The sequence below is a fragment of the Neltuma alba genome, unplaced genomic scaffold (assembly GCF_004799145.2).
Source record: "Neltuma alba isolate B1F8T4 unplaced genomic scaffold, ASM479914v2 tig00012841_pilon, whole genome shotgun sequence".
Lineage (NCBI taxonomy): Eukaryota > Viridiplantae > Streptophyta > Magnoliopsida > Fabales > Fabaceae > Neltuma > Neltuma alba.
In genome coordinates, this window is record NW_021637230.1 from 1 (window position 1) to 108943 (window position 108943).

Consider the following 108943-nt stretch of genomic DNA (forward strand, 5'->3'; position numbering starts at 1 on the left):
TATGCTCAACTTCATTCAAGATGACACTGAATGCCCTTTATTTTTCCATGTAAACTCACACTTAGCTTCTCAATACAATACATGCAAGATCTTAACATTAAAACCTGTTAATAAAAAAAATTATAGTTAGAAAGTTCCACTTCAACTTCAATTAGACGTGGAAAAAGGGTAGGGGTGCTCACGGGACGGGACGGGACCGGGACAGGCCCGTCCCGGTCCCGTCCCGGTGAACAGGGACGGGACAGGGTTTTAGTCCCGTGTCCCGTCCCGTCCCGGTTTTGTCCCGGTCCCGTCGGGACCGGGACGGAACCGGGACGGGACGGGACGTCCCGTTCCCCTCCCCCTTTTTTTTTAAAAAAAAATTATAATTTTTTATATGAAATTTTTTTATGTTATAATGCTTATTTTTTGTTAGGCTTCCAAAGATAAAAACATTATAAAAAATATTATGTAAAAAACTCAATTATATAGTATAAAAAGTGTAAAAATAATACTGTAAAAAAAATACGATAAAAAAAACACTATATAATGGCTTTATGAATTATTTTATTGAGGAAGGAGATATTGTTTAGATAATATTACAACTTAAGAGTTAAAAATCACTATAAAAATAATTATTATTATTAATAAGTAATTGAATAATCTAATAATAATTATTAATAAATAATTTTTTTTTAAAAAAATATCCCGGGACGGGACGGGACGGGACAACCCCGTCCCGCGTCCCGTCCCGTCCCGGTCACTGTCCCGTCTCGTCCCGTACTTGTCCCGTCCCGAAATTTTTTTGTCCCGTCCCGTCCCGTCCCGAACTCACCGGAACCGGGACGGGACGACCGGGACGGGACAAATTGAACACCCCTAGAAAAAGGAACTCAAAATCAAATGAATGGTAGTTTATTTAATGAAAGAAAAGTGGGAGAAAAGGAGAGGCACGTAGTACGTGGAATATGATTTTAGTAAAAGGAGGCCATGTGGACACCAACATGACCGGTCTTGCTTTCTTACCGTCTTCCTTGCAGCCCACAAAGCAGGGATTTCATTTGAAGTTCAAACTTATTAAATTGCCTTCAGGCTGGGCAGCCACTCATGTGGGGACTGCCTACTTCTATTAGATACCTAATTTGACATAATTTTATTCTCCTTTCACTTCCCAAAAGCCATTCCTCAAAGCATGAATTAATATGAAAGCATTTTGGATTGGAATCCATTATCCCCAGATCACAACATGATATTTTTGAGATCACATTAACACTTTTAACAGATTAACCTCTATAGAGTATTACATCTTTTACCCTGCAGGGAGGAAAAAACCAAACCAATTTACTTGCAGTGTGGATGTGTTTATGGGACGAGGAGGCAGGAAAAACCCAAAAAGCGAGGCTTGCTTGGTCCCGGAAGGCTGCTCCCACACTGGCTCACTTTTGACCCAAATTAATCCTTGTGCTTGCCGGTTGCATTGTCATGAACCCAACGTCTTAGGCGGGAGGAGACGTCGACTGCTGCGGTTAGAAACCTCTCCTCTTCTCTTTTTTTTTTCTCTTCTCTCTCCTAACTATTCAATTAATATTTTAACAGTTCATATCTAAATTTTTTTAAAACTATTATTAAATTATTAAATTATTAAAATAATAAATAATAACTTACTAACTATATTAAAATTTAATTTTAATAGTCTGTAAATACAATAAATGTTTTAAAAATTTTATAAATAATTTATAAAAATTAAAATTTAAACTATTGAAATATGTTAATCCAATAATTAAAAAAAATAAAAAACCCTGTTTAACTATGTTAATCTAACGATAAAAAAATATAAAAGGAGAAAAAAAAGTGGAAAGAAAGAGAACAGCTTCCGTTCCGCCACCGTTGGGCCCTTTCCCAGTGCCTCGCTATTAATTCCCCTCTCCCCTCACTAATTGCTAATTACTGTCCTATGTCTCTCTCTGCCTCACGTCTTATCATCACCCATTACGTACTCCCCACCAATCCCATTACTTGTCAGATTCACACCCAACCACATCCCCCGCTCCCTTTCTCACGTAGTAGTCCCTTTTTTTTTTGGTCAAATTTCACACATAGTAGTCTACAAAATGTACCGCTTCTGAGTTGCAGGGGGGACTTTTGAGTTTTGATTGTCTCGTATAGAAAAGAAAATGTTTACCCTTTTTATTTATTATTTGTACTCTTTTAACATTTATTCTTATTTTTATCTTTATTAATTAAAAAAAAGACAAATATAAAAGTTAAGAGAGAGAAAATAAGTGAGAAAAAATATACTCTCCCATGTATGAGTGTTTGGATTAGCCTTTTATAAATAATTTTACGGTATACAAAATAAATATATAAGAAGATTTTTATCAAAAATTATGCAAAGACTCTCTTTTAAAGTGCTTTTAGGGTCACCAAACTCTCCTAGTGCATGTTTGATTAAAAGGGTTTAGGATGGAAACCAAACTATAGTTTTAAGAATGATTTTAGGGGGAAAAAAACTTAAAATCAAGCATGCACCTACTGGTTTGAAAAAGTTCCAAATTCAATAAATATTTTGTTCGGAGAATCGGTGTGGGAAAATCACAAGGAGCTTGGATTAAAAAGTGATTTTAAGTAAAGTCAAGATAAATTCTCCTTACATATTTATTTTGTATACTGTAATGTTTAAAAAGCTAATCCAAACAATCTTTGTCTAGCGCCTATTTTTATGATTTCTCCATAGATCTAGCCAAGCGAACGCTGCTCCAGAAATATTAAACTCATAACAGAACCACAGTGGAATTTTGCTTTCCCTTTCTTTCCAGGATATAACATTGTAGGTTTGGTCATCCTCATCAACGTTGCATTCTTTAGTAATATCCTCTCCAGTAATCTTAACGGCTCATAAATAATTAACTATCACTATTATAAAGTGTTAATCGGAATAAAAGAGTTCAATCAATGGCTAGAATCTCGTCAATTATATAATCAAAAGCTGAGAGATCATGTAGGCGGAACAGGATTGGCCCCATTTTTAGCAGAAACATATACAGCTCTCTCTCTCTCTCTCTCTCTCTCTGGGGGGTAATCAAGTAGGATTCCATGTTGCAAGAGAGTGATAAGTCAATGATGGCCCTATCACCAACAAGATCAGTGTTTGTTTAGGGTTATTATAATGGCCTTAATGCTCCTGGTGGCTTCCAATCCAAATTAAAAGCATCCAAATAGACACTTAAGGGGCACCCACATTTATACATTTTCTCCGTTCAATTATTTCCTTTGGATTTGATTCTACGAGTCACCAGTTTTTGTAATTAAGGTTAACAACATTCCTAAGTGGGATTCTAAGTGATGCATAATTGTGTATTCTATGAGAGCCAATGCCGATTTCGCCTTTCATTTCGTCTTCTTATACCAAATTTGCTTATTGAGCACGGAATAATTGTATCAGAATCATGCTGGGAAAAAAGAATATCCTCAATTTGACCCACTATTTAATTTTTTTTCTTTTTGTAAGCATTTGACTAATCCTCGAAATCTATTGGAGCGAGAAATTTAATAAAAACCGCATCAGTGCCTTGATTTATTTATTTGATTTCATTGCGCTCGGTCTAAAATAATGTTGAGCATACCTAACGCAAATATGAAAACATAATAACCAGCTGTTGAACCACACAAATATATATATATATATATATATATATATATAGCCCCTTAACACTCAAGTATCATTCTTGTCAAAACCAACATTGATTGGGTGTTGAAGGAATAATTATGACCAGCTTTATTTTAATCAAGAAATGTTAAGCAAACCAACCTGCGTTAAATTTCAAACCACAAATGTTATACTCAATCCGTTTCATATTACTTGCATCACAATAATAATTTCTGTGGAAACTAAGGAAATCACTGAATGATAATATTAGATTTTTAAAATTAGTTTACTAATATAATTTCATTAACTTTAACGTAAAGTCGAGCACATTATTAAAAAGCAATATAAGTGTGAATATGAGAATTTTTTTTAACGAACATGAGTATCTTTTTATTGGAGACATTTATATTTAAGATACCGTCAAATGTTAAATATAAGCAATTCTTTCAACAGAGATTCAAACAGCGGCTCCTTGTGTTGTTTTTTGGGAGGAGCTAATATTTTCCGCTAGATCCAATCTCGTTGGTTAGATATAAGAATTTTAAACAATATAAATTGGCGAAGTCCCAGGAGCAGCAAGGAATTGGGCTTTCGCTTTTAATAAAGGCAGTGAGTCGGACAGCTAATGATGACCTAATCTTGTTGTAATTAATCATTAATTAACGCAATAGACCACTAAGATAAGATTGGAAGTAGTGGAGACACAATAATCACCAAGTTTTATTTTAAGCGTCAGCATGAAGCTACCAATCACGTGGGATCTGGTTTGCTAAATTTCATCCCCAGAAACTAAATGAATCACATTTTATTAAGGAATCCATCAATCTGGCTCACTAACTCTGAAGTTCGCATAAAAAGGCAAACATTAATTTACACTGTTGCTTAAACCTCTGGTGATAGAGACTTTGGCAGGCTTTATTATTATCATTATAATATCTATAACTGGATGAAGCGATTGCAGGCAAAAGTAGCCTGATAAAGACCTGAGCCTCCCTTCTTACGTGTGATCCAACTTGAACCCTCTCTCGTTTTGTTTAAGATAAATGTCTTCTTAACGGGAGAGAAGTTCAACGTTAATAACCAGAAAAAGATAAATATGTTCATAATATGGGCCAGGGCCCAAAAAAATGGGCGGCCTGGTTCTGTGATCATGGCCCAAAACAAGAGAATGCTGGATGCTACCTTCTGTTTGGTGATGGAGTGGACATCAGTTGTACATGCCATAATTGGGCCCTGCTTGTTTTCGTCGCTGGAATCTGGCCTGTTGGGTCTTGCAATTGCGGAGCGTTCTTTCAATTCCTTTTTGCTTTCTCCCCTCATCGGGGGAAGAAGAAGCGGAGAAGAGCGAGGCGTCGGTTGTGATTTGAGGAAGGAGGGGAATGCTGACATAGCGAGTGGTGATTGGACTATGTGAAACTCGCGGCAAGTGGCTGGGGCGCGTGGTTTTGTCTTGGAGCGAAAACCGCGTCTTCTGAGGGTAGAGGGTGGGCCGCGGAGAGAGAGAATAGAGGGGAGAGGCCGGACGCCGCATGTCAATCTTCACCAGTATGAACACAGGTGGTTTACTTAGACTTTGTTTGGTTCAATAAAAAGCAGGGGCCGGTATGAGTCTTGTTTGGTTGGAGAAAAAGAGAAGAGAGGGAGATTTCTGGTTTGGTTTGAAAGGGAAGGGAAGAAAGCTAATTATAAGTTGACAAATATCTCATCACCTATTTATTTAGATTTTTTTATTGTTTTATTAAGACATCTATATCATAATTATTGTTTTCTAATTTGTGAATATAAAAAAAACCAAATACCTTGAGACATAACAAACAGATTATAAATAATCATATATCAAAATAAATGTCAATAAAAAAAATTATAATCTTTAGCGTATTATATAAATTATAAATAAATTTATGCTACAAGTTTTGAACTATTCTATCCTTAATTACATAACGTGCGTAACCTCACATACTCAATTAGATAATACACTGAGTTTTGTGTAAATATGTCCTATCGAGAAAGATCACAGCCACCAAACATTAAACATCATCTAGTATGTCAATAAGGAAGGATAATGGAATATGGCATGAAAATAAGAGTAAGGTGTTTAAATATTTTGAAAGTATTTATGACCGAGCGCCAAGCATTTGAAAGTTTTTGTTGGTCTTGTATACTTTGAAGGTTTTATTTCATAACATTTTTGTCCTGAACTATTATCTATCGTTAATTGATATTTAAAAACACCCGTCAAATTGCGTAATTGAACAGTCAAATTTTAATGGCAAATAACAATGAGGGTATTTTTGTTACGAAAAATAAACTTTTAGAGTATATAAGAGCAAAAAAAAAACTTTTAAGTGCTGGGTACTTATTTGTAAATGCTTTTGAGATACTACCTACCTCCGGTCCTAATTATAAGAGCTAGTTAACTAAATTGAGAAGATTAAAAAAAGAAGTTAAGTTAGTTATTTGTAATAAATATGTGTTGTCTTTTCTAAAATATCCTTGCTAATCAAGTGTATTGGCTAGAATTATTATTATTAGAAGGACTATCTTGAAAAAATGCATAAATATAGAGACAAAATGGATTGGGGTCTTATATTTAGGACCAAAATAAAAGTCAAATAAGGTCTTATATTAAAGACCAGAGGTAGTATTTAAGTATCTTGTTCTCATGAAAATATTTCTATATAATATTTTCCTCCTCGTCTTCTTCTTCTTCTTTTTTTTGGGGGGTGGTTTTCAAATTTTCACTGTCCAAGCCTAAAGGATTTTTTTGTTTTGGCCGAAAGCCTAAAGGATTAGAAGACGGGATCAGAATGAGGTATTAATATGGTGACCTGGGCTGGTAAAAAAACAAAAGGTATGGTGACCTGGACAATAATTGTAAATGTTGTCGGGTTGGCCCAAAATAGGAAGAAAAGAATGTTGGCGGATGAAGGAGGTGGCTGCGGGACGCAGGGGACGGTGCAGTATTTTCTGCAAATTTTGACATAGGCCTTTATACCTGTAATCCAGTATCTGAATATATACAAGACCTGTTCGGTCACAAAGAAAAAAAAGAGAACAAATTTCGTTTTTGGTTACAAGAGAGGGCTAAGCCCAAACACGAAGAAATTAAAACCCCAGGGAATCAATTCCCATACACTCTTTGTTAACCAACGACCTTAACTTCAGAGGGCAAGAGTCCAAAGTTCTGATCACGAGATATATGCTGTATCGTCAGTTCCCAAGTGTATTTCATCATCTCTCTGAATCTGAACGAACACTAGACTTGCTCCCTTGTTAGAAGATTCATTAGACAATAAGTCGACCAGGAACTTTGAGTCAGTTTCACGCATGATCCTCCTAAAGCCATATGCCAAGCCAGCAGCCCAGCACAAGTCCCTTTAAAGTTACCCACTCCTCAGTCTCACAGGCAACAATATCCAAGAAAATGAGTAAATCCAGGAACCCAATTTCTAGAATGGTCCCGAATAAAGAAACAAATGCCTAAGTATTGAGTCCAAAAAAAAAAAAAAAGCCTAAGTAAGTATGGTCAATCCACATTTCCGTTCTCCTCTTATAAAGCCCATCTAGAAATTCAGATTCAAGTCGGGGCTTTGAAATCCTTATGCGACCCCAACTGTTATCGGGCTTCTCTAGTAAACGCAATACCCCCTTGAATCGGGTCCATTCCTGCTCGGTTGAGAAAGTCTCAATATCCATGGTTAGATTTAAGGGAAATTTGGTTTTAAAAAAAATCCTATTTAAAAATTTAATTAGCTAAACTAAAATGACCTAAATTTGAGCGTGTCCAGTTATAATCCATAAGTGCAGTTTTTTTTTTCCTTGTTTTGTGCAAATGACTTTTGTATTGATAATTGTTGTACATAATTGAAGATATGTTGCATGTGATATAAAAAAATTACACTTACTAATCATTATTACATGCGATTAAATTTAGATTATTTTAGCTAATTAAGTTTTTAAATAGGGATTTTTTTACCAAAGGTTCCTAGATTAATATCCAAGGCAAATCTTTGCCATTAAAGACGCATGAATGAACCAGCACGCATTCAAGTCTACTGGTTAAGATTCAATTCATATTTCACAACACCATAAATTCAGATCTTTCTGCCAACGTACCATAAATAGTGTATAAAAATGCTAACGTGTAAGAGCCATATACTCAGCGTGTTACCATTAGTACTCATCAATAACTAATCTTATCCGTAGAAGTGTGATGACTATATCTTATCACAATGTTAATTCCCTTTCCTTTATGATTTTCAAAGTTCTGCACTTCAACTGCCACGTAGTTGTACAGAGAATTTAGAGGGACGTGGACGTGATTTGGTTCCCATTAAGTTTTTAGTTATTTGGGGATGAATGCAGGCTGGGATGAGACAGACGAAGGAAAGTCATAAAGTGGGGGCAGAATCAATCCAATTAGGCGCCCACACAAGAATATCACAAAACCGTGTTTGCATTCTAAACAAAAGACCCAGCCTCAGAGACTTTTCAGACGGTTGTTGCGTTGCCTCTCTTTTAAGGAAAACAAACAGGGCCAACAAACTCCTCCCTCCGGGAAAAAAAAAAAAAAAAAGGAGAGGAAGAACGTGGCAGGCAAAACCATCACAGGCCATGTCACAAAAAAAAAAAAAAAACCATCACAGGCCAGCCAAAGTTCCAAATTAAAACCCCTACTTTCATTAGCGTTAATTCCTCCACTGATCACTCGCCTCTTAAAAGTAAGATTTAAACTCATCATCGCGCATATTTATGGTCCAGCACCGTGGTGGTCCAACATAGGATCACAATATTGACTTTGTCCTTCTTTATTTATTTTTAATGTATTTAACTATTTATCATCAGTTTTAAAAATTAAAGAGTTGTACCCAAAAAAAGGGTAAAGAGACACGGCTCCTTCGGAGGAAAAAAAACCAGAGAGAGAAACGACTCCTTCAACACGCAAGCCAGTCGACGTGCCGCTTCTTCACGGACCGCTTCCACTCTCTCAGTCCCTAGCCCTCCCTCCTACTTTTATTTTAGAAAATATTGCTCATAAATACCCATTTGAAGAATTAATTATTCAGTAGTCCCTAAATTTTGAAAAATGACAACATGTACTATCTCTGTTCCTTAATATAAAAACTAGTTTAGCTTTTAATTTGATTATAAATATAAAACCTCAATCCATTTTGTTTATGATATTTATTCATTTTTTAAAGGTAGTCCTTATAGTAATTATACACAAATGACACTTGATTAGTAAGGATATTTTTAAAAAAACAAATACATATTTATTATAAATAACTGATTTAACTAATTTTTTAAATCTACTCAAATTAGTTAACTAACTTTCATAAAAAACCGGAGGTGGTATAAGATTTTAGATTTTTAAAGACTGGCCCATATTTTTTCTGCATATAATGTTGGAATTCAAGGACTATTTGATGCCATTCTCCAAAGAGGCCTTTATAGGCAATTTTCTCTTTGTTGTTATTATTATTATTTTGTTTCGTTGGGCTTTAAATGCAAATCTTAGCCACGAAGTAAAATTGCGCCCCAAAACAGATGAGACGAGACGAGTGTGAATGTGAAGTGTGAACTCAAAATCACGAACCCACCATCTAGCAAGGTCAAAAAAAAAATCCCCACCTTCTAGAAAAACCCAACTGCCCCTGTCTCTCTCTCATCCACGTCACCATATACGCGTTTTACCCTCACCCTCTCTCCCCTCCCCTCCCAATCAAACCCCTCTACTTTCAACTTTGACAAATTAACACGCAACCCATAATCCCCTCCGTAACTTTCCTCGAAGCTTCATTTTTCATTTTTTAGTTTTATTAATTATTAATTATTAATGTTATCTGATATATTATCGCCATTATTTTGTTTGCAAATTTAATTTGCCTCCCCCCACCACTCCCAACTCCCAAGCCCCACCTTTTTATTTAATAATCTCTTCCTCTTCCTTCATTCCATTCCTCCGATTCCCTTTCTCTCTCACTCTTGAATCTTCATTTCTCTCTCTACGGCTCTCTGATCTTCTTCGTTTGTTGACTGAGTTGTGTAGCTGAAGGCCGGCCATGGAGAACAATCAGCAATCCTTCTGGCAATTCAGCGATCAGCTTCGTCTTCAGTCTTCTAATCTGGCGAATCTGTCGCTCAACGATTCCATATGGAGCAGCAATTACGCCACCAAGAGAACTGATCAGAGGATGAATTTCGATATCAAGGTTGGTGGTGAGATCAACAGCAACCCACCGCCACCACCAATTTCAACCCCAAGCCTTCTGCTGATTATAATCTCTTCAACGATAGCTGGAAGATGCCCGATTCTTCCATTTCCAATGGATCGCTTTTCTCTGTGCCTCATAACACTGTTCCCCTCAATGGAGCTTTCAACAAAGGTATTTATTCCAAGCCTTCTTATCTTGATCTTAACATGAACATCAACTCCATCAACTCCAAGGCCAACAGACTCGGTGGTAAGAGTGAAGATCCCAAAGCTGCCAAGAGGAACAACACGAGTGGCAACAAGAAGAACACCGACAATAACGAGAACAAGGATACTAAAGCTGCCGTCGACAAGAGATTCAAAACCCTGCCTCCTTCTGAGTCTCTTCCCAGAAATGAAACTATTGGGGGATACATCTTTGTCTGCAACAACGACACCATGGCTGAAAATCTCAAAAGGCAGCTCTTTGGTATGTCTTCTTTCTTTATTTTTTCCCACCTTATGATCTTGATTGTAGTTTGCAATTATGTCTTTGAACTAGACTCCTCTTCAATTTCCTGTTATCTTTGGCTTGTAAGTATGCTAATAGTTAGATCGCCTGAGGTTTCTCTGATTTATAAAAAAGAAAAGAGAAGAAAAGATTACCTGAGATTTTATAAATCATACTTACGGTACTAGCTAACCTATCAACCACCTCTTTTTCCCTTGTCTTCTTGGGCTATAATCGTTGTCATAACGGATGCTTACTGTAAATCGAATTATCCATAGTCTGATACATTCCACTGTTTTTCCCAGTCACTGTTTTGTCAGAGATTTAGGAATATCAATCAAATTAGATACTGAAAGCATAACAATTTTGACCATTTCGCCGTTTCCTTAGGTAGATCTTCGTTCAATTTGTGTTCTTATTTTTTTTAATTATTATTATTATTATTAATCGCAGGTCTGCCCCCACGATATCGGGATTCAGTTCGCGCAATAACTCCGGGACTGCCCCTTTTCCTTTACAATTATTCCACCCACCAACTCCATGGCATCTTTGAGGTATTCCTTCGCTTCGTCGCTATTTATTAATTTTATTTTACGGATCTGCTTATATCTATGTTGGAATAAGAATATGGATAAGGCAATAATCTCTGCATTTAGGTGCTCCTTTTTTGGATTGGAATACGGTTATTTCCAGCACTAATAGTCGGTGGGGTTTGTTTGTTCAGGCTGCAAGCTTTGGAGGAACAAATATTGATCCAACGGCTTGGGAGGACAAGAAGTGCCCTGGTGAATCTCGCTTTCCTGCTCAGGTGTCACCCTCAATCCATCTTTATCTCCATTATTATGTTACCTTGTTTGAGAAAGCTTCTGACGCTGAACATGTTAATTATGATGTTTGCAGGTACGAGTAATTACCAGGAAAATCTGTGAACCATTGGAAGAGGACTCCTTCAGGCCAATTCTTCACCACTATGACGGCCCTAAGTTCCGTCTTGAACTGAACGTGCCCGAGGTAACTTGGTCTTTTAACATGTCGAATATTAACCTCCAAAATCAACATGATTCAACTATATATTCTCAAACTAAACCTTGGCATTTTCTGGTTATAGGCACTGTCTCTCCTGGATATCTTCGCTGATCAAAACACTTTCAAGGAAGTTTTCAACGCGATACCAGCTTGAAGGTAGAGCAGAAAGACAATACAAGAACAGAAGTTACGAAGAGAAAGGATAATTATTATAGAGCGGTTGGTTTAAATCTTATACATGGACTACAATTAAAGAGTGTCCGAAGCATTTATAGTGGAGGACGCATGAAATACGCAACCTGAATATGTTGTTAAGCAGTGATTGCTGTATAGAGGCTGTTGTGTAAGGTTGAAGCCCGATTTTCTCTTTGGTATATACCCATATATATCATGATGACATAAGAAAATACAATAACACCGAACTATTTTGCTCGAGTTCTTGTACAAACTGATAACGTGTGGAAGTTTGCTTGTTGAAGTCAATATTTGTGTGTTGGAAAGGACTTATCGTGTGAGCAAAATATGTGCGTTACAACTTCTCCTTCCAAAGGGGAGTCGCTTTCTTGCTATCCATATACATCTCTACGACGATATAATAGTTTCAAGCTTTCGTTATTCTCTTCAGATTCCTCGAGCACAAAGCATAGCCATTGTCATGGGTTTAGCATTATGGAAGCATTTTGTTTTCAGGAAGGTTTCTCTGCTCCTTGTCCGGTGAAGAAGAGGAACCTATTGAGAACTGATGAAACTGCTCATGCTGGTTTGAGTGGTTGGTTTAAATTCTGTCGCGGTGATTGATATGTTATGTTAGAAGTTCGGCTCTTGTGCAGGATTCCTAAGATCTCCTCTTGTTCATCATCTGGGATGTTAGAAATGAAGTGGTTCATGGTGAGAACGTATTGGATCATCTGAGAGCTCCTAGTAAGCTAGAGTACTACAAATTTTGGAGCCCTTTTGGCAACAATCAGACGCAACGGAGTCAGATTATTCTTTCACAACGAAGTACTGTTAGATGAGATGATAGTTGGCAGGGCAAAATTTTAGTGGGGTCTATTCACTTCACTTTCTGCGATGTGTGACAAAGAAGGAATGTGTGAATTTCTATGTTCCGCACCCAGAAAGCGTCTTCTTCTGCAAAATGAAAATTTTTTTCAAGGGAATTAGGTGATGATTAGCTGGGGGCGAGAAGAAGATATACTTTTTAACACTCGCTGATGCGCAGTTGGTAAGCGAATCCCCCCAAATCCAGGACTAACACACAAGCAAGCACATGTGTTTTAATGGGGTTTTTAGTGGTTTGGTAATCGATTATTACATCAACTTAGAAAGCAATTCATCCATAAATAAATACGTCATGATAATACTTCTAAAAGGCATAGCTGACCGTTTCAACGAATTGAATTCATCAATCAAGTATTTAAATAGAGATAACGTGCCGGGTTATATTGGGCGGCAGGTTGCTTGACTAATCATATTTTTAAATTATGGGCCACTCAAACTTCAGTTCTAGAGGTGTTGGCTGGAATTTTTCTAATAATTATGATTCATTATGCTGCTGCCCGTTTAGTCATTATATTAGTCAAAACTATGCAAGCAACACGTTTGGACTTTTCAATTTTAATTTAATTTTAAATTTTTGTAGTTGGCATGTCAGGACACAGCCCCACAAGGCCACAGCTGGATCTGCAACTTTTGTAAGAATTGTATCACTTCACGCATTTTTTTTAAACGCATTATTCGTCTTCTGTGGGTGAAAATTGCATGCAACCAAGAAAATTGTATACCAAAAGATCATTTTCTCCCCCTCTCCAAAAAGAAAATTCTTTTTTATTTGATGCGGGGCTTGATAAATGATGGTAATTACTATCTTTAGTTCTAATTATAAGAGCTAGTTGACTAACTTGAAGAAATTAAGAAAATAAGTTAAATTAGTTATTTGTAATAAATTAAGTGTATTGGCTACAACAACCATTATAAAAAGGACTATATTGGAAAAAAATGTATAAATATAAGAGACAAAGTGAATTGAGGTCTTATATTTAGGATCAAAATAAAAATTAAACGAGGTTTTATATTAAGGACAGGAGGTGGTATATTAAGAACTTGATTAAAAATACATGCGTGAGTTTTGATTTAATAGTTAAATATTATATTATATTAAATGTTATTAATGCGGTTCTTTTTGCGCAACAAGTATTTATGCAGTTGGATGCACGGACGAACCTTTTGGTTACAAAAACTTGTTCATGTCATTGTTTGATTTTATTTATTTTTTAATTAATTCACTTAAATTGTTGTATATATGATTTTATTCATTGATTGACGATTGATTAAAAGTAATTACGTAAATTAGAAGAAAAATGGTGATGGAGTAAATCTTCTATCAAGTAGAAAAAAAAGATTAATTAACTAAGCAAATGCTTGAATAATTATCCGAACAACCCTCTAATAGGGAAGTGGGGGAAGAATGAGTCGCATGCCACTACTGGCACGTGTCTGACGTCCTCATCTAGCTGGGCCACGTGTGAAGGCAGGAAACACCAACGATTTTCGAATTTTGTATGGAATAAAATAAGTAAAAAAGAATAGTTTGGTTTATATATGTTTTGCGGAATTCACCCCCACCCCCGGGTCCATAGCTCAGTGGTAGAGCAATTGACTGCAGATCAATAGGTCACCGGTTCGAACCCGGTTGGGCCCTAATACTTTCATGACTCTTTTTAATTTTGCCCAGTTTTGAAGCCCAACATGTAATCCTTATATACAAAGACAGATATGGACAGTGACAAGGTAAAATGTGAGCACCAAATTAACTAATTATCGCACAGAGGATAACGCTTGCTAGATGAGGCTCCCATGAGAACAAAACAACACTTGCAATTTCTGGTCTGCCAATTTAGCCATTTATTGGCTTGCACGCAAAAGCCAGCACTATGGATAATTTATTAGTGCATGCCATATGCATATACCAGAGAAATAATAGCAATACAATGGAACATGAAGTTAAAGTTAAAGACAAGCTCAGTGCATGCCATATGTATATACCAGGGAAATAATAGTAATACAATCGAACATGAAATTAAAATTAAAGTTAAAGACAAGCAGGACAGTGAACCAAGCCATTTTCATTACAGTGTGGGCACCTTCGTTTCACTTCTCCCCCAGACGCCGCCGTCTCTATCACCTTGCAGCTCCCGCCACATTCCAAACATGGCACGAACCTGGCCCCACCACAACCCTCGCACGCTTGTCTCCCTATCCCTCTCTCCACACGGGTCGCGTTTAGGATCCGTCCCAGTCGACCCGACTCGTTCAGCTCCACCACCTCCTCCGCCCCGCCGATGTACCTCCCTTTCACGAACACTCTCGGCACTGTAACTCCCTCCCCCACCATCTCCTTCATCTCCTTCAGGAACTCTCCGTGCAACGACACGTCCCTCTCGTCGTACACCACCCTGTGTGACTCCAACACTTCTCTCACTCTGTTACAGTCTTCGAACGTCTTCCTCACCCCTCCTAACGACGTCGTGTATATCACCACCCCTTCCATCCCTCCCGGCGGGCACTTCTCCGGGAAGTCACTCAGTGGGTCCCTCCTCAGCTTCGCTATCCTGTCGTAATTCGCTTGCTTCCCTTCTTTCTCTCTCTCCATTCTGTCCCTCACTACGAATATGTTGTCCTTCACGGATTTGAATCCTTCTCCGACTTCCTGTTTCGTACCCTCCTCTTTCTTTTCCTCTGGTTCCTTGGGTTTGTCCCGCATGGACTCCGTCTTTCGCAGGCCTTTATTCGGCTTAGGGTTTAGTTTTGCGTCCAACTCTTCCAAAGTGCGGAACGACGTGCTTTTCTGTGGGGCCTGCTTCGTCGTCGAAGTAGACGGAGGTTTAACGACGGGTTTGGCAGCGTCGGCGAGGTTGGGCTTGAGGTCGTCGAGTGCTTTGCTGAGCTCGGCCCATGACTGAGGAGCCTCGGTGGTCTCGAGCTTGTTGAGCTTCTGCAGGAGAGGAGGAGGCAAGTTGCGGTTGGAGGCTTTGTCCTGTTGCTCCTGCGCAATCTGAGCGCTGTTCAACTTCAGCCATGGTTCTTCGATGGCGTTGATGTCAAACACCGCGAAGCTCGCCGGAGCTGGGCGGTAAACATCGACTTTAGATTCGATACGCTTTGAGGAAGCGCACCCCATTATTCCTTGTACAAAGTTTTACAGAATTCAAGTATTAAATAAAGGATTTTTCAGTTATTGAAGATGGAAATGTAGAGGTTTGTTACTTAGAGCCATTGTGAGAGTGGTGGTGAGGGATATGTGGTGTGGCGTTCGTTTGGCTGTGAGGCGATTATCCATCTGATGTTGATTTTTCATAATTTGGGTTTCTATTATTGGCCTCACGATGATATCTGGCATCTGTGTATTTTCGTGGACCTGCAAGATTTCGCCACGTGAGTATGATATCTGATTTTGGTCCCCATTCATTGTCTACTTTGGAATTGTCACTGTGCCACACTTGCGGCTGAAGATTAAGCATACTGTTGCTAATAACTATACAGGGCTATGGTATTTTGGATTTCTATTTTCTACCCTTCCTCCATCTTTTTCCTCTGTCTGTGTACCTTTTTCTCGGATTCGGTAAAATTATGCTCTACAAGTCGGCTTCTTGTCACGAAAACACATGGACAAGGGTTGAGGTAGGGCAAAGGCAATATAGAAAAGAACCGGGGCAACATCTGATTGCGGGATTTAAGTATTAAAGTAAGAGAAAGAGACAAAGGTTGTCTAGATGAATGCAATATACTAAATTTTAAGGTATCAATCAATCAAGAAGGGTGAATGCATGCTGCCTCCTTCGGATAACGATCCCAATAATCTCGAAAATGCCTCGTGAGTCTCACTTAGTTATCACGGGCCAAATCAACACAAAATGATTTGAGGAAAGAAAAGAAAGCAACTTTTTTTTTTTTGGGGTGCAAAAAGAAAGCAACTTCTATTACTTCCAAGTATAGTGAGTCCAATCCATGAGGCTTTTTGCAAACAGGATATAGAAATTCAAAAAGGGATATCTGAGAAATGTGGTCATAGGGGGCTAGGGACGAACACAGGCTAGGCGAAACGGAATCATATAGCGCGGACATTTGAATGCCGTATCTGTCTGCATTATCCGGAATTTGTGCAGCATTATTAAATTTGGGAATCTAACCTCACGCTCTGTTCTGTTCTTTTCCCTTTGGTTCAATCAATACTCCACTAACTGTCAAAAACAATTCCCCAACCCAACGGTCAAATTTCACATGCGCACCGCTAAATATACAAGCTAACAATATTATAATGTGGTTTCTGCTCAGATATTTCAAATATTATATATAGCTATAAGAGGTCGAAGTGGAGGTGGTGAGGATCAGGGGAATCTGGTAGTAATGGGAAATTGCACTCTTAAAGGGGTCACTGGGGAGTGTCACTACTCCATCCGGGTTCTGAGTGACTGGGGATCTCTTTTACAGTTCAAAGGTCCCATAACAGTTGGCGAGGTGCTCCGGCGGCACCAGCCTGGTTATGGTATTTTCCGGCAAGGCCATACATCCTCGCCGTTGCCGGAGCATGAGAGCTTAAGTTACGGCCTTCTCTATTACCTTCTTCCTTTGAAGCCGGAGGAGGTGGTTGAAAACACTTCAACTGATCATCATGGAGATCCAAATCAGGAAGTGGAAGGCAAGGGTTGTGAGCATAGAGCAGAGGAAGGGGGGACGAATGAGAACAAAGAGAAACAAGGCAGGTCGCCGGACACAGCAGAATCAGAATACGTGAAGAATTTGTCGAATGGGTCTGCGCTTGAAGTCCTTCCATCGGCCGGAAATGGCGTTTGGAAGGTGAAGTTGGTGATTGACACGAAACAACTGGAGGAGATTTTGTCAGAGCAGGTGAATACTGAAGCGTTAATTGAGAAGATGAGGATGGCTGCTTCTGCAACTTCGTCCAGTCCCACAAGAAGCAGACGAACCATGAGCCCTTGGAAATTGGGATGGAAGCCACCAACTCTCTTCAACAACACACCCATTATCAAGGAAAGGCTCTCTACACCAAGTTGCCTCAATAAAAGCACTTTGTAACAAGTTAGAATTTCAGTGTTAACATTAGAGTTGTGGATTTAATTGGATGTCCTGTCCAAATATGACTGAAATATCGAGGTGTTTGATTGTTTAGTAGTTCCAAGGCGACCCGTTCTGTAAATTTCTTATCCATCCTCCCGAATTGGCCGCTTAAGGTTAATTCCTAATGAATGCTGGCGGATTGAAGTTCTGTGGATTCTGAATCCATAAATAGTAAATAAAAGTAAGTTTAACCTTTTTCGACCGCTATGGTTTCCAGCTTTACAAAAATAGAGAAATCCAAACAAACTTTTCAAGCTCTAAAGCTCACAGTAGCATGAGAAGTAGGTTCAGCAACGGTATCCTGTAAATAGCATGGTCTCGAACAAGTTGTATCTTTCTTTTTTGGCCCAGGAAGAGGCTTTTTTTGGGCATAAACAATCGCATTTACTAGTACACAAGTCTGACTGCGTGACGTCAGGGCTGGCTTCACACAGAAGGCACGCTGTTACCATATGCGGCACAATGCCGGTTGGAAGGGCCCCACATAATACCAAAAAGAACCAACCGGCAAATAGCCTTTTTTCGAGATTTTTTTTTTGGCCAGATAAGGGGGAAAAAAAATTGCGAATGTGAGGGATTTGGAAGAGAAGTTCAGACTGTCGTTCATCGTTAAGTGACTAATTCTATATCAGCCTTACTCCATGCTCTTCCAAAATATCCATTACCACTCAAGTGGCTATTTGCAGTACACATTACAAACACTACATAGGATTCATCATAAAGTCTTTGGGGGGGGGGGAGAAAAGAAGTCCAGCATCAAAAGAAAACCCGATAAACATTATATCCCCCAAATAAGCAAATCCAGTGCTAAGTGAGGATCAAATGAACATATCAGTACGATAAAACGCTGAAGGGACTTATGAGAGGTTTCCTTGATACCACATTTTGGATAACCCTGCATAAATGACCATTTCCGAATCTAAAACATCATCTAAATGATCGATAGTTCTGCCAACTGAGTAGAGGTACTTGTAAAACAGGGTACGGAGATTGCTTCATCTCATATGCTTGACTCCAGTTTCTGAATGGCTTTCTCTACGGCAGGTATATTCTTCTTCAAGGCTGACCACTGCTCCTCCGTCAAACTTATTCCTGAGACACAAAAAAGTAGAAGCTAAGTTGCAATTTGCAAGCAACCTTTGATTATCAAGCAGCACCATGTTTTATACAGAAGTGTTGTGTTTTTTTGTTCACCATATTTCATACAGAAGCATACAAATCAAAAGACTATTTGAGCAGCACATGATACTAAATTGGTTATCCATTGATTTGGACGTGAGTATGACAATATATAGGAATAAAATTTACAGAATTCAATAAAGAAAAGTATAAATTATATATTGGATGTATAGCATGGAAAGCCTCTACTCCAGTGCAACTTGATTCAGGTAAATCTCAATTCTAAGTAGCTTCAGTTTCAAATCCAAATAATCATTGCATCGATGCATTGACATGATGACAGGTGATAGATAGCTGGGAAAAATGCAACCTATATATCATTGTAATTGGTTTCAACAGCAAATTGAGCATGGCAGAATAGCTACAATATATTCCATATATAGTCCATAATGCTAAACTCAATCCATCACTTTAATGAGCAAGTCTATTCTCCAAAACTTCCAAATTTTGATGTCCAACGGGACTTCAACGAACTTCAGCATATCTGATTTCACAGACATGGTTGATTCCATTGGACGTGGAAGGTGAGCATAATTCATCATCATACAAGCCAATCATTATGACAGGCGAAACAAGCACGAATAGATATAGTAAGAGAAACACGTCACTCTAGAATACTGCAGACAATCAGTATCAGAAAGTAATGATTCCTTTGTGCCCCTTTATGCTAATTAGCTTGAGTTCATTATGGAGATCAGCAGACGGTTGAGGTATAAAGCCTAGTAGCCTGTCTTTCGCAACAGTTGAGAGATGCGGATCTTTGATTAAAAACTCACTTCTCTACCATAAGCATTTTAAAGCATTTCAATATTTCAGATCTGTGGGATAAGATGAACAATGCTTAAAACCGGGTACCATACGAGCAAAATTGGCAGCACATGCCATGAATTTATCGTCTCACTAAATAGATTTTTATGAACCACTGAAAAGCTTACGGAAAACTAATTTCGCTGGGAAGAGATAGAAATACCTTTCGAAGAAGGTAATTCTTTACCGTCCTTTCTATAGTACTCTCGGATAGAGACCAATGTTTTCCCTCTGAATTCTTGAATCGTCACCCTTCTCTGGGCTGAAAGCTGCAAAAAAGAAAAGAATTAGTAGAATCGTTCGGGGAGTTTTGGTTTGTCAGAAAACAAAGGGAAAAGTCAGGCAAGAGGAAGAGGAAAGGGACCTTGCAGATGATGAGATTGCCCTCATCATCGTACTCCTGGCCCTGAGAAGTATCCTCTTGTGAATTTTCTTCCTCCTCCGGCTCCTCTTGCTTTTCCTGAATGAAAGCCTCCACAACCTGCTTCACTAAGGCTTTGTAGTGCGGCCGCGACAGGTCGAGGTCGAGTTCTTTGGCGGCTTGCTTCCTGACTTTGGACTCGGTGACGTCGTCCATGTCTGATTCCTCCAGAATCCTCCGAACAGTGGTCTCAATTCGTCCTTGGATTTCAGCGTCCATTTCCAGCAGAACACTCAGCGAACGGCAGTAGCACTGATGTTGGGAATTTGGCCAGGAAAGAGGAAATTGGAGCTGAGTGAGGGGTTTACATTTGGGAGAATTTAAGGAGATGTTAGAAGCAACTTTATTTAAAATTAGGAGAAAAATAAATTAAAAATTAGAAATTGCGTTTTAATGTTGATTAATTAAAATGCCCTTCTCTTATGCCAGTGCTTAATATAAGGAGTTAAACTCAATTATCAATATAAAGCCTCACTTTATTTTGTCTTTCAGTTTTATAATTTTTTAAAAAAATATATTTATTAATTGTGTAACTCTAAATGCATAGAACTATTAAAATATTTTAAAAAGTATAACACTTATTTATTATGAATAATTAATTTTTTAATATGTATAAATTAATTTAAAAAATTCATTATCATCAAGAGTTGGAGCTCCATCCTTGGTGGTCGCCACTGCCATTGAAGTCCAATTGTCGGTTGCTGACGATCTAATGACCGGTGATAATGGTTAGTGTGTGTATATAAATGAAGGGATATTGAAATATAATTTCAGTTTAGTCTCATAATCTAGCAGGGTAATTTTGATTCTTTTATGCTAATTTTAAAATGAAGCAGCTTTTGAGGTCTTATAACGAAATTCTCCTACTTCGTGTGCATAGATCCACGCAGCTACACATGACAATTATTATTGTTATTCTTTTTGGGATCAATGCTTTTAGTTTTCTCAAAAAAAAAAAAATTTTCCCAAAATTTTAAACTATTTACATAAAATAACATTTCTTGTTACGAATTTTGTAAACTTATGTTCTTTTAATTTTAATTTTCTCCACTTCTCACTCAAAGTACTCCTATAAACTATGGCTAACATCTTTTCGTTGTGAATTTTGTGAACTCGTGTTCTTTTGATCTTGATCTTCCCCACTTTTCACTTAAAGTACTCTCCTAACATTTTTTTTTTTTGATTCTTCTTCTTCTTTAAATAATATGGTCACTTAAGAATCGTAGTAAATATTATTTTGAAAGAATTTTTCGTCCCCTGAGAATTGAGATCTTTAAGAACTGAGCTCAGCTGTCAAGTTAGTATTGTTGCAACTTTACGTTTCTTTTTATATATGAAGTTTCATGCATGTTGTTTATAATGTATTTTTCATTGAATTTTTTTTGCCTGAATTTTTTATTGAAAAAGTTCAATAGCATTAATAAATTTTTGGTGTTTAATAAATAATTGTTTTCATTATTCATAATTTATATTTTAAATTATTTTTCTTTGTAACAAATATGAAGTAAATGCTACAAATTTTTCAAATCTTATTTACATGGGTATCATATGTCGACTTTATCTCCAATAGGGACAACTTTATTTTTGGTATTTATTTGTAGCAAGTCATTATTCTCATTATTCTTTAACAAGCAAAATTATACTTTTGCCCAGTATCTTCACCTAGTCCAAGCATTTTCATGTTAAAATTTTGAGCAAAAAAAACCAAAAAAAAAAAGAAAATTGTAACATATTTCTAGCATCCTGGGAGAATATTGTATTAAAATTTTGAGCAGACCACATCTTAAATCCAAGACCCGTCTGCATATCAAACGAAAATATGGTAAGGATGGTCATTTCCTCAAGCCCCATTGTCTCCTGGTCATGAGCGTTGGTTTAAGCTTTTCTCTGTAGGCCGTCTCAACAAGGGAATGAGCATGTGGACACCCCCACCAAACAAGTTTACCTCTTCAATTTCCTCGTTCCCTCCTTTTTCTCACTGCAATAGTTGGAATCATGCGTTATTATTAGAAGCTCACATGAAGCATCAGGATATAACAGGGCAATTTGAACTGTGAGCTATAACGTTCTCATTCAGATTCATGAACTATAACTTCCGGTGTTCAAAACAACGGGCAAAGAGCAAGGACAGTTACCTCACTGACAGCAAGAATATGATCCCAAACAAGTCAAAAGCTACTTTTTTTTTTTTTTCAATCTCTAAATAACAGTTAAACACAAACTTTTAGGACTTGATCCTCGGCTGTGCCTGTTATCGTGTAACAATAATTACACTTGTAAAATTAACGTGTTTATGTTATTTGCATATTTTTAGTTGATTTATAATAGATAGATTCATTTTCATCCCAATACATTGCAGTTGAGCACTTCATAAGGATAGTCACAGCAGGGTATCTAAGTCCAGACTTTTGAATTGTCTGCTTATGAACGAACAGACGACCGGAACTCTTCTTTCCTTTTAGCTGGGAAGCCAGAGGGGCGTATAGGTGCAGTAAGACATCCAAATTTACCAAAAATTTGCATAAAAATAAAATGGAAGCAGTCATAACCAGATATTGCTTCCACTCAATTTCACGGATGCACTTGTTAAAAGCTGACTGATTTAACAAGATTAAAAAAAATGACATCTAAATCAGCACAGAGCCATATTTGAATCCCTACAGGTAGGTGTACAAAGAGGAACACTAGGGGACGCAGCTAATGTCAACTTTAGCTTGCTGATGAATGCAGAGACAAATTTAAGCATCACAAATTCTCTATTGCGAAGTTATATTGCAGGTACCATCAGCATTCAGCAGGACGATATAGAGAAGAACAAATACAGGGAATAAGGAATTGATCAGGTAATAAAAAAGAAAGAAAGAAAATTACCTCGATTTCTTGTCACCGCTAGATCTTAATGAAGCTTTTTCACCACGTCCAAAGGCAACTTCATCCATACTCTGTCCTTGACGCCGATACCTCCCACCAGAAGCCACGAATCCAGGACAAGGTCTGTAAGCCTTAATAGGCCACCATCCAAATCCTGGTACTGTTGCAATCCCACCTTGGATCCTCCCTTCACCATTACACCCCTTCTCGATTTCTTCCCTTCCGCATGCCCTACAACCGCTGTAGAAATGCATTAAAGAAGCAAATATATCAGTTTATTTTTATCATCAATCCAAACATGGGAAGGTCGGTACGCGGAAAATTTCATTCCCTTTACGTATCAAAGTTAAATGAACATCATAAACAGGTCAATACACTCTTATCCTTAAGGCGCCAAAATAGGCGCCCCAAAATGCTGCTTTAAGCCTCGGCGAGTGACTGGGTATGCTTTCATCAGTCAAACTTTAGTATCATGAATAATTAAAGCCTGATACAAGAACAGGACTAGCTGACGATAACTTATCAGGCACCACAGGAAAGAGGGAGTAATAGCGAACGAAATAGAAATTAATTTTCGGTGCTCTACAGTGGATAATGGCTTAATAACTGAAATTGATCTCTCAGGGCAATATTAAATTACAGAGCTGGTACCTCTGAGGAATCTCTACAGCGTCATCAGCGGCAGAATCAGATTGGACGGGAAGTGCATCTGACGAAGAAGGGCCATCTTCCACAACAGTGGTTGAAGAGGGAGAGCACAAAGGAGCATTAAACTTAAGGAGCGGGTAGGAGACAATTTCCCGCGAGTTTCTGGATATGCAGTTACGCTTATACAGATGAGGCTCGTGAGAACTCGGAACGGAGAAAAGAGCAAACGCCCTTGCCATTTCCTCCCTTTCCGACAATAGATAACGAGCCCCACGCTTTTTAGTCACATCCACTAATCTTCCGCTTATATCAAATGTGAGGCTGCGATTGAGGCAGCTTGATTCATTACATAACTCGCTACATGAATCATGATATTTTTCTCTACATTGCGTCTCGGTTTTGATGATTATCATCTTGCCACTTCCGAGTACCATCCCATTCGATCTGCAGTTATTTCTGTTGCATATTGTTTCCACTTTTCTCTTGGGTGTAATGTTACATATTCTTTTTTAAGTCGAAAGATTCCGCCATTAATACCGATTTTCGCGTTTTTCATCCTCGAGGGATTTAAGGTAACAAGCAACAATTATTCTTGGACCACCAGTTTTGGTAACCGTAATTTACAATTAAATCATTTGGTTATAATAAAATATAAGAGGGAGTCAAAAATGCAGTGCGGAGGCACAGCAACAATGGAATGCTTATGCTTTGACCAAGGCTCGCGCTATACACATCAACAATCCTCGCTTCAGATGCCAACACATCCTCATTCGCCGCATCATTCAAAGACATCCCTCTTCTGTCCAAGTCTTGTCTCACACTTCATGTGCTCACCGTAATTATAACAATTTTTTTTTTAATGGCTTGAGCCATTGCAATTGGGACTTCTTGTCTTATATACAGTATGCAAGCGAAATAGAGACGGGGGTAACTTAACTAAAAGGGATCTTCACCAAAGAAATCATGAAAATTTCAATCATCTTTGCTTCTGCGAATTAAAACCACCTTTTGTAACTAGTATCAGACTAAATAACGGCATCATCTCTTCTCTCACTTGTTTAGCCATGTACAATCTGTTGTTCCATTTCGCCGTCCATCACAGAGCTGTGATGATGAACCATATACCAGCGGCCGTTATGAAACTCAAAGACGTTAGTCACATTGAATGGACCTGTATCCACATCGACATATGTTTTCATGGTAACCCAAGCCATATCTGTCAAGACCCGAGCACGTACATCCCGCACCTGAAAGTTCAATCCTTGCTCCCAATTGAACGCAAGCTGCCAACTCTGCATTACTGCATTGTATCTGCAACAAGGATGATCAATTGATTATATTACTGAGCTTTCTAGAATCATATCTCAGCAACCTAATTTTGGAGAAAGGATGAAAATGAAGAACTACAAGTTCACAGCCCTAACTGCAATAGCACATCATAAACTTAAAAGAACGGTTGTATGACTATCTCTTCACACGTGATTGAAATATATATGATATCTCTTACACCATACATGTAAAATTATATCTTCGGAGGACTAAGCTCAAAGTTGCGGGTTCCTAAACATATTCCAATCTTACAGTAAAACTAAAAGAAACTTTAAACCACCACATAGCTAGCATGTTACAATTCGTTCAATTCATTCCCCGGGGCTGCGTTTTGAAGGATCCCTAAAGAGTTCACAAACATCCACTCATCTGGTTAACTTGTATGAGACATACCCATCAATAAATCACAGCAATGCCTCCACACAACCAAAGCCAAGGCCAACAAGCCCAATGGTATCTTTGATTAAAGATCAAAATATCCACATCTAGAATGCATCACCAATAAAAATAGAGGACTAAGAGTTCAAAAAATGGATTTGACCACACAATAAGGCCCTGTAAAATGAGCCAAAAAAACCTGCAAATCCAATAGGGGAAAAGAGCAACTTCACTCAGAAAATACAAATGCTGCAGAAGCATGGGAAACATGAAACTTCATGCACTATAAATGACCGAGATACTTCCTAAATTAAACCCTCACTCGCTCTTTTTTAAGACACCAAGTCCAATTCACTTTTCAATTATAAAAATACACCTTGGCAACTTTAAGCACCAATAAAATTCAATGAATATTGGTGCAAATAGTCCAATGCATGGCCATCCATCTCGGGCCTCACAAATTTTGGTGAATCGAACAGTACCTTTGAATAGTACGGATATTATGATCTATGAAGGCCATAATCAAAATTCAACGGATACCACTAAAATGGCAAAAAAATAAAAAAAAGACATCGATGCAAGAGGATGAATTTAGAATTGAATGTCAGGCTAAACATATAAGATTACAGAGATAAAGTCATACCCTGAAAAAAGTTCTCCTGAAGCATGAATACACTTCACATAATCTGCATTCAGCCAAAAATCACTCATGGCTGAAAGAGACTTCACTCTGACAATGTTGTAGAATTGTGCATTAATATTCACAATTGCTCTTGTGGCAGCATAGTAAGATTTCCACCCATTAACTGGTGTAACACTATCTTGTTCCAATGTAAAGTCCTAAAAATAGAATTTCAAAAGAAAAAAGCTGATAACATATCAGGTAAATGAGAATAAGAAATTCAGAGAAATTTATCAAACTGTACAATAATTCGGTAATTCAGAGTTTAGCTGGATTCCACAGAAAAAATAAAAGAAGACTGAGAGGGAATTCATCGTTTATAGGCACTAGCTTTATCCTCCTAGTAATGTCTTCCTCTCCTTCCCTCCTTTCTTATCCTATAATCCTCATGGTCATAGTAGTATCAAGGAAACGGCTTTATGCAAAATCTTCACTTGTATTTTTGAAAAATGTCATTCAGATAATGTTCAATAAGCACAACCACTTAAGAAACTTAATTGTCCCCTAAAGTTCTTGCAAGAAACCAAATCAAAGCTCATGTGTTTAACCAAGTGGCCAAACCAAACAAACAGACGGACGTTATACTTCCAGAAAAACAGTGCAACAACCTAATTACGCATGACGTATTACCTAATAATTGCAAACGAGCCCACCGAGAGTAGCTGAAATGCGCGCAGGCCCATAACAACAACAAGCGGTCATGAGTTTTAATTTTACGATATCACCATCTAAAGTCGATAGCCAACCAAACATGACAGCAATCACCTTAAGCTAGGAAATAGATTAGCATTTGTACCTTAGAGTTTGTTAATTTACCTTGTGATACAGGGCCTTCCATGCATTATCATCATTTGCAGCCTTCCGCATCAAAGAATTAGTCATTGAGAGGCGACACAAACTCGGATAATCCAAGTAACTCAAAGCATGGGTTGTAATCTCCGGAACCAGATTCTCCATCATTGACGCACCGGTTCGCCGGTCGGTTAACAGGGCCGGGGTCGGAAGCGGGGTCAGGTTCGGGGATGGGGAGGGCGTGGCCTCCAACATTTCCGCCCCACCACCGTTCAAATAGGGCAGAGCACTCGTGGACGGAGAATCTGAATTTTCAACGATTCCGTTGCAAGAACAAGCGCAATCGCAAGACTTCCTCACGGAAAAGCCGTCCGAGTGAATAGATGATCTGAGAGCCTTGAGGGAATAGGGGAGTGAAAATGATCTGACAACGGAGAAGAACGCAAGCAAAAAACAGAGCGCAGTAACCGTTGCGGCTAGAACAAAAGGCTGCGATAAGACACCGATGCCGAAGACAGAGAGAACCTCCATTCATAAGACATGAAATCTCCGCCAAACATGAACCCTAGGAATTCGCAGCCACTCGCTCCAAGGGTTTTTCTTGCAGTGGTCTTTCCCGCTTCTTCCACTCGTTCCCGCGAGTGAACATTACTCCTCGCACCAAACCCTAATTTTATTTTTCAGGCCGGAGGGAATTTGAAGAAAAGAGGGGGAATTGAAACCCACAAATCCGTGAACTCAGTGCTGCTAGTAACTGACTCAAACATATCTCAATGACGTGTACAGTAAGTCAACAAAATAAAATCAAACCAACTATTTAAATTAAATACTTGCTTCTTTTCTCAGAGCAAAAACACAATTCGTTTTTCAAGTGCTTTATATAAGGTAAAAATAAAAATAAAATTCGACTTCCTAAAAACTCATCAAAAGATATTAATAATTAAACACATTGTTATCTCAGTTTAGTTTGTTTTAATATTACAAAAAAATAAATAAAACTTATGCCACAAAATGTTTTTTGAGAGAAAAAAGGTGATTACGACACTAATTTGGTGATTTATAATTTATACGAGGTAGCACAAAATTCATAAATATGTCCAAAATCTCTAACAGCAGAGTGTTAAGAGTTGAGAGAGAATAGGAGTGAGAATGAAAATTGGGAGGAGGGATTATCGTATAGTGTTGGTGGATAAGATGAAAGATGTGACGGTTAAGATGAAAGGAGGTATATGGACGCGTCCTAATTGGGCGGCTCTGAAGACGCGCGAAGCAAAGCAGTTTGGGCAATGATGCCAGGGAAAACGGAAAGGATGAATGGTTGTTAAGTTGAGTTGAGGTGTTGTTTTGTGAATTTGCCATCTCCATCTCTTCCTGAGGATCCAAGCTTGCAACATCATCATCTAGGTGCGTCTGAAACCCTAACACTGCCTTTAAGCATGATGCCTCTTCTCCTCCTTCTCCTCCTCCTTCTTCACCCGGATGATCTCTAGAATGAATCAAGCATGAAGAGTCAACCTCCTCCTCCTCAAACACACAGCTTCTTAAGATTCAAATGTCCCCATCACAAGGACGGCAATATGAGGAGCTTCTATGAGCTCTCCTTGTCCTTGCTCTTATCCCTTTGGTGTTTCCTTTTTCTCTTCTACTCTAAGCCTGGCCTTGGTCATGCAAATGGAGGTATGCCCCTTCCCCTTTTCACTTTTTTCTCCAGTGCTCCATCATTGCCCTCATTTTGTTTCTATTCTTACTTCTCTGTGGTGATAACCAAAGAGAAACAAAACCTACCTTGAATGGAGAAGAGAAACGCTAATTAGCTCTCAGGATGATGAAATATCTTGATTTTCATCACTGACGCAGTAATTGTCAAACATAGGCGTCCATCAAAGATTTACAGTATTCTTGAGGGGACTTTGGAGTAACTTTTGCGAGAGGAGGAAAAAATATAGCAGACTCGAAACCAAAAACTATTATTCGCGGGACTTGCTTAGGCTAGAAAAACTGATGTTAAAAAAAGATGATCTTTACCGGGTTTTCAAACCATCGAAATCTCTGATCTCGTAGTTATGGAAATTTGGCTTTCGAACTGTTTGGGATTTTGGGTGCTTAATGGTCTTTACTGTCTTTTATCGGGTGCAGAATTAATGTCGGGCGTGTCCTTATCTGCTTAACTATTGTACTGAGGAATTTCATATTTAAGATTGATACAGATTGTCAACTATCAAGCACAAATATTGATGTAATGATAAATTAATAATGGTGATATTTATATTAGGTGACTCGTATTTTTCCTCGTGTCATGTTTTGTATTAAATTTTTATTTGGAATTGTTTAGGGAAGTTGCCTCCTGACAACAGAAGCCGACCTTGGCCAATTTTTTCCCTCATCAGTGATCAGATAAGCAACCTTGCATATTCCTATGTTACTAATCGAAGCTATGTTTACGAAAATGCAGCTCTATTTGAGTTTAATGGGCCATCTAGCTCCAACAAACCCAGAAGTGCAAATCAGAAACCTGCAAAACCCATGTATTCACTTCCTGAAAAAACTACGTTAGAGCAAGTGTTTCGGAAAGTTTTAGGTAATTCTGCTTTGGTTTGTAATCTACGGCCCCTGGAAGACATAAAACTGAGACCAGAACAAGCTTCTGATGTGCAAGATCATCCATCATATCTGGATTATGATGAATTTCGAAACGCAACAGGACAGGGAGAAGGTAATACCATGCAACCAAAGCTTCTTAACAACACCCGACGACTTGAACCTGATGGATCAGAGTTCAACTTTGCCTCGGAATCCAAAGGTGCAAAGGTGGTGGCTCATAATAAGGAGGCAAAAGGTGCAAGTAATATACTAGGGAAGGATCATGACAAGTACCTGAGAAATCCTTGTTCTGTGGCAGCAAAGTTTGTTGTGATTGAGCTTGCAGAAGAGACTCTGGTTGACTCCGTGAAAATTGCAAACTTTGAGCATTATTCTTCCAATTTCAAGGAATTTGAATTGTCTGGATGTTTGAGTTATCCAAGTGAATCATGGGACCTGCTGGGAAACTTCGTTGCAACTAATGTGAAGCAGGCGCAGATATTTACGCTGCCTGAACCCAAATGGGTGAGGTATTTAAACTTGAGTTTGTTTAGTCATTATGGCTCAGAGTTTTACTGTACACTGAGTGTGGTGGAAGTTTATGGGATTAATGCGATGGAGAGGATGCTTGAGGATCTAATTGTAGCCACGGGGGTGTCTGTTCCTAACAAGTTGCCAGAGCACAATTCCAGTGATATCCTTTCATTAAAGCCAGAAGGTGGTCAAATTGATGGAAAAGGGAAAGAAATTGAAAGTGAGAAAGATGGTATGGCCGCTGAGACCTTAAGCAACGACACTCAGAAGCTTGAGGAAGGAGTGATAAAAAATCCAGTCGTTGTGAATAAGATACCTCATCTTCCTGATCCTGTAAAAGAATTCAAGCAACTAAATGGTAGGGTAGCTAGTGACGTTGTTCTCAAGATTTTGATGCAAAAGGTGAAGTCAATGGAGCTCAACTTATCAGGGTTGGAGGAGTTCATCAAAGAATTGAACAGAAGTCAAAGCGAGGCAATACCAAATCTTGAGAAAGAGCTGTCCAGATTATCAGAGTCCATAGAGCAAAGCAAATTAGAGATCAAAGATCTCTGGCAGCGAAACACAATCGTGGTACCTTCTCATTACTTTACCCTTTGCCTGTTCCCCTTTCAATTTCACGCACACGTTCACATGATTTCATAATCTCACTCTCCTCTTTCCCAGGAAAAAGAAGTAACTGAAGTTGAGTCATGGAAATATGCTATCTTATCTCAGGTCAATGCACTGGTCAGAGAAAATAGCATGCTAAGGTTTGGATGCTGCTTTCCGCCATCTCCATTTGATAGAAGAATCTCAGTGTCCTTTGCCTTTGTGGAATTCGTTTTTATCTGTTTTCTTGTGGGGCTTAACACGTCTTTCATATGCTTCCACTTTCAGATTAGATGTTCAAAAAATTGCAAGTGATCAAGCAAATCTGGAAACTAAAGAGCTTGCTGTACTAGCGGTGAGCCTCCTATTTGTGTGCCTTGCAATTTTCAGGATAGTTTTGGTAGGAGCATACAATAATGGTAAGGAACGCCAGACAAGTAGAGGTTGGGTTACGTTACTTGTTTGTTGCAGTGTAACCCTATTCATTATCTTGTTTTAAAGCTAGTCTTTCGTTGTAGGAATAGCTTCTATAATCACACATCCTACTTCAGAACAAATTATTTATTGGTCGCAAAATACGTCAAAAGGATAGGACAGCACACGAAAATTGACCCTGCTGAACATTTTGGTCACTGTTTCTCGCTACAACGAAATGTGTTGTATGAAAATCGAATTCAATTTAGCTAAGATAAAACATTGCTTTTCCATTCCCTCGTGGTATCCATTTAATCTTAACTTGAAGTCTTCGATGCTCGGAATTTTGGTATTTAAAAGAGGGTGAAACATGCATATGAATCAAGTTCCAATAAAGCACGGTGTTTCAAACTCATGGCACGAACAAAATTTTAGGCAACACTTCACACATATCCATGGAAGACTCATGCCCAAGATGCTAAAGCAGCGAAAGCTCAACTTCTGAACGACTAGAGCGTAAAACCTAAATTTCCCGAGGGGTTTTCAAAAGTCACGTGGCTTCTTCCTTTGATTGACTTTGTAATGCATACTCCAAATCACGCGTTGGTTCTTCGAAGAAAGGGAGGCTCCCAGGATTTTCCTCTTCCAAAAGAAGATTTAAAGGCGTTTCTGGGGGGTATTTGCTCAAAATGAAGTCTATTTCTTCACCACTGATCTCCTTCTGATTGAGCAGAACCTGCAGCGCCAGCTCACAACCAGTTTAAGTCATCCATAACGGTTTATCAAACAAGCAGTTACAATAGTAATCTCACTTTCAAAGCTTTCGCTTATTTTATGAAAGATCTTAGTTACCTTTATAGCTTTGAATAAAGCAGCGTGATGCCTCCTAAGAAGGGATACTGTCCTTCCATACATGTCATGTATCAACTCTTCTGTCCTCCTTGCAACTTCATCATCCAACTTGAAATTCAGTGGGCGTTCGATCAAGTCATAGTCATCATAAAGCGAACCTTCAAAATCCAGCCTTGGCCCAATAAATTTAACTTTCTTCCTCCAAGGCGGGGGTTCTCCATGTATAACCATTGGGTTCTCCAAATTCCATCTATGAGTATAAGCAACAAGCAAGCAGATAAAGGAATCAATATTAGAAAGAAAGAAAGTAGAAAAAGGAAATTTATAATACAAGCAAATAGGATGAGGCCAACATGGTTAATATTTTACGAGCAAGCCAGGATGCATCTGAAAGGTAGTCAACTGAGGCAGTAGATGTGTCACGTCCATAAATGACCTCCTCGGCAGCTCTCCCTCCAAGCAAAACCTACATGCCAAAGCCAGACTCAAACTCAGAAATATATAATATTATTGGAAAAATATAAAATCACAAGCGCAACTACTCTAGAGTGTGTACCTGAAGACGATGCAATAATTGAGGTTTGCGCTCAAATGTGTATGATTCATCATCAAGTCGATGAAATACCAATTGAGATAGTGTCTGTCAGTCCATTAAGCACAAATTCATTATAAGCTCTTTTCCCTCCTTTAAAACATAACAATGACAAACATTTTCTGTCCAATCAATCTGATGGAAGGCCAAAACAATATCCAAGTGAAAATACAACAACCATGCACTTAATTGTAAAGCATGTATAACAGCTGGAAGCCCCATTAGTTTTCATCAAGTAGCCTTGACTAGCGTAAACATAAGGTGCATTAACCCAGAATTGATTGAAATTAATCCTCCACATGGAATTTCCTAACCCTTCAGACGTCTCTAGTGCCTCGTTCTGTACTGGCACTGGGATTATAATTGCTTTCCATGTCACTTATATTTCTCAACATCATTTCAGATTTTCCTCTCATCTCTAATCTCACTAAATAACTTGTCATACTCCTCCGCACCAACCTCCCATGTTACAGTTACATCAACACAGCATTACATGTCTATTCTCAGTCATAATACTTTGTCGTATCCATTTTCCATAGCATCTATTAGCAGTAAGTCCCACATAAAGAACAACAATCAAAAAAGTATTTCCAGAATATAGAAGTGGATAATAATGGTAAGAGAAACTGAACATGGACCTGACCACGAGGTACTATGGAAATGCGATCACAGCATTCAACTTTTGCATTCTCATAGTGCCTTAGCAGATGAGAAGTTAATGCAACTCCCACTTCAGTTGTAGCTCTACGACACTGCCCTTGGTGACCTAACTCTATTCCTACCCGTTTGGGCCCTACTGTAAGCCTGTCAACAGCATCATCCATGTCTGACTGAAGAATTGAATCATGCCCTTTCCTGACAGCCACAAGAGCAGCCTCTTGGACCAATTGAGCCAATCTTGCTCCAGTCCATCCTAAGAATTAAAATGCAATGGGTTCAGTTAATTGAAAAATACAAACTCAATGAAGAAATTAAATTAGTGCATACCAGGAAGATTCTGTGCACAGCTGGATAAATCTACAGAATCTGACATTTTTACTTTGCTAGAATGAATTTTCAAAATCTCTAGTCTCCCTTTTGCATTTGGAGGACGTATCCTGATCTACAGAAGAAAATTTTAACTACAATTGAAAGCATATTATAGTTGGGGAGAACTGCATAAAACGTCAAACATAACCAAGCAAACAGATCACAGTGGTGCAGAGATAAGTTAGCGCTTGCACCAACATATAAAGAGAACAGTTTAGATAAGTTAATGATTGTGCCAGAGTACAAAGAAAGAAATTTAATAAGAAAATCAAATGAGATTTTAGTCCATTCTCTCTCCGTTCTCCATTATCTTTAACAGCATCATGCAATAGACCTATTCCAATAAAAAAGAAGAAATAAACACCTTGCGATCAAAGCGACCTGGTCGAAGAAGTGCAGGATCCAGCAAATCCCTACGATTTGTAGCGGCTAGAAATATGACACCTTTTCCCGTATCAAAACCATCAAGTTCTATCAACAGTTGGTTCAGGGTAGTTTCTCTCTCCTGAGTTGCTGCATTATATAAGTGATCTGTGGTATCCTTGAAGATTCCTTGACGCCTGATAATGCACAGTTAAAAATCAGGTAAGACAGTTAAACCAAGCTATATCAGTAGTGCGCCAGCCATTTTAATATTCTTGGTTTTTCAAATCCCATAATGCAAGAGTTGGAAGAAAAACTTAATCTTTTATGCTCAGACAATATAAACTTAGTAAACTTGAACAAACCTAACATGGGATTATCCATCCTCTCATTTTTCAAAGAACTGAGTGATCAAGTGATAAAGACAGTATAGCAACAGGTAGATTGCCTCAACCAATTCACTTACAGTGCAAGCAATACAGTGGCCTGTAGAATGACTTGATATACAAGCCAATAAGAATATGACATTCAGTTTTAACTATTACTTGCAGTGACAACTGGGTTGATAAAAAAAGTAGTTGCTCCTCTAAAACTTAGGTTTGCCAAATTTCTAATTCTTTAGGATTTCAAGGTTAAATAATGTGGGCAAGTTGTGCAGAAAAATTTTTCTGAGCAAGCATGTGAATGCACACGGATAAAATTCATAACTTTCAGAAATATGTGACCAAAGTAAGCCCATACCTAGTAGCCAATGCATCAATTTCATCTATAAATATAACCGACGGTTTGTTTACCTGCAGAGAGAAACAAGCCCATCTGAGTTCTAGCTGATCAATGGTTCACTGAATTATGCAAAATGAAACTCTACAGTCTACACCATTTGCAAAATGTTAGATGGAAAAAGAAGCCTGAGACGCAATCATATCTAACAAAAAACAGCATGACACATTTATGTAGACTTAATAAATATCTATCTTTGACATTTTTTCTGCTTGAAGGGAGTGACCAAAAGAAAGTTGCATTGATGGAAACCAATCTCTAATTGATACTAAAACCAGCAACAATCTGACAGAGTGCGAGTACAACTAGAAAATTACAAAGTAAATAAGAGAAAATGATAGAAAACACTCAAACACACTCACTAGTTCCCCAGCAGTCAAGAGGCTAAAGTTTCTACCTCTCAATACTCACTTTCTGCCTAAAACACTCTCCAACCCCTATTTACAATATATACAACCCACCATCACCCCTTTTCTCTCTATCCTACACCCCAGAGTTTAAACATTTAATGAAGGAACAAGTAAGCAAAGATTCAAATCACATGATCGTATTAGCAGTAATGCATCTTATTAAAAATATGCCAAGAAAATCAGAAGCAAAACCACCTTGGCTCTTTTAAATAAATCCCTAATACGTGCAGAACCAACACCGACTAAAACTTCCACAAATTCAGAGCCAGCCATTTGGTAAAATGGAACACCAGCTTCACCAGCTATGGCCTTGGCAACCAAAGTCTGCAAAAACACGAAGAAGCTGACAAATATTACAGATAGTACACATATTATATTTGGAATAATGGAACACTTAACTGACCTTGCCACATCCAGGAGGGCCTTCCAGAAGAACGCCATGGGGAGGTTTGATTCCCATTTTATCAAATAACTCTGGATTCTTCAAGTATCTCACCAACTTAAAAAACAAAAAAAAACACTGTAACCTTCAGCGGTTTGCTTAATAGTAATCACCCATATTTGGTAAGGGTATCCTCTAAATTGAAACATAAAAACAGGCTGCAGATATAAAAACTCAAATTCATTAAAAAAATTCAGGTGATAACTACATATGACCATCATTGCAACATATGCAGAAGAGAACATCATGTTGCATTCACAAGACGACATGCTTGAAACTTCACCCTTCTCCAAAAGAAAAGGAACATGATATTATCAACAAAAGAATTCAAAAGTGTATACTTCTTTAACTGAAATACTTCCCAATATGTTTGACAAAATAATTATCTTTCAAAATACGTGAAAAAATAATTAGAGATGTCTATCAACTAAGATATTAAGGACAAAGACTCTGCCAATTGGCACAATATTTGCCCTTATTTTGTTGTGAAGTCGAGATGCACAACCACAGCCTTTTGCACCTATGGTAACACCTTCTGTCCCAGTTAGTCAGGGGGATCTATGCCAGAAGAATTGAAAAATGTTTGTTTATTCATAGTAAGATTCAGAAATCTATAAAATAGTTACCTCTTGAAGTTCCTCTACGGCTTCATCTATTCCTGCTACATCAGCAAACTTAACTCCCGTTGAACCCTGAAAGCAAGTGATACCAAAGCAAGAAAACCAAGAATTACGTTAAAGGATTCTAATATGTCAAGCAAATTCTTCAAAATAGGCATCAGTGCACACACATCAACTCGAGCTTCAGCTTTTGATCGTGAGAAATCAATTCCCTGCCAAAGATCCTGTACATTAAGTAAACAACACTTTATCAGGCAACTCCAAGGAATAAAATTGCTGAATCGATTAATGGGAGATAGTAAAGATGAATTAAATAAGTAAATCAACTTACTCACTTACCCATTTCCTGAAGTTCTTAGGTCTTCTTGAAAGTGTGAATCGAACAAGAAGTACCATAGTCAAAAGTACAAGCATAATTGGTTTCAGCACATCAAGTGTTGATGATATACCGCCAAAAGTGTAAAGTTCATAGAACTTAGAGTAAATGCCACCGTCACTGAAGAAATCAACGATGTTATCCCAAATCCTCTCCGAGATAGCAAAAACTACTCCAAGAAAAAGCTTGAGAAATGGCTTGACTATAGGCCACACAACATAGACGGATGTCACGAATACAAAGCTTGTAACGGCAAATACTGCTGATGCAAGAAAACCACCAACTAGGAGTGCTGCAGTACCCACCGCTACTGTGACCACTGCAAGCTCAGCCACCATTCGGCTAGATATGGAAGATGCAACTGGATGAGGGTACTCGGGCATTTTTCCCACCCAAGACTGCAACAACACAACCTCAGAATCAGAAGAATATCAATATGATCATTTCCACTGAGAGGTCCTTATAACCCCGTAATAGTACTTTAGCATGTCTATTCCACTAACTACCCATGCAGCATGCTGCATGACTCGAACACTCTTGATCAGAGTATGACAGAACACAACAGCGAGAATGGCCCAGCTAAAAGAGTATATAAAACAGCTTATGCAACACACGTGAGACCACGAAGTTCCCCTCCCACCGTCTCCCCTCAAATAACAGAAAGAGAAAAGTAAAATGTGCAACGTAAATTGTTTTTTTCTCTTGACGCGAACTATGACTCTATTTGTAACTAATCGAGTTCGACGGAGAAAATGATTTATAACCGTTGTACGCTTCTCTATCTCATATCGTGGTCCAGTGTACTCCTCCAAAATTGCTTGCGCTTCATCGCTATCCAGCCTGAGAGCCCTACACCATTGAATAAACTATCAATATACTGCAGAATGCCAGCAGCAGATATGTGCATTTAATCAAAAATCCAAATATTAGTCTAGAATTTTTACCATTTGGTTCTATGCAAGCTCTTGTCACCGGGAATTTCTTTCAAATCTACAATAAAATCCCGACAGCCATTGCCGTAAAACAAACTCGCATCTTCCTTCGAAGACAGCAACTTGATTTTATCGCTATCCATATACTTCCGAAACTCCTCAATGCTCATTCTCGGTGATGACTGTAAATTCTGGTCGAACTCTTCCTCTTCTGATAACTTCTTTCCAAAAACTTGCTCGGGCACATAGAGTTTTCCTTTATACTCCCTAAGTAAGTCTTTCAAGTAAACAGAATCCGTCCCCGACATAGCCTGATTTTGGACCTCACTGGCTTCTTCCTCTTTCTGGGTCTTCAAGTTCAGCCTCTTTGCCAAATTTTCTAAAAAGCCCGTATTCAATTTTTTACTCAGTATCTCTTTTTCTTTCGAAGTATAAAATTTGTCACCGATGAGATACTTGGGTTCCACTTGGCTTGGGTTCTCCTTCAAAACCCTGCTTACAAAATCTTCCCCGGTGGTGTCGCTGTCCTTACCGGATGGTAAGGAGGATATCGAATGCGATTTGCACAATACTCTGAACGACCGGCGGAGGAAGAGAACTTGAGCTCGAGCATTTCGATTGAAATTCAATACTTTGGATGTTCCAAGACGGTGTTGGGAGTAGGACTTAGATATGTGAAGCTGAGGCGGCGAGAGAATGTCGATAGCCGTCATTATTTCTGAAGATTCATTCACTGCAAAGCACGGCTTATCACATTATGGATGATGCTTTCATTCTTTTTCTTCTGAACTTCGAATTTTATCTGACGAGGTGAGCGCTAATGGAAGAGATGAGGTGAACAGCTACAGGCAATTTTTACCCAACAGGTTTCGGTTCCCGTTCCATAAACTTAGCTCCAAAATAATAATGAATCCAAAAGTGTGTAATATAAATTATTATATTTCCCCATAAAATAATAAATTAAATAAATAAAACTATAAAAATAAATAAAGATTATACGAGATGAAAAAATTTAGATGGGTTGAGTCATGCATCTTGCATTCATACTTCATTCACTTCATTGCTTAAAAACAATATTTATAAAAATACTTACAAATTATTTAGCATCATCTTTAGATTAGTTATCCATGTACTCTTGAGTATCCTTGTCAATTAAACCAACTCTTATTAGCAAAAATTAAATATAAAGATTGCCAATATTATTGATACAAATTCCATAACAAGACATATTCACAAATTAGAACTACAAATATTTTTCATATTTTGTAAGATTTTACATAAAATAAAGGAAAAAAGATTTTTTACCAGAAATGAAAAAAGTATGTTTCCTAATGCATATCATATTACTACTTTTTAATAATACTAAAACCTTTTTTTGCCAGCTTAACAATATTAAAACTTATTTTTTAAACAATGTTATTGTATCAAAAAAAATCTATTTTCAAATTTAAAAAATATGTCCATCCAAGTATTTTTAAAGATAATTAAATACTAAATAAAAATTAATTATTGTCACAATTGTATAAAAGATAACAAGATTAAGGGTGTGTTTAGATTAGCAGTAGCAAAATTTTTATTTTATCTGCTTTTTGTAAATATGAGTTAGAGCAAAGTGTAATATGATTTATGCTTAGATTAACTTTTATAAACGTTAGTTTGATAAATTAAAATTTGTTTGGATAGGTAATGAAAAAGTAAATTTAAATGTAAAATGACTGAAAAATGTACATTTTCTTCCAAACTAATTTGTCTCACTTATAAATTGATTTGTAATCTAGTGATATACATAAATATTTTAAAGAAATCATGTATTATGTTATAACTAAGTAATTTATTTAGCTCCTTTAATTTTTTTAAATTAGTCCACTGGATATTATATTAAGGACCCGAGACAATATAACATATATGTAATTTGATAAATTTAAGTAAACAATAAATAAAAAATAATTAAATTATTATTGAAAAAAATCAAATTATTAGATCAAGATGAGATCTGCTTAAATACTCTTATTTTTCTTTTCATACTTATTTACTTTCTACTGCAACCAACTTTTAGAGCAAAAGTTGGTTGGACATGAAGCCAAACCAAACAACTAATTAGCTCCAACTAGGATCTAAAAGTCAGTTTTACAAATTTTTAAGTATTTTTTGGAGCCATCAACGCTGATATAAACATACTAACTCAAGTCAAAAGGCAGGAAGTTCTTACACTCCAAAAAGATTTAATAAAAAATTCTAATATCCCAACTATCATAACTTGTTTGATGGGCAAGCCGGTATGTATATTTATTGGCTTCTCTGAAAAATGTGATTATGAAAGACAGTCCAATCTTGTGTGACAAAATTTCTTACCTTTATGATAGAACTGATAAGAAGACAACTCTAATTTTTCGTTTTAAATGAGATTGATAACTTCAATTGAAGCGTAGTAAACACATTAATTTTATTTTTATGTCGTGCTAGGAGCTTGTTAATAGCATGGCGAGGACCTTCCCAAATTATAGGGAGTGGAATTACTTCAACGAGGCAAGGTTTGTCTAGAAACATAATTGAATTTGAAAGGATGTTTGGGTTGTATAAAAAAAAGAAGAAAGGATGTTTGGGTTAACGTTTTTTGAAAGTAATTTTTTGATGTCAAGTATATGAGGTAAGTATGAGAGAGAGAAACAATTCCTAACGGTTCATGCGTTTCAATGCAGCTCCCGTAATTCATTTGACCAGACGCAGTTATCAACATAATGGGAATCGCATGAGACATTTGGCAGTTGACATTTTACCTCGAAACTTGGGTTTCTATCACTTGTTAAGCTATTCTTAATCAAAACCTATAAATGTCACTAACTTTTGTTCAATATCTTAAGCAACGCTGAGCTGGGGTTAGATCGAAAATATAAGAACAGCTGTACAACTAGAGCAAGATTCTGAAGGGTTTCAGTAACAGAGAGAATGATTTTACAAGGAATCAATTTTTCCTATTGTGTTGGGCTGCTTCAACATACTGCTCTGCGAGTTTCTTCACTTTCTCGCCTTCCTTTATGAGGAAGTTGGCGTTCTTGGCTTTACAATGGTACTTCACAACCTTTTCCGTTGTTTTTGCGACGGCCCACCTGTACTGTTCAGCTGTGATCACACCACTCTTGCACAATGGTCTGATATGCTCCTTGACATAAGCTTCAACCTGAGCAAAGTCCATGAATAATACGTAAATACATGAATTTTGCAGGAAAATGAAAACTAATGCTTAAGCAGATGCCATGCTCCGTAGTTCAGGTAAACCCTACAATAACTTGATAGCATCATCGTTTACATACTCTATATAAGATCAAGTAAAATAACGAGACCAGGGGAAATCAACTTTCGAATACCTTTCTGACTACATTATTTGCAGGGTCAGACTGCTCAGGGGCGGTGTCAGATTTCTCTCCCTCCCTCTGTAAATTTTCACTAATATCAGATGCATTAGATGAATTGTTAGCAATAGCAGTGACCGGCGTGTTCTTTGCAAGTTCGTCATTCCCAGATTCAGACGCATTTACTGCTTGGTCTGACGCTTGTTCTTTATTATGACAGTCATTGCCTTCAGTTGAAGTTCCTGATTTGCCCTCTCCATGTAATGTTATAAATTCCTCATTCGGAAATTTTTTTGTAAGTGGTTCTTTCTCTGGACCATATAATTCTTCGCATTCTGCATCACATGGCTCACTGAGAAGGGCCTCAGAAGGAGCAGGAGGATGATTGTCAGTCTCTGCATCAATTGCGGGGTCCGCGTTAGCCGCATCATCATGATTTGATGAGCAAGAGGGGTCTCGTGGAACGTCATTGTTTTCCAAGCTCTCAGAATCCGTACAATCCAAAACAGTATCTGAACTCCTCAAGTTCGTGGTAGAGAAAATGAGTTTCATTTTTGACTCGCTTTCTTCTTCTTGTGAATTTAAGCCTCTAGCAACACCTGCACCAATGTAATCTTCATCTTCCAAATCATAATCAAAGTCCCCATAAATATCCATCTCTGGTTGAAAATCCAGTTCGAGAATATTATCAGGCCCTGAAACATCAACTTGTTTATTGGATATTTCTCTTTTCTCACTCGGACTACAGGGAGGAGAATCGGACGAAAGACCAGCATTTTTAAGGGCTATTTGGACTGCAGAGTCAGTTGAAGGATCATCATCAGTATGTTGTTCTGCTCCATCAGCAGGGACTGATGATGAGACCTGTGGAATTATATCTGTTGCTCCATTGGATTTTCTATTACTTGAGCGGTGCAAGAGTTCCTGTGAACAGAGATTCAGATACACTAGCTTGCTGTTTGATCTGTCAGCCACCTCTTTTTCAATATTAATTGCATCTGCAACGGCCAATTCTGTATCTGCAGTTCTGCGAATGACTGACAGATTTGCATTCCTCAAGAAGTGTTCAGTCAGGCGGTAAAGTTGTGTCTGTACAATGCATTAAAAATACACGTCTTAATCAGTCAATGAAATTTACACATAATACAACTCCACATGCATCCCGTACTAACCATACATTATACCTAATAATGATAAAAACTTGTTATAATTTTCACACTGAAATTTATTCCAATCTCAGATTTCTATCGGTACATTTGAACTCTTCTTTAGAAGATCCCCCCACCCCCCCAACCAAAAAGGAAAAAACTCCACCAAGGTCCTCTAGAATTTTAGGAGTTATCCTCATTCCTTCTGATCAAGTGATAGGGGTACTGACCATGAAATTGAGAATGAGATGGGAATGGGAAATCCTGTGGCACTAGGGATATGTGATATACAATTGAATACATCAGAGTTACCCATGTCCTCAGTTTCCAAGTCAGCAGAAAGAAATATCTATAATGCCGAATCCATTGCATTTCCATTTGTCATCTCACAACATATTTAAAGGAAAAAACAGAGAGAGAGAGAGAGAGAGAGAGAGAGAGAGAGAGAGAGTCCAGGTAACAATAGCATATCCAGCATATTGACTACAACAGATATTCCTCCCAAAGGTGGAGAGAAAAGCTGCAGCATACCTGCCTTACTGATATAGGAATTTTATTGTGGCGACTGGGCGCCAATGCTGGTCTCATATCAGCTGGCAATTGGGCCTACACTCAATAACAGAAAGAAGTAATAATGAACCATGATAAACAATGTCCAAAACCAACCCCAAAGTATCAAAAAACATAATATCATAAAATAACCAGATTTTAACATACCAGTAAAGGATATTTTCCTTCAAGAAGTGCATTATCTTCCTGATTGTCATTTGTCATTTTCTTGCCAGCAGCAGCACTTTTTCTTGCAAGAACCTCCAAGGCCCATTTTCTTTTGTCACTCTTTATACAATCCGATTTAACGCATGACTCCTTTGACTCAACTCTGGAGTCACCAGGGCAAGAACCTGCTGCCCCTTCTGAATGTCTGCTTGAAGGTACTTTACCAGAAGCTGAATTACCACGAACTGAGCTATGTACAATCTTGTTATTTACTTTGTTTTCAGATAAGCAATCTCTGGCTTTTGGTAAGACATTATTTATCTCTTTTGCTTTAATAGGACTATTACCAAGAGACTGATTTGATGCTTTTCCTGAAAGGTTATGTTTTTCATTCTGCTCAGAGTTAGCAGCAGTTTCAAGGACAGAAAGTGGCTTGACATCATCTTTTCGTGGGAAAACAGATGTATCTGCTAAATACAACCTGGAAAGAATAGAATTCTTGGCCTGACCTTCAGGACCCTCCTTCGCTTCTGCACTCTCTGGACTCGTTCTTAGAAGATCCAGAACTGACTTCAAAGTTTCAATCTTTTCAGGCTTCGCTGCTCGAGAGCAACGATATTTCCAAAACTCAATTTCACAGTCCCTGTCCCATGCACGCTTTCTTCTTCCATTTGAATTCCCAAAAATTTTCCTAGTTAGATGTTCACGGACTTTTCCTTTCTGCAACATTGACTTCTTTGCCTTCAAAGCCATAGGGGGCAGCTTATTTAGAGGTTCAGTTTTAGGCCCTGCTACAGCAGCCCTGAATGCTGCAAGAAGCTTTGTATCAAAAAGATTTTCTTCAAAACTTTTAGAGGATTTGTTACGGACAGCTTCTCTAATTTCTGCCCTTAGGTTTTGAACTAAGGATAACTCCCCATGATCTGAAGCTCTCTTCATGATCTTTTTTACCCTCAAACCTGCCATATTTTCGTTGTTCTTGGATAACTTATCACAGGATTTGGATCCAGAAATTTCCTTTGAAGGCTTCCACTTCGTGCCTTTAACTATACTCATTATATCTGATGCAGCATTCTCCTTTGTTGAATGATGCTTTACATCATCGTGACTGGAAATGGGTGTAGTAGAAGGGTTTGTTTTAGTATCATCTGAAAGATGAGCACCTGCTCCGTTCTCATGATTAGTCAGTACACTGCCATCAGTTTTGAGTTTCTTTTGTGACACTTCAACTTCAGGTTTGAGTTCGGCATCTCTATCAACTTCTATGCGAACCTCATCATTACTGAATATCAAGAGAAATTGAATTTAAAAAAAATAATGAAAAGAAAGTAAGCATATTAAGTCCTTATGCAATGGGCCAAAAAAATTTTTTTTGGGGGGGGGGGGGGGAGGAGCAAGGTACAATGCAGTATGCACATAAAGACATTAAACAGACAACCAAGTTTTTTATGGGTGACAAAAGAACTTCACTTGTAACCACACATAGAAGTAAGAAGAGCATCAATTCACTGGGCCCATATTTTTCCGAGTCTTCTCATGTGTCTTTATTTGAAGAAAAAAAGAAAGAAAGAAGACAAAATTCAAAGTTCTCTAGTTCATTTATTTGTCTTCACACCCAGCAACAAACAATATTTAAACTAAGATCTCTTACTAAGGAGGGCGAATAAATCATATGAAAAAGAGAAGTTACCTGTAATCAGCATGCTTTCTCTTTTCCCCATTTACTCTGGCATTGTCATTAAGAGCATTTGGTTCCATTTCATCTCCTGAAAGCATTCAGTTAATAAGGTCATAAAATGAAAAGGTTGCCCAAATTCTTAGCCACCAATTTCACCCATCATTGCTTTTCCATAGTCTCAAGAGTGACGCAAAATTAAAATAAGCGGGAAAAAAATTCCCATTCCTAGACTTTTTTGTACCTTTCAAAATAAAATCTTCTAAACTTGACTGCTGGAGATCAGTTTCTTGATCTCTTGTTGCATTCATGTCTGCGTCATCAACTAGAAGCACATTAAAATCTGATAGTTAGCAAGATAGCAGTTGACAAATACTCTGTGTGTATGTATTCATCTATGCTTATTCTGACTTACGAAGCTTCAGAGAATCCAGAGAGAGAGAGAGAGAGAGAGAGAGAGAGATAATAAGATGCATAGATTACCACATAAAAAGGAGCCAACTGACAAACCGAGATGAAGACCCATATCAGATCCATTTCTAGATGTACTAGCTCTGTCATGGGATTCATTAAATATTTTGGTTCCACTTAAGCTACTTGGATCACTCCTTTCTCCAGAAGTGCCCTTCTTCAAATCATCAGGCCCTAAGGTGTTAGAGGACAAGCTACAGCCCACGTTGTGTGATAAGGACAGCTCCAGCTCCTGTTGCACCCCTGGTGAATTAACAGTCTTCTCTGTATTACTTTGGTGATTATTGACGTCAGATATGGAAGAACATGATTCAGTCATTGGATTCTGGCAAGCTTCAAGGGGTGATAAACCCTCCTCTCTTGATACAGGACTCCATTGGGTTCCTTCAACCAAAGAGACAACAACAGCTGTCTCTCCAGCATCAGCAACAGATACAGAAACTTTTCCTGAAAATGATTCCTCAGCCTGACATTCCTTGTCACCATTTTCTGGGTTGATTTCCATGGTTGTCTTCTCTAATGAACTTGCATCCATGTTTTCAGTAACTTTATCTGGCACACATCTAAAATAAAACCTAAATTAGAATGTTAGAGAATGGTACTGTCAGCACGCAACAGATTACTTTTAAAACAACATCAATGATTCAAGCAGATGGTCAGATACACGCTAAGCACTATTTTCGAAAGAAACAAATCAGATAACATTATTTTTGAAACTCTTGAAGACGTAGACAATTGTTTTTCTAGTAAACTATATGCTGATATTATATGGTTAAGACTTCAGATTATCATCTGCTTAATTGTGAGGAGTTCTAGACATAAAAGACCAATTTTGCTTTTCAAAAAAAAAAAAAAAAATCTTAACTAGAACTTTTCAAATTCTATGCTGTCTCATTTCAACTTATAAGCTTGTAGCCAATATGTTCTATGAATGCTAAAAAAATATATAAAAAAACATAAGTCTCCAGGCTACAAACTTCAGTAATAATTAGCAGCAAATTATTTATTTAAAAAAAAAAAAAAACCCAACATATAATAAACAGAAAAACCAGTTTACCTTGGGCATAACCATGTAACGTCAGATGTACCTTCAGGATCAAATCCCACACAAAAAGCATGATACCTGTCAATTTAATTCAAGCAATAATCAGAGGTCATTCTCAATGTATCATAACAAGAAAATATTCATGGATGCACACTAATTTCCCCTGCTCCTTGGCAAACATCCCCCCAGGGTGGAGGAAACAAAAAGGAAGAAGAAAGGGACAATCAAAACATCTTCCATTGATTTTATACAACCATACTACATTACCACAAGGTCTGCGACTTGCAATCATAAACTGCCTAATTAAATGAGCGGGTCATAAAAGGCAGCACCTTAGTAGCATCACCCTCCATAGAAAATAAAACAAGCAATCCGTGTATTTCTGAGCGCACGTGTGATCCTTAACTCACACCAATCTTCTAATAACCAAATTTAAATTTGCATTACCTATTGACACTGTTGTCCTATGTATCTAGTCATTCTCCTCTCCAACAACTTTTAGATTTAAATTCCCTAGATCACTCTTAATTAGAGTGTTTCCTTTTCATATAAGTCAACCCTCCCACACACCGTTAACGAATACAAGACACCCATAATTACTAAAATACTCTACCTTTCATCTTCCACTTTTTTGTTTACACGAAGTTATAGCCTTTTCATGGTGATTCTAACTTTGACATGATCAAACAACAATGAAGCAGCATCAAACTGAAGATTAAGATTAGAAATTTTGAAAAAAACAATGCAAATAGCCTGGAGACCCATATTCTTACCCAGACAATTTCTTTTTGTATACCTTCTACAGTATGTCTTCAAAGCTTCTTTATCACAATCACTTTATGATTTCATATACAATATCTTCTGATAAGCTCTCAGTCGTCATAATGCATTTAAGTAAACAAATGCTAATTTTTCCACGCAAGCACAACTATGCGACTTCTCCAATTCTTCATGAAAGAAAGACTTGCCCACCGTTGTACAGCAGTGTGATAGTCAAACTTTAGTGCATCATGATAATGCGTTATCAACAAATTGGGTAGACATTACCAATAGCCAGTTAATTATGCTTTATGCCAGTAGGATATTAAAAGCTGATAGAAGAGACAAAGATGTAAAGAAATTATAGTCCAAGCTTACCACATATCACATGAATCACAAGCAATTGATGTATCAAGGCTCAAATCACCTTCAATGGTTGCTGATCCACTTCGAATTTTGCAGCCATCACCATCCAAGCAAACAACTGCCTACACAATGTGAAGCTCAAAAGGATTAGTGCTACAAATTGATTGTTAAGAAGACAATTAATGATGCAAAAATAGCATAAAAATCATAATTTTGAGTATGACACAAATTAACTTGGGATATGAACCCCATATACGAGAACCTTGAAAGGATCTAACTGCCAAATTTTATAACACAACAAAAGTCCGTAAAACTTTGGCATACAGAAAACATCATAATTTAACTCAGGATATAAACCAAAAGGTTTTGCATCAGATATAAGGTCGTCCTCCAACACAAGAAATGCTAGAACAGAAGCTGCAATCAGTTTCAACTAACCAGAGGACATTCTTTGCCAAAAATTCTACAGGACACAATAGATGGAGGACAATTACATTTTCATCAATATAGTATGAAGGGAATGACAGAGTGTTATTCCTCCCTTCAATGGACCAGTCATCATCTCTGCATTCATGAAGGATAACAGATGATTTAGAATTTACAACTTCATAAGCATAAAAATAAAATATGTGAAGTTATTTACTCAAGGTGAAGTGAAAGATAGAGATGCATGGCTAGATGCTTCAAGAACAAGAAGAAACGTGACTTTAACCTTAATCATCAAACGCCAATCTTATTGCATCTCGTCATATACCAAATGGTGAAAAAATAACCCTGTCCATCATGCAAGACTGAAAAAGAGAGAGGAACTTGCCTGGATAACACGTCATCTTCGATTTTATTGCTTCCAATGGTATCATATACCTTCACAATCATGAAATCATATGTTTTAGAGATGACCAAACATCAAATTCTAATTATTATTTCAACATAATAAAGGCTTAAATAAAATAAAATTTTCATTATGTAGTGTTCTCAAAACATTACACAGTGGATGATGAAAAGCAGCACTCCAAATTTATATACTCACTGGAACACATGTGATTAGCTGAAACTCATTCTGGCAAAGTGGGCAGAGATTTGTGATGGAAGCCCAATTGTCAATGCATACAAAACAGAACCTATAAAATAAGGAAACTAGGTCAATATATAAGTTTCATACTTGAACCCAAAGACTGCCAGGTGAAAGAAATCAGCAATTTCTTAAATCAGAGCGAGTTAAAATAAAAAGTATACCATATCCAATAGTGGAGTCTGACAAAAACCCTATGTATTGGCGTAGAAAGGTTCATTATGAACACACCGTCAACTAGAGGATTCTCCTTTAAAGGTCATGAAATGCAACCCAAAATAGGGAGACCTATTACTAACTCAGTAAATATTTATGAATCAAAATACCAATAAACAATACAGTCGAGAGCTGTCCTCAAATTATGCTCATGTTCAACTGTTATAGAGATATTAAAATGAGTAACTAGAAGGGGCCAATAAGCACTAATAGCCATAATGCTATTAACTGAGAGGAGTAACGGAACATGTTAAAATCAGAGGCTGAAATTCACACATAATTGGCTTTCGAGGAAATCCTGAAACCTCTATTAAAGAAACTTGTATGCTTCACTGAGCATTATCTCAGTCTTATACATCTAGATTGTGCCGCCAAATTTTACAAATATTGGCACTTTCCAATGCATTTCATGATCTCTTCCCCCCCCCCCCCCAAAAAAAAAAATTGACGAATGAGGAAATTTTCCATCTATTATTATTTCAGAGATAGAAGTTACTAAACATAAAGCAAACTGACACCTCCTAATCCACAAAGTGACAACATGAAAAACCAAATGTGTCTCAAAGAAGATAATTAAACATTTCCCTCACAAAACCTATGCTTATACTTTCTCCCACCAAGCTTCACTAACCTTTGCACCATTCAAGGGGGATGGGGTGGAAAGGTGACTATCTAAATACATATAAATTGCTGTCTTTTCTAAAGAAAAACCACTCAGTCTGTTTAGTTCACCAAAGAATTAATAGAAGAACATCACAAACAATGCAGTTCATACTCCAAGAAGAAAGGAAGAAAAAATATACCAGTGTTGACAGCAATCCAGAACCCCCCTGTCAATGACAATATCCATGCAAATTCCACATTTTTCCCCTTCAATAAATAAATTATCCTGAAAATTAACAATATCAAGTATTCAGATGAAAATGTAAACACAAGTGACTGAAAATTTTAAATTGACGACCCCTTTGTTTGTGTATCACTCAGACACTACGGACAATGACAAGATGCTGAATGTTTGAAATCTTTCATTCGTTAGTACTACATTAGAAATAAAATTCAAATTAGAATAGGATTTAAATCACAACAAGGTGGACCTCTAGTGAATTGCATAGAGTATCAGGAATAACTGACATTATTTAGAGCTTTTGAGCAATGCAACTTGTGATAGATTTGATATTTTATATTAACGTTGATTTTGAAAAACTTATCACTAATTCAAAGTTTTTGGCATAAACTGCAAGCAAAGGAGACCTTCAAAGAGATGCCATAGATGCTGATATTAACAGGAATAAGCCTCTAAGTAAAGTGAGGTGCGAAAGTTCAATATTGTCGATCTTTTACCTATCACTTGCTGTACTTTACAATGCCATTATGAAAATTTACATGCTCTCATGCATGTGTAAAATTCCGTTTTTATGTTATTATTTGCATTAGCCATGGCGTCCAGAATATATTAAAAGAAATATAGAAGCTGAAGAGAAATCATCTCATCTATACAAGTCATAAGAGTTATCAGTTTCATTAGTTTAAGAAAGCCTAGGTCAAGTTAATAGAACTTAATTTTAGTTTAGCTTCAAGGTTGGAATGGAGATGTGTTTCATCGGCTGAACTTAACACCAGCAAATACAAACACGATCTCATTATTGAGTCATAAAATAAGCAACAACGATGGTTGAAGAAGCATCTGAACAAATTAAGGAACGTATATTCTTCAGATTGTTTAAGTCGCAACTTGCCACTGACTCATGTTTCAAAACGCCAGTCTATTACTCTCACCTAATTGAGAAGGGATTAGCTTTTGCCGGTGATGAAGAAGAAGAAGAGACAGTTACCGACGTTTGTGCCAGACATACTGACACCAATCTATATTCAAAATTGCATATTTCATACCCAAAATTAGCACAAACTGCTAACTGAGGAGCTCAAAAGCATGGACACTCATACTGGGGACTTCTAGACAACATAATCTGAAGTATCCAACATCATTTAAATCCTGTTTTAAGTGCCAATGCTTCGTAACTTAAGAATAAACAAATAACGAAATCCGAAAGGGCAGTGGAGTTTACATTGTGCGCATTCTCCTCAGCTTCAGAGGGTTCTTCTATGAACATGCCATTGGTGACGAAATCCGCTTCCATTGAAGAAGTTCACTAAGACTAGAATTTAATCTACACGATAGTGTAAGTAAGTTATAAATCATCAGTTTTAAAAGTGATGATCAGGATACATGATCAGAAGTAAGGCTTGATTTTTTGTGAAAATGGTTGATGACTAAATAATGAAGAAAGAGCAAAGAAGCCGAAGATTTCAAATAGAAGAAATGGAAATCGATTACGAAAAAAATCCAATTAATACATAACCTGTTTTATCACGGGAAACGGTAATTTCAGGGCCCTAACCCAATCCAAATTCCAACGATATTTCGGCAAAGCCCCGTTTCGACGAATCTGGGTGGGCGTTCCGCGGCGGTTTGTTTTCCCACGCAAGGGCGCTCAGATAAACTCAAATTTTACTCTGGGAACATCCCATAATATTGAAAACTACGACGCGAATTGCGCAATAAATGAAGTTTTTTGGGGCCGTTTGGAAATACAAGCTCCTGAGAGCCTAGTTTTCAAAACAAAAACAAAAATAAGAAAAAGTGCCTGGTGATGAAACAACGTTTTTATTTTCTGGTTTTAGCGTTTGGTTCAAGACTTCTGCAAGGGATTGTTTATTTATGTTTAGTTATAAATATTTTCTTTAGGCACCTGTTTTATTTTTTATATGATTATTTAATATTTATTAGTATTATATCATATTTGAATAGTATTAAATTTAATTACGTGGCTATTTTATTCTTGACCGTGGTAAACATGCTACTAGTCGCTGAGAGTTTTTTATTTAAGTAGCACCCACACCCCTTAAATCTAAATCGAAGTGGGTGAGTGTGGGTGTTTTGGTTAGGAGAAAATTTCTTCAGGGAAAAAAAACATATTATGAGCTATTAGTGGAGAATTTATGTTTTTATAATTTTACGTTATAAAATATAATATTTGTTGTCAACTTCCAACTCTCTAAAAGCTTTTAAAGTCTTTTTTTCTTTTGAAGAAAAGGCAAAATGATTAACACTATAATAAATTATCAGTCTACATCACAAGGTTAGTTACTTGTAAAAAAGTCCAAGAAAAACGGTAAAAAAACCTATAGTTATTATATTTAGAAACAGTTACTCTAGAAAACAAAAGCAGGAATTGTTTAAGTTCACTATCCAATTTCCCTTCTGAGGCTTTGCGAACATGAGTGAGATCTACAAGTTGCTTCTTGAAGGTAAGTTCAGATCCTTCCTTAAACACGTCTTTTCCCATGTGTACTACCCATAGCAAGATTTGCCTCAAACAAGAGTTGTTGAAAACATCTGGAGTTATAAAGATTCGATGGAGCTTGAAACCTTGGACATGAATGCTTTCGAATAGAATTATAGCATGCATTGAAATTTGTTTTTTAATTTTCCTCTTGAAAAGTAATATTGTCCATTCCTTACCCACAGATGGTGTATCTAAAGAAGTTGGTAAGGAGACTGGTGATCTTTTATCTTCAAAGATCTGAAGAGAAGAAAAAACCATACTGAAGTAGGAAACTCTACTTCGAATTTCATTTATCACCTTCATAGGATGATCAACTTTGCCTTCACGTAGTGTCTGATTTCACTTCCTCCGTATAACTTTTAAAAGGATTATCAATATTTTAGTTGAAAGTCAAGCTCATCCTCTGAAAGTTGCAACATTACTGATTTCAACCACAACAACAACAAAAATCATAGCTTTTAAAGTCTTTATGGGCCTGTAGTCATCAGTTCCGTTCTTAGAATGTGGGTGATAAATATTTAAGATTTTAATAATTTATAAAGTTAAGGAGAGTCTGGCAAGCCATATAAATAATTTTAAAAAGTATTTTTATGTAATTTGAGATAAAATTTCTTTCACTCAGAGTCTGTAAAATCACTGTCAAAAAGTTAATCCAAATACCCTTTAACAGTGTTAGTAGAAGGATTTTGCATTATTAGTATATAGGGATAATAAATTAAATATCCAAATAAAAAATTAAAAATAATGATATCCCAAAAAATTATATTTACAAGTCAGACTTGTAAGTTTGTAAATCAAATTTAACAATTTGTGTTTAGAAATTAAACATTCATATTTAGTAGTGGGGGTTGCCATTTACAAGTTAAACTCGTAAAATTTGTATAAAGAAAATGAATTTCTTGAGACATATTTGTATCTAATTTTCTTTAAGAATCTATGAATAATTTCCCTCCTATATATTCTTTTTTTTTTTTATTGCCAGAATGTATTCTGTTACTTTTAATTCCTTGTTTAGTTATGAAATAGAATATTATTAGTAGTTTTTCTTTTAAAACAAGTGTAGTATATTGTTAAAGCATTGTTGGCAACAAAAAAAAAAAGTATTCCTTCTGTCCTCAATATAAAACATATTTAATTAATTTGATTAGATTAAAAAAGTTAAGTAAATTAGCTAATTATAAGAAATATGACATATTTTTTTCTAAAATATCATAATCATCTTTCTTAATATTATCTCTCCCTCTCGTACTTGATAATGGTTGAGGGAGTATCAATAGAGATAATTTAAAAATACTGATAAATATAAAAAATAGCCAATCAGCTTAACAATTGCATCATATATTAAGCATCCGAGGAGTATATTGTTATAGCATCGAAGAGGCATTCTTTTGGTGGAATTGCAGGGGCAATGTTTAGTACAGCGCAGGGCCATAAATAATTTAACCCCTCTCACGCTAAGTACTTGAAATAATAAAGTATTATTCTTGATCATTGACCAACCAAATTGCAATGGAAATGAGAAGGCATAGTATTCAGGATTTGGATGGCGTAACATGCTGATCTTTTTCTAATATTTTGAACTGTTTATTTTTCTGAAAGAGATACAAAATATAAAATAATTCTAAAAGTTCAAAAGTGTCATTATCTTATTATATACAACTATTTGTCTTCAAGAAGGAAAAAAAAGGACTCCTACACCATTTGAATTGCTCCCAAAAAAAAAATGCATGCAAATTCCAAGCATGCCCATGGCGTTGAAAAACTTTTGTTGGCAATAGTTCAAAGAACCACGATGGTTGGTGAGGGACGTGGCAGTGATTCCTTGCAGCCAACTCATCCGATGATGCTATTAATATTGAGGCAAGTCAACGTTTGATTATACTAGTCCTAATTATAAGATCTCGTTTGTAAATGAGCTCTTATAATTAGTACCGGAGGTAGTACTATATTATTTTTTCTGTACAATTAGGGAGCGACCTGCGTCGTGGAGTATGATAAACAAAAGTTCAAAGCAAAAAGTGAATCAGACTCATCGCTACACAGATCTCGATTCTGCAGACGAAACTGCCCTCCTTTACAATACAGTTCATGAACACTTGAAAAGAATGCCAACTTCTTTCTGGTCTCTGTAAGTCGCCTGCATCAACTGTGCATGCCACACTCAAAAAAAAAAAAAACTCCTCATTCTGCGTTGACTTCTCTCTTTCTTTCCTTCTCTTAGAGTTCCTAATTGGTAATGCTCCTGAACAACTGGATCGTCTATCATGTAAACTGTTTCATTCTCACTCATATGAAATACCCAGAAATTTCAAACTTCTATACGTTTGTTCTCTTTAATGACTTGTTATTAACGCTAGGTTCTGAGGATTTTGGCTCATATCCTAACCCCATGAATCTATTCAACTATTGTATATTTGCTGGGTTGACAGAACTTATACTGTGCTAACCTGAAATGGTTTTATCCTCAGGAGAGTGGTTCTAAATACACTTTTTTTTTATTATTATTATTTTTTTTTTGCATTACTCAGTTTTTTCCTCTTGCTCTTTTAATTCTCTAGCTGATCACATGAGATAGATTTAATAGTTTCGAACTTATGTAACGAAATAGTAACGCATCAGTGATGGGCTCAGTTGTATTAATGCTATTATTCAAGTGGAATTACACCATTGATGTATCAAGATTTCGCATGGATCTCTGATCTCCACGTTCGCTTCCTCCCTGTCTGACAGAGTAATGGACAGGAATATACTACCTAGGAAAGATTCTATTTTATATTGTTTTCTTTTGTAAATACTGTCCAAGAACGGATTAAGCATAATTCTTGATGATCTGAAAAGGGAGAGATCTGTGAAAGATCAAATTTCTCTCACGAAGATCATATCAGGCTCATCTGTGTGTGAAAATCCACAAGTGTTTCACTTAGTCTCCTTTACTAGAGTCCGGTGCATAAAAAACTTTTAACTGGATCATATTTCTCCGGTGCTGCAGGACCTATATTTAGCAGTTAGATCGAGAATTCAGTTCAAGTAGTGTTTGCACTGACATTATTATGTCCATTTCCATGATCTGTTTTTGCTTGAAGAAGATTAGACAAAAGGCAAAGCTTGAAAATTACATCATTCTTTCTTCAGAGACATGGTGTGAGTAGAAATACCGCTTATCCTGTCACTGTTTTGGACTTCATTTGACATATATGCTTGTTCCTGGAAATTTCACATACTGTACCTGTCTCTGACTTACCTTTGACTGGTCTTTCTATGCTGTTGTTTTCTTGGACTGATCACTGTAACTAGTTTATAAAGTGTCATTTTTATACCACTGTCATTTTCTAGCTACATGATATTAGAACAGGATCCCACTAACATGTTTGTGCAATTTGTCAACTTTTCTTACAGTAGAAAAAGGACATCACATTTCATGTTGCTGTAAGACAATGACGTTATATATGGCCGATGTGTTGTATGCATTTATTGTTGCCTGATGTTATATGTGATTACAACCCAGCTTTAAGGATATACCTTTAAGATTTTCTCTGATTTTTTTTTTTGTCTGTGTCCTTGGAATGTTCCTTATCATTTGACAGTCACAGTGAATGAAGTGGAGGCTTTGCTTGACTTGTATAAAAGACTAAGCAGTTCAATTTTTGATGATGGCCTTATTCACAAGGTATTCCCACTTAAGAAAATAGAAACTACTTTAACCTAGAATGGGACAAAAACAGGAAACAGGTTCTGGAATATGCAAATGGTGGCTCTTCCTTTATCTTAATAATCCCTTGGCATTGGAATTGTTATATCATCACAACACTATGAATACTTATCTTTCACCGCACTATTAGCTATTCATTATGCTGATTGGGTTTGAGTTGTACACAATGAATTCTAAGTTCTTCAAATTTCCATCTCCAGGAGGAGTTCCGGCTTGCACTTTTCCGAAACAGCAGGGAAGAGAATCTATTTGCAGACAGGGTGTGTACTGTACTAAATTATTTTTTTCTAGTCTTAAAGTGGATCAAGGGATATTTATGATTTTGTCATACCAGTTGAAAAACTTAAACTTGACTAAGACCTACTGAAGGAACATGATAATGGATCTCGTTTCCTCTTTGATTTAACCGCAGATTTCTGTTTTAAATATGCATAGTAATAACAATGCATCATCTTCTTATGAAACCTGAACCAGGTGTTTGATATGTTTGATACTAAGCGTAATGGAACAATTGACTTTGAGGAATTTGTCCGGTCACTGAGCATCTTTCATCCGAATGCTCCTGCAGAGATGAAGATTTCATGTATGATATTGTTAATATTCAGCAGAAAAATCAATTTCCCGTTTGATTATCTCATTCTTACTTTCATATGAGATTATAGTTTCAAGCTACTGATTACAACATCAATTTCTTACAGTTGCATTTAAGTTGTATGATCTTCGGAAGACCGGATACATTGAGCGTGATGAGGTACATACCACTCAAGCTTCACCTGTTCTTAGTATTCTTCAGAATATAGTAGGATATCCTGTTTGACGGGGACAACTGAATTTGTAAGAATGCTTCCACAAGGAGCAAAGCTTCATTATCACTTCGTTGCACTGCAAAAGTAAATTCCAATAATTGAAAAGATATAAATCAAGAAAGCATCTCATCAATATGCTGTTCTGTCTATACATTTTTTTAATCCAACTTCACAAGTTGTTCTGGGTGATAGCCCTTAAGGCAAATTGGATCTCAAGTATAAATACGCTACCGTTTTGCATCAAGAAGAAAATGGCTTCAACATAAGATTTCCAATTATAATGTGCCCAGATTGTGGACTCATGTTCTCTAATTGACAAGAGGAGAGAATCATTATAAGAAGTTCCAAAGAGGGAGGGTAGTTGCTACAGCTGAACAAATCTTTGAGGGGATAAATTCTGAGAACATTGCACTTGTATGACAGAAGAATTTTGAAAATTGAGGAACATGTTTGGTATTTGTTGCTGCTTAATGTAAAAGTCATACCTACTATAGGTTCTGCTTAATTTACACAACATCTAAATAATCAAACATCATTTGACTGATTCAATTCTGTGTCCTCTTTATGAATATAACATAATTCTCAAAGTTGAAGGAGATGGTCTTGGCTATTCTGGCTGAATCAGATCTAACAGTTTCAGATGAAGTTGTGGAAGCAATAGTGGACAAGGTGTTTTAACCGTGCGACACTTAAAATACAAAGTTTTCTTCTGTTCATCTTTCCTCTTTGCATGGTTTTTGAACCAAGTCTAATTGTTTTGATTTGATAATTTATTTCAGACCTTAAACGAAGCAGACTCAAATGGTGATGGAAAGATTGATGAAGAGGAGTGGAAAGGATTTGTGGCAAAGTATCCGTCTCTTCTAAAGATGATGACTCTTCCATGTCTTAGGTAAAGTTTCGTCTTAATCATTAGTTCTTAGTCTTAAATGTTAGTTAATACTATGCCACCATGTAATGTAAAGTCAATTGATATGTATCCAAGTGGGATGGGTTCCCCATCCCAAAAGCTAAACGTTGAGATGGTCCAATTAAATATCTCATTGAGCATCCTATTCTACTCAATGTGGGACTTGGTGTCCCATATCACCAAGTCTCTATCATCAATCCTTTTCTTTGACTACCATGCCCATATCAGTTATTAGCATTTCAATATTTGAGAGATTGTTCTTCTTGGCAGGGATATAACCACGAGCTTCACCAGTTTCATATTGAACACACAGGTGGAAGAAGAAGAGCAAGAATAACAAGCAATGAACGTCTCTGATAGATTGCTGATGTAGAACCCGATATCTTATATTTAAAGTTGAAACCAAAACTAACTGGAACCGAAATTCATATCCTTTGCAATTATGAAAAAAATGACTGCATAGAATATATACTCAACAATCTTTCTCCCTCTTCCTATGAATGCATGGCTGTGTATTCGTGAAGTTCTAGATTATAAAATTCTCAAGATATAGTTATTGGTTTTCAACCTTCCCCTCCTTACTAACAATCAATTATTGGCAGTGACCTTACATTGTTCAAATTTCGATCATGAAACCTTGCATGGATAATATGAAAGGTTCAAGAATTTTCAAGCAGCAACTCAGTAGACTAATTAAAATTTAGCAGAACATTTCTTCGTACATACACTTTCTATTCTTATACATAAATGTGTCATTTTGCTCCCTCTTTGATTCTATTTATGAGATACACTTTTTGGGATGATTTATCCTATTTATGAGATACACTTAAAGGATATGTGAACCTTTTTTTTTTTTTTTTCCATTTTTACCTTCATTAATTACATGTTATATTACTGCATTAATTATCTCATATCCTTATTTTTCTTGCTCATTTACTCTCATTCGCTACATAAGTAAGAGTACTTTTAGAAAATAAAATATATATTTTTACATATTTATTGCTTTTAACTAATTTCAACTATTTTTTCCTACATAATTTGATTATTTATATTTTATATATGAAATCAAATGGAGTAATATTTATGGTAGTTTTTTATGGTGTAAATATGATACTAGGATACCCTTATCATATGAGTTAGCCTCACCTAGCTAAAGCCCATAAGTAATTCTTTTTTTTTTTTTAAGTTAGAGTGATAGATACCAACAGGTCGGATGTAACAGAAAAAAGTAGTCCATTATAATACAGTGAACTAATATTTGAATTTCCGTTAGAAGAAGCGCTTATAAGTAATTTTTTTTTTTATTAAATTAGACAGATAGGTACTAACAACATGAAATTACTTAGAGAATTGAATCTATAAGTATTCATGCCACTAAACTATAAGCCTGTTAGCCGATAAGTAATTCTCGAGCATAATTTTGTGTCAAATAAAACTCTTTCATAAACTGAATCAGGCTTGGCACCTGAAGGTACAATGAGGAACGAGGAATTTATGAAAGATATTTGGCGACTTCTCATCTAAGTGTTTTTCTGTACTACACACGTTACATTTACGGCAGGCAAAGAATGTTAAGGGTGTGATGGGTGGCTTCCAACATGAAACCAAACGCATACTAACAAGTGTTGAAAGATTAGCTTGTTAAAATAATGATTGAATCAGATTCCCCGCTGAAATTGAACACAAGTTTGACCAATACGATGTAATTTAAAATCATGAACTTCTCAAACGTATCTAGAACTCCTAAAATAATCTTAACCACCGCACATGTTTCCACTTTGAATAAATTCCAGAGTAGTGGAAGCAGAGCAAGGGTTTCCATTATCCACCAGCCTCGTATCTTCCAGTTCCAACCGTCATATTATGGCTTTGTCCCTGTTTGGACAACAAGTACACACGTTGCGCACAGTTAGATTCTAAGTCATGTGGGAATGTTCTAAAAAAAAGAAAGAAGAGAGAGTTAATAATGCAAACATTAAATTTTAATAAATTCCATTAAAAATCTAGAATTCCTTTTCTGGCCTATTGGCATGGCATGCAGGCACTCAAAATTACAACGATGTTTCATGAATTATAAATAATGTTGTAAATATGATACATGTCTTACGAAGTGGCTCCTTAGAGCCTCGTATGAAAATAATGGGATGCGCTTGCTCTAAACAACGTCTTGAGCATGAAGATCCAGCAGTTCTTGCTACCCAAACCTGCTGTGAGAGGCTTCTTGCTTCCTCTTGTTCTTATTATTTTTTTTAGCCAAAATTGAAGCTTTTTCAAGTTTTGCTTTATTTAGCTTATCGTGTTTCCTTTTCGCAGTTACCGTATCTGAAATTGAAGGACTGTACGAGTTGTTCAAGGAGCTGAGTAGTTCTATGGTTGATGACGGGCTTATCAGCAAAGTAAGTTTAAATACATGTTCATTCTCACTCTATCAGGATAAGATCATAAAAACTATTACGAGGAGAATAAAAGTTGTATACTTGCTTCAACTATAACATGGTGAATGTAATCCAAGTTTTCATTTCCGACCCTCTAAAAACTTATGCAAACCTCATATTCAACTCAACCTTCTTCATTACTGGATTCTGTATATATAGGAAGAGTTTCAGCTGTGCTTATTTGGAAGTAGCAAGATACAGAGCCTATGTGCAGACCGGGTTAGTTTTCTAGTGAAGGAAAATAAGCTATTTTACATTTTACAAAACAAAATTTTTCTCACATACTTACCTCACTACAGCTCAAAATTATTTAAAATAAGCTAATCTGACATTCCATCCAGCAGGTTTTTCATTTATTTGACTCAAAAAATGATGGGGTAATAGAATTTGGAGAGTTTGTTCGAGCTCTGAGTGTCTTCCATCCAGCTGCGCCACAGGCACAAAAAGCAGCTTGTACTGTATTTCCTCTCAACACTCATTTCGTGAGCTTGCCATTCCATTTTTCGTATTCTGAAGTCTTGGTACTTAATGTAACAGTTGCATTTCGAATTTATGATCTAAGGCAAACTGGTTTCATTGAACGTGACGAGGTAAACAACGAGATTCCTGATAATAATCTCACCACTTTAAGTTGCAAGCATGAGCACTGAACTTGATTCATCTCTCATAATTATTCTATTTACAAACATGTTAAGTAATTATTCTTGGGACATGGAAGTTAAGAGAGTTGATATTGGCACTTTTAAGGGAGTCAGATTTGATTCTTTCTGAAGACTTAATTGAGGCCATAATTGATCAGGTTTGCTTTCTTTTTCCCTTCTCCGTGGCATTCAAGTTATGTTCCAACATGAAGCATCAAGCAAAATGTTCTATACTAATTTTCCTGATTACTGAGTCACCCCTCTGATGCTGCATAGGCATTTAAAGAAGCAGATTTAAAAGGAGATGAGAAGATCGATCTAGAGGAGTGGAATGAATTTGCAGCTCAAAACCCATCCATACTGAGGAACATGACAATTCCATATTTACAGTAATAACATGCGTTTCTCATGTCTTAAACATGGTCTCATAACGTGCCTATGTTAGATCTAATTGCATATCAACAGAATTATTTACCTAAAGCTTGCACTTTATCACATGGGATTCAACTATATATTACTCCTAAAAGATACATGAACTTTGCAGGGATCTTAATGCTCAGTTTCCCAGGAGATGATACAACCAGAGCAACATGCGAAAAGATAACACTAGCTCAAGACTAAGAGTATCTGGATTGATGTTATCCTATATATTCTAGGGGAGAAAATCAACTGAACAATGTAAACCATATATACATTATACATAACTTGGTCAATGCTATTCGTCCTTGTCGATTACCATGTCTTTCAAATTCATAGGATGACACATTCTAGTGTGCAGGCCATTCCATACATTGTCTGCCAGAATTTCATTCACTGCATCAGTTGGATGGAACTGGTCCCACCATATATAGGTGGAAGCATTACTGCACGCCATTTCTGGCGATAAACACATGATCCACCCCTTGTACTTCCCAAATCCACAGCATGCGTCCTTAGTCTCATTAAAGCCTGATCAGAATGCATATAGCCGGGTCAGTCGTGAAGTTCATGTGATTTATGAAGGATCTTAAGAATTAAAACAAACTAGTACTTAATAATATTACCGTAACGTTCATGGTTCTTTAGAATATCCATGGAACCTTGCAAAACATCACAGAAGATGATATTGAGATCAGCTAACTCCTTAGTAAGCTTCTCTATCATGTATCTCATGAGAAAATTAAACTCCATCACCATGTCATTTATCTGCTCGATGCACTCTCCATCTTTACTACCATACTGCCACAAGTAGTGCGGAGCACAGCCAATTGGTGCAAGTCCCATAACCACCACTTTCCTAACCTTTGCGTTGTATAAATTCTGTGTCATCAAGGTTAAATATATCAAGAATCAATGAAGGAACATTACCGAAGTGTCAAAAAACCCCAAGAGGAGCGTTCACCATAAAAAAAAAAGACCCCAAGAGGAGTAGAATACACACACACACCTTTATCCCTTGTGTCACTGAAGATGCTAAAAACTGGTTGAACCTCCATGGGAGGTACATATTATCCACGTTAGATACATTGAGCAGGTAGTAATGTATATAGTCGTTGATTCCAATTGAAATGTAAAACACAGACTTGGATATGAGACTGGTTGTAGCATCCTCGCCCATACTTAGAATGAACTGCTGAATGGTGTCACTGAACTGCTGAATTTGCTGATTGAAGGAGATATGCTGACCCTGCACTGAGTGATTGCATCATTACAAGATGAACTTTGGACATGTAACTTTGTTTGAAGATTGCGGAATAGCCCATACAGATCATCAACTAATGCTGAAAAATAGGAGAGAGTATACCAATTCTGAGCCGCTTGAGAGAATAATGCCAGCGCCAGCAGAAGCGTAATTTACGCCGTGAATCATATCCCCCACATCCCCAGTCTGCCCAAGGTAACTTGGGACAAAAGGAAGGCCGAGACGCAGAGCTATACACCAAAGTGAACAAAAAAGATTTAATGTAATGGCAACTACAAAATTCCGGGTCTCGCCCAGCTTAACGACAGAAATAAGAAACGACATAAATTCGGTATACACAATTTGGATTTCCACTTATTCAATAATACCCATCTCAGAAATTACCCCAAAGATAGAGTTGATTTATTCGTTGAAGGAATGTATGGACCGCTTGCTAATGAAGTGCTGATAGAGAAAATGGAAACCCTTTTTTTTTTTGGGTCTTTCACCATTTTAGGTTTCGACGCTTTATTGGACTAGATCATTATAATCTTGACAATCAAGGCAAGTATTACAGAGCCAACAAGTGAAAATCTAAAGAAAGATAAAGAAGTGAAGTGGAAGAATAAAGAAAGAAGAGAAAAATGACCAAGATAGTCGACGGGAATCCTGCCATTGCAGAAGCGTCCAGTGGGTTGGCGGGAATCGAAGTCTCGGCCATAAGGAAGGTGATTGGCGCGGGCAAATGTGCCGAGAAAGTTGTTGGTACCGGAATCAACAGAGGAATCTCCGATGACGAACAAGGCGGGGGCTAAAGGACTAGAAGACGGAGAATTCGAAGAATCGTGAGAAGGTGACATTGAGGGAATGTAGGCTTGTGACGGAGCGACGTACAGTTCCTCAGGGTATTGATAATGCAGACCTCTGGCATGAAAAACTAGAGATGTGATCAACGTACAGATAAAGGAAACAATAACCGTGATGTTCATTGTCTTGCAGTTCCAGATTGAGTGACTGAAAGTGAGACGGAGAAATAGAGAGGCAGAGCAAGGCGAGGACGCGAGGAGTTTGGCGGGAAATGTCGTTATACTGCGGATATAGCAGGATGAACCACTTGAAAAATTTCTGGCAAAAAACTGTTTTTTTAAATTAGAAATAAATTATTATTTCCAATAATTTTTCAAAACCCTCCTTAAAATTATAATTAAGTATTTTTAATACTATAAAAAATTACTGCAAATAATAATCAACATATAAATACACACATAATTTATAAGAATGTTGTTTATGATATGAAGTTTCACGTTGAATTTTATATCTTTTAGCCATTAAATGTATTAGAAATACCAACTTTATGCACGTTTTATGATGTGTGTGTGACGTTTATTATCTATTTTTTTGGTCAGAAATCACATGCTCATTGGGCTTGAACTTAGAGAAAGTTGGAGATAAATCTTTGTTAAAAAATTAATTGGCGCATATAGAAAAGATAATTTGTACGAAATGTTATTTAAATATAAGGGACTAATTTGCATATAAGAAAAAATAGATTACATACAAAAAAAATCAAGTTATACAAAAAAAAAAAGATATGACACAAAAGAAGATGATTGTAAACAGGAAAAGATAAATTATGTATAAGAAAAGTTAAATTATGCACAAAGAATGTTAAATTGTGCAAAATCCTTATAAACCATTTATCAATTAATTTCTCAAGTAGAGATTTATCCTCAGTTTTCCATAAACTTACAATCTCATGCTTAAAAAAACTTAAAATACTAATGATAACAATAATTTACTTAGCAAAAAGTAATAACGGTTTACTTGAAGTTTTAATGATCAAGATATTTAACCTCTTCAAATACTTTAATTATCAATTTTATAAGTTGTATATTTTTAAAATATATTCTGGCAAAAAATATTTTTAAAATGTAATTATTTCTTATATTTTTATTAAATTTAAGAAGTGACGTGGACCCCGTTGTTAATTTCTTGGACTAGTCTCCATTAGACGAGCACGGGTTGGACGGGTAAGTTTCGACAACTTTCAATAGTCCGTAAACAAAAATTATGATTCTCTTTATTTACATACCTAGACATAACGGTTGACACTCTTATCACATTTTATGAGGATGACCACAGAGGAGAAAAAAATTCATGGCACCTATATATACTACGTCCGCTTTTAATATAAGATTTAATTTGACATTTAATTTAATTTTAAATATAATATCATCTCATATTTATCTAGTTTTTATTTTTTCAAAATAGTTCTTGTAGTAGTTACACGTGTTAAATATTTTATCAAATAGTAATTCTAGCTAATAAACATAATTAGTAAGGATATTCTATAGAAGATAACATCTATTTATTACAAATAACAAACTTAACAAACTTTCTTAATCTATTTACATTAATCAACTAGATCTTATATTAAGGGCTGAAAGTAGTGATGTTTATAATTTATAAATAATACTCCCTCCAATTCAAAATATAAACTAAACTTTATTGAAGAAGCTTAGTTTTTTTAAAATAAAGTAACATTCACTTTTGTCTAATAATTTAGTGAGTTCTTTTTCAATTCTACCCCTTATATTTTTTTTTTTTTGCTTTTTGATTCATTGATTGTGTTTTTTAACTTATTCTCTTCATTAATAGGGAGACATTTGAAAAGAAAAATACATACCGTATATATTTATTGTTTTAAACTGATTTTAATTGGTTTCTTGATAAATGTAAATAGATTAAGTTTAGCTTATTTTGAACAGGAGGGAGTGCTACATTCTATTCTTAATATAAGAGTTAATTAACTAATTTGAAAAGATTAAAAAAATAGTAAAATTAGTTGTTTATGATAAATAAATATTGTCTTTTTTAAAATACTTTTATTAATCATGTGTATTTAAATTACCTATTGACAGTAACTTTTAACATATACAACTACTACTCTTCCAATCCTTAATATAGGACCCAATTGTTGAATTAGTTTTGGTCCTAAATACAAGACCTGTTTTTCATATTTATCAATTTTCTCTAAATTACCCGTGTAGATATTCCCTTAACCATAATTAAGTAGAAAAGGAAGATGGGGTATTAAAAAAGATAATTATGACCTTTTAGGAAAAACGTGTCACATTTCTTATAATTAACTAACTTATCTAATTTTCTTAATCTAATCAAATGAGTTAAACGGGTCTTATATTAAATATCGGAAGAGTATATGGATTACTATAGGACAAGATAGATAAACATATTTAAGATAAAGTAAATTAGAATTTTATATTTAGAATCAAATTAAACAGTAAACTAGCTCTTATATTGGCTATTGAATGCAGTATAATTTATTTCTCACATTACATGCGATATGTTAGAGAAATAATTCTTGTCTGTGCAATGAATCAGGAGACAAAATTTTGGCCGGAAAAAAAAAAAAAAAGAATCGGGAGAGAAAAAGCACACAGACACATGGGCAACCGTCCCACCGACCATAACGGTCAGAAATAATGTACCGCTCACCCAACGATAGTTTTTAATCGATAAATTAAATCCAACGAGAAGAAATCGGTTGACGCGTTTGTTTCCATGATTTGATGTGGGGAGTCCATCGTACTCTTCTCAAAATCATGCCCAGTTGCGCAAATACTCCTCCGGTCCTTAATATAGGACTCAATTATTGAGTTGATTTTGATTCTAGATATAAGACTTATTTCTCATATTTATCAATTTTCTCTAAATTACCCCTATGGATACTCCCTCAACTATAATTAAGTAGAAGAAGGAGATGGGGTATTAAGAAAGATGATTATGGTGTTTTAGGAAAAACACATCACATTTCTCATAATTAACTAACTTACTAACTTCCTTAATTTAATCAAATTAGTTAAATGGGTCTTATATTAAGGATCGGAAGAGTATTTCATTTTGACCACGAATTTGTTGAATAATTATAAATTTGTAATTTTTTTTAATGTAAATCTAATAATTTTGCCAAGACAAGAATGCAAGACTCGATTTGAAGTCTCGATATGAATCAAAAGCTTTGATGCAATTCCCACACTGTCTCAAGCATATTCTATTTTGGGATTCTTCTCTTTACCCTCATTTATTGTTTTTATTTTTCTTACTCTTCCGATTTTAAATATAGGGTGATTTTAACCCTAACTGTAAGATTTTAATATATTTTATTTATTATATTTATTAATTTTTACTAAACTAATTTGTTTAGCTTGTAAGCTAATGTGTTTGAATAATTTATTTAACTTATTTGATTTATTCAAATCAATTAATTGTAGTTTGCATTAAAGATGAAAGGACTACTTTATATTTAATATGAATGAGACTTTTGAGGGATTAGACTATATTTATAAATAGAGAACTTTTATTGTAAGATCAAGTGAACTAAGAAGAATCCTTTTATTTACATCCCTACCGCTTTACTATTGCTTTATTTTCTTTATTTTTATATTTTTGCACTTGTTTTCATTTTTTTTTTCCGGTGAAATGTTTTCATTTATTTATTTTGATTTATTAGGAGTTGGTATGTGTGGCATTAAAAAAGGAGTTGGTATGATTGAGACAGATTCAATTATGCATAACTAACATAATTAAATATCCTTGATGCCAAAAAAAAAACATAATTAAATATCCTGTGCAAAGTTGGGTGTCTGCATTATATATCGGTCGCCATGTGATCCCATGATCATACTCATCACTCCTTCTTTTTTTCTTTTTTCTTTTTTGCTTTTTTGAATACAAACCATGCTCATCATTCTAGCCCACCTTCTATTTGTTTGCCTTTTCCAATAACTATTAGTATATGCTCATTTATTAAGCTAATCCCACTGTCTTGTTCCCTGAACCTCCTCAAATATTCTCCATTGAACCTTCCCACCACCTGCGAACCAATGGCCTCAACATTTTTGTTTTTAAAGAAAACATATATATATATATATATTAAAATTCTCTTTTTGGGGGGGGATCACTATAAAAAATCTCTAAAAGTATATATCTATTCAATACTTTTGTATATCTATAAATATTGTTTGAATGGTGATATAGACACATTCATTAAGCCGAAATTTATCAGTGCATGCTACTTATTTATTATTGTGATATATTTTTGATAATTATATCTAAATTCATATTCTTCTAATAAAAATAACAAAATTGAAAAATAAAAATATCTCATTAATACTTTTTACACTCTTGATGCTTGTTAAAGGAATCTTGCTATGTAGCTTATTTGCTTGTTTTGAATTCTTGATGAATAAATGAATTTCAGAGTATCATTCAAAAATAAAAATATCAACCAACAGGGTTGGTTCCAGCGGTAAGCGACTTGGTACCGTTTAAGCGAGGTCTCGTGTTCAAGCCTCAGCGTACGCAGAAATTTCCATTGAGAGACTCACCCACCAAAGTTAGGTGTGCGACGCAGGTTGGATCCAGATGTAGTTGAAGCAAAGTTCCGATAAATTGAGTGGGCAACCAAAAAAAATAAAATAAAAATATCAGTGATAGTTTTGGAGGCCTTTTATAATGATCCATGTGTTTTATGTAACGTTTATTATTGTAGACGTACAATGGGAGGAGCCATGCGCGTATGTATATAAATATACTTGGGAGTATATTTTATAATGGTGAGGAGAACCGGGGATGGCACTGAAGTATAGAAAGACGAGAACAAATATGAAGATGACGCGTAGTGGCGTACAGAGCCTGGTTTTGAAAAATGAGAGCAGAATCAGAAAATGTTGCCGTTAGATTACATGCAGGGGGGAGTGCCACAGGGGGCAGGGTGGTCAAAACAAAACTCGGTGAAAGGCTTAAAGCGACAATGCCGTTCTGTCACTGATTCCTCTTACAAAATCGGCGAAATCATCGCTTCCCTCTGAAATCCTTCTCTTTGCTGCAATTAAAGCTCCCTTCTCCTCCCACCTTCACCTTCGGTTCTTCCCTTTTGGTAAGAATCCTCTGTCTCTCGCATTCCTTCATGCTTCTTCTCGGGAGATTGCGCCTTACTTTCTTGTGATTGCCTCTACACCCAATAATTTATCATCAGTGTTTCCAGTCTAACCTTCACAGTGTACATCTTTCAGGACTACGTTTTAAATTCTCCGTCCAATTTTTGTTTTTCTTTCCCTTTTGTTTTTCTAGTGTTTGTTGGTTTTAATCTCTCATCCGGGGTCTTCGAATCGCTCGACGAAGGACCTTGGTGGTGTTAGATGGACTTATTTCGTTTATAACCTCGAAAGGTCTTCAGTTTGTTGAGACCCTTCCCGGAAAAATATTCCGAACATGTCACTTGCTGATGTTGCTCGGACTCCGATTCATCTAGAATCGGTCTACTTCCAAGGCCAACTCGTACCTTGTTCAGGTAAATCCATCTTGATTTACCTCGCGGCGGACGGAGCTCTGACCCCTATGCGTGTGTTGGAGTCCGATACCATAGCATCAGTGAAACTCAGGATTCAGAAATGCAAGGGATTCACGATGAGGCAGCAGACGCTTATTTTTGAAGGCAGGGAGCTGGCCCGCAACGGTACCCTTATCAAGGACTATGGTGTCACCGGTGGCAATGTTCTTCACCTGGTTCTCCGGCTCTCCGATCTCCTCTTCGTCATCGTTAGGACAACTTGTGGCAAGGAGTTTGAATTTCATATCGATCGCCATAGAAATGTTGGGTATCTCAAGCAACGCATCAAGAAGGGAAAATGTTTCGTTGATCTTGAGAATCAAGACCTTTTCTGCAACGGCGAGAGGCTCGATGACCAGAGAATGTTCCACGACGTATGCAAGAGTGAAGATGACGTGATTCACTTGTTGGTTCAAAAATCAGCCAAGGTTAGAGCTATACCAGTCGAGAAAGATCTAGAACTGTCCGTTGTGGCCTCCACTACCTCAGAGGAAAGTGTCCATGGTAACAAGAAGAAGCTTGAGGCAGCAACAGAAGCAAAAGGTGATTTCATATTAGAACCAATAATTGTGAACCCGAAGATCCGAACATTCCCTTTCCTGTGGGAGATGATGAATTCAACGTCTAATGGTTTGAAGAAAGGTTTTAAGCCAGTAAGGTCCTCTGAGGGCACAGGAGGGACATACTTTATGCCAGATGAAACAGGGAAAGAGTATGTTGCAGTGTTCAAGCCCATTGATGAGGAACCAATGGCAATGAACAACCCACGGGACCTTCAGAGATCAATAAATGGGGAAGGATTGAAAATAGGGACGAAGGTAGGAGAAGGAGCGGTGAGGGAAGTAGCTGCATACATATTAGACCATCCAAAAGGAGGAAGACGAGAGGTATCAGGTGAAGCATTTGGATTTGCAGGTGTTCCTCCCACAGTTATGGTTAGGTGCTTGCACGAAGGATTTAACCACCCAGAAGGGTTTGAGTATTCATCAAAACACTTGAAGATCGGATCTCTCCAGATGTTCATGGACAACGAAGGTAGCTGTGAGGACATTGGGCCAGGGGCTTTTCCCGTCGAAGAGGTGCATAAGATTACCGTGCTTGATATCAGAATGGCTAATGCAGACAGGCATTCTGGCAACATATTGTGCAGGAAAGAACCAGAAACAGATAAAACTATCCTCGTTCCAATTGATCATGGTTATTGTCTGCCAGAGAAAGTAAGCGAATCTAATATATTCTTTTTGTATTGAATTAAGTCATACTACTGTCATACTATATTAATTGAAAGTTTATTAACTCTGAATTATGTCTGCGCAGTTTGAAGATTGCACTTTTGATTGGCTTTACTGGCCACAAGCACGCAAACCTTACTCTCCTGATACAGTTGAATATATAAAATCAATGGATGCCCAGAAAGATATAGAACTATTGAAATATTATGGGTGGGATGTTCCAGTGGAATGTGCGAGAGTGCTTCGTATTTCAACAATGCTGCTCAAGAAAGGGGTTGAGAGGGGTCTGACCCCTTATGCCATCGGGAGCATAATGTGTAGGAAAAACATGAACGTGGAATCTGAACTAGAGGAGATGATTCAGGAGGCCCAGGATTCCTTGTTGCCAGGCATGAGTGAGTCTGCATTTCTTGAAGCAATTTCCCAGATCATGGATTCCCATCTCGAACAGAAGCAGCTTGCAAGTTAGGCTTTTTCGGATTTATTTATAGGCATGTCTTAACGTTTAAGTGAGTGGCTAGTCCAGTTTAGGATGGGCTTCACGTGGTATCAAAGTTCGACGGCTTTGTGTGTTTTAGGGACATATAAGCCTCAAGCTTTTTAACTCTCTCTCATGTTGGAGATATAAAGGAAATAATGACGCCTCATATCCCCAACATCTCACTTCAACTACTATATATTGGGCGCTTCAACAGAATGTCCGGATGAGAAGAAGTATACATATTCGTCTATGATTTTATGTGTTTTTTTTTTTTTTAGGTTTGTGACAAAACAGTTTGAAAACGATGTTGAAATTGTGGGCTTGTATAGTCTTGTAAATCTCAGTTTGTGTTGGATGTTCAAATTTGAAGGGGTGAAAAAATAATACCAAAGTACTATAAGATCATCCTAGTTAAGCATAATGTTTTACAGTAATGTGTATCGAGAAATTACTAAATGGGAAAAAAAATGACACTATATATTGTCTATATTTGTAAGTGTTCTGTTTTCTGGGTAGACATGAAATTGACCTCAGGTTTGGTAAGAGCTTCTAGTGATTATAGTGTCACACACTGCACCAGAAATCATACCCTAAGTCAAATATGCATGAGATGATATAATAATGAATCCAACTGCCTGAGAATTGAGATTAGTTTAGGTAAGTGTTGTTTTTGGAGACTGGCCTCCGAATTGATTTTGGAAACTGAGAAGAAAGGAGGCAATCTGGCACCCAATCATTTTGATTCCCAACGGATGACAGTGATGCCACGCCAGCACCGAAAGCTGCGACGCGTAATGTAACTCCACGTGTAAAGTTCAAACTTCAAATTGGGTTTTTGACCGATTTTTTCCAAGTAGACTTGCGCTGCTAGATGTGAGTTTGCACCCCCTCCCATCTATTTCTCAGGGAGAATGATACTGGGATTCAAAAAAAAAAAAATTATATAAGTGAGTAGTTGTTAGTAATTATATTTCTTAGTTAAAATTTCATAATAATTCTTCATATTTTTAATGACCCTACCTATTTCTAATGACACAACTAGAGGGCCGAATCTAGTGCCCATGGGTATACATTTTAGATTATTACTGTGTTTTTTCTTTCAGATTTAATCTAGATAATTAAAATTAAAATTAAAATTATTATTGTTATGTTTTTAGTTCAAATTTCATTATTTCTATCTTTTAAAAATAAAAAATAAAACCTCAGTTGTCTCAATTTAATCTGAAGAGCAATCAGCACGGAATCCAAACTTCGCATCTAGGAAAAACAAATGTGATATTAATCAAAAGCATGGAGGACTAATGAGGAAAATTCATCAGATACATCGAAGTGTCGTATCATTAATATTCCATCCATTTAAATTAAAAAATAATTACTTTATCTTTTCGGTGCAAGTATATTCTCTTTTCATTAATCCACTTTATTATCTTTCGAATGCATATGCATAATACATTCTTTTCTCATCATTTTTCTTTTTTCTTTTTCCAAAGAATGGGAGAATATAAATTAGGAAAAATTGCATTTAAAGACCGTAGGTGAGAATTTATATCAGTCAACCCCTAAAACATTCTAAAATATCAAAAATAAATATTAATAATCGTCGAAGTCCGGCCACCAGGGCTTAGGTAGCTCCGGTGGCTGCTACTGTAGTTTTGATGGCTGAAATTTGTTTTTAAAAAAACAAGGTGGCTAAGGGAATGTTTGAACCCATAACCCCTTAACACACCAAAAGTGATGTAAATATATAATCACCAAGCCAAGCAAGCCATTCAATCATATGATGCAAATAAAAATATATATAATAAAACAAACACAAGTGTCCAAGTATAAGTGAATAAATGAAATTCAATAGTTTACAAGTGAAATTTAGCAATTTACAACAAAAATTTGGTAATTTACAAATAACATAATGGAATTCATAACCTCAAATGCAAGTGTTTAAATGCAAATGAGTAAGTAAAATTTAAAGATTTACAATAAAAGTTTATAAATTTACAACCCAAATTTGGCTATTCACAAAAAACACAAGAGAATTCATAATCAAAAATGTAAATGTTTGAATGTAAGTGAACAAGAGAAATTTAAAAATTTATAAGTAAAATTCAGCAATTTACAACAAAAATTTGACAATTTACAAATAATAAAATGAAATTCACAGTCCCAAATGCAAGTGTTTAATTATAAATGAACAACTGAAATTTGAAGATTTACAACAAAAGTTTATAGATTTACACCTCAAATTTGGTTATTCACAAAAAACACAAGAGAATTCACAATCTAAAATGTTTGAGTGTAAGTAAACAAATAAAATTTGACAATTTACAAGTAAAATTCGACAATTTACAAATAACATGATGGAATTCACAACCTCAAATGCAAGTGTTTAAGTGTAAATGAGCAAATGAAATTTTCATTGTAAATACTCCTCCGGTCCTAATTATAAGACCCAATTGACTTATTTGAGGAGATTAAGGAAGTAAGTTAAGTTGGTTATTTATAATAAATAAGTATTATCATTCCTAAAATATCCTTGCTAATTAAGTATATTGGCTAAAACTATCATTATTAGAAGGATTATCTTGGAAAAAAATACATAAATATAAGAGACAAAATGGATTGGGGTCTTATAATTAGGACCAAATAAAAAGTCAAATGGGGTCTTACAATAAGGACCGGAGGAGTACTAAATTTCACTTGCAAATCTATAAACTTTTGTTGTAAATATTTAAATTTCAGTTACTCATTTACACTTAAACACTTGTATTTGGGACTGCGAATTCCGTCATGTTATTTATAAATTGCCAAATTTTTGTTATAGATTACTAAATTTTATTTGTTCACTTACAGTTAAACATTTACATTTTGGGTTATGAATTCTCTTGTGTTTCTCGTGAATAGCTAACTTTGAGTTGTAAATTCATAAACTTTTATTGTAAATCTTCAAATTTCACTTGCTCATTTGTACTTAAACACTTGCATTTGGGGTTGTGAATTCCATTATATTATTTGTAAATTGTCAAATTTTTATTGTAAATTACTGAATTTCACTTGTAAACTGTTACTTGGACACTTGTGTTTGTTTTGTTATATATATTTTTATTTGCATTATATGATTGAAGGGCTTGCTTGGCTTAATGGTTACATTACTTTTGGTGCGTGTTAAGGGGTCATGGATTCAAACCTTCCTTTGGCTACCATGTTTTTTAAAAAAAATTCTCACTACCAGAGCTACAGTAGATGCCATCAAAGGTCTAACCTCCAGCAGCGGCCACCTGAACGTCGGTGGTCGGACTCCGACAACCATTAATATTTATTTTTTTTAAAAAAATAAAAGTGATAAGTATTATTGTATTCTTACTTTTAATTTTAATTTCAATTTGGTCCCATAACTTTCAAGTGACATTTTAGAATGTTTTTGGAGCTGAGTGACATAAATTCTCACCTGTGGTATTTAAATGAAATTTTTCCTGACATCATCACTATGAACCCACAAGTGGGACCCAACGGCTTCTGAAAAAGGGTCCATTTGAACTTGAAGCACTCGGAAGTCAAGTGAGGGCAGCGAGGGCTGCAGAGTTAAAGGTAAACAAAGAAGAATGGGAGCACAAAATTAGCAAAAAAAATAATAAAAAAAGTCCAATCGTTCACACTGTCGGAGTGGGAGCTACCCAGTTTTCTCTCACTCTGTATTTGTCTTCTAATGCCGCATCCTTAGTTCCTTACACAGTCCACTAGATCCAGTGAGTGTTGTGCGCTTGTGCGAGGGCTGAGTGGAGGAGAAAAGCTGAGCCATGAGTAAGCCTCACCGGCCGTCCGGCCGCACCAACCTTGCTTCCTGTATAGTCGCCACCATCTTCTTGATCTTCCTGGTCATGGTCCTCCTCATTGTTTACTTCATGGTGTTTAAACCTCAGGATCCCAAGATTTCCGTCAGCGCCATCCAGCTTCCATCGTTCTCCGTCTCCAATGCCTCCGTTAACTTCACTTTCTCACAATACGCCTCCGTCCGAAATCCCAACCGAGCCTCCTTTTCCCACTACGATAGCTCCCTCCAGCTTCTCTACGCCGGGAACCAAATCGGCTTCATGTTCATTCCCGCCGGCAAGATCGAAGCGGGGAGAACCATCTTCATGGCCGCCTCGTTCGCCGTCCAGTCTTTTCCCCTCTCTACTCCGTCGAGCATGGGCTTCCCAACTATGCCGCCGGGGCTTAATGGGCCGAGGATCGGGCCCACCATGGAGATCGAATCCAGGATGGAGATATCCGGACGAGTCAGGGTGCTGCACTTCTTCAGCCATCACGTGGAAGCTAAAGCCGATTGCAGGGTCGCCGTCTCTCTCAGCGACGGATCTGTGTTAGGTTTTCACTGCTAATTCTTTCTCTAGTTCAGTTCTGGTAACTTTTAGCTAGCTCTTTTAATTCTTAGTCTTTGGGCAACAATTGCCGATTTGGTGTCTCTCAAGTGTATAATGCGAGGTAACGGCATGAAATTGTAAAAATCATAATATTTTTTTCTCATATATCGTCGTCGCTCTGAGCTCGCTTGAGTATTTGGTGAAATGTGGGTATACTGAGACTGTGATTTGAAGTGACCAAACTAAATTTGGGTAAATCTGAGAAATGTGGTAGGCTTTGAAGTTTGAAGGCAATAGTGGTGTCGTAGGTAAAGGTCATTTTCGGGTCTCGATGAAGGGAAAATGGGGGGAATTTCTTTTCTTTTCTTTTCTTTTTGGTTTTTGGGAGAAGAAAAGGGAGGCCACTTTATTGGAGTGATGGAAGCCTTTTGGGAAACGGAAGGAAAGGGAAGGCCAATCGGATTCCTCAAAATTGGAAATGGAGATCCAGGGGCAAGAGAGTGGAGTTGGTGGCAATGACTGGGGAGGAGGGAAATCAAAGAACGGGAATTGCGGCTTTTTCAAAGGGACATGATTTGGAAGTTGGATGATACTATCATTGTATCTTGCGGATTCCTTGTTTGGATGAGCTGGCATGGATTGTTGAACAAAGGACTTGAGCATTATACACTTGTGAGTTGTGAGGAGGGTGGAGTTCTGTACAGACATCCACAATCTCCACATGATCTTTTTTTTATGGTATGGCTTCGTTTGTTTTTTTTTTGGCCAACTGTTATAATATGGCTTTACCTGAACTTTATACTAGTATTACAGCAAAAATTAGAGTTTTCGTCAAGGTACGAAGTACTGCGCCTAGATAATGGAGATTGATCGCAATGCTTATTTTCCTGGAGAGGGGAGAGCGGAAAAGGATATTAGGGTTCAGCTAATATTCATATACTCCTCCGGCCCTAAATGTAAGACCCTTTAGTTAAAGGGTCTTACATTTAGCACCGGAGGAGTACATTTTAATATTGTACAGATAATACACACACAGATATATAAACACCGGGATGAGATGTTTCCGGTGTTGTCTGTAACCTGTCTCATCTAAGGACTTGTTTAAAATAGCTGATAAGTAATATTTTAATTGTGATTTACGAAAAATGAAATTTATGAATTGCAGGTTGGGTTCTCTCCATTTCGTCCCTACTTTTTCGGGCATGGCGGGATAGGGTAATAGGATTGGTCCGACGTGAGCACTTGAGCAGCTCGGACCCTCCCAAAAAAAAAACTTAATTTTTAAATGGATTTTACCAAAACATAGTAATTGACTAATTGTTAACTGATATAAGGGAAATTACTGGTAGATCTGGGTGAGAAAAAGGGAAAATTACTCATAGATCTAGGTAAGAAAATCAAAGGATTGAGATGCAAATATATTCAAGAATCATTCGACGATGAGCTACTAACATTCTTAACTAAAATATGGCGTAAAAGCACCTTCAGATCCCCCAAAAAAAGAAAAACAATGCAATCTTTTCTAATCCGTTAATTAGGCCTGTTGTCTTTTAGGGTGTGTTTGGTATGAGGATTTGGGAGGGAGGGAGGGGAGGGGAGGGATTTTAATAATTTCTCCTTGTTTGGCAACACATAAATTTTAGGAGGAGAGGAAAATTTTTTTAAAATTTCCCCTCCCCTCCCCTCCCCTCCCCTCTTCAACCTCCCCTCTAAAATTGGGAGGATTTGGAGGGAAAGGGTAATATTTTATTATATTATGACCATTATGCTCATATTTTGTCATGTTGTGACCATTATATCTATATTTTGTCATATTGTGACCATTATGCCCACGCCTTAAATAAAATAAGAGCAAAATTGTCCATATTAAAATATTTTTCCCTCCCCTCCCTTCTTTTTTTATAAATCCAAACAAAATAATATTAAAATCCCTCCCCTCCCCTCCCCTTCCCTCCATTAAAATCCCTCCCCTCCCCTTCCTCTCATTGAGCCAAACATACCCTTAAGAATCGAGTCTTACATGATGTGGCACTTGTAAATGAGACGTGAGCAAAAATTAATTTTGCTCATCAGTTCTAAAAAATGGTTTTTAATTTTTAAAAAAATGACACGCATTGACAAATGTTGCCCGTAAATACCCGAATATTAAAAATTTATTTAACTTGAAATACAAGTGAAAGAAAAATATAGATGTTTAAGTTTCTTCTAACTAATAAAAACTGTAAGCACACCATTTTATTTTTTTCATACTTCGCAATAGTCTAAAAAATATATTCTTCCGGTTTTAAATGAGACATATTTTAACTCATTTTCTCATCTCTAGACCACATAAAGGGTTAAAAGTTGAAGAGTTTTTATGTAAAACTAAAATATTAAAATAATGGCTTTAGCCATTGTAATTTATTGAGGATGTTTTATTTCTTTATCGTGATGTGGATGACAAGGAAATAGAGAAGTCGAAAAACGAATCGAAAGTTGTGACTTGTGGCCCATAACATTATCACGCGCCAATTTTTCTTACGATTATTTGTTTATAGTTAATTTTAGTTGGGACTAATCCTTCATAGCATAACAAATCAAAATTTAAATCTATATTTATTGTTAGGAGAAGGATTTACATTTAATATCTAACCATATTTTGACCAAATTTTTTTTTAATTGCCTATAGTATCCTTCCATCCGAATAATAAGAAACTAATTTCTTGAGGTACTGTCGGGCTGAGCAAAATTATTATTATTATTTTTTTTGGTTCCCCACCCGGTTCACCAGAGCTTTGCTCTGACTACGTCCGGATCCGACTTGCGTCGCGCACCTGGGTATGGTGGGTGAGTCTCCCAGCGGGGGTTTTCTGCATCCATGAGGAATCGAACTCGAGACCTCACTTAAGCGGAACCGAGCCGCTTACCACTCGGACCAACCCCCGTTGGTGAGCAAAATTATTTTTGATGAAAGGAAATCTGTGCATTTAAAAAAAAAATGAAACCTAAAGCCCAAAGTCAAAATTTTAGAAAATGCCCAATATAAAAAGGAAACTTGCATAATCACGCTAGGGTTATAAAAGGAAAACCTCAATTTGATTGATTTGGTTTGTGAAGCCATATCTCATCAAATATGCATTCCAATATTTTCCCAAAACAGAGTCCCTAAACTTATGGCCAAAACATAAAAACGTACAAATAAATTCCGATTTGTGTTTCACCAAAAAAAGAAAATTCCGGTTTGTGAGATCTTGGCTGCTGCCTATAAACCTAACAGAAGATCACACCATCTTAGAGCCAAGCAGAGCCTCTCAAGCTGAAGCTAAAATACACTCAACATTCTCCTTAGTCCCATGGAGCCCTGCCCCAATAAGGTTCATTCCCTAAAACAACTCTGTCATTTTCTTGTCTTCTCCTTCTTCTTCCTTCTCTTCTTTTTTGGATTAGATGTTTCTCCCCTTTCTTGTAAAGTAGTCACCACTTGAGCCACAGAAGGGACTTTTTGACTAATAGCTACATAAACACATATTACATTTTGTCCTTGTTGATTGAGAATGTCCTTCTTCTTCCTTCTCTTCTTTTTTGGATTAGATGTTTAAGATGGGGAAGCTTTCATGTTACTGAGTTATCAAATTATTGAATTTTTTTTTCTGGTTGTGTAATGCTCCTCGATCCTAGATATAAGACCCGTATAAATTATACTATAAGATGAGTTCTACATTTAAGATCAGAGGAATGTAAGTCTATCTGCTTTCTAAATTAGTTTTGTTTTCTTTTTGTATTTCTGGCTATGTAGAAGGCATCTCATTCGGATCAGAGAAAACGAGAGAAAGCGTCCAAGAAGAAAGCAGAGGCAAGAAAGAAAGAAGCTTTTTATGGCAACAGTGGTGGCGGTAGCGGTGGTTACGGGTACTACGGACCTTTTAATAACGGGTATGGATACGGGTATGAGTATGGGCAGCCGTACCAATTCCATAATGGCTATTACCCGTACCTGTACGGAAGGCCAGAGCGCTATCGCTACGATGAATATGTGGCGAGGGCTCCGTTAAGTTACAGAGATGGATTCAACCACCACGGAAACTTGCATTTTGGGGACACAGATCCTTATCGTTGCTACCAATCGTTCTATGAGACTCCGGTAATGTCTTTCCCTCAGGCGCCACCGCCACGTCAGCTCCATCCCTTTTACACGCCCGAGACCGTCTGCTCTATTATGTGACTTCTTTTGAAGGTCTCATCCTCAGGATCTTATGATTTCACTGTCCATACTTCAGTTTATAAGCCTGTTTGGGATGCCGATGTGGTTTTTTCAGTTTCTGGGATTTCGTTTTGTGATCCAAGTTACAATCTTGCCTGTAAATATTTTTATGAGAGACTATTCTTTGACCACTTTTGATGCTTATCCATGGTTAAACTGAAATGAGTATGAGCTTGTTTAAAACGCAGGTAAAATCCTTCAAAAGGAGTGAGTTTAAGTGCTTTTGGGAATCATCTGACCCAGGAAGAAAAAAGTGCTTTTGGGAATCCAATTATATAGTAACATACAAGCGCTACATGACAGCACATCTGATGAATCAGTATTACAATGAATAATAAAGTACAAGCAATAGACGGGAGAAAAGAACATAAATCTGGGAGAATTGACACCTAATGCAGCACTAGTACGGATTCAGATAAATGCATAGGACCAAAAAAAAAAAAAGGATGGAAAATGATTACTCATATCCTCCTAGACGCAGGAAGAAAATGTTTTTTTATCTTATTTATAAGTTATCTTATTTAATTTTTAGTATGAATATACTATTTTATTTTTATTTATTATATTATAGGTAGTTATTTTTTTAAAAAAATGTATATATTAAACATAGATAAGATTGGAAAGTTTTTATATTTTAAGGTAGAGTTAATAGAATTTAAGATTATAAATGTAGTTAGAGGAGTATTTGAGTACAAATAGGAACAAGAATAATAATAGTACTATGGCTTAATAACTAATACATTGTCTAGTACTGCCTTCGATTTTTAATATAAGAGCTAATTGACTAATTTGAGTAGATTAAGAAAATTTGTTAAATCAGTTATTTATAATGAATAAATATTATCTTTCCTAAAATATCATTGCTAATCATGTGTATTAACTAGAATTATCATTTGATAGAATTTTTAATATGTGCAACTACTATAAGTACTACTTTGAAAAAAAATAAATAAGATAAAATAGATTAGAGTTTTATATTTATAATCAAAATAAATATCAAATTAACTTTTATATTAAGAACTAAAAATATTTTTTTATAAAATAATTTTTTTATGTTTGGTAAAATGGGAATATGACAAGAATAAAAGGACATAAAGTTCAATTGGAAAATCATCGTTAAAAGAAAATAATGTAAATTTTTATTTTACTTTTTTTTTTTTGGCAGAGCAATAATGAATATTCTCATCTTAGCCATAAGCCATTTGTTCGGTCGGGACGCCAATAACAAATGTTATTTTAATATTTTCTCCTAATACTACCTCCGATCTTTATTCTCAAGTTAACTAATTTGAGAGCTTGTTTAGAACAGTTTATAAATAGTTTATAAGTAGTTTTGTAATAATGATTTGCAGAATACGAGACAAATATGTTAAAAGAGTTTTGTCTCAACTTACATGAAACGTGCTTATAAAAGATTTTTTAAACCCTCCCAAACCGGCTCTAAATAGATTAAGAAAGTTTGTTAAATTAGTTATTTATAATAAATAAATATTGTCTTTTCTAAATTATTTTTATTAATCAAATATATTAATTTTAATATTTGATAAAACATTTAAAATATGTAACAAATAAAAGACTAACTTAGAAAAAAATAAATAAATATAAAAACAAAGTGTTACAATTTTATATTTAAAATTAAATTAAAAGTCAAATTAGTCCGCTCCAGCACAATAAGAAGTAAAAATAAAACACCAGCTGACCAGCACACGTGTTGCCCATTTTCACATTGAATGCTAATGGATACTTCAAATGCAAGTTCGAAACTTCATCCATCGTCTTTGTTCGCAGATGCAGGTTCTCACTTCTCCAAACTCTTTACACCAAAATGTTCGGATCTACGCGGTTACATATCTACAAAGATTTTTTTTCCCCCCCCCCGATCTGCTTCATATTTTTCCTGTTCTCGCAACCATCATCTTTCTATCTCTTTCAATATCCAGATTTAAAATTTTGGAAATTTGACTTAATTTGAACTCACTCCATTTATTGGAATTAATGCATCGAACTGCTTTTTCTGTTGTTTAATTTGATTCTCCATTTGTGCCACTGTACGATGAAAACCGGAGACAACAGGCGCAAATAAGACATTTCACTGTTTATTCCTTGATCTACAGTACCATTCCTTCACCCCGCCTATGGAATGGTTTGGCCTCGCCCCATGGGAAAGGAATGGTAGAAGGAATAATTTTCAAGCATACCAGACGTAGGATTTGTGTCTCCATATGCCATCTCCTTCTCCTCCACTCCACTTCAAAGTCCACCAAACACGAGGAGAGCCTTACCAATCAGTAAAGATACATGAACCGCCAATGCTTCTATTTACAGAAGAAATGCAGTTCAATCATACATACATACACATTGCTCAAACTACACAGACATTCACATGGAAAACTAAAAGCGGCAGCGCCAAATAAACATTAAAAAAAAAGAAAAGGACAAATAACTAGAGCTACTTATATTTGTAGAGCTTGTGTTCGAGACTTAAACAAGGTTTCCACCACTGATGAATGCCATGAGCTGCTCTGAAATCCTGAACAGGAGTTACATTTACTGTCAAAGAAGCTGAAGGAATGAGGTGTGCGGCTTCTGATTCCTTCCCAAAAGCACTCATCAACAGATCGCCGATTGAATTTTGAGTCGCTAACCTTTCGATACCGCCTATACCAATCTCCTCCATCGTCTTCCTGTGTTCAAAATATCCAATGTACTCTGAACAGATATGATCAGATGGATTCACAAATAGACAGGGGACCCAGGAAGACAAAGCAGGAAATGGACCCAAGTGATCATCCAAGGACACTTCCTTTTTCTGCCTAGCCTTCATGGCAAGGGTGAGTCCGGCTGTTATCACACTGCTGGCGACTCGAATCCCAAGTTTCAAGTTTTTATTTTTGATTCTCTCAATTGGAGCAGAAACAAAAGGTGGGTTGAAAAGAAAAGATTGAATAAACATGCCACTCTTGGCCATTCTTTTCCCAGTAAGCATTGCCAGGGCAGATCCCAATGAGTGACCAGCTAACCAGATATTTGAATCACCTACAGCGGCTACCATGTTTCGAGCAGCTTGGACAGCAATGTCAGATCGAGATGTCTGATGGAGTCCATTACGGACAAAGTGCATATCCAATTGGATATCACGGTAAACTGAATCTCCCCTTGGTATAGTGCCTCGAAATGCAATCACATATCGTGGACTAATATTTACAGTGTCATTACCCTTAGAAGAGGGAGGAGGCTTGAATTCATAAATGGCTCCAAAGATGGACTTATCAACGTCATCTATCAATGGACGAAACAACTGAAAGTGGAAGAAAGTCCACCAAGGAGGCGCAAGGGCATTAGGTCCTACACGATTTTCTTGCCGGTCCCTTTCTAGTATGTAAACACCTTGGACTAAACTCGCAGCTACTGACATTCGATGATATGCATTACCCCTGCGAAAGATATCCTTTTATTTTGTATCATAAATATATTCTATCACAAAATACAGAAAAAAAAAATGTTAAACATTCATCAAGATTCAAAGCTATCAGTCAGCAAGTTTCGTTACTCAGCTGAAGCACCACGTCCAAGAACAATCTAATTATATTCCTGAATACCTCAAGATAAAAAATGTTCTTGGGAAAAAAAAATTCAATAAAGTTGCAGATATTTGGACGTGGCTTTATGCTAGGTTGCGTTCATAGTCCTGCTTAATCAATAACTTATATTCACATGCTATACACGACGAGGAAACAAGATAATCCAAGCGCACACAGAAATATATATTTACAGTTGGGGGTGAGGGGGTGAAAATCTAATAGGCTTTACTCGGCCCCAAAAATAAACAAGGCTTTACCAGTCAACAAAAGTAAGATGTAAGGGCCCCGAGAGGTCAAAACGCTCCCTCTCAGAGACCATTACACCCTATACTTTTTCTCTGGCTGTCTTCCCCTTCGCTATCTTTACAACTCCTGTCACAGAAGTCAAAAAGGAAAGAAATGGATCAACGCGGAAATCATCAGGAGTCAATCAATTGTCAGCGTATCTATGCAGGGCGGACAAATCATGAAATTTCTAACAAAAATTGAAAGGCAAAAAAAAAAAAAAAAAAAGATTTGGCATCACCGCCGATCAAACATTTCATATAGTAAAATTTTTCATATTTTTTGTGTTGTGAACAGAAAGAGTCATAACCCCGGATTATTTATGCTCTAGTCTATGGCATGGAAACATGTTTGAGAATGATTGGATTACCTTCCATGATCATCGACACCCTTTTGAAGCTTAAAAACGTTGGTATGGAGTCACAAGCATAATTAACAAAGGAACCAAAGTACTTTTGCTGATGATAAAAAGACAAAGAACAGCTTATCAGCTGTATGTCACAAGCATAATGATAAGTCCAACCTGCATGGCTATTTCGTCTCGCAGCGCCGAGTAGGTTGGTAAGACAGATTTGTTGTCAAACTTAATAAAACGGGGAAAACAATCAGGAACTACGATTTTAATACATTAAAGAGCTTAAACTAATAGTTTGCATCATATTCTGTTCTTAAGCACGATATATTACAATATTAATTTTCTCCTTCTCTTCAAAACATATGGCATATTTAACTCAAACGCATGTATTGTTCAATAGTCCGTTACGAGGTTCCTCAGATGCGGAAAAGCAACTGTCACATAAATCGTCAACGCATCAACGAAAATAAACAGCGAACCAAAACAAGTTTGAGAAAAGAAAGCTCATTTCCGGATTCGAACTAAGAGAACAACATGAAAAAGCAAACGCAAAAAAATATTCTCGCTCCATCTGGATGCGCCGAAATCATACCCAAAAACAAATTCAAAATTTCGCACAATGAAAGACCCCTTAGATTCGATCAATCTCTGGATAAACATACAAAGCTTATTGGATGAATGCTGCTAACAGAAATTCAAATCACAGAAGGAAATGAAAGACATGGGATGAGATCTGTAAAGCGTTTGGAATCAGAGCGAAGAATATACCTCAAGGGAAATGGTGATGATGGAAACGAAGATCACAGGTGACAGATAGGAAGCAGAACACCAAAGCGCAAATAATGAGGATCCAAGAGAAACATTAAAATGGGGAGTAAGTGAATGGCTCCAGCAAACGCCGAGAACGTCACCGGGGCTGACCTCCACCGACCCCCCACTCAGGTTGCTTTCAGAACCAGGGAGCCAACTTGGCGTGATCAATGCAATTTATGGAGAGTAGAGATAAGCGTGACGATGTCGTATGCTAAAGTTGGGGTGATTCCGCAACCGCGCATCAGTTTTGTTGGTTACTTTGTTTCAAGGTAAAAACAAGAGAGTTTTGTTTGTTACTGTAGAACGGAAATACGCCGTCGTTTACCCGAACCGTTGACTCAATGAGTTGGTAAAACAAAATTCTCTGAGTTGATTCAATAATTCGACATGCTTATATTATATTAAAAAACTATTTATAAACTATTACAGGCCTCTACGTGAGAAAAAGATCGGATTTGAATTCTCTCTACTATCCTCCTTTTTTTTCACAACTATTAGATCAAAATTCCAATAGTCTAGATTTAACATCTTATAAAAATAATATCATTAGAAAAATAAATAAATTTAAACTGTTAAAATCTAGTATGAACAGTTCACAACTATAATAAAAAAATTAAAAAAAATTTGCTCTATAATAAAAGTCTGTAACTATGAACTACTCAGATTAGATTTTAACAGTTTAAATTTAGAGAAAATTCTAAAAAGATCCTTGGAATATAGGAAATTCTAGATTTGGTCCTGGAATTTCGAAAATGACAAAAAGGGTCAGTGACCCAATTTGTCATTTGTAAAATCAAGAGGAATTAACAACTTTGCCCTTATTTGTATTCATTCACTACAATGATTTAAGGAATCACTATAAGGTTTTAGGTGTTATCTAGATTCGTGTAGCGAATAACTACTCACTTTTTCATAGTCAGGTGTCTTGTTATTAACTACAACTAATTTTGTAATCACTAAAACAATGTAAGCATTACCTAGATTTGTGTAGAGAATAACTACTCACTTTTTCAAAGTCAGGTACCTTATTATTAACTACAACTAATCTTGTAATCACTAGAACAGTGTAAGCGTTATCTAGATTTTTTTAGAAAATAACTACTCACTTTTGCTTAGTCAAGGATAAAATTGTCAATTCGTCTTAATTTCACAAATGACAGATTGGGTCACTGACCCTTTCTGTCATTTTCGAAATTCCATGACCCAATTTGGAATTTCCTATATTCCAAGGATTTTTTTTGGAATTTTTCCTTAAATTTATTTATCCATTTTTTTTATAATAATATTTATTTTTATGAAATGTTATAAAATATTAAATTTGAACTATTAGAGTTTTGATTCAATAGTTGTGAAGGGAAAAAAAGGATAGTGGAGGGAAAGAGGATAAAAAGGTTAGCGGAGAGAATCTAAGTCCAGAGAGATCCACGTTCCAAAAAAGAAAATGCTCATGCCCCCGTTGGACCACGAAACCTGGGCTGGGGAATTGGAACTGGAACTATTAATTTGGTCCATTAGATAGCTGGAATCCAATTCTCAGCGGAACCCACTTCCATCAAATTCGATGGACTTGGGTTCCATGCTCCTAACCAGAGGAGTCATAATCATGTTCCATTTCATCTTCCCCACTGGCGATGCCTCTTTGTCTTCTCTGTCAAGCCAGTTTCATCGACCCCTATCGTCCCATTCTTCTCCTTCTCATTGTTCCATTTTAAGATAGAATTCTATATTTAATCTAATCATCTTCTTGGATTTACTCTTTGATTTTAATTTTTTCATTGTGCTGCTGTGAGATTCGGATTGTGCCTCTAATTTCCAATCGCTTGAAAATGTTCAGCAGCAAGGGGTAAAGGAATTTGCGTCAAACCCGATGCCGGCATTAGATTTTGATCAGGGGGGAAAAAATCCAAGTTTAGTTTAATATCATTTATTTTAACCTCAGAATTCGAAAGAAAATTACCACGTCACAATTCATTTTGATGTAATCTCGTCACTTTAGGAAGTTTGTGAATTGTAACATCAATAAATTCCTTCCTATCCAAAAGGGCTCTCTCTTGGACTTTACGCGCACATAAAATGCTTGCGCCAATCATACATTGACAAAAGAAAGGTGGTTGAAAAGAATTTTGTCGACGAAGTGAAGACACGCAGTAAAAGAAAATGATGTACATATATAAGCCTTAAAATAAAACGTCAGTTCTATAGTGAGAATAAGAGACGAAAGTACATCTTTAATAAGTAGAAGATGCACTCTAAATACAACAAAAAATTACACGCTCAACAAACGTGTTATATGGTAGAGTCTCTCCATGTATAAACGCAATGCACACAATTCCCATCTACTTAGACCAAGCAACCGCATCTATTTCAGCTTGTGCACTTCTGTATAGCTCCAACCTCTTTCCAAGGGCACTACGCCGTTCCATAATTGCAGGATCCTCATTTAGCAAAGACGACAAACGCTTTTGCTGCCAAGTTCATTAAAGCAGGTATGAACATTTTTGTTTTTGGCAAATATAAAAGAAACCGAATGAAAAACATGAAACCAACTGCCCGACAGGGGTAAAAAGGGAAAGGAAAAGATAAACCCTATTTTGAATAACACCCGCCGTAAAATTCGAGAGACGGATTTATTCTCACCTCCATTTTGCCTAGCTCAGTGAAGAAATGATCAAGTAGGCTTCGCTTTGCCTCTCGCACCTGGCAATAGACAACGGACTTGGGAATTGAATGTCGCAGACTAGCACAGACCATGTTGACGTAAGACAAAACTGTTGTACCTGTTTATGCGAGGAGAGAATAAATGATAAATAATTTAGCGCATTTTACTGAGAGGAAGGAGATACTAGATCAAGCTAGGTGATTAAAATCAAAATGTTCCGAGTCTAACAAGACTTACCAATTCGCCTAAGATATGAATCATTATATCTATCAAAAATTGAATGTGTAGGATTGCCACCCTTGTCAACATCTTGAGGGAGTTTCCTAAAGAAATCAACCGTCAGATAGCCACACTCCATATCAACTAGCTGCAGTGTTGCTTTTTTGCTCTCCTCCCTCATTCTTTCTAGCGATTCAATTGCTGCATTTCCCACCTCAACCCGAAGACCAGGATATTGCTTCAAATCCTGAAATTCAAATAAATCAACACCTTGTAAGCAGAAACGAATCATTTCGATTGAACAAGTTGGAGGGGAAAAGTTTATACACGATTTGACTCTAAAAACAAATTAAAAAAAATATTATACAGCATTATTTCATAATAAATAATTTCAAACTCCTCTGAGGAAGCTGAAGGCAAATGAAATGGAAAGGCAGGATTTTGGTAGGTTATGCTCAAATGCATAATGTGAGGTATTGAGTTCTGGAACAAATTTTTCTGAAATAATAATAGCAAATATCAATAGGCTCAAGCAAATCTTGACAACAATTCTTAGAAACCCACAAAGACATTGAAATAGATCTTAATGTATATTTTAGCATCCATCACTTAACCTCAGGCACAAAGAAGTCCTGAAAATCTGCATTTTTATACTTAAAATAGTACAAGCCATTTATTTTTCGTGGTAGTGCAGAATAAACCCTTACTCAGATTAAATAAGACAAACCCGAAAACCAAGAAGCATACAAGTAAAGTCACAGCACGAATTACAGAGGAAACAATGAACCTTAGTATAGACAGAAAACATACCACAGTCTCGTTAATAGATTTGTGAACCAGGTCCTTCAGTAGGGAATGAACCTGAAGGTAAACAATGCAAAGTGATAAATCAATTGAGCATGTATAATAAGCAAACTAGAAAAGTCAAGGCTTTAAGTAGTGAGTGAAAACATATCAACTACTAAATACTCCTCCGGTCCTTATTATAAGACCCAATTTGACTTTTTATTTGGTCCTAATTATAAGACCCCAATCCATTTTATCTCTTATATTTATGCATTTTTTCCAAGATAATCCTTCTAATAATGATAGTTTTAGCCAATATACTTAATTAACAAGGATATTTTAGGAATGACAACATTTATTTATTATAAATAACTAACTTAACTTACTTCCTTAATCTCCTCAAATAAGTCAATTGGGTCTTATAATTAGGACCGGAGGAGTACATAATAGGCTTTTAACATCAAGGTTGAACTTCTGTTTTTGGTTTACAAAAGAGACACAAGCTCCTAGAAACTCTGACACTTCAGAAAAGGATAGGGTAGGAATTAAACCTACAAGTATTAGGATCCCCTAGCTCTCATATCCCCAAGAAGGGTCACCTAAGGCGGGCCTCCTTTGCCAAGGCTTTTTATCAATAAAGAGGCCATGCTCTATAACAAAGAAGTTTCAATACCGGCCTCTTTTTTTTTTTTTGGGGGGGGGGGGGGGGGATGGACTAGCGACAGGGTCATTGACTAATAAGTCTGTTAACCAATAGTGCAGCCTTTCCTTGATTCAAACATACCGCATCAACAGCTGCCTCAGCAGGGCCCCTGATAGTAATTAGAGAAGACTCAATTAGACGACGGTATCCTTGCTCAGGGGCTATTAAATGTGGCTGGTACCCATCAGCTTCAGTAATAAGTTTCCGTATGTTTTCCATTGAAAGCTGCTTGTCAAACTGCAACCTCTTTAAAGCAGCAGGGAGCTGATTATCAAAGACATGATAGATTTTATCACCTCCGGGTCGCCTGTAGGAGGGGATTCACAAAATTATTAATAAAACAAATACAGCACAAAGGTTAGAGTGAAAGGTACGGTAAAGGGCACTAAACCATAAAAGATGAAAAAATGTAGGACATACACGCCATCAAGGTGTTCTTTGAATATCTGATCAAATGAACGGCATATTTCCATGATTGCATACAACTTACCCTGCATTCATTGACATTAGTCATTAGAAAATGATGGCGGGAGAAGTGGGGGGGGGGGGGGGACCAACAACAACAACAACAAATGATTGCACACGCAGATGAACTCAGACAGTAGTAACATAACAGAAGTTTGTTTTCTTGGCATGAAATACAGAAACAGAAGTTGGACAGAGAAGCAATCTCTTTTTTCAGCACTACAGTCTTATAAAATGCACGTGTCTGGGGATAGATGAATTTACAACATTAGATTAATTGAGCATTCCCCAACTAGCGGGATAACACTTGTCCTACACTAACTGAACATTAAAGAGAAGAACTTACCCCGGCATCAGCAGCTATAGGTTTCCCTAAACGACTCAATTCAGCTTCAAGTTCAGCAACTGTTTTGTTAATCAGAGATTGAATGCCTGGAATTTTGGACTTGATGACAGTCTCCAAATGCTGAAGCATTCAGAATTATGAATTAATTATTAGAAATCAGTACTGTAACAATTGCATGCAATGAACAAAAATAGATATTTAGCAAATATTAATTGGTGAAGGATTTTTTGGCTACCTTTGATAGCATCTTCGCTAGATGCTCAGAACCCATTCTGTGAGCAAGGTGCTTATACTCAGGGGAATTAGCAAAGTACTCACGTTCTCTGCGCCTAGCAGCAATCATGTCAACATTCTTGTTTATATCTGCTTGGGATCGATTCACAACACCAATCCAAGGATACTTCATCCTGTATGATTTCCCCTCCAATATCTGAAGCAATCAGAAAAAATATGTCTAAAGTAACCGGATTTTGCAACATCACTATGAGCCAAAGCTTTGTGTTTTGCCCTTCTGACTGTGCAGAAAGGAAATTAAGAAACTTTACACTCCCAGGAACAGCAGAACATTTATGACAAAAATATTTGTGCTTATATTTTCTAAAATATATATATTGTCAAACAAATAAACAATAGTTTTGTATTTACAAATCACTAAATTTCTGCCAGCATATCCATTAAATGATGGCTATTCTCAAAAGTGGGAAGTAGTAAAGCCAATAACAGAACTACGAGAATTTTTAGTCTCTTGCCATAGTTTCCAGCATACGTAACAGTAGAATGAAATATAACCAATTCAATAAGGCATTAAAAGTTGTTCAAGTAGATTTAATAAGTAGTATACTCACATCAACAGCATCAGTACCCTTATCCATAAGATCAATCTTAGTCAAAACACCAAATGTCCTCTCCCCTGGAAAATGTAATTAATAAACCGAGGATTAGAACACCACTAGAGTACTTACTTCAATTTATTCAATCAACTTGCTCTCACTTATAAGCCACTATAAGTGGGATGGCGGTTATAGCAAGGGGAAAAATTGCATAAAGATTAGACCAACCATGGTTCAGGCTTTGGGCCTAAATTTTGTAAATTATAAAGGACCAGCCCTCCATTTGGGGGGAAACTTATTTAAATGAAGCATGAGGCCTAGCGCATCATTGGGTACACTCAAGGTCTTAAGTTCAAATCTCAATGTCATCATTGTACCAGGCCAAAAAACAAAAAAAAACAGTTAGCAATTTAGAATCACGGTAGAATTCACATTCGTTTCTTAGAGAGCAGTGAACAAACTCATCAAATGAGCAAAATAAGAAGAGTAATAAAACCATATGGGGAAAAACCATTAAAATTACCTGTAGGGTCCACTTCACGGGAAATCTTAATTGCATCAGATGTAGCAAGATCTTGATTGGCTGGTGATATGGCCAAAATTAAACAATTTGGCTGCAAATTAACAATAGGAATTTAATTTAAAAAGTTAATTGCAGGATACTATCATATAAAAAACACATAATTCATGTTAAGAAAGTAAAGTGTTATATGGTTCCTTGCAAAGCTTGTTCTATGACCAAGATATTTCATATTAGAAACATTAGACTGCATAGCACCTTTTCAATGTAGGATCGAACCATATTCTCAATGTCCTGTACAATACTATCAGGTTGACCCTCTGCATAACAGACAACCCTGAGTGAGTATCACATTCTTCATTATAAAACTTGAACAATTCCCACGTAGTTGCAGGAAAACCATGGACGACAAATACATGTCAATCTGTTGCTTACCTACAGCTACCTTCGTAAGTCCAGGAAGATCAATAAGCGTCAAATTAACAACTGCAAAGGTCCAATACGTCACAAAATTTTAAAGCCAGTAAAGAAGTGCAACAACAAAAATCTCATGCAATATTATAGGTGTTCTGACTAGAAGATCATAGGGTATAAAGAATAATGAAATTCAAACGCACCATTTGGAGAATATATACTAAGATGAATTGGGACACTCGAAATTTGTTTGGTTCGTCCAGTCTCTCTATCAGTTTCATCTTGAATCTCCTTTCTCACAGCACCTACATAAATTAGATCATTAATAATATGGAGAAACGCACAAATTTGTGCAAATAAGTTTGTGGTGTTAACAATATCATTCTGAGCTCTAAATGCTGAAATGAGGTTTAATAATTCAAACTAGCAAACCTGAAGACAGACTTATCAAAAGCCAAAACAGTATAGCAAAGCACCATACTAAAGTAATGACAGAAAAATCAAACTTGAGACCGAGGACTTTACCAAAATCAGTGAACCTTTTCCTTGGGAGATGCAGAAACTCTGCATACTCTCTGCTGCCTTCCTCGGCCTTGTGAAGCTGCAAGACAAGAGGTCGCCGGGTAACAATCCCTGAAAGTGTCATTCATACATTAACTTTCTCATATTTACAAGGACTAGTTATAGTAAAAGGCATAGCCAAATGTTACTGCCATATTTACCTGATCCACGGGGTAAGAAATCCTTGCCAACAATGCTCTCCAATACTGAAGACTTTCCAGAACTCTAAGAGAAGATATGATGAACATGATTAACCAAGGCAGTATATATCCACATATAAGGAAAGCATAATTCCTTAACAACATAAAAGATACACAAACCAATATACGAAAAGAAAAAATGTATTTTTGGTCAACGAAAAAGGGAAAAATGTATGTCTTCCTACTAATAACATAACAGATGCACCTACTAACTGAAAATCATGTTGAACTCGTGAATTACTTCGATGAAGAATTCAATCAGACAAGAAAGATGGTCAATGCAAAGAAACAAATCTGTTAACGTGTCATGTCAAACAGCACTATATCACATGCCCGGCAGAATCCAAGGTCTTCTGGTTCCGCTAGTTAATAAAATACTAATATTCATTTAGCAACAGCAATGGTAAACTACAGGCACTATCTTGGGAAGTTCCTACCGGTATTTACTCTTTCAAGTTTATCAAGAAGCAAACCAACAGGAAGATCCTCCACTATAAATGGGAGTACCATGTCTCTCATTGAGCTAATGTGAAATCGATAATCCTATACCAGGAGATGCTCTTTATTAAAGTTTTGCCTGCCCTTTGGATATGCTTAGTTGGGTGAAAAACGGGTAGGCAGAAGAACGAGAAAGTGCGAAGGAAATGGCAAGTATTTGAACAAAACTAAGTATGGATACATTGCCATTTTGAACATGCTAGATGGTTAGAAATTGGGACTAGTATCTTTCATGCAATGGCTGATAGTGGTTTTCTTGCCGCATCCCCCCCCCCCCCCGGGGGGAGCCAAACAAAAAAGCCATAAGAGAACGAGAAATGAGCTAAGGGATGCCAGTGTAACTTCAATCTTACAAACACCGGCTTGCCGCTAACGAGGGAATAAGATTACCGCTCCCTCCCAATGTAAAGCTGGGATCCTTCTCTCACAAATTATGCGGCTACAGAAGAAATAAGATCGCCGCACTCAAATGATTGTCATAAATTTAACACTGATCTAAAATTCAAATTAAAATACCCAGGTATTCAATCAAGCTTGACCATCAGATAGGCCGTAACTTAACATCACGATCCTCACAAGATTTGGCCAAACAACGAAGAGCCAAACCAACAAGTGAATATACATGAATGACTAGCTATAGAACAATATATGTCACCAAAAAAGAAAAAGATATTCAATCCAAGAGGAACTTAATCTTGATTCAACGCCATCAGGACATAAGGTCAGATCAAACGAAAGATAACAAGAGCGGAACAAAAACAGTGGAATCAAGCCAACCTGACCGCCGACAACAGCAATAGCGGGGAGTGCATCCCATAGAGTAGGCAGAGCACTACCTTCGCCGTGATCACCTAAGGCAGTACAAGCTCTCTGGATTTTGTTAACCAAAGAAATTAGATTCTCCATTGGAATAGTCGGAGAGATGTGGAGCTCGGATCTGACGAAGTAATCACCAAACTGATAGAGATCTGCGGACGAGAGAGAGATACAGGGAGAGAGAAAGCTAAGGCTGTGTGGGTTTGAAGGAAGAGAGCGCGTATCACTATTGAAATGTTTTGAACCGACGGGACCCAACCACAGCCAGCCCGCTGTGCTGGGGAAGACTCGCTTAACCTTTTTAAACTTGAATTGAAGGACGGGTCATTATTACTTCTCTCCCGTTCTTCGAGTTTTCAACTCGCGAGATTTCCGTTGCCGTGTCTTTTTTTTTTTTTTTTTTTTGCGCCCTTGCCTGCCTAGCTTAAGCTGATTAGCCGGTGCGCTTAGAAGGGCTTTTTTCTCCCCTTTTTTGCCAACGGCTTAGAAGTTACATTAGGCCGTTGTAATTTTAGGTGATTAGTGCTTATCTGTTAATTAAAAAAATCAACAATTTAACACCAGCTCGATTTTTAATGTTTTATCTACAAATTGCAAATACAGGTTAGATCAACACCACCACAGGAAAGAACGAAATTACTGAAGGTACTGCAGTGCCGGCGCGCTTTTGCTGTCCAAACAAAGAACAGAGTCTTGTGACATGCTAAATTTTGATTCTCTTTTAGCTTGCTCCAACTTGGCTTCAATTTTTTTACTTTTGGTGAGACAAAGGGATTTTTGGATAAAAACCAAATTATAATTTTAGAAGTGATAATATAATATATGAAGTAAATATGTAAAGAAATTTATCTCAATTTATGAAAAAATACTTTTAAAAAGCATTTTTATTGATATCCAAACACTCCTCAAATCTTAAATCTTTTTTTTTTCTTCCGAATGTAAGGTTCAAATCTTAAATCTTTAACACTGTAATTTGACTATTTCACACTATTTTTTCTTAGATTCATTAAGTAATGCCTGCACCCTCTTTTTTTGTAACGGATAGTATTCCTGTTTGGATTTAAAATGAGTTTTTCTTTCAAGTGCGCCTTTACCTTTTTAATTTCATGCAAGAAATATCATTTAAGGTTAGCGTCTTAAAACTTTAAAAGGACACTTTACTAAAAACACAAGGCATATGACTTGTTCACAGAAGATTAGGAAGTCAGAGGACCTTGGATGGTGCTCCGCGGCCCAATGAAGCGAATTGCAATTCCTAAACCCTCCAAATCCAAGAAACTTCTTAAGATTTGTTTGGAATAATTTATAAGTAATTTTTTTAATCGTGATTTATGAAATACAAAATAAATAAATAAAAAAAGTTTTATCTCGATTTATATAAAATGTGCTTATAAGTGATTTTAATCATAATTCTAAACAGGATCTTAGTGGTTCAAACTTGTGTTTTTCAGTCTAAAAATTTTTTTATCCTCACAATTTTACTCAAGATATTGTCGGAAACTAAATATTGACATGTCTCTCAAATATGAATTTAAACATTGATTCGCTGTATTAGGAAAAACTAACCCTTTCTGTTAAATCCAAACCCATTGGTTCAGTCCAAGAGCATCAATCACTCTCAGAGATTGATATGTAAACTTTCTAGTATACCTACCTCTGGAGAATTGGTTCTCGCAGCCTTTGCTTTAAAAATCAGAAGATTTTATTTTTATGGCATACAATATAAAAAGGGGGGGTCACGCGATGGGGATGAAGGAAACCAAAAGCTTGTGCTTGTAGGATTTCCTTTTGGGCTTTTCAGACTGATCACATTTGTGGGTTGGAATGTCCATTGGAAAACAAATCTTGTGTTTTTTGCTGCAAATTGGAAAACAAATCTTGGTTTTGCGATTGAGCTGCTCGCATTGACATCGAACTTTTATAAATGTTGGGTTCAATTGCCCCCAAAGTTGGGCTAAGTATTAAGTTTGGGCTCCGTGTTAATATAACTATTGAATTATTTTGACCAGGGCAATAATACGTACGGCTTTCCAAGCATTGGAATTTGCTGAATATTAGAGCCTCACAAGTATCGGAATCGATGCTCTAATCTCTTGTCCTTGATTTTGCATCATCGTATATCCAGACGATGTTGAAGAACAATTTACATGAGATGCTCATATTGTTGCTGGGGGAGGGAATCGTCAGTGGAAGAAACAACAAAAAGAAAAGTGAAGGTAAAGTAAAAGGCGAGTACAGAGTTCTAACTTGAACATTGGTCATGGCAATGTAACAGTATGAAGTTGTTAGTCATATTCTATATATAAAGTTGTATAGTTTAGATACACAGGACAGGATATGCTGTCATGTTTCTATAATATGACTACCTCACTATGACGCCTGTAAAAAGGAACCTAGAGAAGCCTTAATTACAGTGAGCTACTACTTTATTTTTCATGTAACTAGAAACAATATGAATATGCTGACTTTAAATTAAAAATAAAAGAACTAAGGGATTCCTAAATTCATATCGCCTATGATGTGACTGGATTCACAAAAGAGAAAACAAATAATATGTATGCAACTAAGTTAATTGGCGGACTCCTGAGGTTCATAACCAAAAGGATTTTTGCTGGCCCAATTCCATTGATCACGACACATCTCTTCAATGCCATATTTTGCCCTGCAAGGAAATCAACGCTGTAAGAATTTGAATAAATGAAGCAAATCTTAATGATCAGTTCTATATAAGGAAAGGGAAACATCCAAAAAATACTAGTATTTATTTAATATGTAATCAAAACTTACTTCCATTTTAGTTCCCTTTCTGCTTTCTCTGTAGAAGCGTAAACAATTTCAGCATCACCAGGTCTTCGGCCAGCCATGACAAGAGGAATTTTCTGGATAACAAAATAATTACACAGATTAATGATATAGAATAAGAAGGTTTGAGATGCTTTAAGTTTCAGAGATGGAGCAAAAAACTTTTCCTGGTCATACTTAAAAACATGAAATTGAATTGGCCAAAAGAGCATGAAGAGACTAAGGATTATTTTGTATACATAAACTATTTTGGGACATAAAATGCAAAAAGAATTCAGAAAAGAATTCAGAAACTGAGAAAGCAGCTATGCTGAGCCTGTGGCATGCAGCATTAATTTCTCAGCAAGATAAAAAATAGACCATGAATACAGGAAAAAAATGGTTTTAAAAATAAAAAAAATTGACAGCAAGGGTTACAGTGACTTCAAAAACAAAATATAAGTAACATAACTATTAGTATACTACCTTTCCAGAGGCTTTTTCGAAAGCTCTAACCATCTCCAAAACTGAAGTTCCCTTTCCTGTTCCCAAGTTATACACCTCACAGCCTGTATGAAGCACAGAAATTTAATTATTAATTAGGGTACTTGCTGGAAAAAAAAAATTAGGGTACTGAAATTCTGTGGCTGATGATATTTTATAGCCCCAAACCGTAAAAGATAAAGAGAGGGCAATATAATATACCATTCGCCTACAGAATTTAACATTATTGCTGCCGCAAGAGAAATGACAATCTGAATAGAACCAATTATAAGAAGACATAATTTTGGAGTAATACCTATATCAGGATCCTTTAGTTTACGCAGGGCAGCAATATGCCCATCAGCTAAATCAACAACATGAATGTAATCACGAACCTGAGAAGTAAGAAAACATTCATTCTCTTAGATACTCTATGAAGACGTGAAGAATCAGATCCATTATCAGAAAAGGAAAACAATAAGTGCCATCAGTGACTAGACAACAGAGTCAGAACATACACCAGTGCCGTCAACAGTATTATAATCATTCCCAAAAACAGTCAGTGCAGGGCGTCTGCCAACAGCTACTTGCTGAACAAATGGCATGAGATTATTTGGAATTCCACGAGGATCCTCACCAATATTGCCGCTCTGATGTGCACCAACAGGGTTGAAGTATCTCAACAATATCAATTTCCATTCAGGATCTGCACCGTAAATGTCCCGGCAAATATCCTCGATGATAAGCTGAAAACAGAAACTTTATCAGATCTCATTACTAGTTTACAACACAAGCGTCTATGATTTAGTCACCAAAACACTAAAAAAAACATTGTGAAAGACATGAAGTCTTTATTCCCAGTTTCAATTCCCAAAAAAATATAAAAATAACAGTTTCTTACTCATACCTTGGTTCTCCCATATGGGTTCATTGCAGAGAGAGGGAACTCTTCTGTACATGGAACCACCTTTGGCCAACCGTATACAGTAGCTGAAGATGAGAATACAAGCTGCAATATATTCAGAAATAGGTGTTCAGTACTTTAGTCTAATCATCAGACTGCACAATATATAAGCAATCTCACACGAGCGCAAGACAATAAGGTTGCAAGACAAGCAGGCGATTAAAAGAAGTGCAATCAAAACTTCATCCCAGAATAGCTTGGTGACACTCTCTTCTGCTTGACCTATGCATCAGTGAGTAGTAACTGAATGACTTGATAGTTTAACACTATTTTTTCAGATTCACGTATTCAACCTATTCAATGACCAGTAGAACAACTTCATTTCAGATTTACCTCTTTCCATAGCGAGAAGAAGCGACATCCACACACAATTCAATATGGTTGCAGCAAACTGGAGATATCATGACATGGCATCGAAATTTAAATATTCATACATAATCAAGTATTTGTACTGCATACCAATACGACCAATCGGAGGGAGCATGCAGTAGAAACAAGATAAAAATTAGCAGTTGCAACTAAGTCAACAGCTTTTATATTTAGCAATAAGATAGAATTTTGTAAAGAAAAACAATTGAAAAACACCACAAAGTCAACCAATAAAAATGGACGTAAAATTACCTTCTTGCAATTATGGGCAGCCATTACTTCTAGAAGAGTAATTGTACCAATCAAGTTGTTGTCATAGTAGAGTAATGGTTTCTGCACACTTTCTCCAACAGCTTTCAGGCCAGCAAAATGTATAACAGCATCAAATCTAAAAAGAAAGTTAGAGATCATAAACAACTAGTGGCGATGGAGTGAAAGTATAAACAAACATTACCAAAATAATCATTTTGAACAAAATCTTATGTCACAATCACTAATACTTACTGTGTGGAAGAAAAAATTTTCTCAAGAGCAGTTCTGTCCCGGAGGTCTACCTACAATGGGCAAAAAATAAGCAACAGTAGCAATAGGTCAAAAATTCACATTGAAATATAAGACATGCAAGACGTCGTTTGGACAATAAGATATGAAATTAAGCAATTTAACTGCATGTTGTTCATGTTTAACACTGTCAGACTATTTTATGCAACTGCAATTGACAGTAGACTCATTTGAGCTGACGTTTTTATAGGGAAAAATTACTATTAGCATTCATTAATTCACAACCACTTAAGTATAATAAGTTATTGAACAGACCAAATGTGGCCTAAATGTAAAAGCAAGGTTTGTTTTGTCAAAAAAGAGGAAAAGGAAAAGGAAAAGAGAAAAGAGAAAAGGTTAGCGCCAGTCAGTTTAAAACTCGGCCAAACTTCAGATAATTGCATAGTTGACGAAGTCAACAAATTGGGTCCGAGAGAAGAAAATTATCAAAAGTGTGCCTATTTAAATTAGTTTAGTCGCAATAAAAAACGCCATAAAACAAGCTTGGATCCAGAACCGGAAGGAGCGATTCCCCCTCCAGACTCGCAACAGATCAAAAAGCACTACGAACTGATAAAGCCAGAAACCGTAGGGAAAATATAATATCGAACAGCCGACATCTCTGAATCAGTAATGGAAAGAACTAAAGCACAAAACTTTTGGCTTTTGGACTAGCGGCAATCACAACGCAACACCCAATTGAGCCAATTTAATCAAATTCAATCCCAACATTCAAATTACAGCAAGAAGCGTGAACCGGAAGACCTAAATCAAGCATTAAGCCTGAAAGAATCAGCCTTAGTGCATAAGTAAAAAGCACAGGATGTAAAGAAGCCCATGCAAGGAAATCAAGCAAAAGCGCGTAAGTAAACAAGAAAGATAGAAACCTTGTGAAAGGAGAGATTATCCTCGAATTCAGCGGCGAGTTCCCTGACTCTATGGATGGCAATTTCAGAAGAATTGTCAAGATTGTCGACTACAACGACCTTATAGCCGCCGAGCAAGAGCTGAAGAACAGTATGGCTGCCGATGTAACCGGCACCGCCGGTGACGAGAACATTCTGGGTCGCCATAATAGAAGGTGAACTGCGACAGAAAGAAGAAAGGGCCAATGCAGAGAGGAAAAGAATGAATGAAGGCTTTGAAATCACAAGAGGAGCCGGGAAGAGAGGGGAAGTTATATATAGGTGGCGAAGCTGAAGACGCGCGAGCACATCTTCATTCGGAGAAGGCGAGAATTATGTGACACGTTCATAAAGGTGAAAGATAAATAAAATTATAAAAAAAGAAATAACTTTAATTGAAATTGAAATTTAACGCTTTCGGGAATATTTAATGGGGGAGGGCAACAGATCAGCCACGTGGATTTCCAGTGTGTCCGCTTCGCATATGGCGCTGGAACTCTCTTTCTCTCTTTTCCCGAAATTGCTTAGACCCCAATCACTGTCATTACGCTAATTCGGTTTTAATTGCCCATTCCCTGGTCTCTCTCATAAGGACCAGACCTTTAGGACGCTATGTGACCATTTAGTATTAGGATTTATTTATTCATTCTGCATCGTTCCGTCACATTTGTTTATTGTTTATATTCTGTTAATAATTTCTTCGTAGATAAGCATTATTTATTCCGCAAAAGGCACATAATAATTTTCTTCGAGAGTAAGTTCCGGAGAAATTAGTACTTTCTGATATTTCAATGATAGATTACTTGAATTTAAGATTACGTCCAAGTATATTGTTTTATCTGATACAAAAAATATGTTATTTTATCAACAAAGAGACTCTTTTGATATTGCATAAATACTAAAACACACAAACATTTTTTTGGGGTGCCAAAGAAACATAAAAAAGACATATTTGATTGGAAAAATCCTAATTAAATCCTGCTGAAATACTTAAAATTAAATTGAGACCTACACTTTTAACAAATTCTTAATTAGGACATAAGACCTAATTAGGAATTGCTGAATATTATTAAGTAACTATAATGCCCCTCTTTAGTTAAAAATGAAAATTGATTATTTTATCCCTCTAAAGTGTTTCATCATCTCTTATTATTAATATTTAGACAAAAAAATATAATTAATTTTTTAGTGTTTGAAATTTTGTAATATAACTAAAATCTTCAAAATATTTTCATAAAACATTTCAAATTATAATATATGTAATCTTTAAATAAATATTTTCAATATTTTTCTTTTCAGGTTGTAAATATTTATTTTAAAATTTTAAAATATTTTAATCATAATAAAAATTTAATATTAAATCGTAATCATTTACATTTTCAGTTGGATCCAATATTGTTTAAATAAATAAAACTAACGTAAATTACAAGAACTGAAAATAAAAATATTTATAATTTTACTTATATTTGTAATTTAACATGTTTTATTAAAATATTTTTAATAGTATAAGTTATATATACAAATTTCAAACATTGTAAAATTACTTATATGTTTTTTGTCTAAAAAAAATCATAAGAAATGAGAAATTATTCGGGAGAGGTATATTAATCAGTTTTCTTTTTAATTGAAGAAGGGCATTTTGGTGATCTAACAACATTCAAAAATCCCTAATTAGGTCTCATGGCCTAATTAGGAATTTGCTAAAAGTGTAGGCCTAAATCTAAATTTAGGTATTCGTCTGGATTTAATTGGGATTCTCTCTATTTGATTTTAACCATCACCTTTTTTTTGTAACTGAATTAGAATTTAGTAAAATATTAACAGTATGATCAATTCCAAGAAAAAAGGGAACTATTTCCGGGTCCTGAAAATTAAGTCATAACGAAAATTTCAAAAACGCTATTTATATATGCTTCAATTTTTTAAAAGAAATTTATGCATTTAACCATCTCCCGCTATGATACTTAAATTGCATTTGCAAATTCTTTTTATTTTTACACAAATTATTATATTAATGTAAGCATCATTTTTATATTTATTTGCTTTTATTAAAATTACGAGTATAATTATTATATTTTTAAGCATTTTTCATTTTTCACTTCGAAAATGTAATTTTTAAATCTTAATTTATTCGCCTTTATTATATATTAGCAGCCTAAACCTCCCGCATTTTTTGTTTCAGTCAAAAGAAAGATGAACTTTTGGCTATATCAAAAAAGAAAAGAAAAAATGAAAAACGAACCATTTTTGCCATTGCACGGTGGCGTAAAATAATAGCCAATCAGTTACTGTCATAGTACTTACTAGTCGACTCTCGAATTCTCCACTGCGAAACCGTTACTCCATTTGTGGTTTGGTAGAGTGCCACGAGTCGAGGAGTAGGGTAATAGCATGGACTTGAGATCACCAGAGCACAACTTCGTGAATTATGTGATGCAAATCCCAATTTAATGATTGGGTTATTAGAAACAAGAAAACAAATATCGGGTGTAAGTTTTGTTTGTTAGCTCTGCGGTTATTATAAAATGCGAATAACGAACGGTGTCTATTGGGCATTGGCCACCCTTTCATTAATTAAATTAATCTTTAATTACAAATACTTTCAGCATGGAATCATTCTTGATTCTTTCCATTTATACTTATTTAAAAATTTTAAAATAATACAGTTCCTGATTATTTGATTCTTTTTTTTTTTAAATGATATGTTATTGAACGATGCGTCAGGATTGTTATTATCAAGCGTTACTGATTTATCAAATTTATTCCACAATCTTTCTGTTTTAAGATTAAAGTAACGTGACTCATCATAATTATAGAATATATTAATTAATAATCCCCGATTCGACGTATTTAATTTTAGACGCATGTGCTCTCTCATAAAAGACTAAGAAATATAATACTAGCCTTGGAATCTTAACATGATTTTTTCACACTGTAAAGTCAATTATTTTCGGATCGGTAATCATGCCGAAGATTTTTTTTTTCCCAGTGTTAGTAAGGTCAAGTAAGGCAATTTAATCTTTGATTAATATAAAATATAGAATTTATGTAATGCACCGATTTTGAGATTTGCCTAAGAAATTACAAGTGTTTTTATGAGGATGTTATAAGCTATTCTCGAGTCTCTTTTCTTAAAATAAAAAATAATTTTACTTTAATGCTTTGTTTGGATATGAAGAAAAGTTGAGAGAGAAAAAAATGAGAGGAGAAAAAATAGAGAAAAGGAAAAAATGAAAGAAAGTTATGATCATCCATCTTGTTTGGATAGATGAGAGAAAATTAGCATATATCTAAATGACTAAAATGTCTATTATCAAAATATATCGTATTTACAATTAAATTAAATTAAGTATTACAATAAAAAAATTATACTAACATTAGCATCATCAAATAATTTAAAATCAAGTTATTTGGTTTGTATATATCTTCATATTATTATATTTTAAAACCAAATTATTTAATAAAAATATTGTTTTAAGATGAAAAAAAGTGAATAACTTTTTAAATATAATAAAAGAAAATAAATATGGAGAGAAAGAGAGATGAGGGGCAATCATGAAAGTCTTGTTTTCCTTCCTAAATCTCTCCATATATGGAGAGAAAATGAGGCATGGGGCCCACCTTATTTTCTCTTCCATTTTTCTTTCCTCCTATATTTTCTCTCCTATCCATGCAAGAGAAAACTTATTTCTCCTCATTTTTCCCTCTCTAGTTTTCTCTCCTCCTAATTTTCTCTCAACCCAAACAAGGGGTAAAGGGGGAAAAAAAGGGATAACATCGCAGAGACTGATGTGGATAAGAATCATCAGAACAGAAGAAGATCACCGAAAAAAAAAATTAAATCGAATCAAATTACTTGGTTTGGCAATTTTTTACCTGCTAGTTCAAGGCAACGTTGGCTTCACTCGGTTTTGGAGTTAGCTTGGTTTGATGCTTGTTTAGCCGTGTGAAATCTGGATTGTTCGAGGAAAATATTGTACTTTTTAATACATTAGATTTAATTCTACATTCGATTTTTATTCAAATTCGTATTTATAAACTTGCGAATTTTAAGTTCATGTTAAAAATAGTTTTTTCAATCAACGCAGCAGCAATTATTTTTTAGGATCGATTTTCTTGAAATATAACAAAAAAAGTCTAAAATAATACTCTCTCGGTTCTAAATATATGGGTCTTATATTTAGGATCAGAAAAGTATATAGTATCCGATTGATATGCAACAATATGAAGTGAGATTCAAACACATTTACGCCTAAATTAGATTTTTTTTTTTCAAACGTGTTTTGCATTTGCACAAACTCAATGTTCATATTTAAATAAGAATAATTCTTTTTGGTTTGAGTAAGAATAATTTTACCAATAGGTATTGATCTAGTACCAAATCTTGAATTTAAATATGTGTGAATGTGTAAGAAAACTTTTAAGAAGAGAAAGTTTTTTTTATGAAACATCAGAGTATCCACTGGCGGACCTGGTGACTAATCCCTTCGCTGGCTTGAGGCATCTCGATGGGTGGGACTGGCCGGGTTTTAAAACTTTTCCATGCTCAAGACAAGGATCGAACCCTCGACACTTGTTAAGGGAGGATGAGCCCTCATCGCTCAACCAAAGAGAAATTATCTAAGCAGAAAACTGCTTAGGCATTTAAGACTAATAATTGTATATAATGCAAACACTAAACAGGTATACATAAAGAATTCGATAGCCGTGGGCGCACTCCTCTCAAAGATTGGATGGTAGAATGCGAAGACTCTTCCATAATTGTCTCCGTAACTTTGTGAGGGTGCTTTGGTCAGAAAAAAGTAATGACTTTTTAATATAATAAGCGTGCCGCGTCTGGAGAGATACATATCACGGCGTTTTTCGTGCCCTGTTCGGTCAAAAGCCGCCTGTCTCGTGTTGTCTTCTTCACCCAGCCTTCTATGCGTCATCAATCGCTTCCTGAATTTTCAGGAACTGCATTCCACCTTTTTTCCTCTCTCTCTCTCTCTCTCTATATATATTGATATATATATATAAATATCTAAAGTTTTATTGAAATAAAATATTAGTAATTATAGTTTGATCGATTTTAATTTGATCATTATAAATTTTAAATTGTTGGTTTTATTTGGTCTTGATAGTTTTATATTTTTTTTCCGTATGAATTTAACAAACGACTTCTTTATTTTGAATGATTTTGATTTTTCTATACTTGACTTGGAATAAGTATGTATGAATGCAGGGACTAAAACCAAATTTATCCATCAAACTATAAAGACCAATAATATTAAATTTAATTAAAAATGTAGATAAAAATGATCGATTTAGAACTGAAGCTTTAACAGTTGGAGGTATAACTGTTATGAAATTAATGTATAAAGACTAGGGTGAGACTTGTATAGTTTGTTGATGGTCAAATTGTATCACAAATTAAGTTTAAAATAAGCACTGTGCATGGTCCTAATTAAGTGTGATGAAAGCCCATTTAAAATCACGATCATAAGTACTTATAAATAATTTTATATAAATTGAAATAAAAAAAAAACATGTTTAATATATATGGGGACAAAAAAATTTTACACATTTACTTGTTACTCTATAAATAACGCTTGAAAAGCTATTTATTAATCATTTTAAATTTTTTAAAAAATATACTACAATATGCAAACTATCAATATAAAATTTAAATTTGAGACCTTATTCAAATGTAAGGGTGATGCTATTATTGAAATAACCTGCCCATTGTGAGAATTTACTTTTTATGTGTGGGTTGGGCAGAGACGCTAAGGAAAACTGAAAAAGGATACCCGTGGAAATGATGAGGCGAGATTCAATACCAAAGCTTGCCGCCCAAAAAGGCTATTTGGATTTGAAAACTTAAAAAATAAAAGTAAATTAGTAGGTTCGTGGCCTTGACTCTGGAAGAAGTTTGAATTGAAGTCAGTATCGCCGTCCCTAAGTTAGAAGGTGAATAGTATTTGACTTTGCTTGGATGACCAGCCAAAGCGAACGCGCTTTTATCTTCAACAATAATAAATTTATGCATTCCATGTTCACCGCCCAAACTGGATCTCACCCTCAAACTTCTACGGATTTACATTTTCTTGGCCTTTCCTTTTCCTCCTTCGTTCCTTTATAAAGTAATTACATTACAGAGTAGAAGAGATTAATAATTATTTTTATCTTAATTACTTATTTTTATCTCAAATGATAAACTTAGCTACTTATTTTTATCTTTAATTGGAGTGATGGTATCATAATTTTTTTTCATATAAAGTAATTATATTATAAAGTATAAGGGATTAATAAGTCATATATGAAAACACATGAACCAAAAAGCAAATAAAATCTATATATTATATAAAAATTATTATTTTTATTTGCATGATATCTTAAACATCAACTATCTTCAATATTTCGATTAGGATGCTTTTCAAAAAAAAAAAAAAGTATTAATCATACATAAAAATTTATGACGAGATTTATGTGTAAGAATAAAATAAAATCAAAACAGGACTTATGGATAAGGATGGAGGGGAAGTATATTAACAAAATAATTCATGTATAAAAAGATAATATAAAATAAAAAAATATAAATGAATTTGATTGAACATTTTGATTGGAGCTAGTGAAATCGATGTGTCACTCCCAATCCACTAAGTAATAATTTATCAAATCAAGAATTTGGTTGATAGTGGCCAATTATAATGAGCCAGCTTTCCACTTCAAACCTGCTTTGTCCAATAATGTAATAATCAAATCAAATAATTAAACGAGAGAGACAAATAAAAGAGCGGGATAAGGTGATGTGATACATGAGAGGGTGGTGGAGAATGACAAGCAATTGTTAGGCATTGGACCGTCAATGAGTGGATGAGTCATATGGGAACGCATTCTTTTGATGACAAATCCAATTCCCTCTCTTTCAGGGCAAAACAAATACTAACTGCCATCACAACCGACCCCCTCAAAAAGCAAGCGGCTCCACGCAATTGTTGCACCGGAATTTGAGGGAACTTGAACTTGTGACACTCTTCTTTTTTGTAACATAAAATAAATAAAAGGGATGGCCTAGAAAAAGCCATGCGATAGGAGATGATGGGAGAGTGGATGCTTGTTTGCTTGTCCAGCTCAGCTTAATCGATAACAAATCGCCAATTAAAAATTTAGAAAAAAAAAATTAATCTTTTAATATTTATAATTTTGATACGTTTATTACTCAGTCCTTATATTTTGACTCAATGTAACTCAGTCCTCATAGTTTTGACTCGGTTACAACTCAGTCCTGGAAGTTTAACTTGCTACAACTCAGTCCCTATAGTTTATTCATTTTATAATCAATAAAAATCCCCAATTAAAAGTTTATTTAGAGGATGGTCCCTAAAATTACATGAGGCGGTATTTTTTTTCAGAAGAAATTAAAAACGCATGTGCAATGGTCACCATACCCTTGATGAAAAAAGTAATTATTTTTTTTAATGTGCAAGTTGGCTTCTCCAATATGCAAATAGCTCCCAGCATGCGCAGTTACCTTCCCTCTTTCCCCTTATTAATCTTTAACGGTAATTTGGTCTTCTGCTGTCATTTTTACACCAAAAGACCTCAGACATGTATAAAATCGTAGACATGGTTATCTGAATAAATTTATCATTGGGAATTTATGCCTAATTTTTCTTTTTTATAATATTGGTTAAAAAGAAGAGAAACCAACCTTTTACAATGAAAGAGATTAGGTAACGTTTGTCCTGCAATATTAATGCAGTTGTGACTTCTGTGATTTTTTATGAAGCCTTGTTTTATATAATTTTTCTTGCTGCTCTCAAATTAGGTCGCCACGGGAAACCTCTCCGAGAATGGTTAACCAACCCATCAACAACAACACATGCGACATTCATAAATTTATCTATACTTGGCGCACAAATCTACATTAGCTAAGTTTGAAATACATGAAGGTTAAGATAAATCACATAATTCAAAAAGTATTCATGCTTTTAAATGGAATATCTGACTTCATTATGCTAGTGTGTCAAAAAAATTATATAATTCGACTTTTAATTTCTAAAAGATCTTCGAAATATAATACATTAAACAATAAATAATATCTATATCTTAATAGGATCTCAAAGACGACGCATATTTCATATACTGTTAACAATACAATTTACTCCTTTCGTCCTATTTATAAAACATTTCTAATATATTTATATATAAAAAAAATCTTAAAATGTATTAACTCTTTATTAAAATATAATAACTTTTTAAATTTACCCATATTTAGTATATACCCTTTTAAAAAAGATAATCATCTACACTATAATAAATGAATGAAGAGATAGTACATTTATACTAAAAATTTAATGAAATAACTTTTAAATAAGGTTAAAAAAATCTTCTTTCTGTCTTATAAAATAAGACTAAGAGTAGTGCTTGCTAGGCTCATAACACACGAGGTCATAGATGTGATTCTGCAAAAGTTCAATTTTTTTTGCCCTTTTTTCCCCCCTTAATCTTCTGAATTGAGATTCACTTCATAAATTATTTACTTCAAATAATTTAAACTCGACAAGTGACTAGCGAGTAGCGACCGCTGTCCTAAAAGAGCCAAAGAAGTTAAAAAGCTGTTCACTCCTCGGCCAATATATTTACTCTTTTCTAAGTTTGCGATCACAATTTCATCTTTGATTTGTGAAAGATCCAATCAGGCAAAAACCCAGGAATTATATTTATTAGAGAAATTGGGGGGTTTGATTCCACATGTCAAACGTCAATAGATTCTGATAGAACATGTTTGACCCTTGTAGAGTTGAGAAACACCCCACTCCACCGACATGTAATGAAGGAAGTTTGAGGATCTTACGAGATAAACATAAGTCGTGCGACCCCACACATTTTTCATTTGATTCTGTGAACTCAATAGTTTAAGTGGGTTGGCAACTACCCAAAAAAAAACAAAACGACTTTTTTTAAGTATTTCAACCCGGACCCGGCCCACTGGGGCGGCTCGATGTTGCTCCATTTGTTCCTTGGCCTTTCAATTATTTTATACGATGCCTTTCAATTTTTGTTTTTTCTCCATCAGGTTTGTCATTGGCTTATCCGTTTTGTGTTGAAGGATCTTTTTTTTTTTTTTTTCAATGAGCAGTGTCCTGCTACATAATGAAATATGATCATGCTATCTTAATTTCTTCATAATTTTGTTTTCTGGCAAATATAAATACGCAATTTCAATTTCTATAGGCATGTTTAATTTTTTTTTTTTTTTGGGCAAAAGTTTACCAAGTGAAAATCAATTCTCCTACTCACCTTATCCAAGACACTTTTTTATTTGGAATTTGGGATCCTAATAGGTTTGAGTTATCCCGAGCCCTTCCTTACACGTTTTTGGGGGGAAAAAATTCAATATAGGGTCAATAAAAGGTAAATAAATTTATATAAGTTATTTTGAATTTTTTTTTTTTTAGTAGAGGCGCCTTGATTTAAATTTTAATTTATAGGTATAAGCAATTTGAGAAGAATAAACCAATTTATTCACGACTTATTTCATAAATTTTATATATTGATGGTTTTTAATTCCAAATCTTCCTGCTCATAATTTAGAGGGAAAACATCTTTTTTTCCCCTGTAAACTAAATATCCTTTCAAGTGACAAACCAAAAAAAAGAAATGAAAGAATAAAAATAAAATTACATAGAGACTGAGAGAAATTACACCATTTATAATTTATGAATAATTTTAGATACAGATAATTTATGAATAATGTAACTCGATAGTTTATATTTTGTATTTCATATCCATAAGTGTTTTTTTCCCCTTCCTCCTCATTTTAACTACTAACTAAAAATGGAAATAAGCTTTTGAGCGGACAACTGTGAGTTGCAAGGGCGGCAGTTATATCAGACTAAAAGACTCATAACTAACTGGCTCACTTATTGATTATTCCTGAAAGCTTGTTGCCAACTAAAGAAGGATTATTACTTCACTTTTGGAATAAAATGTGTTTTTCCACTTTTTTTTTAAAAAAAAATAGTAAGTTAAGATGAGGCTAGACCAGCATGAGCGCATAGCTACAACCAGAGGAACCCCATTTTTAAATACCAGCAATAATTGGGCATAGAATTGCTTGCACATTATAGGAAAGATCAACAATGATTACTCGATAATAAATAATAATCCCAAAATATACTATGGCTTTAAAAGGCCTGCTCATCTGTAAAATAGCGCAACCAAGATGATTTAAAATGAATTTACCCACTATGTGCTGTGACCTGTGATCCACGCTCGGCTTCTGGAGACAGAAGGCCCATCTTTAGTGGCCCTTTTCAGATGCCACGCCATCCCATTTCATCGGATACAAGTCCGTTCCTATTTCGCAAGCGAGACATAACAGCGACCATGTTTGTCAGAAACAACTCGGCTAACGTTGTTTGTTACAAGGCAGAGGGAACAGGATGCTGCACTCTATTATTCTGTCAAATGTAGATATTAAAATGGGAAACGGGAATTGACACTCACCTAATGATGCAGCCGTATAAAACCGGTGCGTTTGAACATGGTTAAACTTCTTTCTTCATCAGGTATGGGCTGTGAGCTAAGAAGTCTTTCGGCCTCATCACTGGCTTCGACTTGTATTTTCCATCTCTGCATCAAAGCATATAATTAGTAGGGTCGCTGGGGAAAAAAGGCAAAGGCTAGCGGCAATGGAAGAA

The 108943-nt window shown here is 36.0% G+C and overlaps 16 protein-coding genes and 1 non-coding gene across 28 annotated transcripts; 7 read left to right on the top strand and 10 right to left on the bottom strand.

The window, feature by feature from the left end:
• The first annotated feature begins 9581 nt into the window (after nucleotides 1-9581).
• LOC114731684 (B2 protein) lies at nucleotides 9582-11855 on the top strand. The gene is given in 6 exon segments (XM_028918917.1): nucleotides 9582-9861; nucleotides 9864-10308; nucleotides 10783-10883; nucleotides 11054-11137; nucleotides 11230-11340; nucleotides 11438-11855. Coding segments are annotated over 6 exon segments (987 nt in total). The 5' UTR covers nucleotides 9582-9687; the 3' UTR covers nucleotides 11510-11855.
• Nucleotides 11856-13984: 2129 nt separating this feature from the next.
• Nucleotides 13985-14056, top strand: TRNAC-GCA (transfer RNA cysteine (anticodon GCA)). Its single transcript has one exon. It is a non-coding gene; the product is annotated as a tRNA-Cys (tRNA).
• Nucleotides 14057-14215: 159 nt separating this feature from the next.
• Nucleotides 14216-15663, bottom strand: LOC114731675 (uncharacterized). The gene has a single exon (XM_028918900.1). It carries the CDS (start codon nucleotides 15533-15535, stop codon nucleotides 14447-14449), a length of 1089 nt encoding a protein of 362 aa, XP_028774733.1. The 5' UTR covers nucleotides 15536-15663; the 3' UTR covers nucleotides 14216-14446.
• A 1056-nt stretch (nucleotides 15664-16719) lies between these two features.
• On the top strand, nucleotides 16720-17695 carry LOC114731677 (uncharacterized). The gene has a single exon (XM_028918901.1). It carries the CDS (start codon nucleotides 16762-16764, stop codon nucleotides 17449-17451), a length of 690 nt encoding a protein of 229 aa, XP_028774734.1. The 5' UTR covers nucleotides 16720-16761; the 3' UTR covers nucleotides 17452-17695.
• Nucleotides 17696-18075: 380 nt separating this feature from the next.
• LOC114731682 (RNA polymerase II transcriptional coactivator KELP) lies at nucleotides 18076-27344 on the bottom strand. Its single transcript, XM_028918909.1, has 4 exons — nucleotides 27339-27344; nucleotides 19844-20132; nucleotides 19643-19748; nucleotides 18076-18585 (listed from the first exon to the last, which is right to left on the bottom strand). Exons 2-4 carry the CDS (start codon nucleotides 20117-20119, stop codon nucleotides 18494-18496), a joined length of 474 nt encoding a protein of 157 aa, XP_028774742.1. The 5' UTR covers nucleotides 20120-20132; nucleotides 27339-27344; the 3' UTR covers nucleotides 18076-18493.
• Nucleotides 21495-23728, bottom strand: LOC114731681 (uncharacterized). The gene is made up of 3 exons (XM_028918908.1): nucleotides 23423-23728; nucleotides 22772-23011; nucleotides 21495-21878 (listed from the first exon to the last, which is right to left on the bottom strand). The coding sequence occupies exons 1-3, from the start codon at nucleotides 23656-23658 to the stop codon at nucleotides 21842-21844; spliced, it is 513 nt and encodes a 170-aa protein (XP_028774741.1). The 5' UTR covers nucleotides 23659-23728; the 3' UTR covers nucleotides 21495-21841.
• LOC114731680 (F-box protein SKIP8) lies at nucleotides 24024-27326 on the bottom strand. Its single transcript, XM_028918907.1, has 3 exons — nucleotides 26625-27326; nucleotides 25770-25966; nucleotides 24024-24730 (listed from the first exon to the last, which is right to left on the bottom strand). Exons 1-3 carry the CDS (start codon nucleotides 27129-27131, stop codon nucleotides 24478-24480), a joined length of 957 nt encoding a protein of 318 aa, XP_028774740.1. The 5' UTR covers nucleotides 27132-27326; the 3' UTR covers nucleotides 24024-24477.
• Nucleotides 27345-27725: 381 nt separating the features above from the next.
• Nucleotides 27726-31012, top strand: LOC114731679 (SUN domain-containing protein 5). 3 transcript variants are annotated; one of them, XM_028918903.1, is made up of 4 exons: nucleotides 27726-28277; nucleotides 28933-30287; nucleotides 30381-30466; nucleotides 30594-31012. In XM_028918903.1, the coding sequence occupies exons 1-4, from the start codon at nucleotides 28103-28105 to the stop codon at nucleotides 30802-30804; spliced, it is 1827 nt and encodes a 608-aa protein (XP_028774736.1). In that variant the 5' UTR covers nucleotides 27726-28102; the 3' UTR covers nucleotides 30805-31012. The 3 variants fall into 3 exon arrangements, with proteins under 3 accessions (XP_028774736.1, XP_028774738.1, XP_028774739.1); XM_028918905.1 differs by having other exon boundaries at nucleotides 28933-30284; XM_028918906.1 differs by having other exon boundaries at nucleotides 29053-30287.
• Nucleotides 31013-31090: 78 nt separating this feature from the next.
• LOC114731678 (probable inactive ATP-dependent zinc metalloprotease FTSHI 1, chloroplastic) lies at nucleotides 31091-37974 on the bottom strand. 2 transcript variants are annotated; one of them, XM_028918902.1, is made up of 15 exons: nucleotides 37128-37970; nucleotides 36948-37032; nucleotides 36147-36581; nucleotides 35978-36031; nucleotides 35814-35879; nucleotides 35149-35244; nucleotides 34941-35069; nucleotides 34297-34349; nucleotides 33557-33752; nucleotides 33151-33265; nucleotides 32802-33076; nucleotides 32128-32211; nucleotides 31925-32037; nucleotides 31572-31821; nucleotides 31091-31455 (listed from the first exon to the last, which is right to left on the bottom strand). In XM_028918902.1, exons 1-15 carry the CDS (start codon nucleotides 37826-37828, stop codon nucleotides 31270-31272), a joined length of 2838 nt encoding a protein of 945 aa, XP_028774735.1. In that variant the 5' UTR covers nucleotides 37829-37970; the 3' UTR covers nucleotides 31091-31269. The 2 variants fall into 2 exon arrangements, 1 of the variants encoding a protein (XP_028774735.1); XR_003738928.1 differs by lacking the exons at nucleotides 31091-31455; nucleotides 31572-31821 and having other exon boundaries at nucleotides 32128-32256; nucleotides 32807-33076; nucleotides 37128-37974.
• A 1912-nt stretch (nucleotides 37975-39886) lies between these two features.
• On the bottom strand, nucleotides 39887-50422 carry LOC114731683 (uncharacterized protein At4g10930). 6 transcript variants are annotated; one of them, XM_028918914.1, is made up of 15 exons: nucleotides 50334-50422; nucleotides 50001-50090; nucleotides 48738-48823; nucleotides 47677-47767; nucleotides 47461-47510; nucleotides 47141-47210; nucleotides 46659-46768; nucleotides 45534-45599; nucleotides 44489-45039; nucleotides 44250-44330; nucleotides 44021-44096; nucleotides 42331-43612; nucleotides 42145-42219; nucleotides 40481-41554; nucleotides 39887-40293 (listed from the first exon to the last, which is right to left on the bottom strand). In XM_028918914.1, exons 2-15 carry the CDS (start codon nucleotides 50070-50072, stop codon nucleotides 40078-40080), a joined length of 3900 nt encoding a protein of 1299 aa, XP_028774747.1. In that variant the 5' UTR covers nucleotides 50073-50090; nucleotides 50334-50422; the 3' UTR covers nucleotides 39887-40077. The 6 variants fall into 6 exon arrangements, with proteins under 6 accessions (XP_028774747.1, XP_028774745.1, XP_028774743.1 ...); XM_028918912.1 differs by having other exon boundaries at nucleotides 50295-50421; XM_028918910.1 differs by having other exon boundaries at nucleotides 50001-50102; nucleotides 50295-50421.
• Nucleotides 50423-53306: 2884 nt separating this feature from the next.
• Nucleotides 53307-60466, top strand: LOC114731673 (uncharacterized). The gene is made up of 16 exons (XM_028918898.1): nucleotides 53307-53409; nucleotides 54271-54422; nucleotides 54866-54948; nucleotides 55191-55250; nucleotides 55465-55573; nucleotides 55689-55741; nucleotides 56385-56465; nucleotides 56576-56688; nucleotides 56977-57033; nucleotides 58818-58915; nucleotides 59020-59102; nucleotides 59301-59360; nucleotides 59486-59731; nucleotides 59860-59940; nucleotides 60059-60171; nucleotides 60327-60466. Exons 2-16 carry the CDS (start codon nucleotides 54332-54334, stop codon nucleotides 60355-60357), a joined length of 1359 nt encoding a protein of 452 aa, XP_028774731.1. The 5' UTR covers nucleotides 53307-53409; nucleotides 54271-54331; the 3' UTR covers nucleotides 60358-60466.
• A 31-nt stretch (nucleotides 60467-60497) lies between these two features.
• Nucleotides 60498-62431, bottom strand: LOC114731674 (GDSL esterase/lipase At1g71691). Its single transcript, XM_028918899.1, has 5 exons — nucleotides 62092-62431; nucleotides 61566-61693; nucleotides 61209-61448; nucleotides 60826-61081; nucleotides 60498-60730 (listed from the first exon to the last, which is right to left on the bottom strand). Exons 1-5 carry the CDS (start codon nucleotides 62429-62431, stop codon nucleotides 60498-60500), a joined length of 1197 nt encoding a protein of 398 aa, XP_028774732.1.
• Nucleotides 62432-67152: 4721 nt separating this feature from the next.
• Nucleotides 67153-69922, top strand: LOC114731686 (phosphatidylinositol 4-kinase gamma 2-like). Its single transcript, XM_028918919.1, has 2 exons — nucleotides 67153-69071; nucleotides 69172-69922. Exons 1-2 carry the CDS (start codon nucleotides 67737-67739, stop codon nucleotides 69553-69555), a joined length of 1719 nt encoding a protein of 572 aa, XP_028774752.1. The 5' UTR covers nucleotides 67153-67736; the 3' UTR covers nucleotides 69556-69922.
• Nucleotides 69923-73229: 3307 nt separating this feature from the next.
• On the top strand, nucleotides 73230-74087 carry LOC114731687 (uncharacterized). The gene has a single exon (XM_028918920.1). The coding sequence runs from the start codon at nucleotides 73359-73361 to the stop codon at nucleotides 73938-73940; it is 582 nt and encodes a 193-aa protein (XP_028774753.1). The 5' UTR covers nucleotides 73230-73358; the 3' UTR covers nucleotides 73941-74087.
• Nucleotides 74088-80236: 6149 nt separating this feature from the next.
• LOC114731672 (GDSL esterase/lipase At4g10955) lies at nucleotides 80237-83326 on the bottom strand. Of its 4 annotated transcripts, none has more exons than XM_028918895.1 (4): nucleotides 83152-83326; nucleotides 82715-82798; nucleotides 82001-82115; nucleotides 80237-81596 (listed from the first exon to the last, which is right to left on the bottom strand). In XM_028918895.1, exons 3-4 carry the CDS (start codon nucleotides 82060-82062, stop codon nucleotides 80612-80614), a joined length of 1047 nt encoding a protein of 348 aa, XP_028774728.1. In that variant the 5' UTR covers nucleotides 82063-82115; nucleotides 82715-82798; nucleotides 83152-83326; the 3' UTR covers nucleotides 80237-80611. The 4 variants fall into 4 exon arrangements, with proteins under 4 accessions (XP_028774728.1, XP_028774727.1, XP_028774726.1 ...); XM_028918894.1 differs by having other exon boundaries at nucleotides 82690-82798; XM_028918893.1 differs by lacking the exon at nucleotides 82715-82798.
• Nucleotides 83327-85304: 1978 nt separating this feature from the next.
• On the bottom strand, nucleotides 85305-92487 carry LOC114731685 (dynamin-related protein 5A). Its single transcript, XM_028918918.1, has 16 exons — nucleotides 92175-92487; nucleotides 90861-90924; nucleotides 90664-90771; nucleotides 90342-90443; nucleotides 90160-90210; nucleotides 89983-90044; nucleotides 89728-89818; nucleotides 89220-89284; nucleotides 88610-88804; nucleotides 88375-88494; nucleotides 87984-88054; nucleotides 87645-87870; nucleotides 86885-86935; nucleotides 86093-86321; nucleotides 85834-85973; nucleotides 85305-85661 (listed from the first exon to the last, which is right to left on the bottom strand). Exons 1-16 carry the CDS (start codon nucleotides 92301-92303, stop codon nucleotides 85533-85535), a joined length of 1833 nt encoding a protein of 610 aa, XP_028774751.1. The 5' UTR covers nucleotides 92304-92487; the 3' UTR covers nucleotides 85305-85532.
• Nucleotides 92488-94474: 1987 nt separating this feature from the next.
• On the bottom strand, nucleotides 94475-98501 carry LOC114731671 (UDP-glucose 4-epimerase GEPI48). The gene is made up of 9 exons (XM_028918892.1): nucleotides 98238-98501; nucleotides 97315-97364; nucleotides 97063-97198; nucleotides 96385-96486; nucleotides 95996-96223; nucleotides 95794-95872; nucleotides 95481-95563; nucleotides 95001-95092; nucleotides 94475-94875 (listed from the first exon to the last, which is right to left on the bottom strand). Exons 1-9 carry the CDS (start codon nucleotides 98421-98423, stop codon nucleotides 94782-94784), a joined length of 1050 nt encoding a protein of 349 aa, XP_028774725.1. The 5' UTR covers nucleotides 98424-98501; the 3' UTR covers nucleotides 94475-94781.
• Nucleotides 98502-108943: the final 10442 nt, after the last annotated feature.

What these genes read in the sequence shown, in the direction of transcription:
- LOC114731683 (XM_028918914.1), bottom strand. Translation starts at nt 50,072, where the DNA reads ATGGAAGCGGATTTCGTCACCAATGGCATGTTCATAGAAGAACCCTCT. An exon ending in AGCTAATCACATGTGTTCCA is followed by an intron (nt 47,511 to 47,676) that starts GTGAGTATATAA and finishes ATGATTGTGAAG; the next exon opens with GTATATGATACCATTGGAAG. An exon ending in GAAGATGACGTGTTATCCAG is followed by an intron (nt 47,211 to 47,460) that starts GCAAGTTCCTCT and finishes TCATGAATGCAG; the next exon opens with AGATGATGACTGGTCCATTG.
- LOC114731681 (XM_028918908.1), bottom strand. Translation starts at nt 23,658, where the DNA reads ATGGCAAGGGCGTTTGCTCTTTTCTCCGTTCCGAGTTCTCACGAGCCT. An exon ending in GCTGTAGAGATTCCTCAGAG is followed by an intron (nt 23,012 to 23,422) that starts GTACCAGCTCTG and finishes GCATTTCTACAG; the next exon opens with CGGTTGTAGGGCATGCGGAA. An exon ending in AGCGGTGACAAGAAATCGAG is followed by an intron (nt 21,879 to 22,771) that starts GTAATTTTCTTT and finishes CAACTATTGCAG; the next exon opens with TGAGAAAAAGGAGGGAACGA.
- LOC114731672 (XM_028918893.1), bottom strand. Translation starts at nt 82,062, where the DNA reads ATGGTCTCTGAGAGGGAGCGTTTTGACCTCTCGGGGCCCTTACATCTT. An exon ending in CATCTTACTTTTGTTGACTG is followed by an intron (nt 81,597 to 82,000) that starts GTAAAGCCTTGT and finishes TATCTTTCGCAG; the next exon opens with GGGTAATGCATATCATCGAA.
- LOC114731675 (XM_028918900.1), bottom strand. Translation starts at nt 15,535, where the DNA reads ATGGGGTGCGCTTCCTCAAAGCGTATCGAATCTAAAGTCGATGTTTAC.
- LOC114731679 (XM_028918903.1), top strand. Translation starts at nt 28,103, where the DNA reads ATGAAGAGTCAACCTCCTCCTCCTCAAACACACAGCTTCTTAAGATTC. An exon ending in CCTTGGTCATGCAAATGGAG is followed by an intron (nt 28,278 to 28,932) that starts GTATGCCCCTTC and finishes GGAATTGTTTAG; the next exon opens with GGAAGTTGCCTCCTGACAAC. An exon ending in AGAGAAAATAGCATGCTAAG is followed by an intron (nt 30,467 to 30,593) that starts GTTTGGATGCTG and finishes TTCCACTTTCAG; the next exon opens with ATTAGATGTTCAAAAAATTG.
- LOC114731671 (XM_028918892.1), bottom strand. Translation starts at nt 98,423, where the DNA reads ATGGCGACCCAGAATGTTCTCGTCACCGGCGGTGCCGGTTACATCGGC. An exon ending in ACCCATATGGGAGAACCAAG is followed by an intron (nt 96,224 to 96,384) that starts GTATGAGTAAGA and finishes TTCTGTTTTCAG; the next exon opens with CTTATCATCGAGGATATTTG. An exon ending in GAAAGGGAACTAAAATGGAA is followed by an intron (nt 94,876 to 95,000) that starts GTAAGTTTTGAT and finishes ATTTCCTTGCAG; the next exon opens with GGCAAAATATGGCATTGAAG.
- LOC114731673 (XM_028918898.1), top strand. Translation starts at nt 54,332, where the DNA reads ATGTCCATTTCCATGATCTGTTTTTGCTTGAAGAAGATTAGACAAAAG. An exon ending in ATGACTCTTCCATGTCTTAG is followed by an intron (nt 56,689 to 56,976) that starts GTAAAGTTTCGT and finishes TCTTCTTGGCAG; the next exon opens with GGATATAACCACGAGCTTCA. An exon ending in ATGACAATTCCATATTTACA is followed by an intron (nt 60,172 to 60,326) that starts GTAATAACATGC and finishes TGAACTTTGCAG; the next exon opens with GGATCTTAATGCTCAGTTTC.
- LOC114731680 (XM_028918907.1), bottom strand. Translation starts at nt 27,131, where the DNA reads ATGGAGGTTCTCTCTGTCTTCGGCATCGGTGTCTTATCGCAGCCTTTT. An exon ending in GGAAGGCCCTGTATCACAAG is followed by an intron (nt 25,967 to 26,624) that starts GTAAATTAACAA and finishes TTCTATTTTTAG; the next exon opens with GACTTTACATTGGAACAAGA. An exon ending in TCAGGAGAACTTTTTTCAGG is followed by an intron (nt 24,731 to 25,769) that starts GTATGACTTTAT and finishes TCCTTGTTGCAG; the next exon opens with ATACAATGCAGTAATGCAGA.
- LOC114731677 (XM_028918901.1), top strand. Translation starts at nt 16,762, where the DNA reads ATGGGAAATTGCACTCTTAAAGGGGTCACTGGGGAGTGTCACTACTCC.
- LOC114731685 (XM_028918918.1), bottom strand. Translation starts at nt 92,303, where the DNA reads ATGGAGAATCTAATTTCTTTGGTTAACAAAATCCAGAGAGCTTGTACT. An exon ending in TAGTATATATTCTCCAAATG is followed by an intron (nt 90,211 to 90,341) that starts GTGCGTTTGAAT and finishes GGACCTTTGCAG; the next exon opens with TTGTTAATTTGACGCTTATT. An exon ending in CTGAGGCAGCTGTTGATGCG is followed by an intron (nt 86,936 to 87,644) that starts GTATGTTTGAAT and finishes GTTTACCTTCAG; the next exon opens with GTTCATTCCCTACTGAAGGA.
- LOC114731678 (XM_028918902.1), bottom strand. Translation starts at nt 37,828, where the DNA reads ATGACGGCTATCGACATTCTCTCGCCGCCTCAGCTTCACATATCTAAG. An exon ending in AGATAGAGAAGCGTACAACG is followed by an intron (nt 36,582 to 36,947) that starts GTTATAAATCAT and finishes GTGTTGTTGCAG; the next exon opens with TCTTGGGTGGGAAAAATGCC. An exon ending in CTAAGAACTTCAGGAAATGG is followed by an intron (nt 36,032 to 36,146) that starts GTAAGTGAGTAA and finishes CTTAATGTACAG; the next exon opens with GATCTTTGGCAGGGAATTGA.
- LOC114731682 (XM_028918909.1), bottom strand. Translation starts at nt 20,119, where the DNA reads ATGGACGCTGAAATCCAAGGACGAATTGAGACCACTGTTCGGAGGATT. An exon ending in GCAATCTCATCATCTGCAAG is followed by an intron (nt 19,749 to 19,843) that starts GTCCCTTTCCTC and finishes TCTTTTTTGCAG; the next exon opens with CTTTCAGCCCAGAGAAGGGT. An exon ending in AGAATTACCTTCTTCGAAAG is followed by an intron (nt 18,586 to 19,642) that starts GTATTTCTATCT and finishes TTTGTGTCTCAG; the next exon opens with GAATAAGTTTGACGGAGGAG.
- LOC114731674 (XM_028918899.1), bottom strand. Translation starts at nt 62,431, where the DNA reads ATGAACATCACGGTTATTGTTTCCTTTATCTGTACGTTGATCACATCT. An exon ending in GATTCCCGTCGACTATCTTG is followed by an intron (nt 61,694 to 62,091) that starts GTCATTTTTCTC and finishes TTTGGTGTATAG; the next exon opens with CTCTGCGTCTCGGCCTTCCT. An exon ending in AAAGAACCATGAACGTTACG is followed by an intron (nt 60,731 to 60,825) that starts GTAATATTATTA and finishes CATTCTGATCAG; the next exon opens with GCTTTAATGAGACTAAGGAC.
- LOC114731687 (XM_028918920.1), top strand. Translation starts at nt 73,359, where the DNA reads ATGAGTAAGCCTCACCGGCCGTCCGGCCGCACCAACCTTGCTTCCTGT.
- LOC114731686 (XM_028918919.1), top strand. Translation starts at nt 67,737, where the DNA reads ATGTCACTTGCTGATGTTGCTCGGACTCCGATTCATCTAGAATCGGTC. An exon ending in GTTATTGTCTGCCAGAGAAA is followed by an intron (nt 69,072 to 69,171) that starts GTAAGCGAATCT and finishes ATGTCTGCGCAG; the next exon opens with TTTGAAGATTGCACTTTTGA.